Raw genomic sequence first — 144,179 nt, forward strand, 5'->3', positions numbered from 1 at the left:
CCTACAGTTAGGGTTAGTCGCAGCGGAAAATACAAGGAAGAAACTAAGGAGAAGAAAAACAAACCGATGTAACGAGGTTCGGAGATGAACTCCTACTCCTCGGCATGTCCGTAAGGTGGACGAAGCCTACCAATCCGTCGGTGGATGAGTCCCCGGAGAACCGGCTAAATATGAGCTCCTTATGGGTGGAGAAACCTCGCCACAAATACTTCTTGCAACAGCAAGATAAGGAGTACAAATACAAGAGAAGCAAGAAGTAAATACACAGTAAATGTAAACAACCCTTGCCTTCTTGTTGACTGTTGAAGAAGCAACAGCTTCTCAGACGCCAACCACAGCAGCAGCTCAGTCGGAGTCCCAGCCGAAGGAAGAAGCTCACGCGAAGCTTGCGAAGAAGAGCTCAACAAAGCTCAAGCACCAGAACAGCAGCTCTGTAGCAGAAGAGAAGAGGAAGAAGCAGTAGCACAGAAGATGCCCTCGTCTCCTTTATACCTGCGAAGAAGAAACAGCGAAGAAACTAGCCGTTGCGTTGCAACGGCTAGAACCCTGATCGGTCCCCAGACCGATCAGTCAGTGCACAGAAACATTCTGTGCGTACTCTGATCGGTCTGTGGACCGATCAGGCCACAGCTGGATCGGTCCACAGACCGATCCCAACTCTTGGCTTTGAAGCTCTTCCTTCCGCGACATCGTCTCCTGATCGGTCGCCACGACCGATCAGGGAAGCTCCTGATCGGTCCACAGACCGATCAGGCGTCTTTCTCGCGGCTACTGATCACCTTCTGATCGGTCTGCAGACCGATCAGATACCGATCAGTAGCACACTGATCGGTTCCTGATCGGTCACCAGACCGATCAGATAACTAGTGACTTGGTTTTTGCCCAAACCAAGTCCCAAGCCTTCCAAACCAACATTCGGTCAACCTCGACCTGTTGGTACTTCATTCCTAGCATCTGGTCACTCCCTTGACCTGCTAGAATTCCCCGCCAAGTGTCCGGTCAATCCCTTTGACCTACTTGGACTTTCCTCAACACCAGATGTCCGATCATCCCTGATCCATCTGGATTTTCCCTTGCCTGGCTTCACTCACCAGGACTTTCACACTGCCTAACATCCCAGTTAGGACTTTCTCACTCGTGCCAAGCTCCCTGCTTGGACTTCTCCGTGCCAAGTCTCCATACTTGGACTTTTCTAGTGCCAAGTCTCCATACTTGGACTTTTCCCGTGCCAAGTCTCCATACTTGGACTTTTCGCGTGCCAAGCTCCCTGCTTGGACTTTTCCAGTGCTAAGTCTCCATACTTGGACTTTTCCAGTGCCAAGCCCCTTGCTTGGACTTTTCCGTTGCCAAGTCTCCATACTTGGACTTTTCCAGTGCCAAGCTCCCTGCTTGGACTTTTCCGTTGCCAAGTCTCCATACTTGGACTTTTCCAGTGCCAAGTCTCCATACTTGGACTTTTCGCGTGTCAAGCTCCCTGCTTGGACTTTTCCGTTGCCAAGTCTCCATACTTGGACTTTTCCAGTGCCAAGCTCCCTGCTTGGACTTTTCCGTTGCCAAGTCTCCATACTTGGACTTTTTCCCGAATCAGGTCAACCAGGTCAATCTTGACCTACGGTTGCACCAATAATCTCCCAAACATCTATTCTTGTCCCATATCAAGAATACAACTCTTCCACGAGTGTCAAACATCAAAATACAACTCAACTAGGTCAACCTTGACCTAAGGTTGCACCAATAATCTTCCTAAGTCAAACATCAAAATACAACTCGAGTCAGGTCAACTTGAGTCAGGTCAACCAGGTCAACCTTGACCTAAGGTTGCACCAACAATCTGTTGGAGGATCGGTGGTCGGCTTGAAGGGGGGTTGGATAGACGGCACCCCCAAAACTCCCTTCCTACGTATTCGTTAGTGCGCAAGCGGAAATACAAATACTAAAACAATGAATACGAAAGCTAAAGACAAAGAAAAGAACTAGCAAACCAATAACACGTTCGTTTAACGTGGTTCGGAGATGATGCTCCTACTCCACGGCTGTCCGTGAGGTGGACGATCCCTATCCGTCAGTGGATTAGCCCCCGGCAAACTCCGGCTATCTCAAGTCGCTCCTTGTGGGTGGAGAAACCTCACCACAACACACCAAGACCTCTTGGATTCCACAAACACTTGAGCACTTGTAGACTACTAATTAGACCTTAACCAAGTCTAATTTCGTCGCCTTGGCCGGCCATACCAAGCTCCTTCTTATAGAGCTTGGAAAAATCAGCCTTCTGATTTGCCCGTTACCAGTCGACTGGTGCCAGCCCAACGGCTCTCTCAACGGCTATCTACCAGTCGACTGGTCACAGGACCAGTCGACTGATCCCAACCACAGTAAAACCCTAAAACTTGGATTTCACTCCGAGTACATTCTCTCATGCACTCGTACCCTCACGACTCATTTGACTCTTCTTTGCAGCCTTGACCTCTTGCCTTCAAGCCTACTTCCTTTGGCTCTCGTCCCTCGGATGCATCCAAGCCCGCGGCTTGTCTCCAATGCCATCCTTCGCGTATGCCTCGAAGTCGCTTCCCTCGGCCATTGTCCTTGCTGCCTTGTCCATGGTCCCTCGGATGCTCCATCCTTCACCGAACCCGAAGCTGTCAACCTGAGTCACATGTGTCACCTGCAGTCCTGCACAACTCAAGTACACATATCAAATAACAAGGGTAAACCTAACTTAAACCCTTTGCCCAAACACCAAAACACATGGTCCCGCGGACCATTGGGATTGCTCCAATACAATCTCCCCCTTTTTGATGTTTGACAAAACCATAATCAAGTTAGGTTAATCCGATAACCTAACTTAGGTTTTCCAATGTTCTTCAATGTTCTTCCTTGAACATTATCTAGAACATTCTCCCATTCTCCAACACTCTCCCCCTTTTTGACACACATCAAAAAGAGAGAATCAAGGTCAAGAGTTTCCTCCTAATGAAAGTCCCATACCTTTCATTGAAACTCTTAATTTCCCCCTTGATACTAAACTCAACAATCAACTTAGTGACAATCCTATGTCACTAATCCTCAAAAGTCTTAAGGAGTAACAACTCCCCCTAAAAGTCAACTCCCCTTGACAATTAGGTAAAAACTCCCCCTAAAGGTCAACTCCCCCTTGACCATTGCACCAACAATGTCTTGGAGAGTTTCAAACCTTTAGAAACCCGAAACTCAACTCCCACAGCTGAAATTTCAGACCACAGTCGAAATTCAGCAAATTTAGCACGCCTGATCGGTCCCCGGACCGATCAGAACCCCTCTGGATCGGTCCCCAGATCGATCCAGCCTTCCCTGGATCGGTCCAGTGACCGATCCATCCTTGGACAGACTCGAGTTCTGATTTCCTTCTCCCGAAATTCAGAAACTCACAACAAATTCCAGAAAATTCCAAAAATTATAAAATTTTGAGGATATATTCCTCTTAACATATACTATCAAGGAAAAATAGTTTTCTATGAAAATAACTTCCATTTTAAAATCTTGATACAAAGTTCGAAAAGTTTTGAAATAGCTCAAAGTTTCAAAAACTTTGTATCACCTTGCTCGATGATGAATGCTATCACTAGAAAAGCTTCATCAAGGTTTTTCAAATCAATTTTGAAATGATTTTAAACCATTTAATTTAGGACCACAATCTTTGGGCTAAATGTACATGACTTGTACATAAGCTTTCCCTATGATCCCCCTATCTTGAATTAGGTTCATCTAGGTACAAAAAACTATGCACCTTGATCCTAACTCATAATCCTAATATCTCACATACATATAAGGTGTATCAAAAACATTCAAGTCAATTTTGATGTGAGATATGGGTTTAGGTCAACTTAGGCTAAGTTCTCATGCATTTTCTAAACACCACTTTGATCTCAATATCAAATTGTGCTTTTATCCTTAATTCAATTTCATTGATTATTAATGCAAGAGATAATAACATGGTATGAAATAATATCATAAATAAAAACATGTGCCAATGTCATGATGTCATGGCATAAAGTATGAAACTTAACTAAAGTATGACATATAAAGAACCTAAGCTTTATCATGACATATCAAATGATAAAATTAAACATGATGTCATGACATGTGAGGGCAAACAATCATGGCAAGATTTAGCATGAATAAGACATACCTAGATTACCTATCTAAGTATCCTTAGCCTTAGCTAATACTTAAGCTTTAACCCTTGATTGCCCTAATATGCCAAAATCCTAATTTTGACACTTCTTGAACTCTAGATTCATTCATGCCACTTAAAGATCAAATTTATCCTCAAATCTTGGCATGTTTCATTTTTCCTCAAGAGTTCTCTAGATTTATCCAAATTGTGCCAATTGAAATTAACATCATCATTTTCCATGATGGCACATTTTACTCTTCCAAGAAGTAAATATTCCATTTCATTTTCAAAGGTTCCCAAAGACCTTGAAAATGTTCCTTGAGTGTCAATTTCCTCAAAGTTGGGTTAACTACCCTTCTAATCGGAGTTGACACTCTCTAACCCATCTATGGGGTAGAGAAGATGCTCCTAGGAACCTAATACCTATTTGAGCTCATTGGGTTCACTAAATATTCACTAGGGATAACTTCCCTAGCAACCCTCCTAATGACCCTCTTAGGCTTTAAAGCCTTGGCCATTTGGGACTCATCAAGATCAACTCTAGGGGTGACTCCCCTTGTGACCTTGGTGTTGGTCTTCCTAGCCCTAGGTTTTGTTCCATAATCGAATGGAACATTATGATAGGTGGGCTTGACCATTTGGGACTTAGGTTTGTGACCCAAACCTTTCTTATCCTTGGACTTGGGTTTTTGACCCCTAGACCCTAGAGTCAAATCCTTAAGAGCCTTTTCTAGAGAGTCAAGTCTTGACCTCAAGACTTGATTTTCTTTCTCTAATACCTCAAGTTTTGATTTATCATTTTTCTTTGATGTATTCCTAGGCATGTGTCTAGATGATTTGGGATTTCTATCTAGATTTTCCTTAGCCTTAGATGAGTTAATTCTAGGGTTAGCATTTCTAGAATTGTTCTTATCTAGGCTAACATGCTTGGCTCCTAAGCACATGTATCGATTTCTAGTGTTAACATGCTTATCATTATTGACAATGGAAATAAGACTACTAGCATGCATCCTACTAGAATTGCAAGAATGAGCTTTAAATGTTACCTTAGGGTTTGCCTTAGCTCCCCCTTTACATGTGTTTGGCCTCTTGTCCTTGTGAGGTTGCCTCCCCCTTGGACATTGACTCCTATAGTGTCCCCGTTGCTTGCATTGGAAGCACACCACGTGCTTCTTGCTCTTGCATGTCGGGACTCCGGCTTCCTTGACCTTTGGTGCCGGTGGAGTCTTTCTAACCCTCTTTGGACACTTACTCTTGTAGTGCCCAAACTTCCTACACTCAAAACACATTATGTGTAATTTGCTTGAAATCACAGTGTTTGAGTTACCTAGGGTTGTGGATGTAGATGAGCTTTCTTCTTCATCCCTTCCGGAGGTAGATGCCTCTTCTTGCTCCGATCTTGAACAAGAGATCTCCTCCTCTTCTTCCTTGGATGTTGAGTAGCCCTCAACTCCCAATTCGCTTCCTCCATGATGTGAGCTACTTGGCTCACTAGGCTCCTCTTCATGGAATTTTGCCAAATTGTTCCACAATTCCTTGGCGTTGTTGTACCTATCTATCTTGCACAAAACATTATTAGGTAAAGCAAATTCAATAATTTTTGTTACCTCGTCATTGATTTCGGATTGTCGGATTTGCTCTTTTGTCCACTCCTTCTTCTTGATAGGTTTTCCTTCCTCATCCATCGGAGGGGAAAACCCTTCTTGTACACAAAACCAATTTAACATATTAGTCCTAAGAAAATACATCATCCTTACCTTCCAATATGTGAAGTTGTCGTGAGACTCGTAGAAGGGTTGAATCGTGACATCTTCTCCATAGAGATCCATCTCTAGCCCGTGCTCCCCCGGGTGTTGATCCGTCGAAGAGCGGCCTCGCTCTGATACCACTTGTTAGGATCGTTCGTACTCGGCTAGAGAGGGGGGTGTGAATAGCCGCCCCAAATTCTTGCGTTCTTCCTACAGTTAGGGTTAGTCGCAGCGGAAAATACAAGGAAGAAACTAAGGAGAAGAAAAACAAACCGATGTAACGAGGTTCGGAGATGAACTCCTACTCCTCGGCGTGTCCGTAAGGTGGACGAAGCCTACCAATCCGTCGGTGGATGAGTCCCCGGAGAACCGGCTAAATATGAGCTCCTTATGGGTGGAGAAACCTCGCCACAAATACTTCTTGCAACAGCAAGATAAGGAGTACAAATACAAGAGAAGCAAGAAGTAAATACACAGCAAATGTAAACAACCCTTGCCTTCTTGTTGACTGTTGAAGAAGCAACAGCTTCTCAGACGCCAACCACAGCAGCAGCTCAGTCGGAAGCTCACGCGAAGCTTGCGAAGAAGAGCTCAACAAAAGCTCAAGCACCAGAACAGCAGCAGAAGAGAAGAGGAAGAAGCGTAACAGAAGATGCCCTTGTCTCCTTTATACTGCGAAGAACAGCGGAGAAACTAGCCATTGCGTTGCAGCAGCTAGAACCTCGATCGTGCGTGGACCGATCAGCCGATCGGTCCCCCGTCGATCGGCTACGTAAACATTCATGCGTACTTTTCGATCGTGGATCGATGTTGGATCGGTCCACGACCGATCCCAACTCTTGGCTTTGAAGCTCTTCCTTCCGCGACATCGTCTCCTGATCGGTCGCCATGACCGATCAGGGAAGCTCCTGATTGGTCCACAGACCGATCAGGCGTCTTTCTCGCGGCTACTGATCACCTTCTGATCGATCTGCAGACCGATCAGATACCGATCAGTAGCACACTGATCGGTTACTGATCGGTCACTAGACCGATCAGATAACTAGTGACTTGGTTTTTGCCCAAACCAAGTCCCAAGCCTTCCAAACCAACATTCGGTCAACCTCGACCTGTTGGTACTTCATTCCTAGCATCTGGTCACTCCCTTGACCTGCTAGAATTCCCCGCCAAGTGTCCGGTCAATCCCTTTGACCTACTTGGACTTTCCTCAACACCAGATGTCCGATCATCCCTGATCCATCTGGATTTTTCCTTGCCTGGCTTCACTCACCAGGACTTTCACACTGCCTAACATCCCAGTTAGGACTTTCTCACTCGTGCCAAGCTCCCTGCTTGGACTTCTCCGTGCCAAGTCTCCATACTTGGACTTTTCCAATGCCAAGTCTCCATACTTGGACTTTTCCCGTGCCAAGTCTCCATACTTGGACTTTTCGCGTGCCAAGCTCCCTGCTTGGACTTTTCCAGTGCTAAGTCTCCATACTTGGACTTTTCCAGTGCCAAGCTCCCTGCTTGGACTTTTCCGTTGCCAAGTCTCCATACTTGGACTTTTCCAGTGCCAAGCCCCCTGCTTGGACTTTTCCGTTGCCAAGTCTCCATACTTGGACTTTTCCAGTGCCAAGCTCCCTGCTTGGACTTTTCCGTTGCCAAGTCTCCATACTTGGACTTTTTCCCGAATCAGGTCAACCAGGTCAATCTTGACCTACGGTTGCACCAATAATCTCCCAAACATCTATTCTTGTCCCATATCAAGAATACAACTCTTCCACGAGTGTCAAACATCAAAATACAACTCAACTAGGTCAACCTTGACCTAAGGTTGCACCAACAATCTTCCTAAGTCAAACATCAAAATACAACTCGAGTCAGGTCAACCAGGTCAACCTTGACCTAAGGTTGCACCAACACATATATCATGCAACATATGCAACATGTCTTTGAAAACTTATACAATACATACTTAAACATAATCTCAACATGATTGGGATCCCGGCTTGTACCACATACATAAATGCGCGCGTCCTATGTAGGTCCAAGGTAGCAAGTCTTGAACCCTACAAGGCATACATACTAGGCCCGTTTCTTAGTCCATCGACCTAGGGGCACTTAGGAGTCCATCCCTAACGAGGCCCGTTTCTTAGTCCATCGACCCCGGGGCGCTTATGGAGCCCACCCTTGGTACAAGCCATACATAAAGTAAAGTAGCATGTCATACATATCGTAGTTCTTATTCTTACATGCATATCATGTTTCTTGACATATCATAAAACATGCATTTTTTTTTTGGCACACAGCACATGCATGAATCATAGCATACATCATGAACATATCACTTAGCATATCATAAAGCATGCATATTTGGGCACACAGCACATGCATGAAACATAAGCTTGCATAATGAACATATCATTTTTATCATATACTAAAGTATGCATGATTGAGCACATAGCACATACATGGATCATAAGCATACATAAAGGAGCATATCACTTATCATAAAAAGACATAACCATTCATGGAATCGTTAAATACCATCTCATAATTCATTCATAGCATGTGAGGTACATCTAGGTCACTAAACCTATATGGCCGAAAGTCATGAATAGAGGCATGATCTCTAAACAACATACAAATATAAAAATCTCATGATATCTTCACATACTAGCATAAGAAAGGTCATAAGCATGTTAACCTAAATTTTTAAGCCCTCCTAGGTTTCTATTTCTTCATGGCCGAAACCTTACATGTAGAGCAAACAAGTTCTAAGTAACATGCAAACATGTAAACCCTAAACTCATATCATATCATATTTCATAAGGAACCACTTAAGCATATTTAGTTTGGTTTCTAAGTTCCTTAAGCTCCCAAACCTATCATGGCCGAACCCTAACATGTCTCCTTCTAGGTTACAAGTAGCATAGAAGTGTTGAACCTTAAGCCAATATCTTATACATTTTTCATGAGAAACAACATAAGCCTATTAGTTTTAAATTCCAAGCTTCCTAGACCCCTTAACTCAAGGTGGCCGAAACCTACAACTCATGGAATTAGGTTTATAATGGCATAAGAGCATGGTAACCACAACTACATTTCATAGCATATATCACAAGGCATCATAAGCATATATAAGTTGGGTTCTAAGTTTTCTCTAGGCTTTTAAACTTGTAGTGGCCGAAACATATAAATCATAGAACTAGATTTTTTAGTGACATAAGAGCATAGGAATCACAACTACATTTCATGGTACTTATCAAAAAAAACATCATGAACATTTTTAAGTTGGTTTCACATTTTTCTCTAGGCCCTTGTACTATTATTGGCCGAACCCTAATAAACATGTGCTACATTTCTAGTGGCATAAGAGCATGGAACCATAACTATATATCATAGTACTTACCACAAGAAGCATCATGAACATATATAAGTTAGGTTCTAAGTTTTCCTAGTCCTTTAATTCCAAGGTGGCCGAAACATGTGAGTTAGGTTTTTACTTTTCATATGGCCTAAAAGCATGGAAAACCTTACACAATTTTCATGACATCATAACAAGGAGCAACATGAATAAATTTAGTTAAAAATCTACACCTACTAGCTTTAAAACTTAGTGTGGCCGAAAGTTACATGTACTCAAAATTCTATGCAACAAACAACCATAAAAACATCCACTAGTTTCATATTATTTTATCAAGAAAGTCATGAGCTTCCTAGCCTTAGTTTAAATTTTCCTAGACTTCAAATCTCATCATAACCGAATCCTTATAAGCATGAAGTAGGATTTATAACTAACATACAATCATGGCATAAAACTTCATACCTTGTCTTAGGAAAAATCTTAGCATGCTTAGCCCTAAATTTAAAAACTTTCTTAAGCCTTTTCTTCTTACATGGCCGAATAGTCATGGGCATGAAAATGGAGTTTCAACAATATACGAGTAAGAGAAAAAGTTAACAACATCATTATCATAGGTTACATAATTCAAGAATAAGGAACATGCTTAGTTTGAGTCTTAAACTTACCTAATCTTCTTGTTCATGCTTGGCCGAAAGTTTAAAGCTTATGGATATAAGTTTTCATCATTTATTCTAGCATGGAAACCTTAGATTACCTTTTACATAAAATACCTATCACAAGAAAAATAGTAAGCATATCTAGTTACAATTTTCTTAAACTTTTCTTCTTCTTTTGGCCGAATTTTCTTAAGGCAAGTCCTAGGTTCTTAAGCGATCTAACTCCATGAAAAACCATACAAACTATTGTACCACAGGTGAGGGGAAGCTTACCTAGAAATCACTTGTTAATCTTTAAGAAATGGTACCCTTGGTGAAGAGGAAGTAGGGAGCCTCTTCTTCTAGCACTCCTTTCGATTTCTCTTGCTTGGGAAAGGCACACCTTGAAGGTTCCTTCTTGTAGTTTAGTTTTCTCTTAGGGAAAAACCTAAACTTGGCTTGTGGAGATGAGGGAGGAGGATGCTAGTCTCGGCAAGGGTGAGGGAGAAGGGAAAAAAAAATGAAATCCTTTAGTTCCTTTCCCTTTTATGCTAAGTAGGTGGAAGTTACCAAAATGAACTTTGCTTCCCTTCCTCCTTAATTCATGCATGTATTTTCTTAATGAGAATATGTCTTCATTCCTTTCCCTAAATTCATCTCTTTACTTCCCTCTTAAACCCCACGAAAATAGAGAAGGAAAGGGGGAAAGACAACTTGTCTTTTGCTACTTTTCTTCCTTAACCAAGAGGTAAACAAGGGAAGAAAGCCACTTGATTTTCCCTTTGTTCCTTCACTAAATTTTAACTTTACTTTCAACTACAATTCCCATCATTTCCCTTTCACATATTATTCATTATCCTAGTGGTTAACATACATAATTTTATTTCTATCCTTGGTGGGAGGTTCAAGGTTCAAACCTTCACCTCTTCTTTTTATTTCTCTTATTTCTTCTTTTCTTTGATTCTTCTTCTTTTATGTTCTAAAGCAAATAACACCCATATGCTTATCTTATAATTTCTTTTTGTGGGTGTTACAAGAATTTGGTTGATTATCATGTTCGTTGGATCAGAAGGTAAATCATCGCGAATATGGAAAATCGTGCACTAGTTGTCATGTCAGAGAAGTGAGGTTGCTAGACACATGTCACCAATGGGAGATGCACATTTATGATGGAGGTGATTGGTAAATCACTACTTCAAAGTGTCAACACGTGCATCAAGGTAAACTTTTTCCTCGTGATTACTCCTCAGTGCTTAAGTCATCTAACATCCAAACGACTCCAATTCTACCTAGGGTTTTATAGCTTTGTATCTCCCGTCACTTGTAGTTTTTTCCAAACATCCGATTGGCCCAAAAGTCGGTCAAACCTTAAAGTTTAGTCAATTTTAATTCTAGATAGACTTAAATCTGGGCAGTCCATAAAGGCTTCGTCTTTAAGCAATCTATATTATATACTTGACCAGCCTAATATCCGGGTGGACCTTTGAAGTTTTGCTACTTTATCATTAAGTGACAGGATTTTTAAGTCACTTGATATATGAAGTGAGACCGGGGCTTCCACTTAAATAAATGAAGTGCTCTCAAACACATGGGAAAAATAATAGCGAATGAGACAGGTATAAATCAAGAGTAGATTAAAACAAACCAAACCTTTGTTATAAGAAAAGGAAATCTTGGTACAAAAGAATTGTTGGCCCATGAGTAAAGATAAAACTATTCTATATGGGGGAATAAGTCGGGCGGGCTTTCTTATTCCCGGGCGGGCTTTCTTTCAGTACTCTTTAATGATCCAGGAAATAGGATGGAGGTTTCGACGCCAAGTAGCCCCTCTCTTTGAGTTGCTTAACCACATCATCATCTTCAAGGAGAAGAGCTTTATTAATGGAATTGATGATCGACATGTTGAAGTCATGTGAGTGGAGGAGGGTTGTTTTCCTTGTTTCAAATCATTCGTCTTCTCCCGTTTGATAAGTTCTTAGCTTCACCCGGGAGGCTGTTAGTTTAGTCGAGAGTCATGCCGGCTCATCTCTTTGGGCATCCAAATTTTGTTGCAGCTCGGATGCCAGCTGGGTTTTGGTCATCAGCTCGAACTCCTTAGTAGTCATCTCAGTGATATGAGTATCCTTTGATTCTTTTAGTTGATCAGAGAGACGCTAGACTTCTATGATCTTCTCTTCTAGCTCGGCCATTGTTTTTGTTCAGTGGGTTGTCTCTGAACGGAGCCTGTCTTCAGAAGTTTTCAGGGCAACCTCTAATTTTTTTGGCCTCGTAGTCTCAGCTCTCGTTGACTCTTAAACTTCTTGAAGTTGTCTTTCTAGCTCACTCAGTCAGTTGAGTTGCTCTTGAATTTCTTGTGATCGGGCAGGGATATACATAGAGCTAGCCTCTGACAAGCATTCCTTTAAAATCTCATTTTTTCTAGGCCAAAGTTTCCAATTTTTGTGCAAAGCCCATCCCGACTGCCCATTACTACAAAACAAACATCATTAGAGATACCTGGAGCAAAAGATATTAGAAAAATTATAACTTACTGTGGTTAAATCATATGAATAGGCATCTGCCATCTCCGTTGATGTATGTTCATCCAGCCAGCTTGCAACCAGGTCCAAGCCTCCATTAATTGGCCCCTCAATAATAGTTGACCACTGATCAATGAGGAAGCTAACGGAGAAGTTATGGCCTAGGCGGATGGTACATCACACGCGATTGAGAATTGGTAAAGCCTTTTGGTTCAGCGATGGGAGACACGGCTGATAGAGTCTTGGTGAGAAAAGTGGATGGCGAACATGAAGTAACCGGAGAGCCGCTCAACTAGGATGTGATTTCTTCTCGGATTGGACTGATGGAGGGAAGAGTGGACAAAGTCCGCTCGGATGATTGCGCCAAGGTTTCCTCCCAGACAAGTGCATGGTGGGGAGAAGACACTCTAAGTGGAGACGCCCGCCCCTCAGGAACTTGGGTCTGAAGGATGAGAACCTTCAGAGGCTAGGAGAGGGTCAGAATGCACCTCTTCTGGGGCAAGTGTTGTGCTAGATTCAATCTCCGACAACTTGTTCAATGGCTTCACTAGATGGGTTGGTCATTTAATTTCTCATCATTGCTCTCACCAAATTATCTCATCATCTTCCATTTGAATGTGCTTAGTAGCTAAAGGCTCATAGAAAGCATCCACTACATAAGACAAAAGAGATCTTAGTTAGTGATAACATAATGGACAAGTCGGTAAGGCTTACCAAAAGAACAATGAAGTGATGCTCGGATAGATCTTGGAAAGGTCGGATCTCCACTTAGTTGACCAGGAGGTCAACTCGGGCATTTGAATAAAAAAGAAATGAAATTTTCATCCCTTATTCGAGGAGAATAATTCTTTAAAGAATACCACCTTATAACAAGATTAGAATAAAAAAAACCTTGACTCTGATCACTTAGGATAAGAGAACAGGTGAAAGTTGCAGGGAGTTGGAGGAATGTCATATAGGAGAAACAAAATGAACATTCCACACCGAGTGCGGAATGCATTCACCATAAGTTGTTGAAGAGGAAGGTTGAATTAGTGACCTATTAAATATGAATGAAGGGATAGGGAAGCGCAAGTCAGCTACTATCTGATCCATAAAGAAAGTAACATGGCTCGGAGGAGGGTGATAAGGACGATCTTGAGGGGAAGGAAGGACTATACGGTAGCTTTTGGGGATTTCGTATTGTAGACAGATTAAGTTTCAATCAACATTATCAAAATCTGAACAAGTAAAAGTATACAAGAGAGCAAAGGACTCTTAAGCTATAGGGAAAGGTAAGGAAAGCAAAGAAGAACCATAAAGAGGACTTACTGATTCAGAATGTAAGAAGGGAAAATCTGCCAATGGAAATCGCAGGAGAGTAGGTCGAAGAAGACGAAGTGTAAGTGATTTGTTTCTACATCATCTAAGGTTTATAAAAATAAGTCACGAGATATGGTTCAACCATAGTTGTTTGATCAAGAGAGCATGTTCACGAAGGATCATTGATTTACAGAGGGAGAAGTGTCGTTGGTCTGTATGGAGAGGCATGCATCAACAGTCGCTTCAAAGAATGTGTTAGTGGGACATGTGACATCTACTCCTAAATGGATATTTATGATGGATATGACAGCAAAATCATTAAGCTAAAAATTGTCTTCCTGCATATCAATGGTGCACTACTGGACATGTCTAGTAGCCAATGTACATTTTCCAAGAAATATAATTAAGTATAGCATTGATGGACAGCGTATAACCGGTCGATCCTACTATCGATCGACCCTATGGGTTTCTTCACATGACAGCCCTCCGTATAGCCGGTCGGTAATAACAATGATCATATTTATACAATTTAACATGCTCGTCTCCTATATGTACAGAAGATAAAAGTGTAAAATAACTCTTCTTATAAACTTGGCCAGAATTCCAGATCTCAGGTTCTCACTTCAAAGACTTTGATCAGCTAGGTGATCAACTTAAAGTACTGATCAAATCTCTTAGGACTCAGTTCTCCATTTCTTAGAGATAAGTATCCTAGTATATGGCCGATCGGCTAAAGAATCGACCAAACCTAGGAGACTTAGCTTCATATTACTTCCAGAGCAGATATCCAGCATCACCTAGTGCATAACCAAGCGACTTAAGGGAAGAGCAGCTATACAGTCGGTCAGTTTAAAGATTTGATCGAAATACACTCAGTAGATAACATGGTCAGAGAATCACAATAATCCGTCAAAATAACAACCATTTTGTTAGAGAATATTTATTTATTGTAATATGAGCATTCACTAGAACCTTCTTTGAGGATGATTATACTTCCTATCAGCCGACAGCTTATGACAATATATTGCTTCAACCGTCTCATTAATGGTGTAAGTTACGAAAGAGGTATGCACGAGTAATGAAAGATTCCTCGAACAGTGACTATATATCTCTCAGGTTGTACATATTTCCTTACTCGACAATTTCTGATACCCGACATTCTCTTACACCTCATGATTGTGGAGTTTATAAGAGGTGGTATAAAAAGGAGAGGTATTCTCCGTTGGCGAGGTATGTGAAATCACATTAAGTTACTCTCAATTACACTCAGCTATCCACATTTATCTATTGTTCTTATTTCCTTTTGGCTAACATACTGACTTGAGCATCGGAGAGCCTACGCTGGGGTCCCCTCCCCTAGTTTTTGGCACTGACATCATATCTGCTTTCTTTGGTGTGTGCAGAGAGGAAGAAGAAGCCCCTTTTTGTTAATTCAAAGTCTTTAAGCAGTCAACAACGCAGCCACCTACCCAGCACGTCATCTCTCCAGTTTTCAGATATGATCAACGATAGTTACAAGGGATGTATCTGTAGGATCGTTGTGCACTAGAGGAGAGGGTGAATAGCGCTTGTGGCTAATTTTTTCATTTTAAAATAATCAAGTAAAAACGCAGTGGAATAATGAAAAGACAGTGATAAGTGAAAGCACACCAAGATTTAATTGGTTCGGAGCCTATGACGACTCCTACTCTAAGGCCCGCACGTGAGAGTGCTTTCGATGGGCAATCACTAATTAATCAAATGTTACAACAAGATTTACAATTGAAGTACAAGTAACTTTGAAATACAATAATACTGACGACTTGGAGAGTTGAATCCTTAGCCCAATCGTCGTCGGGGCAGCTTTCGAGCATCAAGGAAGTATTTTCTGAGCAGCTCGAAGAAGCAAAACTTGTTCGGAATGTTGATATTAAGATCCTGGTTGAAGGCTTCTTTTATCAGCTGTTCCGGACGCCTAGAACCACTCCGAGCACCTGGACCACATGGTTCGGCCAACCGACGCGCGCCACATCAGCTTGTAGATAATTTTTGGGTTTCGAGCGCCCGGACCAACTTTTTCTAGCCCCTTATTTTCTACAAAATAAAGTTAGCTCAGGCAAAAAATAATATATATATATAATATGAAATTTGACAGCCTCTGACTGTCCGGTTCTGACTGAGTTTTGTCGAAACTCTAGGTCGAACCGACGCCTACTGTTCCCTCTTTAGGGAGCGCGCTCTCACCTACTCGTCTCAGGAGAAGTTACCTGTTGTCAGACCGATCCTTCAGACCGATTGGACTTTTGTTCAGCGCCCTAGGCTTCCGGTCTTCATGCCGGGTGTCCGCTCCACAACCTGTCCAGACTTCCACCTAGTCCGCGACCACTAGGATTTCAACCTAGAGCCCCTGACTCTAAGATTTTGCCTGAAGCGCTCTACCCGTCAAGACTTTCCGCCTAGGGTTACCTCCCTCTATGGCCTAGGGTTACTGCCCCTAGAATTTTTCACCTACCTAACCGCAGCTAGGACTTTTTATCACCTAGGATTACCACCCCATAGGACCTAGGGTTACCACCCCTAGGGTTTCCTACCTGTCTAGAATTCACTAGGACTTTTACCTAAAAAACACTTAGGACTTTTCCTTCAAGCTCAATCAACCTTGTTAGATTATAAGACAGCTTAACTTTTTAGATTCTTTGACATAATCAAAACTCAGGTTCGATTGTCTAGTGCTCCTGCACCAACAGTATCCTTTGATACAAATGCATTAGAATAGGAAAAGGCAAGATAGTTTTTCACTGCTCTTCTCTGTGTATATAAGATAATGATACTATCATCGCATAGATATAAACATTATTCTACATCATCTCGTCTATTGACTACTCTCTTCTATATGGTCTGACTTGAACGTTGGAGAGATCTCATCGAGATTCACATTAACTCCCTTCTAACTTTCTTCTTGTGAGAGCAGAACATCAATTGTCAGGAGGTCATCCTAATCCCAATGTGACAGTTCACCTCAGTTGGGGTTGCAAGGTTACAAACATAGTCCCATATTGAAAACACATGGGAAAGATCATGGGTTTATAAGAGAAAAGATATCTCCATTGGCATGAGGCCTTTTGGGGAGAGCCCAAGAGCAAAGCCATGAGAGTCTAGGCAGAGTCTAGGCCCAAAGTGGACAATATTATGTTATTGTGGAGATATCTAAATTCTTTTCGATCCTACAACCTCTTTCTCAGTGTTGACAATTTGTCCAAGCTCTTCGCTTGTCATTAATCTTAGGGTTGTAAATGAATCATGTAAAAACTTCAAATAATCAAATAAACTTGAATTGAAAGTTCAATAACATCTAAATGAACTAAGTTCAAACTCATACAAATTAAGTTTAACTTGAATAATCATTTTAACTGCTTGATTCATTTTCAACTCGGTTTGACTCAATTACCTTATCAAATAAACTTGAATATCATAAAATTTAGCTTAACTTGTTTATAACCCTAATCAATCCATCCCGATCTCAATCAGATCAATATTGATTCATTTTTTAAAATGTTTTATGAATGCAATTTAATAATTCTCCCATAATCTATTTTAGTTATCAATAATTACTAGAGCGAGGTCCTGTAACTTTTCATCAAAACTTAATTGATAATGGGAGGAGAAAGGATAAGAAGCTTCTCTTTAATTCTCACATGATGACTACATTTCAAGTTGTAGTAGATTTGTCTTAAATATATGGTTGTTCTGGCGTCAGTCAATTTTCGATGGCTAATTCGCGTTCATGCTTCTAGAAGATCTATTTCAAGTGGGCTGCATTTATTAACAATAACGTATCAAATCACACACTTAAATTTCAGTTTCAAAACTTAGAAACATATATTTAATTTTATTATTTACTAAACACATTTATTTTCTAAAATATAAAAAGAGTATTTTAGAAAATAAATATCAAATCAAATGTAAATACATAAATGATGAGAAAGGGTGCATCTAGAAGGTCCTAGAAGGTCTATTTCAAACTGACAACATTTATTTTCGTCTGCCGGGAGAAATTGACCGAACAAAATTCATAGGGGGTTTACCGGCGGGCGTTGAGAACTGTAATTTTCAAAAAAGCTTACCATAATTTCATTTTTCTGAGACGCTCTTAATTCCAAAAATGTTTTTTCCACCATTCAATTCTAAATTAAAGTAAAATTCCAATTTTTTTATTTAATTTTAAGAATCATATTTTATTTTTATTTTATGAGTCGTAAAACTACAAATTAATATTCTAAACTATGAGGATCAAATACAATGTTTTTGTTTTGTTTTGTTTTTTTATAACAACTTCCGCGTTTCTTCCAACAAGTTGTCAATTTTTAAGTAATGGAATCGCTATAAATAATCATCTATCTCCTTGTTGCTTCACATCTCATCCTCTTCTTCTCCGCTCAGCTCTTCCTCCTCATCGCCTTCTCGCTCTTTCTCTTCTTTGTTCAAGGCTACTTCGACCCAAAGCTATCTATGGGTTACTTCAGGGAAGCCACCGGCATTAAAGGCCCCAGCGGATTCGGATCCGGCGCCACCGCCGAGCAGATCACCCAAGGCATTGACGCCTCCCGTCTCACCGTCATCATCACCGGTTTGCCCTCCGCCCCTTCGGTTATCTTTTCTTAATCTTCCACATTCCATCCCTAAATTTTGAGGAGTTGGTCATGAGAAATGATTACTAGTTTAAACATATAGTTTTTGTGAAAGTTTTATGTTTGCTGCAAGGATCTGAGTTTTTTTTTTTTTTCTTTCACACCAGATCTTGTTTCCGGAAATAAAAAATCGATCTTGATGCACAAAATACCATCTTGAACATAAACTTCAGCATTTATGAGATTCTTCTTGAAATCCAGGTGGAAGCAGTGGCATTGGAGCCGAGACTGCGAGGGTGTTGGCCCTCAGAGGAGCCCATGTCATCATCGGCGCAAGGAACTTAGAAGCTGCCAACAATGTGAAACAAAGCATTCTACAGGGCATCCCATCTGCTAGAATTGACATCATACAGATTGATGTTAGCTCACTCAGATCTGTCAGAACCTTCGCCGACAAATTCCTTGCAATGGATCTGCCTCTCAATGTCTTGATGTGAGTAGCTGCATGGATCTCCGGCTCTGTGTTACATGGCCTGTCAATGTTTTGTGCCAAATCTCACATATTCAATTTGTTTTCAGTAACAACGCTGGTATCATGTACGGCCCGTTCCAACTCTCCGAGGATGGTGTGGAGATGCAGTTTGCTACTAATCATCTTGGTGTGGTTCTTCACACTTCCCGGATCAGCTTTTCTTCCTCCCAAGCATTCGTCGAGATTTTGAATTTAACATGCTCCTTCTAATTTCAGGTCACTTTTTGTTGACAAATCTTCTCCTCGAGAAAATGAAAACCACAGCGGCGAGGACGGGGATTGAAGGCCGCATCGTGAATCTATCCTCGGTAGCTCACATTGGACCTTATAGGGAAGGAATCAAGTTCGATAAACTCAATGACAAGAAGGCGTAAGTTCGATAAACTCACGACTACAAGATTTTAGTGCTCTCTTCCATTCAATCAATTGATGGTTTCCATCTGGTTTAATTTCCAGATACGATGATAAATCGGCGTATGGGCAGTCCAAATTGGCAAACATCTTGCACTCCAATGAGCTCGCCCGGCGCTTGAAGGTACTACTAATGGTCTAGAACAGATGTGGCTTGTAAAAAGAGAAGAAATTTATCTCATAGCATATATATACAAATTCATGATTAACAGGCAGAAGGTGCAAATGTCACAGCAAATTCTGTTCATCCTGGTCTGGTTAGGACGAACTTGGGAAAACATTCTCCCGTCTTCATGGGTATGCTACTTAAACCTTCAAATTCATTGCTGATCTACTACTCCATAGTGATTCTCTTTGAACTCAGATTTCAAATTTGTTGCTTTTGCTTTCAGCTGTGTTGAAAACTGTCACCTGCGTCCTGTGGAAGAACATACCTCAGGTATGCCAAACTTGCTGAATAACCTTGTATACTTTAGAATATGTTCCCACAATGGTTGAGCATCAACACTCTGCGTCTTCAAAATTACAGGGAGCAGCAACCTCATGTTATGTGGCAGTGCATCCTAGCCTGAAGGGCGTGAGTGGTAAGTACTTCGCCGACTCGAATGAGGAAAAGCCGAGCGACATGGCCAGGGATGCAGCGTTAGCAACGAAGCTTTGGGACTTCAGCGAGCAACTTGTGAATTCAAAATAAGAGAGACGAGTGTTGTTTGATTCCTACGGTTTTATGCGGCTATTACTCCTCTTGGTAGTTGTTTTCTAGCTGTGTGGCTTGAGAATATGTATTGTTGTTGTTGTTTGCAAAATAAAGCCTGCGCTGCTATATTTTAAATATGAAACGAAGTGACCTGATAGTTTGAAGCAATCCTTACTACTTTCCTTTTCCCTTCAATTTCCCCTCAATTTCTCCGTGAAAAAAGTGGTCTACCTGCAACTTAATTCGTTTGAAATTCCACTTCTAAGAATTAGTTTTCCCATATGGACGCTGCTCTGGACTTATCTGAGTTAGGCATAATGGCTGACCAGATTTTTGTGAAAATAAGTTTGCAGTGGGATCAAAATCTCAATTTGATACTTAGATTATGCTCCATCAATCTCGATGGAGTTCCTGATGGAAGAAGAGATGACACGGAAGTTTCTCATTAATCATCAGTGTAAATCTAAATCCGGTCTAATATCACGAATAGTATTCGTTCAAGCACCATAGTGTGTCCTTGGAGAAAAGTAAACTTTTATTGCTCTTACCATCGCACCGTGCTCCGCGGGCGGCGACGGAGTTCCTGATGAATCGTCAAAGTGTTTTTATCGGAAAATGAAGTATTGCTAAAGAGACGTTTCTCCTGTTGCCATTCCTCTTTGCATATAAATTACAATATTTTTATATAGTAAAGTAGTTGATTGGTATCATCAATTAGGGATAAGATTTTTAATGTTTTTTAATAATTTAGGTAACTAAGCTTATCCTCTTATTTATTTTTTAAAGTATTTTGTCACTATATTTAATGATAAGGATAGGCTTTAATTTCCAATGCCAAAAAAACAACAACAAATCACTTGATGGGGTAAGACTCGTCAAATCTTATAGAATAATATTTACTTATTGTGATGACATATATCGATCGACCGAGTCAACCACTCAAATCTAGCTCTTAATTTCAAGGTCAAATTTTGCACAACCAATCCCTTTGCCAAATGCTATATTACGTTTCATACTTTTACTTTCCAATATGACTGCAACTTTTTAAAAAGGTTTTTCAAGACACTAATCTCATATTAATGCTGAGTTCTGAAAAAGGATATGGAGTCTTATCCTATTTTTTTTTACTCGATCATGTGACTTTCGGATTATACAATAATAATTTTATCATTTCAAGGAGAAAAATGAATTATTGCAGAAGGAGGCGTATCTCCTATTGCTAATCCTATTTGCATTTAAATCACAATATTTTTATATAGAAAAGTAGTTGATTGATACCATCAATTAGGGATAAGATCCTCAATATTTTTAATAATTTAGATGTTTAAACTTCATCCTCCAATTAACTCTGAAACTAAATGATTTTTCTCTCATTCATTTGCCGAATAAATCTAGAGCCTAATTTATAATTTCATCACTACATGACACATCAATTCCTTTCTCATTTATTTAATGATAATGATAGGCCTCAATTTTCAATACCAAAAAAAAAAACTTAAATCACTCGATGTGGCTAAGACGTCTTAGTCAAATCTTATACATTAATATTGACGTATTGTGATGAAATATCCTGATCAATCGAGTCAAACCCTCAAATCTAGCTCTTAATTTCAAGGTCAAATTCTGGACAACCAATCCATTTGGTAAATGCTGTATTACGTTTCATGCTTCTACTTTTCAAATGTGGCTGCAATTTTTTTATAAAGAAAAAATAATATTCGTACTACAGAAAATTAAATATCTGAATATCGCTGTCTAATTGACAGACTGTTTCAAATAAAAATTCAATATTTTGAAAGAAACAGTTCAGGTATTTTAATGTCACTGGAACGTGACCTAGTCACATGAACACTGTTAAGAGTTGAATTGGGATGAAGACAAATTAGAAAGTGATATGAAGGTAGCAGGATAAGCATGAATGCTACCATTCCGTGACCAGTGACCAGTGACCATTGACCATTGACCATTGACCATTGACCATTGACCCAAGCAATAATCGATGTATTTTAATCAAATCATACCGTTTTATCTCTATAAAATAAAATAAATTTTTTTATCATCAAATTTTTTTTACATAGACGAAAATGCCACTGTTTTTGTCTTCTAATGCTAAAGTTTGAGCTTTCAAACTTTAAAATAACAACGCAAACATTTTCCTAACTTTCACTTTTTAAATCAAAATTGCATGAGATATCGAATCAACTTCGAATGATAGACTAGAAAGAATTTGTATATGTAAAGAGTATGAAGAATTTAAATTTGGCCAGAGGTTGAATTTAGTTTAAAAGATAATTCACGTTGTAGGATTATGCGTGATTTTTACGGTAGTAGATTTTTATTTTTTTATCTTTTTTTAAGTGTAACACCATCCCGTTAAATTTAAAATATTAAGTGTATTATAGCAATTATGAGTATATACATGTTATAATATTAAATCTGTATTATAGTAGTTATGGATTCATAGCTACTATAATATGATTGAATAAAATCATGATCACATTATAATAACTACGGATTCATAATTGTTATAATACAAACTTAACATTATAGTAGCTCGTACTTGCAACAATATAAGCAAACAAATCATGATCATATTTTAGCCGCTACGAATTCATAATTACAACAACATAAGTAAACAAATCATAAACACATTGTAGTAGATATAATTTTGTAACTACAAGATAAACTTAACATTGTAGCAGTTACAGTTCTGTAGTTACTACAACATAGACTTAACATTATAGCAGCTACTAGTCCGTAGCTACTGCAACACAGACTTACGTCATTGCAGTTACGACAAACATAGACTTAATATTTAAATCTAACTGGGTAATTGCTATAGTAAGAAAAAAATTTACTACTATGATAAATCATGCATAGTCGCACAACGTGAGTTGTGTAGTGTATCAGCTCGCTCGCTCGCTCTCTCTCTCTCTCTCTCTCTCTCTCTCTCTCTCTCTCTCTATATATATATATATATATATACACACACACACACAACACACAATTTGTACTAACGGTGTAATTCAGGTTTTGATGAATGACAAGTGAGTTAAGTTAGGTGTTATTGTGATCTAAGTGCTTTAGTAAGTGTACAGAGTTGACAGGTTTGGAGGACCTGACACCAGGCTAAAACCCAGCTAGGTCCATGGGACCGGATAGCTGGTGCGAAGTCCAGATAGGTCAACGGGTCAACTTGATATCTAACAGAAAGTCCAATTGGGTCCGCGGGACCTAACAGTCAACAGAAGTCCAGTTGGGTCTACGGACCTGACAACTAACATGAAGACCTGGTGGGTCAACCGACTCCAAGTTGGAAAGTAAAGGTAAGTCATTGGAAGAGAGTGACTCAGTGAGAACACATCCCGGTTGAGGGACAATAGGCATTAGTCCAGTTTAAGTCCATTTCAGATCCCTAAACTGAGACCTTAACTAGATCCTGGTCTCGGAAAGATAGGATCTAATTATTACTCAGTATTATTGTGCTAGCACTTGTCTTGTAGGTTATTATTTAGTTTATTGACCTAATATGCTTTGCAGGGCAAGAAGAGCACAAAAAGCCTTGGGTGAATAGTACGCAAGGCGCCTTCCAGGGAATGGAAGACGCCTTCAAGCATTGAAAGTGCCTCGGGGTTGTTCATAGAAGGTGCCTTCAATGCATGGACGACGCCTTCCATAAGATAAAGTTCAGATTTCGTCAAAAATAAGGACCAGGCTGTTCGGAATCAAACTTGCTACATTGGAGGCACCTTCAAGGCCTTTAAAGGCGCCTTCCATGCTCAATAAAGGGAGTGCTCGCCCAAGCCATGAAAAAACTCACTTATACGAACATATGTGCTTCTGATTGAACTTCCAAATGCTCTGGCTTCCTACTACAACTCTACTGCTACGCTCGTCTACTGCTAAGGAGCTGCCTAAACACCGAGCTTAAGCTGACCATCTCCAGAAGAGTGTTTGGTAACTCTCATTTGTGTACTTAATTATTGCAAAAGCACAAGTGCAGTGTGTTGCGCCTGTTTCAAATTTCTTTGTACTCAATTCACTCTTTCGAAGATACCGGAAGAGGTATTTTAGTGGATTACCCATCGATAAGTCCACGGGACTTGGGTCTTGGAGTAGGAGTCGTCGAAGGCTCAAAACCAAGTAAAATCGACAGTGGTTTCTGTCTTCTTATTTACTCTGTTTAATTTCTATGTTTCCGCTGCGCACTTTGTTTTTAAAACGAAAAATATTTATTTTTCAAAACTACGTGATTCACCCTCCCCTTATATAGAGGGAGGCGGCAAGCTTCTCGGCGAGAGAGGGAGGAGCGACGATAGAGGGAGGCGGCAAGCTTCTCGGCGGAGAGGGAGCAACGCGACGCACGAAACCTCCTTCACGGCGAGAGATGGAAAAAAACCCTAGCCTGCGACTTTGGTTTTTTGCTTTCCTTTTAATTTTTTTAGTTCTGATTTTAACTAGGATGACGTGGCTTGCCAACTCACTATTGCCGCACCAAACCGCAGGAGACAAACCGTAGGGGAGCAATTTTGTATATATATATATATATATATATATATATATATATATATATATATATATATACACACACACATTGACGTAGAGTTTTTGTTTTGTTTTTATTTTTAAAACAATCAACATTTATTTAAATCTTAAACTCTAAATATATATGATATACCCCGTGAGTATTTAAAATTTTTTAGTGATAATTTTTTTTATCTTGAATACTATAACTCAACCCCTAAACCCTAGAGGTAAATTTAATTGTCTTAACCTCGGAGCTAAAAAAATATCTAAAAAAGTACTATTATGGGCCTAAATATATATCGCGCGAGCATCTAAAATTTTTTAGTGCTAAATTTTTTTTAACTTAACACTATAATCTAATGCCTAAACTCTACAGATAAAATTTAAATGGTTTAACCCCGGAGCTAAAAATAAATAAATAATAAAAAAAATATTGATCGAATTAACGCGGCTGAATTTGATCCAAGCACTCTAGTCGCCTAGGAATGAAGCATGTAGCATATCAAATTCTTTTATATATATATATATATATATATATATAGAGAGAGAGAGAGAGAGAGAGAGAGAGAGAGAAATGTCACCCTACACAACCTTACCCTACATATTCTTGGGCGACCCTCACAGGTCCGAGCGCTCGGATACCCACCCGGGTGCCCTGATTCACTTTTGAGAATTCAGGTGCCCGAACGGGCATCCAAGCAGCGAGACTTGTGAGGGTCATCCAGGAGTGTGTAGGGTCTTAGAGTGAGATAGGTCGATTCGCCATCGTAGCGGATTAGAAAATCTTTAATCTAATACAATCTAACACGGATTACGAATTAGACGGGTCAGCCTACAAATTATGAGTATATATATATTGAAAATTTTATATTTGGATGGTGGATTAAGTGAGTCAAGGCCACAAGTCTATTGAGTTTCCATTTTAATTTTAAATTTTAGAAAAAAAATTTATCTTGACCCACAAACCAACTCAAGCCTACCATAGGCCGACCTATACAGGTAGGCCAAGGCAAATCGGCCGGCATAGACCCATTAATAAAATCTTGACTCAATTCGCTTAAAGTATTTAGTAGGACAGATCAACCTAACGAACCAAACCCAAATTGATGGTTGTAACTCAATTCTTTCACTTCCCCTTCTACTTTAAACAACGCTTACCAATCTTTTAATGACTCTTGACCCCCAAAAAATTATAATTTCCATATTTTTTTATAATTCAAATATCCAACTCATCCGACTAATTTTGAAAATAACAAGCTTAACACTATAAAAAAATTTCACTAGCTAATAAATCAAAAATTATAAATAAATCTTAACAAACGATCAGCTCATAAGTAACCTGAACTCCCAAGTCCTATAATATTTTTTATTTTTTTTTTAATAATTCAAATATCCAACTCTGACGATCCTATTAATTCTGGAGATGATTGAATTAACGCCATGAATATTTTTCATCGGCTATCAAAGTACATCGAGAAATACAAATAAATCTTAACATACGATCTAACATCACAAATAATTCAAACTCCCAAGTGTAATGTACATGGATGAAATTTGAATCCTCACCCGGGGCGTAATATTATAATTTCCCTTGAAATGCTTGTTCTCGATCAATCGTGTACAAAGTCCATAGATTGACCAACGCAACTATAATCCTTGATGGTTTCAACTTTACTCGATTCAAATTCAATGGTCTTTTTAAGTCGACATGTTTCACGTTGATAGATGATGACTCACCGTATTAGCTCCATCTCAGCATAATGAACTTTCTCCCTCGCCATGAATCTGAGAAATATTCAACAGAAATCTTTGAAACATTACATTGGTTTAGTCAGTTTGATGCATTCATTGATAGGAAAGGCAATATCGAATTATTCGACCACACCAACAACAATGGGCACATCCAATGAGAAACAACTGAAATAATACTGAATTTGCCATGATTCTTACACAGATAAACATTTCGTATCCACATCTTTCCAAAAATTAAAGTATCAATAAAAGCATCACAAATTTGAGTATGGAACAAAATTCTCACTATGCTGTTTGAGAATCCTAGCAGGACAAGTAGTTGACGATGGGAGGGCGACTCTGCCTTTGGTCATTGCAATGAATCTTAACTATAATGTTCTTAATTGGAGATTAATACCATGCCAGTGGAATTCAAGCAGCAGCACTGGATATCAGAAAGAGGATGCAAGACTCTCCCACAAAATAACAATGTAATAGATTAAGAAAGGCAGATAATTTCAGATGTCTAACTCTTTGATTTTATGAAGTCTAGAATGTTACCAAGCAGACCCTTATTATATGGATTAGTGAACCTGGTCTCCCCAAAAGGACTTCCTAAGAAATGACAGAAGAATTCAATCATCATCTAGTAAACAGATATAGTAGCAAATTATGTATGAGATAAAACAAACATAAGAGCATATGGGGAACCTGGTTGAGGTTCAATCATAAGTTGGAATTCAGGATATCTCTTCCAATTAATCTACAGTAGATTTGCCTCAGTTAGGATGAGCAAAGTTATTGGTTGGAAGGAAAGCACTCTGAGATTGGAGAGAATTTACCCACTCCTCTGTTTTGATGTTGAAACAAATGCAGTAAATATGCCATATCAGGAACACAACCTAGTAATCAATTGAAACAATTTTCTGAGAAATACACAGAATGAATATTCCCAAAGATTTATTAAACACACAAAATCAACTAAGTTGGAAGATGAGCAGTAAACTGTACAAGAAACTTGAGGCAGAAGCATCCAATAGTGTAGAAGCAAAACACCAAAAACGCTTGCATATCAAATATATCCTCATTATCAATTAATTTTCTTTGTTCTCTCTTAATTGATCTTCTCAAAACATACTGAAATGGCAGTTGGATTGAAATCCCTTTAAGATCTTGTTTGATTTTATTTTTCTGAAGTTAGTAAATCAGAATGCAAACGCCAGATATTATTGCAATTTCCATACCCTTCATTCTATCTTTTGCTGCACTTTGGAAATAAGACAACATGCTGATGCTAAATAGGACCAATGCATTCAATGAGATGGTATAGGAAAGTTTCTAAAAGCTTTTTAGTTTCTAAGAAAATAGAATTGAAAGTTGAAAAAGATAAATAAAATAAATATTCAAAATCGGCTTTTTTAACACATTTGAATTTATTAGAGGTGATGATGTAATAAATGTTTTTTTTCAATTTTTAATGATTTTTATACCTTTAAATTGAAAATGGCAAAACTTTTATGAACCAAACATGCCTTAATGATGCAGAGTACACGATATACACAAACAACAATTCAGACAAACATGACTTGATGATGGAGATGACAATGACGATTCTATATGTTGAAGCAAATAGATATTAACCCAAATAGATGTTAAATGGAAAAAAGAACTAGACTGAGATGGTATAAAAATATTCAAATGCAACCATGAGCTACTTATCAGTTATGTTAGAGTGAAGGTGTAACGGGTAGCTAGAAATCAAAGAAAGCATTGGTCATTACAATAAAAGGTTTAATTGATGTGAATCAAACTAGTGATATGGCCGTGTAAAAATCTCATTGGAGAGATGAGATTGGAGTAGCTGACCCCAAATATTTGAGACAAATAGCTCGATGATGACTATTATCTTGAGTATCTTCTCATTCTAGTTCTGACGCAAGAGCATTGATTGGCACTAAACAATTCTGTCAAGATTTTCTTGGTTATGCCACCAAAATTGTAACAAAATATGGGGTAGTTGAAGAGCAGAAGCATGCCAATGTCATACAGATTCATAGGAAGTGCTAAGCTAAACAATTGAACTTTCACATTGCAATTGGTCCTTGGTAGAATCTCCAGGAAAATAATGCAATTTCAGTAAGGGTTAGGAGATGCCCTCTAATGTTCAAATATTCCATAATGTTAGAATTTAGGATGCTTCTCACTCATTAGTTTTAGATGGACAAGTGCGATAGTCTATTATGTCTAATAAATTAACAGGGTATCCCAGTGACTATCATTTTAAGATGGAATGATGTTCAATTCTAATTCAACACGCTATCAGACCTACATTGATATCTTTGAAATAAGATAGGCATGAAGGGGCATGTTAAGCTAAAATCTCACATTTTAATTTGTCCCACATGGACATGTACAATGGTCCATTATGTATATCTACTAAAAGGATATCCCCTCTCAAATGACTAGTCATTTTGGGATGGAATGAACTCAACCCCAATTGAAGATATACTTAGGTTCTTATACAATCCAACAAGTCCACATGATACACCCCACATAATGGAACACATGACAGATGATTAAGGACAGTCATGTAGAGGCAATTCAGTTCATGAGGTTACTCAAATTCACTATGAAAAAAATCATAAACAGACTTGTAATCTGTGAGATTAGACTTCCACATAATTCAGAAAGAATGTTTTGTTGGTTGCTTGCAAGATAGGAAGTCACACAGAATTAAAATATAAAGATTAAAAAAATGATTATATCCAAGAAGCTAGCTTTGCAGAAAATAAACGGTAAAACAAATATCAAACTTGCCTCACAGACAAACAAAATAAGGATGATGCCAACTGTGATTTGAGTTGGTGAACGCACAAGGACAACAATTACAAAACTAGGAACATTTAATCATCAGCAGAATCTTGACAAATGTTGTGAAGTATGGAATACATTGATGTCTATCTAATCGTGTTATGGAAGCAATAAGAAATATTTTAAAACAAGCCAGTGATAATATGCGGCATCAAACCTGCCATAGCACTTGGAGGATACAGAAAAGCATTGTACTGATGACCAAGCTGCTAGCAAGGATGTTCTGTAGAAATATAAACTTGATTACAAATAAGATATAATTGTTATAGTTGTTTTTACAGTAAGTGTAAATCAAATAAAAAAAGAACAATATGATAAGGTAAGAGTATTCTTTCACATGTACATATATGCATCCCATTGTGGGTAAGATGACATTAAGTGGCATTCAACATTTTGCCTTTTTTCTTCATGCCATTGCATCAGAACAATACGTTTGAACAGGATGATTCCATGCGTTCAGAAAAATTGTGTACAAGCCAGCTACAAGTGGCTATGTTTCAATCAATGCAACAAATACAGAAAAATCATGATCCAAGAGATACCTTTTGTCAGCATTCAAATAGAAAAGAGATAAGACCAGTTTTTTTCTAGCTATACTATCCATGGCAATGTACCAATAGGGGTCAAACCAAAGAGAATTTATACTATGTAACCACAGGATCCAGATTGTAGAAACAATGAAATATAGAAACAAGTAGATATAGAAAAGAAAGAATAGGAAAAGAAATAAAGAGAAGACAATTGCTTCATTATGATTGATAATTGTCATAGACTAACAAACCAATTTATACAGATTGTCAGAATAATATATGGAAACTACTATGATAAATATGGTAATAACAAATATAAAAATAAAGATAAATATGGTTGAGATTGTAGTTCAAATATGGTAAGTCATCAATAATTTGAAATCAATTTCTTATTCTTATCTGGACTACCATCTTTATCCTCATTACCATCCTTATCCTCATTACCCTCGACAAACTCAACAGGCTGATATTGAACGCCGAGTTTGGCTTAGGGTTTAGGGTTGTGTGCTTAGCAAAACTCAGAAAAAAGTTTGTTGTGTGTTGTTATCTGGTGACAACTATCGCCAATGCGGAGGGTGAGATTTGAGAAGGTGCAAACGAAAGGAAGCAAGCCGTAAATAGCCCAAAACCACGATCTAGATTCCAAGGCCTTTCTTCAATAATCTTGATTTCCCTCTAATGAAGGCGGTGGAAGAGGCCAACGAGGAGAACAAGACGGCGCAAAGCGCGAAGGCCATGAAGAAGGTGCATGCACAGATAGATGCAGACACAAGAAGGACATGAAGGTATGCGAGCAGATAGACGCGAACACCAAGCAAAGGCCAAGGCGGTGAAAGTCAAGCCGAAGGTGCTAGAGAAGTCGAATGTGCAACACCGACTGGTGTCCAACTACAGGCTAGAAGCCAAGCTGGAGGACGATGATCGATGAAGGAGGCATCATTGTGGAACCCCAGGTGAAAGAGTACTGATGTATAGAACATGATGGCATTCATGCCGGTGAATTGCTAGAAGATCTAGAAATGGATCTCCATGACGAGCGACGGATGCCTTGATCTCCACATCTGTTCTCGATAGGAGAGTTAGTGAGCGGCGAACACCTTGATCTCTGTATCTATTCTCGGTAGGAGAGTTAGTGAGCAGCAAGCACCTTGACTTCCGCATTATAAAAAAAAGGAGGTGAGAGATTTAGATGAGGATCTCAATGAGGAGCGGCGGTAACTAAGAAGCAGAAATAAAAAATAATATGGTAAACCAATAATCCCTCATCTAGTAGCAGTCCCGTTAGAAGAAAGGACCACATCCTAAACAAAGTGGGAGTGGTCGGTGAGGCGATGTTGAGCATACTATAGGAAGAATCCCCTCCGGCACCCTCAAGGGTAGCGGCGGGGGTGTCCTTGGTGAGATGCCAGATGAGGATGGTGTTGTCCCGAGAAGAGGACACGAGCTAGCAGTTGTCAATGGAGGCAACGGTCCCATGGTGCACCTCCTTTGAAAAAAAAAGATGATCTCGAACAACATCCGATAGTCGACATGCTTGTTAAGGTACTCGCCTATGGCGCCAAAATTGTAGTGCTCCCCGATGTTGATGAAGAAGGAGAGCAAGGAGATGGCAAGCAGAGGATCTGCTTTTGGTCCTCGTGGAGTGTTGAGATTGTAGATAGCCCTTACGCAAAGTGAAGGGAGAAAGAGGGGTTGGGTTCCTCATGGAGAGCATAAAGTAGTAGTAGAGCTTCCTCCTATATTCATCATATATCATCTCGTACCCACCATGCAAGAACAACTTCCTTCGGCCAAGCTTGTCAACGGCGAAGATGGAGACAAAGATGCATAGTAGCCCAAGAAGATTGCATTCGGCTAGCAAGAAGAGCGAGTTCCTGATGTCGACTGAGTAGCCATAGTCGGCCTTGGCCGGGTTCAAATTTTGCACCAAGTAAAGAGACTTGAAGGATCCGATGATCGCTACGAGCTTACCGATCGCTGCCAAGATCTCTTGGCATGTCAAGCGAAGGTGCGCCGGGAAGATCTCCACCGATAAGATGAAGGTGGTGCTCACCAGGTGCATTATGTGGCGGTGCAAGAAGAGTCAAAAGGTGTTGAACGACACAATCGGCTCCACCTTCCCCAGCTCCTTGATCTCCGTCTGCAAAACCTTAGATATGTCCACTACTGCCTCCTTCACGTTCTTCGCCACCAATAGGGCGTAGCTCGAATTTAAAACAACCTGAGCTGGCCACTGACTATAATTGATACAATAAATTAATTAATTCAAATATATAAATAAAATAAAAAAGTATGTGAATATTAATTGTTCAAAAATATGGAATAAAAAAAATATTATTCAATACATTCAAAAACATGTTACAAAAATACTATTAAAATTGTACTCTTCGATTCTTTTTAAAATACATCAACACCAAGCCTTATCCCACTAGATGGGATCGGTTATATTGTTCCTTTTACACCATTGAGTTCTATCTCCTACTATATCATCGTCTATACTTAAATAAATTTTATCTTATTTTATTGTTGCTAATCAAATTTTTTTGGTATTCCTCTTATTCGTTTGATATGTGTGTTTGTCATAATTTCACATCACCTAACTAGAGCATTTATTGGTAGCCTAAGTACATACTCGTACCATCTTAAACGTGTCTCTTGGAGTTTTCTCTCGATGCAACTCCGACTTTCTCCATAATGCTCTCATTTCTTATTCTGTTCATCCTCGTATATGCTCATCTCTGCAACTCTCATCTTTTGCTCATGTGATCTAGTTATAGTCCAACATTCAACTCCATATAACATAGCAATCTAACTGTGATTTTGTAGAACTTGCCTTTAAATTTTAGAGGTACCTTATGATCACATAAAACACTCAACACTCTAGTCCATTTCAACCATCCTACTTATATTCTATGTAAGACATCTCTCTTAATCCTCTATCATTTTGTAAAAATAATCCAAAATATTTAAAACTCTAAGTTCCGGGCAACTCATCATCTCCTATCTTAATAATTATCTCATTACGTCTAATATTGCTAAATTTAAATTCAATATATTCTATCTTTATTCTACTAAGGCTAAAACTTTTTCCTTCTAGTGTTTCCCGCCAAGATTCTAGTTTAACATTTACTCCTTCACGTGTTTCATCTACCAAAATAATATCTATAAACAACATGCACCACAATACTGTGTCTTGAATGTATGTAGTGAGTTCGTCCATAATTAGTATAAAAAGATAGGAACTTAGGTAGTATAAAACATGTCATTTGTGGTTTAACGTGGTTAGGTAGTAAATTTGGGGACCAAATTTTTATTAGTGGGGGAGAATGTAAAATACGGCAACAAAATAATAATTAAAAAAAAATAGGGTTATTTGGCAAATAATCTTATTGGAAATTTTTGGAATTTTTAGAAATTTTTCTGGAATTAATCAGAGCTCGTACGACATATTTAATGGGGATGTATTACTGGGCTTAAGGAAAGCCTGTTTGGAATACTATTTATTAGGGAGTTGATTATTCCAATTAACCTAAGGTTTATATTAGCTACCCTAAGTTTATTACCGTGCCCTAAGTTCACCCTCGCCTTCTCCGCCGACCTCTTCTTTCCCCGATCTCGCCGAAGCTCCTCCTCTCTTTCCCTCTTGCGATTTTTCCCTCGGTAGATCACCAACCACCGCACCTCTCTCGATCTCGTTCGCCACCACCGTGCCCTAGCCGCCCCCTCGCGGTCGCTGCCCTCGCGCGACCGTCAAGCGTGTCATCGCCGCGACCTCGCAACCTCCCGAGCCGCACGCCGCCGACGATCTCTCCCTTGTAGGTATGGATTAGTGTTTATTTTGGTAAGCTAGCATAAGGGTTCGGGTGTTGCTGGAGGAGTCTTGATCTGTTGAGCTTTTGATTTCTTCCGTGATGTTGATGTTTCGAGTTTTAAGGGCGTCACTTGTTTGTTTAAATTCTTGACTGAGGTGTGTATTGAGTTTTTATGAAGATCTAGATTCGGTTTGGGTTTTTCCGTGATATTCTCGATTCGATTGAGGTTCGTGTGCTGGAAAATGGTTATGGAATGAAGCTTTGTCGAATTGTTGATGCTGTGAGGTTTCTTGCATAACACTTGGTTGCTCGAATGCCTGGCTGAGAAATTAATTGAAGGAATGATTTGTGTTTTGGGTTTTCTGTCAAGTTTCGGATTTGGACTAGTTCTGTGATTGACTTAGAGGTCGATTTGTTCTCCCTCATGGGTTCTGTTTGGTATTAGTTTGAGTGTTTCTGATCTATTATGGGAAATTGGATTATGTGTGGAAGTAAGTTCGGTGAAGTAATGGGATTTAAGCTTTTTGTGTCCCCTATCTTGGCATAGTTTTGAAACTGCTGCAGGATAGAGGGGTTGGATATTGTTGAAATGCCAGGTTTAGTTAATCACCTATTGGTTAATGTAAATGTTCTATTTAGTGTTTTGGAAAGTTGATCTAAATTGTCTTCAGTGTTTTGTGTGGTAGATCTAAATTACCTTTCTCATAAGTTCATAGCTCGGTATTCATTTATGGTATGGCGTAGTATGGAATGAATAGGAGGTGTTTTACCATGTGGCAAATAGGAAGTTTTTCTTTAATTATTAGTTAGATAAGCATGACAAGAATCTCTTTTCCTAATTAGTTGGGATGTAGGTTAGCTAGTTGTGACATATGAAATTAGCTAAATTGTACATCACGTGATTTGCAGGACGTTGATTGAAGACGGTTGACACGATCTGCATATAAAGGCGGGTACTTCTTATTTTGATTCTTTAGTTCTCCGAACTTAGTGCATGAGCTATTTTGGATAAGAATTGCTTTACCTTGACTCCACTCGTAATTTTTCCTATGCTTGATACTTCCACTCAAAACCTTTGAGTTACTCGTTTTTATATCCATACAGTCTCTTGTTGTTGTCCATGATCAATAGCAGATACTAGATACCATGTTTGTATGCGTTGACTATTGTTTATTTATATATTATGTTGAGTACATTTACGCTTATATATATATGACGTTGTTTGCATCACGTCATTGCACGTCAGATCGTCCTCGGCCACCGAGAGAGTGGTAGCCGGAGTGGTGTACAGTCTGCCCCGCGACTCGTGTAGCTGGAGTACGAGCAGCAGGGACCCGTCGCAGATGTAGCTAGTTAGCTACTACGCAACTGTCCCTCGGCCATTCGTGGGTGGTTGGGTGGTACAGTTGTCATCGACCCGACCTCTCGACCATCACGTGGTGCGGAGAGGTGGGCGGGAGTGACCATCCGTCCATCTGTTGTTATTATATTTGCTTGTGTTGTTTATATATCGTTATTGCTTACTTACATCGTTTACATACGTTGTTATTGTCAGATATACCTTGCTTGTTGTCTCAGTAGTTATGAGTAGTCAGTGCATTAGTACCGCCTCTTACTATACCTAGCCTAGGATATGGTTTCGTATGAGTGCTTATTTTGTCCTTTGTAGTATCTCGCTATTTCTTTTATGAGACCGTATACTGGCTCGCTTTCTACTTATATGTTATGTTCATGCACTATCTCTCTCCTTACCCGCTGAGTTCCAATACTCACCACCCCGCAAAATGGTTTTCTTTCGCCGGGTAACAGGTAGATGAGTCATGGATGCTTGGAGAGTCCCAGCTGCCAGTCCCACGACGCACTCGAGGATAGTTTCCTTTCTTTTGGTTTTGGTTGCTAACGCTATTTATGTTTTGGTTTTGTGAACTTGGTATTGTATGCTTCGATATGGATGTTGGAGTCTAGTCTGGTGGTTGTAGGTATTTTTGTTAGTGCCATTGTTAGTTTTACGTTCGTATTATTTTGTGTCTTCCGCTGTGCATGTTTCCAGTCGTGTGGGTTGTTGTTAACTGTGTGGTTGTTTTTATTCATTTATGTCCAGTCAGGTAGGCTGTGTATATCAACTGCGTGGTTATGTTATTTCTATTTTGCACATATATTCCAGCCGAGTGTGGCTGATGTATATTTTGTATGTAGTATTGTTTCATATTGTCCGCCGTATAGGGGAGGTGCTGTCGAAATTTCTTCGGACAGGGACTCCTCTGGGGCGTGACAGTTCGTCCATAATTAGTATAAAAAGATAGGAACTTAGAGATAATTTTTGATGTAATTCTATTTTTATTGAAATACTTCAGTTACTCCGTCTAAAGTCTTTACTCTGGTCATGACATTCTCGTACATATCTTTAATTAGTTCAATATATGTTACACTAACACCTAATTTCTTTTGAAACTCTATCATAAGCTTTTTCTAAATCAATGAATACTATGTGTAGATTTTGTTTTTGCTCCCAATATTTTTCAATTAGTTGTCTAAGAAGATGTATAGCTTATATTGTCGACCTTTCAGACATGAACCCAAATTAATTTTTAATCACCATGGTCTCCTTAATTTTTTCTATTACTTTTTCTCAAAGTTTCATGGTATCACTCATTAGTTTAATACCCCTATAGTTTGCACAATTTTTTATGTCTTCCTTATTCTTATATAAGGGAACTAAAGTACTTACTCTCCATTGATCGGCCATTTTTTTCGTTTTCAATATCTTGTTAACTAATTTTGTAAGTCATTCAATACCTTGTTTCCTTAGACACGTCTATGTCTCTATTGGAATATCATCTAGTCCAACAGTTTTTCCATTGTGCATCCCATTTAAAGTTTGTTCTACTTCTGAAATTTAAATTATACGATAAAAATTTAAATTTCTATACTCATTTGATCTACTTAAATTACCTAAGTTATACCTCTTCCACTGCTCTTTTATTTCTCCATCATTACTAGTACCCTATTACATTTATCTTTAATACATTTTATTTGGATAAGATCTCTTATCTTCCTTTCTCTCACTTTAACTATTCTATAAATATCTATTTCTCCTTCTTTTGTATAATCGTTCAAAAGTTTCATTTTTTGCTTCATTCACTATATTTTTAGCCTCTTTCTTGGCTATTATATTTTTTAAAATTTTCCTCGTTCTTACAAATATATAATTCCTTATAAACTATTTGTTTTTCATTCATTGTCTCTTATACTTTCTCATTTCACCACCAAAATTCCTTATTTAGTGGTGCATGTCCCTTTGACTCACCGATACACTCTTAGTTATTATTTCCAACTTTAATATCATCTTATCCTATGTCGTATTAGAGTCACCATGTATTTCACCTAATACTTGTACTCCTACCTTCTCCTTAAATATATTTTGTTTTCCATCCTTTAACTTCCACCACTTAATTCTAGGAGTCGTATATATTTTCTTTCTATTGATATTATGCTTGAGACGTATATCCAACTAACCTATGTTGGGTAGTTAAGCTTTCTCTAGGGATGACCTTACAATCTTTACAAATCTTTCTACCCTTCTTTCTAACTATAAGAAAGTCAATTTGCAATTTATTATTTTCACTTTTGAACGTCACTAACTGTTCTTCTCTTTTCTTAAAAAATACATTAGCTAATATAAGGTCATATGCTATTGCAAAATCTAATATAGTTTTCCTTTCTTCATTTCTCATTCCAAACCCATAACCCCCATATACCCTCTTATATTTCTTATTTTTCACCCTAACATGACTATTTAGATCACCTCCTATTAAAATCATTTCATTTAGTGGAATGTTTTGTAATACTTCATCTAAGTCGTCCCAAAACCTTAATTTGGTAGCTTCATCTAATCCTAGTTGCATTGCATATACGCTTTTTAAAATAAAACTCATTAATTATTATATCATTATCAATTTTTTTAACCAACTCTCATTTAATAGAGATGACCATAGAATCTTTTAAAAACTCTTCTTCTGTCTTTTTATAAAGAGTTGTTTTAATAAGTTTTATAGCTAAAATGCTCGTTCCATTGTTGCAAAACAAGCAGAATTAAAATAAGATGAATCAACTAGCCAATTATATAAGTAAATGATAGGTATAATGTATAAACTATAATAAATGAGAAAAAATGTCAATCAAATTATAGGTTCTGACTTACTTGTTTTCAACTAATCTTAGGCGTAATTAAAAAATAATTGATAAGTTCTAAAAATTTTCATGACCAGCAACATCAAGTTTATCGTGATCCAATTGCATTCTCAAGTGGTGCAAATCTTATACATTGAAATCAAGAGGATAAAATTTCTTAGCAACTCGATAGATGTGATCGACATTAAGAAGCTTTAAGTTTTCTTTAGGTTCCAAAGCACAACTAAGCTTAAGAAGTTTGACTGCCTCATCCTTGATCTACTAGTAAGCTCTTTAACTTTAAAATCCATTATAGTAGCACATATCAAATCGATAGTAGTGCTCAACTGTGATTAAGTCATTTTGTTGACAAGAACAACTTGTAATAGATTTATAACGGCTGGTGTACTTTAGGATGTCCAATTTTTTGCTAAATTGATCGAGCCAAATAATGTTAAGCATATCTAGTTGAGTAAGTTTACCCAAACAATTTATATTATATTTTTTTTCCTATTATTTGCAATTTAAACATAGTTTTAAAAAAAAAACCTATTAGATTAGAATAATTATTTTTTTTATTTTAGACTTTATCAATTTCACTGTGAAGGAATAAATTATTCCTTCCATCAAATCACTAATGAAACGCGACATTAGAAAAGTGTAAAGAAACATTTTGAAAAAAATAGGTGGGATTGGAACCCACCCTAGCCCAAGAGTGGCTCCGCCCTAGCCACTAGCATCATGTACTGTGTCGTTCCTCATACATTAGTAGTAGGTGAGCGCGATTGGCAACGTGCAGAACATAAAAATGATACCTCAGACGTAGTTGACCTCGGGCACTGTCGAGCTTACCAGGTCGGCTGATTACGGAGGAGCTTGGAACCAGTTCTTGAAAGTGGCAAAGACGACGATACCCAAGCCCTGCATGGCGAAGACGATGGCTATGAAGGCACCGCAGGTCTTCTTGTTCGCGTACTCCCACGTGATGGTGGTAGAAAAAGGGTAGCCACGGTCGATACCAAAGTCATGCCAGAAGCGGATGAAGTAGAGAGACGTTATGACTCCCAAGGCACCGAACGAGAGCCCAGAGACGATGGAGCAGAGGACCATGATCATCCAAAGCGGTTGGAAAAATGGGATCTCGTTCTTCATGTTATGGCCGCAATAGAAGGTTCACTGGGTAGTCCACCACACCTTGAATGGGAAGATACTCATGAAGCGAATGTCGAGGAAGCGGTCTAGAGACACCACATGGTCGCTCCCTCTCTTGGCGGTGTTACTAGAGAAGCAAACGAAGCAACCACTGCCACCAGAAGGCAGAGACCAACACGAGGGTGACGTTAGTAAGGACGTCAAGGAGGAAAGCGTGGCCATGAATGGCGAAGTTGCGCCCCTTGAGGTTGAAAGCAGAGGCCTGCTAGCTCTCGTAGGCGACGAGGACTTCGACGGCTACGACAGAGCCCAACTTGCTCAAATTGCGGCAGTCTGTGGGTTGATAGTAATTGCTGGAAAAGGGAAGCACTTTGTGGAAGGAAAGTTGTTGTGATTGCTGCAAAGAAAAGGGAAGTTGCTGGTAAAACAAGAAAAAGAGAGGGTTGTTGCCACTAGCAAGAAGAAGAATGAGATGGGGAATAAAAGGTGAAGGAAGAGATCTTGAGGGGGTTGTTTGCATGTGTGGAAGAGAAAAACACAAGGGAAAGAAAAAAAAAAAGAAACGGTGGAATTGAGGTTTTGAGAAGCTTGATTAGATTGGCGAAATGAATAATAATAGAGAAAGAATTTTAAAAAAGAGAGAAAAAATGAATGATGAATAAAATAAAATTAGAATAAAAGAAGAAATTCATGGCTTTGATACCATGTAGAAACATTGTAATATAGAAACACATAGTAGACATACAAAAGATAGAATAGGGAAAAAAAATAAAGAAAAGACAATTGCTTCATTATTATTGATAATTGTCATAGAATAACAAACCTATTTATACAGATTGTCAAAGTAATATAGGGAAAATACTATGATAAATATGGTAATAACAAATATGGAAATAACGATAAATATGGTTGAGATAGTAGTCCAAATATGGTAGGTCATCAATAATTTGAAATCAATTTTTTATTCTTATCTGGACAACCATCTTTATCCTCATTACATTTTATATAGTGATAAGAGAATTGGCATGATTAATTAACATTCACAATGGACGAAACTAACTGCAGATGCATATCAAAGAATGCACAAGAATCAGATTTACCATGTAAGGTAAGCAACAAATTGTATAAACAATGTAAAGCAAACATTATTATGCAGATGATACCTCCATCCTCTGTGCATCAGCAGATTTGGTGAGAACTGTAAATGGAAAAAAGCAAAAACAAATTATCAAACTCAAAAGGAGAAATTTCGAGCAATGAGAGCTGACAATTCCAGAAGAAAGACAGCACAACAAAAAAATATCAGATACATCTCTACAAGCACCAAAAAAAAAACACAAACTAAACAGTCTGGAATTATTTCATAGCTTTCCCCAACTAAACTAAGATATAAGAATCCTGAATTTTAATAAGCTACAAAATTTACATGAATCTAAGTAGAATTAGATTTAAAGAAGTTGATAAGAATATTAGATTTAGGGTTTCTAAAGACATAATGATTGCTAATTCAATAAAGACAATGTAACAGTACATTATAAATGCTTAGCCTGGCTTATCAGTTTTTTTGTTTTTAAGTTTGACAGTAGAAAGTTCTCCCAATTTAAATTAAGCTATAAGAATCCTGAATTTTAATGGGCTAAAATTTACATGCATCTAAGCATAATTACATTTAAAGAAGTTGATAAGAATGTTAGTCCAAATAGGAAACCCTATAAGAAATAGCAATTGCTAAACCTATAAAGACAAGAGATACATTATAAATGCTGAGCATGGGCCTAGCAGTTTCTTGTAGATGTTTGATAGTAAAAATACCAACATTGTAACAATTTATAGAATCCAGAAGAAGCACTTGATCTTCTGAAATAAGGTGGTAACAATCAAATTTATGAACATGAAAGTTAATTGCCATATGTAATCTTTAATTTCATACAAAACTTTCTTATTTATTTCCTTTGTATATGGAAGTTGAAAGAAAATATTTGATTGTATAACATATGGTGATTTGGCAAAATTGCAGGGATTCTTGTAGTTTAACTTATGACCAGACAGATTAATTGATGGTTTGGAAGCTGTGGTAAATGTCAAAGAGAATTTGGTATGGCATTATTTAGCCTTATTTGTTGCACAATTAATATAACTTGGTCAAATATGTTATATTCACTTCAACGGAACCCAATGCCTTAAAAAGCCTTAATAAAAGAATTTATTAACTCATCTTCTAATGCAGGATCAACATAGGAGGACCCAATCTTCCAGAAGACATAACTTTTAACTTGAGACTCAGAATCAGGCTCTGTCACGACCACACATGCAGAATTCAAAAATCTACATTTGTTGTGAGGAACTCGAAACCACCAATTTTCGGGCCCAAATTCCACATTTAACCCTTTCAAAGCCTTTTTATTATTTTTAGTAATTTATAATTTTATGGTATTTTGGATATTTTTTTTGTATGTTTGGTATTTAGGGGTTAGGGATTGTTTATATCAGCATCCTGTTTTATTATTTTCTGTCAATTACAAAATTTCCTTTTCTGGTAACGCTTCTTTCCTTTCTTTACAAAATTGGAATTGAGGTCTAAAATTTAGGATTTCTTTCTTTTTTGAGTCTTAGTACCTATCAGTTGTATGAAGAATTATCCTCTCGTATTAACAAAGTATCTTTTTTTCGAGTTTCTCTTTGTTCTTGGTGATTTCTCTTCTTGTCTTCTCCTCAATTCCATTTTCTTATCAACCCACAGGATAATCACTATCATATCCGGCGTCATTTTCTAATAAGCATCTCGTGATACCCCAACAATACTCCCATGATTTCGTGGCAACACTCAAAGATGAGGACAAATTTGTCAACTGTACCAAAACTAATTTATGCTAACTGTCTCACCTAAAATATGATTCCGTGGCGAGAAATTTAAATATTTAGAATCATTTTTACAAAATGATAGAGGGATTGAGAGAGATGTCTTACATAGAATACAAGCAGGATGGGTGAAATGGAAGGGAGCGTCGGGTGTTTTATGCTTAAACTTAAAGGTAAGTTCTATAAAACTGCAGTTAAACCTGCTATGTTATATGGAGCCGAATGTTGGACTATGACTCGAGCACATGAGCAGAAGATGAGAGTTGCAGAGATGAGGATGTTAAGGTGGATTTGTGAACATACGAAGATGGACAAAATAACAAATGAGAGCATTAGAGAGAAAGTCAGAGTTGCATCTATTGAGTACAAACTCCGAGAGACACGTTTAAGATGGTACGGACATGTACTTAGACGACCAATAAATGCTCCAGTTAGGCGATGTGAAACTATGATAAACATGCATATCAAATGAGGAAGAGGAAGACCAAAAAAGACTTGGTTAGCAACAATAAAACAAGATAAAATTTATTTAAATATAGATGATGATATAATAGGAGATAGAGCTGCGTAAAAGGATTCATACAACCGACCCCACCTAGTGGGAAAAGGCTTGGTTGTTGTTGTTGTCGTCTCACCTAAAATAAAAAGCTAACAGCAAGTCATAGGCTCCCTGCTTGCACACTGATTGGGCATGTTCATAGTAGTTGGTGCTATTTTTGAACATTGAGGGGATCTATTCAACATAAGGGTAAACCAAAAGGAAGTCCTTGCAATTTAGTCAAAAATTTATATAAATGTAAAGACAATCTCTTATAATTGTTTTACAATAGCAAATAGTAACTAGTCAAAGAACTCAATGCATATAGGATATCAATTATCTAGAGGGACAACAAATTTAAACATAAAAGGCCATTAAAGTAATGCGTTGACATACACTTGGTCGAACTCATTGTATAGGAAGATTCAGCAATAAGAAATCCAGCTAAAAGAATAATAAATAAACGATGATTTTTGTGACCTGCAGAAAATAGCAATTTATCTCAGAATGGTAGATGTACAAGAAGAGAAGACCCTAACCAACCAGTTGAATCTGTTAAATACCTATGCAATTCCCAAAAGCAGGACAATGGTGGTCAAATCCCTTAATACCAGTCTTACAGTTTTTACAATATCTAACCCTTGAAAGTGTTGGGGAGTTCTGCTGAGAAAAAACTTCAAGATTAATTTCGAAAAAAAATAAAATGTAATTGTCACTAAGAAGTTACCTAATTGCCTAACTATTTTGAATGTAATATATCAATGTCCCAAATAATTGCAGTCACTGTCTGTTACTAGATAGTATAGTACTTAGTCTAGTAGCAATAATTGCAATTCTGCATAAGAGGGAAACAAAACAATAAAAGAATTAATATGAACCTCGAATTGAACATTTAGAGTATCAAATTCATTCTGACCGGACTCAACAGTGGAAGAGCTAAATGAAACTGCTCCAGGATCACTAGAGAATATTCTGCAACACAGAGAAGGAAATTAGTTAGCGATGTTATCAATCTACATGCTTGGTATTGAAGCCTAGCACTGAACAATAAACAATTATGTTTTGCCTTCCAACTATCACTATGAAAATCAACAAAAAATCACAATTATTATTATTATTTTGTATCTGGTTACTATTTCCTGGTAGTTACACGACTATATAAACACAATATATTAATTAGCCCACCCTCACAATACATATTGCACATTATTCAGCTCACAACATTGGTATATATCTTGTTTGATTTTTTGATATTAGTATATCGTCACAAACAATGACTGGTGACCAGTAATAAGAATGAGTTGGAGAAAAACTAATGGCTAAATCTCTTAAATAAGAAGAAAAGAAATTATCATATATTCTATTGAATTCCCAATTAGCATTGAATAGGATAGCTTCACGTCATAAAAAATAGACAAATTATTAAGTTGAAATTATAATAAATTATTGACTAAAAGTTGCCTGCTAATAGGGACTAACTAATCTTGCAAGAAAGGAAACAAAAAGGTGTTTGATGAAATTGAGAAAGTTTTATTTTGCTCCTCATAATGTCTATTTTTTTCATCTTTCCCCTATAATTTAGGACATTATGTTTTACCCTACACTTTGTAAAACACAAACAAAATGTCTCCACTGTCAATGTTAACAGAGATGAGATTGTGCATACACATGCAACACACGTGACAAAGCCAGGTGAGAGTTTGAAACGTAAACTTGTTATTTCACCTTATATGTGTTGCATTATTCAAACATAAATATTAAATCTTTCTACTTTCCTCCTCCTTCTCATACTATTTTAGAGTTCATTGTCATCTCTTCTTAAATGAGTTTGCATCTAAAAAAATATTTGTTCCTCACGCATAGATACGTTTAAATGGTTCCTTACCCCCGTCTTTTTCTTCCACTTGTCATGATTTAGTTGTCTGCTTCTAAATTCCATGAGGAACATAATAGTATAACCAATTTTACTTTCTTTTCATATGATGATAATGCAAGATATTAGGTAAAAGGAGAGAGTCCTCAATGCAACAAAAGCCTAAACTCATTTTACCCAATCAATCCAACCATCGATTTTTCAAATATACCTTCAGCTTATTATCACGCGTGTAGAGCATGCGATGGAGAAATCATTGTATGCACAGGAGAAGAATCAGAAATAAGACCAGTTATCTTGATTCTATTTTTGCAAGCTATAGGTGGTAAAACTTAGCATCCTAACAATATCGGACAAATTGAAAAATTAGGTAAACCATGGGCCTAAAATGAAATATTCTCAATGAAATTAGCAGGAGAGCTGCAAAACAAGATCAAAGAATTTCTTAAAATAGCAATTAAGGTCAAGGAATACCAAAAGTAGAGAAACACATGGGTGAAGTCTACCTATAAAGACCATACAATAGCAAAGCGCACTCAGCATTGAGAACAGCATCCAGTAACGAGGGGACGGCTGCAACAAAATAAAGGTCAAAGAAATTATATATCAAACTGAAAGAGATAAATGGCATCTCGAAGCAGATCCATCAAATATTTTTAAGAACCTTTTCGAATGACAGTAATATAAACTCCCCACATGAACAGTAGATTGAAGAGGACGAGAGCCGGAGCAGATGCAGAAACATCAAATAGACGCCTCCAAAATCTCCCCAAGAAAATCGTCACCGCCATAACCAAAGCTGTAAGACATAACAGAAATTGAAGTGAAGTTCCCATTTTGTCATCATCTTAAGGAAGGCAAGATAGAGACTGACCTGCAATCGGGAGCATAGCAAGGAGGGAGATGGAAGGAAAAAGCCAGGGGACAGATGCGAGAGCGAATTGAGAGATTAGAACGAGAGCGCAAGAGAAGAGAGCAGATCGGAGTAGCTCCCATGGAGACCTCTTTGGCCTGGGAAACCTCAGGTCCAACATTATTGCTCTCCTCTGGATCCGACCGGCCAAAAAGACACCCTTCTACCTCTTGCTTCTATCGTTGTGTATATCAAAAACAAAGTAAAATCGAACAAGCAGTCCACTACAGAGATCGAATCAGGCAATCGATCCAACTCGCTACTTAAGATCGCCTCGCTTGCCTCAACAAATGAGGGAGAATTCACCAGAGGCAGAGTCTGCAAGGGGCGAGATTTAGGTCTGAGCTGCATAGCCTGCATTTAGAAATAAAGAGGTAGAAGAGGGGAGAGGCAGAAGACTAACGAGGTCGACCTTGTTGATGTTGTGGACGATGAAGGCGCCGACGAGGAGAGAAGCGACGACACACGACAAGGCGAGGGAAGGCGCGCCGGTCAGTGCTCTGCCTCCCCCAAACTTTTTGCTGCTGCTGCTTCTGCTTCTGCTTCATTATTATGTTTGACGAAGACTGCGGCCTCGTTCGTGGCACGATACGCGAGACTGTAAAGAGCAGTGCGGATACACTTAAACCGCGCTAAAAAGGTGTTGTGTGGTTTTTTTTTTTTTTTTAACTTACGGCAAAAATTGAATTAAAATTTTATTTCAAATAAAAATATCTATCATATGAAAGTTCCTCAGTTTCTAACAGGTTTAAATTAAGGATATTTAATTTACCTTTAGTAGTCAATAATCTTCGAAAAGCTAAATGACTTTAGTTGATTTTTTTTCCCGAGTATCACAGTTTTACCCGATAACATCAGCTATCACTTCTATATATTATAGAAGATTTTCTTCCTAATAAATAGTTGATCTGATAATATTAATTGTCATAATAAATTTTCATATATATTTTTTTAATTTATTCAGATGATCGATGTGAAATTTTCATAGAGTTGGGGCGTCACTTCGAGATTAGTTGAACCAAAGGCTTTGGATACCTGGTGTTAACTAAAAAAATAATAAATAAATATTTTTTTTTCTAAGAAGGTGACAGGGGCGTAGCCAAGATTTAAAATTACCTGGGGTTGATCACCGGTATTTGTGTTCCGACGATGGTGGTTGCAATCGAGTCGTGACAATAGGGCGGAGTCGACATCGTTTGTGGTAGGGAGAGTAGTGATGACAAAACTATCAACAGGTATAGCAATGAATGTGATGTTGTGGTGGTCAGGGAGGAAGGTAGCGACGACAGGGATGGGGGTTATGGCTGCGGTTGCCCCAATGAATCATTGAAACTCTAGGTCAGACCAAAGAATAGAATACTTGAATCGTTTGTTGTGTCAACATAAATGGTTCGTATCTCTTATAAAATCTCTTATGATTTATTTCAATCAAATTATAATATAGATACACCTTCATCCCTCTGATAGGATCAACCTAGAAACACATAAATAAGATAACTCGCATTTTTTGCCTTGAGTATTGTACCTCTATAATTTCATCCAGCAAACTATAAAAATCATTGTTTGCACCTCTATCATTGGATGACTGAACACACACCTCAATATTCATGGTATTCTTTCCTATTCTATATTCTTGAGTATGAAAATTATATCCATTTATGAATATGTTGGTCATATGCATACAAATGCTTTTGGATCCCATGACAAATAGAAGAGTCATTCTTGCTCAAGGTGAGCTTAATTACCATGAACGTAAGGTAAAATACACCAATTGTTAAAGCTTTGCATATGTGTAAACCAAATATAGATTATCTACTTACATATAATTTGAACCATGCTGCAAATTCTTCTTAACAAAATCAATCAAACTCTTGTGTCGACAATTCAGAATATAAGTTTTGGAAAATCCTACTCAAAAAACATATTATAACCCAAACAATTTATGACATTACAAAAAAAAGATATACTAACTCGTGATATAATGATACTTCTGGACAATTCAATAAAATATATGTCTGGGTTGTCTGTCATTCTTTGCTAGTTAAGTATCTTTGCTTACATGGTCCACTTGGTTGACCAAGGTAATTAAAAATTGAAAAAAGTTCATATTTGGATCAATAGGACTTTCATCATTTCTTCCCGCTCTTCGCCTTTTGCTGTGAACATGATATTCAAAATAATATGACCCAAAAATTATTACTTTCTCCATAATATATGCATTAATAATAGAGGCTTTAACTCATGCTTTATTTTTCACTTTTTTCTTCAAATGATATAAGAATCTACTGGTAATAAAACAAATTGTATTAAATATTAATATATAATAAAATAGTCATTTTCTATACATTCAAATTGTCAAAGTATAGAAAATGAAAATTTTACCTTTCAAATATATATATCCATCAAAAATGGGCAAGTCCTCCAACTTTGGCCTCGTATGGTAAGTGAACTAAAAGATGTTTCATATAATAAAAAAATAGGGTCCTTTCCAAATTACACAGAATGATTGGAATGTCTCTCTCTTACTTTTTCATGTATGAATGTCTCAAAACTTTTGAGTAAATATCATGTAGAAAAATACTTAATTCTGCAATTGCACCCCATACAAAATGTGGTAAGAGTTCCTTAAAAGAAATAGGAATGAGTCTTTGTATTATTATATAGCAGATATGACTTCTCAAACCAATTAATTTGTATTCTTTCATATCGACACATCTTCCAAGATTAGAGACATACCCATCTGGAAATTTTAAATATTTCAACCATTTATAAAGAACACATCTTTAATCCACATATCTTTTTTTGCATTCAAATTATCTTTGGTTTTTTCATTGATATCCATCACTGTATTTATCATATTATCAAAAACATTCTTCTCAATATACATTACATCAAGATTATGATATATCAATGACTAAACCAATATGAAAATTAAAATCCCAAAATACTTCATTTAGTCTATTTATGTGTACTTCTATATTTATATATTGTACCATGTGACTCTTCAATAACAGATGGAAAGTGAAGCACTCTGTATCAAATATCTAGACCTGTTAATCTCAATGGCGAAGATGTTCTTTCAATTATATTCTTAGTGAATTCGTCTTTATTTTTTCTGAAATTATGATTTAGTGGTAAAAATGATCTATGATAATCAAAATAACTCAACTTCTTCATGTGTTTCAATCTAATTGACTTTGATCTCTCCATACATATTAGGTATCCAAAGATCCCAGCGATACTTCAACTCAATAGCATACCATAAGCTGGAAGGTCATCTATGGTCCACAGAAAAGCAACCTTCATTACAAACATCTGATTAGTATGAACATCGTATATAGGAAAACTTTCATCCCATAGTTGTTTCAGTTTTACAATCAGGGGTTGCATATAAATATCTATTAACTTCTTCAGATTTTACGAGTCAGGCACAATCAATGTTAAAAACATATAAGGTGTTTATATGCACATCCCAGGTGAAAGATTATATAGAGTTAAGATAACTGGCCAACAAGAATAATTTTTTCCTGATTTACCCAATGGAGCAAATCCATTAACATAGAGACAATCTAATATTTTGAGTCTCCTTTGGAAATTTTGGATATGTTCTATAAATTTTTTTCCATATATCTGCATCTGATGGATGACACATTAGCCCCTCTTCTGTTTGATGAGTTGCATGCCAAGTTATGTGTTTAGTAGTTGCCTTTGATGCATAAAGTCATTATAACCTAGGAGTTAAAGGGAAATAAAATATTTGACTGTATGATTTACGTCGCTGTTAATTTCTTATTATGCTCTTGTACCTAGCTTGATTACAAAATTTACAAACATCTGCATCTGCATCATCTCCCTAATATAACATATAATCATCTCTGCAAACATCAATTCTTTTCACCAAAAGACCTAATTTTTTCACCAATTTTTGTAAAAATCAGGAGGCAATATGTGATCATGTGGCAATGCCTCTTCAAAAGCTTGAACAAAATTATTAAAACAATCTTACGACATATTTTACTCGGCCTTGACATTCAACAATCTTGGTGAGAGATAATTTAGTGTGATTGTCACAACCGACCTATAATGGTTCATCTGTGACACTCAATACTTTCTAAATTTTGCAATATGTTTTATCAACACCTGGTACTTCTAGATCCTCCAACGGTGATGTATAAGTAGTAAACATTTGTTTAACTATTGAAGGAAAACTAGAACTTGCACCATGCATTTCAGGAATGAAATTCTGACATGTTACATCAATTGTCATTCGCTAATATGGATTTAATTGGTTATAATAATTCTGATCACCACTAACTGAGACTTGTATATTTCATTTATAATCCTCATCAGATATAAACGATTTACCATGAGATGTATAATTATAGGAATTAAAGGTAAAACTAAATCTATAAAGATATTCTTCAACTTTATCGAAGAATAGAAATTTACCATTATAACATTTTCTACACGGACACCTTATCTTATTGTCATCCATATACTCAACATTACTAGTTGCAAAATTTAAAAATTGGTTTAACCCAGTTATAAACTCATCAATTAGACCCCAACATTCAAGTAAATTCTTTTTATACATCCAACTTCTTTCATTCTATATTTTGCCTATATTTATTTATTAAACATTATTAAAAACTACTACACATAAATCTAGATTGAAGACAGAGTAACAAAGAGCACCTTGTCAAATTGAAGAAACACGCATATGTATAATATATTACTAGAATTAACGTAGAATCAAGCACAAGCACATTGTGTTTGGTAGATGAAATTTTGAGATGAACCATGCCAGTACTAGCATGCTACAGGGAAAATCAATAGGAACTCTTATGTAAACTTTAGAACTATTACAATTAGTCAATACTAACATAATTAATTGCTATTAAATTTATATAATGATAAGTAATTGTATAATAATGAATCTAGAAATACTGAAAACATGTGAACAAATATTAGTATCTCCAACTACACTTAGCTCATGGCAAAATAAGAACTACACATACAACATTACGAATTTAGACAGTATCTTATGATAATAATTTAAAAATGAAACAATAATATAAAAATCAAATCAGGCATCTAAGGCATTATAGTTACGAACATCTAAGGCATTATAGGTAATCACACTTTGTGCATTATAGTTAATCATCGGGGATAGCTACAGCCACTAGGGGTAGCTATGGCCACCGGAGGTAACCGTGGCCATCGGGGGCAGTCGCAGCCATCGGGGCCAATCGCGGCCATCGGGGCCAATTACGGTCACTGGGGCCAGCCAAGCCAATCGCGGCCACGACCAGCCACCGGGGTCACCCCCGCGGCCAAGGCCGACTACCAAGGCTAGCCGCGACCACGGTCGGCCACTAGGGGCCAGGCACAACCACGATCGACAACCAGGGACCAACAACGACCACAAGCAACCACCAAGGGCTAGGTGCAACCACAACCGCCCACCAGGGGTCAATCACGCCCACGACCGCCCATCAAGGGTCAGCCACGACCAACCACCAGGGGCAATCGCAGCCACGATTGGCCATCAGGGACCAATAACGACCAACCACATGTAACCGCATCTGGCCTAGACAGGAGCAGTCGAGGCATATCAACCCTAATAATGACATATCAACCCTAATAATTGTCTACAATAAATTAAGTTTAATCCATTAAGCTCTATGACGACCTAGGGCTCCTCGAGTCAAATCGGGTTGCACTTTCATATTTGACTCTCTGCTCTCAGTTTTCTATACGTCGGAGGGTTAAGTTCTCCTTTTGGTTGATCCCCAAACCCTCATGGAATATGTATCTCATGCTTTTGGCATCAATATCATGTTAAAACAGTAGATCTGGACCATAAACACATATTTCATCGAACAAATAACATACAAACATATGAATCAAATGAAAAGATGTTCACATACCTACATCCTAAAATTAAAAGAACTACTCCATAACAAAAGAATTACAAAACCAAAGACATAAATAAAAGTATTCTTGTAGTCAAAATGCGAGAGAGAGAAGAAGAAATGCTTATCGAAAAGTTTCTTGATGTCTTCAGAGTGGTTCCCTTACGTTGGAGGTGGACAGATCACCGGAGTGGATGAAGATGATGGCTCTAGTGTTTCCCCTAGAGGGAAAAACCCTCTCCCATGAAGGAGGACGAAGTCCTTTGATATAAGAGTGATCAAGAAAGGGTTTGCTTGGCCCTTTTATACCTCCTCTCAAGCTCTCCAGATCTTCAGAATTACTTGGCTCCACTAAAATCAGTGTTTAGACCCTTAAATCTAGTTTTCTCGAGTTTGACCCTGAATAAAAGTTGTATATCTTAAAATTATATATATTTTCATATATGGTTAAACACCTAGGTCTAACCAAGCTCAAAGTTATGATCATTCGAAGTTTGATCTACAGTTTGAGTCGAGCAGGGTAGATATGTCCGATTTACAAGGCTCCACCAAATCATCTTTTTTGACCATTAGATCTAGTTTTCTTTAGCTGGACCCTAAAAAAAGTTATAGATCTTGAAGTTATCTACATTTTTATATTTTGTTTGACCTGTAACCCTAATTGAGTGAAAAATTATGATTATTCAAAATTCAGTCTGTAGTGCACCCAACACAAGCCATGCTAGTTCCTGTGGTGGGCATTGTTGGGAAGTGTTTTGGGGTTCTTTTGAGCTCAATTTCTTCTGTATGAACCAATTTGAGTCATGGGACATTACTGAAGCGTGTTCTTTGATTAAAACTTCATTTTGATAGTCTTTTTAATCTGTTTTCTTCGTGGAACTTTGTGTGTTCGGCTTGATAATGAGGCTTGATGTTTAATGCTCCATTTTATCTCCAAATTCACATCCTATCAATGTAAGCAAGTAAAGAGTAATTTTCTGACTAAAAGTAACAAAATGAAGCACACAAAGATGAAAATATCAAATATATGCATATAAAATGGGATAGGATGTGTGTTAAACTACGATAAAAACCTATATGAAATGCACACATCAAAATTCCCCATACTTGAACATTTTCTTGTCTTCAAGCAAACATCAATATCAAAAATGCATGTGAATTCATATCTCCCAAATTTTAATAAGTTCATCTAATCCTATCAAATAGTATCATCTTTAAGCAAAGGTATTCAATTATTTTCAACAAGCCTAACGAGCTAGCTTAAGTGCATAGTGCATATTTTATTCCTAAGGTTCAAGTTCAATTCCTTCCTAGTCAAATTGTCATTCCATTGTGTTCTTGTAGTTTCCAGCCTTAGGCAGTTACCTGCCATACACAAGGTTTATCCCCTTTTTCTATCACAAAGTCTCAAAGGTATGCTCAGTGTTGAGAGAAATGGATAAATATTTTCTCAATAACTTAACTCAGCCTCAAAGAGTCATATTATCCTTTCCACCCATGACAACTATTTTCTATCCCATTATTTTCATTTTCAATTTTTTTGCTCAAATTTTATTACATCTTAAATATTTTCTTTTCCTTTACTCTCACTTGGGATTTTAATTTTTTCAAATAAGCTATCACAAATCGAGCATGATCCAGTGACTAAAATATTGGAAATGGGTCACTTATGGCCACCATAATACTAATCCAATAAAATAAATCATGATTATATTGTACTAAATCAACCTTTTGGAAATAAATTAAAAGTAAAGTATAATGGTCAAACTATCAAGTAGACATATAGTGATCAAACAAAAATCAACTAAACATTGCTTCTATAAAATTTTACTATTAGATAGGATCAAACAAAAATCACCAAAAATGACCAAAAATGAGAGAATGCATCTATATGATAACACTAATACTAAACACATCAAAATATTGCTTAATGGACAAGACATGCATGGGTGCTTCTATTTGATACAATGTTTATTACGCAATGAGAAGCATGACAAAACTAACTAACAACCCAAAGTATGTGTTGGGATCTTAGATGGCTAGAGGGGGGGGGGGGGGGGGAATAGCTCCTTTAAAAACTTAAACGAAAACTTCTACACAGATAATCGTTAGCACAGCGGAATTGGACAACTAAAGGAGAGAAAAACACAAGCACACTAACACTAGGATTTACGAGGTTCGGGGATAACTTGCCCCTACTCCTCGGCGTGTCTGTAAGGTGGACGACTCCTTGATCTTCGGTAGATCGCACCCCGGATAAACTCCGGCTAAAGATCCTCCTTCTCGGTGGAGTAACCTCTCCACAAAGATCACAAGAGTAGATTTGAAAGTGAAGCACAATTACTTACAGAGTGTGGCTAAAGGATTGAACAGTTTAACTTACAGCCACGAAGCAGAAAAACAATGACAGGAGGAATCAGCCAAGAACTCAACAAAAACGCACAGCCTCTTGCTTGAACGACAGAGAGAGTTTTTCCAGAGTAAGAATACTCTCAAACCTCTCTTTTGCCTCCTTCTTATTTCTCTGCTCTCTTGCTGTCTTCAGCCAGAGCCAAGCCACTGCATCGAATCACGTCAACCAGTAGCGTATCACTGTCGCCAATCACGCTTCTTCCTCATCTGATTATCTGAGCTCACACCAATACCATCCTTGGTCTTCACTGGTGTCTCTGAACTCGAACCAATGAGGAAGAGTCAAGCTGATTGCAGCCAGTGAGCCAACTGAACAAGCCAGTGAACGTTGATGCTTCTTTTGCACAATCTGCAGCGATAACCAGTGGAAAAACCATTTTGTTTTATTCCTTTGATAGTCATTGATTTGAATTAAAGCATCACCATGGTACCTGCAACCTGTTACTCAAAAAGCTCACAAGCAGATGTTAGATCAGACGTATAACAAACGAATCAGAAATCAGCAGAAACTGAAAGTGTGTGCAGACAGTGTGGTGGATCGGTCAGCGGACCGATCCACACCTTTGGATTGAACTCTGATCGGTCGTGAAGACCGTTCAGGGTATGGCCTGATCGGTCGACAGACCGATCAGGGTTTAATGGGTGCGGTTCCTCACACTCCTGAGATCATCACCTGATCGGTCTGGAGACCGATCAGGATATGACCTGATCGGTCCGACAGACCGATCAGGGTTCATATGGATCGGTCCACGAACCGATCCACTTCCTTTTTCCTTCTCGCGACATCATCTCCTGATCGGTCTACAGACCGATCAGATTACACTCAGTAGGCTACTGAGTGTTTCCTGATCGGTCTACAGACCGATCAGGTTACACTCAGTGTGCTACTGAGTGTTTCCTGATCGGTCGCCAGACCGATCAGCAAACATAGTTTCACCAGATCGGTCTGTGCACCGATCAGGAAAACAAAATCCCACTGGATCGATCTGTTGACCGATCCAACGCCCATGTGATATTGGGATTGGTCTTGAGAACGAGCTACCGAGCCCTCTCTGACCTAGTCCGGAGAACGAGCTACCGAGCCCTCTCTGACCTAGTCCGGAGAACGAGCTACCGAGCCCTCTCTGACCTAGTCCGGAGAACGAGCTACCGAGCCCTCTCCGACTTCGTCCGGTCCAGAGAACGAGCTACCGAGCCCTCTCTGACCACTCCGTGCCAAGTCTCCATACTTGGACTTTTCCCATGCCAAGCTCCCTGCTTGGACTTTTCACCAGATGTCTGGTCAACCTTGACCCATCTGGATTTCCCTTGCCTGGCTTCACTCACCAGGACTTTCCCTCCCAATGGATCAACCTCGATCAGTAGTCAGTCTGAGTTTGATTAATATCTGATACAAACTTAAATCAGTGTCAACATCAAAACAACAGCCAGGTCAGACTGTATCAACAATCTCCCCCTTTTTGTTGTTTGACAACACGATTTAAGTTTAGATCAGAATTGTTCAAATTTTCATAATTTTAGGGGAATCAAGATCCTCCCCCTAAGACGGATACTACACTATATGAGGGTCGTCAAATTTTCATTCATCTAAACTTAGTTATCTTCTCCCCCTTTGTCAAACACCGAAAAGGTGCGAATACGGTAAGATAACATAAAGAGCTCCCCCTTAACCCTTACTGTCTGTTTCGTAAAGCACTTAGAATGCCCTCTAAGTGTATTATAAGACAGTAATAAAGAAATAAAGGACAAATAAGACATGCAAGTGAACAGCATATTAATATCCAATAGAAAATGAAGCATAATAAAGAGCAAGCAAATAGAAAACGGAGTAGCATAAATACAGGAGTAGCATCAGAAGTGCAAACATCCAGGTCAGTCATAAAGACTAACAAATAACATCCAAAATACAGACAGCCAACAAAGTGTCAATCAACATCCTCACACTGAGGAATATCACCATCATCGGCAGGAGGGGTGAAATCCTGAGACGGCACGCTGGAGGATGGATAGCCTGGGTAAGACTGCGGAGGCGGGTAGCGTGCCATCCATCCGAGTAGCAACTGCTGTGTCACCACCTGATGACTGCGCATATCATCGAAACGCTGGTCATCGTAGCGCTGGTCTATCCGAATACGTAGTCCATCGAGCTCGCGGATATCATCTCATCATGCCGTCAAAGCGGCTCTCCATTTCGGCGATCGCGGTAGATCGGATCGTCCTCTCCATCGTCGGCGGGGAGGAGCGACAGGGAGCAACTGTCGTGGAGGTCCCGTGGTAACTCACCCAAAACTCTCCCATCCTTCCACTGAACACCCCATTTTGTCCAATGATGCGGACTTGGAAAATGCCCGTTTCCCAAGTCGGCAATCTGCTGACCATTTTGACTACCCTACCCTTAGACACATCAACCTGAAGGGTCTCGAGCCAATCAGTAATTATATGCCCATAAGGCATATAAACAGTGGAGCCGCTGGGCCGAGAATATGAAATGATCGAAGAGTAGATGCTGGACATAATGTCAAAGTCGAGACGCCGACGTAACCCATACAGCATCAAACAATGATAGGGTCGGATCTCAGCAAGAGGTTTGGATGTAATAGGAAGAATACAGTTTGTGACTATCTTAAAAAGAATATAGTCAGGGGCAGATAGTCGTAGGGCAGCAAAAGTGGGAAAATCAACATCCAACTCATCTAGGTCATCTGGTCTAGGATGACCGAAGAAGTACTCATAGATGGAGTCAGGTGAGATATCAAGTGGAGGACGTAATGATTCTGGTAAATCAGGATAAATTGAGAAAAGATCCCCCGTACACATCCGGCAGCTAGAAAAAATTCTCTGATGGAGAAATCGATAGATCTTTTAGCGACTCGGGTTTTATAAACACCATCACTGTTCTGATGAAGATTGTTATAAAACTCAGAAACTAGGTCAAGGTTGATGTCCCTCTCTAAGTAGACTACCGAGTCAAGTTTAAAATAGGCTAGGGTTTCGGACACAGAAGGACAAAATTCATCCATATACTTGCGATCCACAGATCGACATGGAAGCAGCTTGAATGTCCTCTGTTGAAATGCTTGCTCAAAATGGCGGTTTGGGAATCTACTAGAACCAGCTGGTTGGGGTCGAGATGGAGCAGGAGACTTGGTTTTCTCAGCTGGGGACTTAGAAGAACTCTCGCCGGCTGCTTTCTTCCTAAATAGATAAAGATTTGGACACGGTCGGGGCAAATGGGAGTCCACGAGAGCCACACAGAGAGAACCGAGACAACACACATAGAGAAAATGTGAAAAGAAGCTAAAACGCTAAGAATGAACAAATCTCGGGAGGAAGAAGAGTTACCTGGGCGCCATTGTAACCTTCGGCTTTTTAGAAGATGACGGGTCGAGAAGACGGAAGGAAAAGAGGGGCGTCGGCTAGGTTATGAGTCGGTCGGCTAGGGTTTTGAAAAGGAAGAAGATCGGGAAGAGAGTGGGTCGGGAGGTGTTAATGAGGGGATAGAGCACAGTGGGATCTGATCGGACGGTTGTCCGATCAGTATCGATGTTAACGCCCAAAGAGGTCTGATCGGTCCGGGGGACCGATCAGGAACCCCTCTGATCGGTCGTGGAGACCGATCAGGTAGCCTTCCTGCGAATAGAGCGCTGATCGGTCCTTGGACCGATCAGGTAGTGAACAGAGAGTTATGGATTCGTTCTGGATCAGTCGACAGACCGACCCAGTATCTCCTGATCGGTCCCCGGACCGATCAGAGGTGGATGCGTGCCAGAGCCTCCTGATCGGTCGTGGAGACCGATCAGGGAACCTCCTGATCGGTCCCCGGACCGATCAGAGGTCGATCAGTAGCTAGCGATACGTTTCAGAACCCCTGATCGATCTGCAGACCGATCAGATATCGAATGAACTCTACTGATCGGTCGTAGGGACCGATCAGATATCGGCCTGATCGGTCCCTGGACCGATCAGTGTCTGATAATCCTGAAATTCTGATTTCAGTAACTGAAATTTTTGAGCCGTTGTTGATCGAGAATTCTGAAAAGTTCAACAACCAAGAATTCAGAACCTCCCAAATTCATAACCTAGAACCTAAGGATCAACACCCACAATTGTGTTCAAAAAATGAACTCTTATGGCCTGAGCTTGTTTAGAGCCCGAAAGTTTCAGACTTCAAAACCCAAAAACTCAGACATTTGGAATCTTAGAGTTCCAATCTTAGAGAACCTTATAAAACTATTACCTATAGTGAACCAAGGTATTAGTTAAGACTTAGGATTGCTATGATCAGTTTCAAGTTTGTCAAAATATAAACAACTTGTCCTAATTTTCAATCAAGGCATGTTAAGTATCAATCAAAAATATCAATCAACAAATCAACCATCAACTATAATTGGATAATTTCTAAGCAAAAGTCCAACCAAGATTCCTTGATTGAAATATATGAGTAAGATCAAGGAACCAATTACACATGAATTATGTAATGGTGTTCCCCATACTCAATTAATGTCTCTTCAACCTAATTATTCAAGGGATGCATGATACATTTTGAATAATTTGGTTGTTCCTAGCATCTCACCCCATTTCTAGCAAACAAAAATATTTTGTTAAACCTTATAGTTTGTGTGAGATGTTCCCAAGTTGCCCAAAATCATTCCCAATTACTCTAGTCATTTTAATAGTCCTTATTGATCATGGTGTAGTTCTAATGACCTAAGGAGCCAAACACATTCCCAATTCCCTCCTTAAATGACTAAATTCATTCTCCGGAAGGGGTTTGGTGAAAATATCAGCTAGGTTTGACTTTGACTCCACATATGTGAGCATAATGTCACCCCTAGCTACGTGATCTCTAATGAAGTGATGACGCACTTCAATGTGCTTGGTCCTTGAATGATGGACTGGATTTTTAGTTAGGTTGATCGTGCTAATGTTGTCACATAGCACTTGTACACCCTTATAAGAAAGTCCATAATCCTCTAGGGTGTGTATCATCCACAACAATTGCGATACACTCTCTCCCATGGCAATATATTCGGCCTCGGTCGTGGAGAGAGCAACACAATGTTGCTTCCGACTTGACCAACTAACTAAAGATGAACCTAAAAATTGGCAACCCCCACTAGTGCTTTTCCGATCCAATTTGCACCCAGCATAGTCGGAATCGGTATAGCCTATCAAGTCAAAAGACTCCATGCGAGGGTACCATAGACCTACTCGAATTGTGCCCTTAAGGTATCTCAATATTCTCTTAACTGCAATTAAATGAGATTCCTTGGCACGGACTTGATATCTAGCGCACATGCCCACAGCAAAAAAGTATGTCCAGTCGACTAGGCGTGAGATATAGAAGACTACCAATCATGCTTCTATATTGCGTTAGATCAATTGGTTTCCACTCTCATCATTGTCAAGGCGAGTGCTTGTCGCCATTGGAGTGGACACTTCCTTAGAGTCACTCATATTGAATTTTCTAAGCATCTCTTGAGTGTATTTTGCCTGATGGACATAAATTCCATCTCGAGTTTGTTTGATTTCAAGTCCGAGGAAGAATGTCAACTCTCCTACTAGACTCATCTCAAACTCACTTTCCATGTGAGAAATGAATTCATTCAAATAGCCCTTGTTATTTGAGCCACAAATTATGTCATCGACATATACTTGGGCTACAAAAATGTTTTCACCATCTCTACGCAGAAATAGTGTTGGGTCTATTTGGCCTCTTACGAAACCCTTTTCTAGTAAATATGTTGACAACCTTTCGTACCAAGCTCGTGGTGCTTGTTTAAGCCCATAAAGTGCTTTCTTGAGCTTGTACACGTGGTTTGGAGCTTCGGTACTTACAAACCCCGGTGGTTGTTCAACATAGACCTCTTCTTTAATGAAACCATTTAAGAAGGCAGATTTAACATCCATTTGATAGAGCTTGAAACCTCTATGTGCAGCAAAAGCTAGCATCAAACGAATGGACTCTAATCGGGCCACGGGAGCATAAGTCTCATCATAATCGAGACCTTCGACTTGACTATAGCCCTTGGCTACAAGTCTTGCCTTGTTTCTTACAACTTCTCCCTTTTGGTTTAACTTGTTTTTGAAGACCCATTTAGTTCCAATAATGGTGGTCTTTTTCGGTCTAGAAACCAAGTCCCACACTTGGCTCCTTTCAAATTGACCTAATTCGTCTTGCATAGCTATGATCCAATCAGGATCGTGCAATGCTTCATCAACTAGTCTTGGTTCAATCTCTGAAATCAATGCAACTTCATTAGACTCATTTCTAAAGAATGACTTAGTCCTAACCCCTTGTTGGATATCTCCCACAATTTGGTCTTGGGGATGACTAGTGGTTATCCTATATTGTCTTGGTGTTGGTGGTGCCTCATGAATGGTCTCACTAGGCACAGGCAAGGACTCAATATCAGGCAAGGGATCAACCGGAGCCCTTTGTTGCCTTTGCTCATCGTTATCAGAGTCAACCTCGACTCTTTCTTCATTTTGATCATTCAAATTTAGATTTCTAAGTTCAAGTTGAATTTCTCCTACATCCCTTTATTGTTCATTTGATTTAGGGATTTCTTCAAAAGCTACATCAGAGGACTCTTCAATCAATTTAGTCCTATTGTTGTAGACTCGATAGGCTTTGCTAGTGAGCGAGTACCCGACCAGTATCCCTTCATCAGCCTTGGCCGAAAATTTTCCAAGATGGTCCTTGGTGTTCAAAATAAACACCTTACAACCAAACACCCTAAGATGTTTAATTGTAGGTGGTTTCCCAAACCAAAGTTCATGAGGAGTCTTTCCTAAAAACCTATGTATCAGGATTCGGTTTTGCACATAGCAAGCTGTATTCACAGCTTCAGCCCACAAGTAACTCGGTAGTGAGTACTCATTGAGCATGCTTCGTGCAGCCTCTTGTAAGACTCGGTTCTTTCTCTCCACAACCCCATTTTGCTGTGGGGTCATTGGAGTTGAGAACTCATGTCTATACCCTTTTGCTTGACAAAATTCTAAGAACCTATGGTTTTGAAATTCACCACCATGATCACTTCTAATGGTTTTAATTGTTGTTGATTTTTCATTTTCAGTTCTTCTACAAAAAGAAATAAAAATATCTATGGTTTGATCCTTAGTTTTCAAAAAGAAGGTCCATGTATATCTAGTAAAATCATCAATAATTACTAAACAATATCTACTATCATTCAATGAAATAACATTGTTACAATCAAACAAGTCCATATGTAATAAGTCTAAGGCAGTAGATGTACTCACAATGCTTTTACCTTTATGAGATGCTTTTGTTTGCTTACCCATTTGACATGCATCACATAGTTTGTTCTTTTGGTACTTGATGCTTGGTAAGCCTCGTACTAGTCCTTTGTTGGTCAACTTCCGAATGTTCTTCATGTTTACATGTGCCAACCTTCTATGCCAAAGCCAAGACTCTTCTTCTTTTGACATGAAACACTTAATCAAAGCATTAGTAGCACTTTTAAACGATACTTGATAAATATTATCAACCCTTGTGCCTACTAGTACCGTGTCAAGTGTGTCAATGTGTTTAACCAAACATTGACTTGAATGAAATTCAATTGTGTAACCCGTATCACACAATTGACTGACACTTAGGAGATTAAAAGTCATCCCCTTGACTAGAAGAACATTCTTGATGTGGAGACATTCGGATATATGAATGTCTCCAACCCCTATAACCTTAAGACTACCATTATTGTCAAAAGACACATTACCTCTATTTTTATTTTGTATGGTAGAGAATAGTGACTTGTCCCCTGTCATGTGCTTGGAGCATCCACTATCAACAAACCAAGTTGATAGACGCTCCCCCTCGACCAATGCCTACAAGACACGAAAGACGGATGTTTTAGGTACCCAAATTCTGGGACCTAATGCATCTACAATGAGAGACTTAGGCACCCATGCCTTAGTCACCTTCTTCCTAGTCTCATGAACCCTAGAAACATGTGTTCTATGAAATTGGGTTCTTGACACTAAAGAAATAAAGCTAGACTCCTTAGGTTGGTATCCTAATCCAGCCTTGTTGTAAACCGCCCTTTGGGCATTTAGAATCATGTCTAAGGTCTTAGAGCTGGTTGAGAATTTCTCAAGCATTTTCTTGAGCTTCTCAATTTCACCCTTCAAGGTTTTGTTTTCATCCTCTAGGGCCTCTTGATAAAGGTCATCGACCTCATCTTCCCTAAGGGCCCTTAATTTCTCTATTTCATCTTTTAGCAGTTTAGTTTCTGTTTTTGATTTTTTAAGGGAAGTAGACAAATGTGCAATTGTTTTATAACACTTTTCTAAATGGGGAGATGTTACCTCTTCATCATCCGAAGATGATGAAGTCGCGGCTGAAGAGCTTGAGTCCTCACTCTCGGACTCGGACTCCTCTCTTGCCATGAGGGCTAACTGCCGTGTACTCTTCTCCCTCTTCTCTTCCTCAGATGAACTTGAAGAAGACTCATCCCATGTAGCTTTTAGAGCCTTCTTCTTCTTGACTCTTTCCTCCTTTTTAGCTCGTTCCTCCTTCCTTTTTAATTTCGGACACTCGCTCCGATAGTGTCCCTTTTTGCTGCACTCATAACATGTAACATTAGTTTTGTCAATATTTTGTTCACTAGGTTTACCTTTCCCTTTGTATCTTCTGCTCCTTCTCATGATTCTTCTCACGAAGTTGGCCATCTCGCTTGATGATGATTCACCTTTATCATCGGACTCGGAGGAGGATGAAGATGAAACAATTTCTTTCTCCTTCTTCTTTTCTTTCTTCCTTCTTCCCTCCTTGCTCTTTTCTTCTGCAACCAAAGCAATACCTTTCTCTTTTTGCCCTTTGTTAGCAAGTTCATGTAATTCCATTTCACAAAAAAATTCATCTAACTTAACAATGGAAAGATCCTTGGATACCTTGTAGGCATCCACCATAGATGACCACAAGGCATTCCTAGGAAAAGCTTTTAGAGCATACCTTACGAGGTCACGGTTTTCTACTCGTTCATCCACCGAATGGAGACCATTGATGATCTCCTTGAACCTTCCATGTATCTCACTTACAGTTTCATTTTCCTTCATGACAAGGTTCTGTAGTTGGTTTAGGAACAAATCCTTCTTGGCGATCCGAGAGTCTCGAGTCCCTTCTTGGAGCTCGATGAGCTTGTTCCATAGATCCTTCGCACTTGTGAAAGGACCAACCTTGACAAGTTGATCCTTGGCTATCCCACATTGCAAAGTGACAACCGCCTTGGCATCGGCTTGTCCCTTGCGAGTTTGCTCGGTTGACCATCTCGATGAGTCAAGTTCCTTACCTTCTTCATCCTTTGGAGGTGAGAATCCCTCCTTGACGGAGAACCACATGGAGATATCGGTCTTGAGGTAATACTCCATGCGGCTTTTCCAGTATTGAAAATCTGCTCCATCGAAATAAGGTGGACGGTTGGTGCTGAGTCCCTCCTTCATGGCCATTGTTTAGCTCTTTGGGTTGTTAAGCCGTAATGAAGAGCACCAGGCTCTGATACCACTTGTTGGGATCTTAGATGGCTAGAGGGGGGTGAATAGCTCCTTTAAAAACTTAAACGAAAACTTCTACACAGATAATCGTTAGCACAGCGGAATTGGACAACTAAAGGAGAGAAAAACACAAGCACACTAACACTAGGATTTACGAGGTTCGGGGATAACTTGCCCCTACTCCTCGGCGTGTCCGTAAGGTGGACGACTCCTTGATCTTCGGTAGATCGCACCCCGGATAAACTCCGGCTAAAGATCCTCCTTCTCGGTGGAGTAACCTCTCCACAAAGATCACAAGAGTAGATTTGAAAGTGAAGCACAATTACTTACAGAGTGTGGCTAAAGGATTGAACAGTTTAACTTACAGCCACGAAGCAGAAAAACAATGACAGGAGGAATCAGCCAAGAACTCAACAAAAACGCACAGCCTCTTGCTTGAACGACAGAGAGAGTTTTTCCAGAGTAAGAATACTCTCAAACCTCTCTTTTGCCTCCTTCTTATTTCTCTGCTCTCTTGCTGTCTTCAGCCAGAGCCAAGCCACTGCATCGAATCACGTCAACCAGTAGCGTATCACTGTCGCCGAACCAGGCGTCGCCAATCACGCTTCTTCCTCATCTGATTATCTGAGCTCACACCAATACCATCCTTGGTCTTCACTGGTGTCTCTGAACTCGAACCAATGAGGAAGAGTCAAGCTGATTGCAGCCAGTGAGCCAACTGAACAAGCCAGTGAACGTTGATGCTTCTTTTGCACAATCTGCAGCGATAACCAGTGGAAAAACCATTTTGTTTTATTCCTTTGATAGTCATTGATTTGAATTAAAGCATCACCATGGTACCGCAACTGTTACTCAAAAGCTCACAAGCGGATGTTAGATCGGACGTATAACAAGCGAATCGAAATTGGCGGTGTGTGCGGGCGGTGTGGTGGATCGGTCGTGGACGATCCACACCTGATTGAACTCGATCGGTCGTGAAGACCGTTCGAGTATGCTGATCGGTCGACGGACCGATCGGGTTAATAGTGCGGTTCCTCACACTCACGAGATCATCACGATCGGTGCAGAGACCGATCAGGATATGACTGATCGGTCCGGGCCGATCGAGGGTTCATATGGATCGGTCCACGAACCGATCCACTTCCTTTCCTTCTCGCGACATCATCTCGATCGGTCTGCCGATCAGATTACTCGATGAGCTCTTGAGTGTTTCTGATCGGTCTGAGCCGATCGGTTACTCGATGTGCTCGAGTGTTTCTGATCGATCGCCGGCCGATCGCAAACATAGTTTCACCGGATCGGTGCGTACCGTCGGAAAACAAATCCGGATCGATCGTTGGCCGATCCAGCGCCCATGTGATATTGGGATTGGTCTTGAGCGAGCTACGAGCCCTCTCGACCTGGTCAGGAGAGCGAGCTCGAGCCCTCTCGGGCTTCATCGGTCCGAGAGCGAGCTACCGAGCCCTCTCGGACCTGGTCCGGAGAACGAGCTACAGCCCTCTCCGGCGGTCCGAGCGAGCTACCGAGCCCTCTCGACCACTCCGTGCCAAGTCTCCATACTTGGACTTTTCCCATGCCAAGCTCCCTGCTTGGACTTTTCACCAGATGTCTGGTCAACCTTGACCCATCTGGATTTCCCTTGCCTGGCTTCACTCACCAGGACTTTCCCTCCCAATGGATCAACCTCGATCAGTAGTCAGTCTGAGTTTGATTAATATCTGATACAAACTTAAATCGGTGTCAACATCAAAACAACAGCCAGGTCAGACTGTATCAACAGTATGTACATTTCCCCGTACTTAATTTTTTTAATGTCTCAAATAAATTATAACTATAATTTGGAGGAAATTTAGAGTGAGGAGAGTTACCAAGTGATGCACGCCAAACGTTTGAATTATTTATGTGTTGAAGACACCCCTCTATCCAATGTTCACATTCCTCCTCAACATTGAATCCTTAAAAAGAAAATTAAACAAGAAAAATCAAGTAGGGGTTAGGGTTAGGAAAAAGGGAAGAAGTGAGATTAAGGCATGGCCCATGCTTGATCTTAATGAAATTTAGCACGAAAGAGATCAAGTTCTCCTTTTTTTTTTAGCACTTGACACGACCCATGCTAATTGGAAGCTGGACACAGCCAGTTCCCAATGGCACGGGCACCCATGGTAGGGAACCCAAGCGAAGCACGACCTGTGCCCAATGGACACAGGCGACTGTGGTGAGCTCCTAGAAACTCTCCTTTCACCCTTTCAAAGAAAATTAACATGAGTCACTCTCCAAAATCATACTCCTTGCCCTGAAATTAAACAAAAAAATAGTTAAAACTATGAAACAAGAGAAAAGCATAAATGAAAACAAGAAAGAAACTTGGGTTGTCTCCCAAGAAATACTTGTTTACAGTCATAAGCTCAACCCCTTATTATGTTTATCTAAATCTTGCTCTTGGAGGAGTGAGATATTTGAGAACCCTCTTGCTAAGGGTTCTTAGCCTTGCATTTATCTTAAACGTTGCTCGTGGAGGAGCAAGGTACTTGCTTGCTCCAAGCCTTAGTCCATCATTAAATATGCTTATCTTCAAACAGTTGTCATGAAATTATCCATGTGGTTGCAGTGAGAAGTATGTCCTACCACAAGCATGCTCAAGAAAAGATTGATTAGTAACCTTAGATATATCAAATGAAATTTTGCCTATATCAATTATCAAAGTGATTAAATCATCAAATATGGTTTCATATGTAGTTAGGCTAGGTTCAAGCTCTGGTGGGTGAGCGACTAAAGGAGGTGATTCTTGGAACTTGGTATCCACTACGCAAGTCCTTACACTTGATCATCAAAAATTTCTAATCTTGTAGCATCCATAGTGTGCAGTGGTTGTGCGACCGAAAGAAGTGATTATTAGGGCGTTGCTTCCATAATACAAGTCTCTACACTTTCATCCACAACATCATCATAGGTAGGATAGAATATATCAAGATTAACATCAACAATAGGAGTAACAACAATATTAGTAAACACAACTAAATCTTTTTCTTCAAGTGCTATCTTCATGGCTTTATTTCTTTGTTTTGAGTTGTAATAAAATTTTCAAGCATGATTTGTAAGTTGTTAGACCTACTACAATTATTAGTTGTATGTCCTATTGTTTCACATACTTCACAATATTGTTGTGTATTTTCATACTCAATGATCCATCCATCCATAGTCTAATGTATTTGAAATTGTTTTGTTCATAACTTGTTGCCGATGAAATTTCTCATTCACTTCGGATTCGACTACTATAAATTTCTCCATCATCTTCTTCAAATTAGACTTTTGTGGTTATTATGGCCTTTAAAGGTAATCAGGTAGGATTCCCATTTTTGTCCATACACTCCATGTGAAAGATCAAAAATCATCGGGCAATCATCTGTATCATGTCAATCTACACCACAAAGCTGACAATAGAGTAGAAAATTTCACAACATTAAATTGATTAAACCATTGATTATGAACATCCATTTTTCTTTATCAGAGAAAAACATGAAAATGAAACAAAATAAAATAAAGAAAAGAAATCTAGATTAACCACAATGTTATCCAACTAATATTAATTGACACAATCCCCAGTAACGGCGCCAAAAACTTGATGTGTGGTAAATCATCAAGTGCATGGAGATATCATCAAGTAATAAAATATATCGATCCCATAAGAACTGTGAATCAAGTACTAGTTATAATTGCAAAATAGGTTATCTAGACAATCAAGGGTTTGTGTGTATCACTAGAACAAGTGAGAAAGAGAGAAGGAAAGTTGAGAGAGAGTGAGTGAGAGAACTAGGTATGAGAGAATTGAGGGAGAGGTAGAGAAGAGAGCTGAGTCAGAAGAGTGAGTGAAAGGTGAAGTGATTCTAGGACTTTGGTTTCACCCAAATGATTATAAATACCTAATCTATGTTTGATTTCATATCCTCAATAGGTGTTTATATAGGTAGACTATCCTATGGTATTCGATGTGAACGTTTGCTTCTACAATGTCGTATCAACCCTAATCATTATTTATAATGAATTATGTTTGATCCATTAAGATTTATGATGGCCTAGGGCTCCTCGCGGCAAACCGGGTTGTGCTTTAGTATTCGACTCTCCATGTCTCAATTTTCTACGAGTCGGAGGGTCGAATTATCCTTTTGATTCATCCCCAAACCCTCATGGAATATGTATCTCGTACTTTTGCCATTGAGATCATGTTAAAACAGTAGATCTGTACCATAAACACACATTTCATCGAACAGGTAACATGCAAACATATGAATCAAATGAAAAGATGTTCACATATCAAAAGGGATACTCCCTACATTCTAGAATTAAGAGAACTACTACATAACAAAGTAATTACAAACCAAATACACAAATAAAAGCATTCTTACAATCAAAATGTGAGAGAAAGAAGAAGAAATGCTTATCAAGAAGATTCTGGTCGGTGTCTTCGGAGTGGTTCCCTTATGTCGAAGGTGGACAGATCACCGGAGTGGATAAAGATGATGGCTCTAGGCCCCTAAAGAAAGAAACCCTCTTCCAAGGAGGCGGACGTGTTGGAGTAATCCCAATGGTCCGTGCGACCATGTATTTTGGTGTTTGGGCAAAGGGTTTAAGTTAGGATTACCCTCGTTATTTGATATGTGTATATGAGTGTGCAGGTTTGCAGGATACACATATAACTCAGCTTGATGGCTTCGGGTCCGGTGAAGGATGGAGCATCCGAGGGACCATGGATAAGACAGTAAGGACAAGAGCCAAGGGACACACACTTTGAGGCATATACGAAGGATGACATTAAGATAAGCCATGGACTTGAATGCATCCGAGGGACGAGAGTCAAAGGAAGAATGCTTGAAGGCAAGAGCCAAGGGAAGTAACTTCGAGGCATACGCAAAGGATGACATTGAGACGAGCCACAGGCTTGGATGCATCCGAGGGATGAAAGCTAAAGGAAGTAAGCTTGAAGGTAAGAGGTCAAAGATGCGAAGAAGAGTTAAGTGAGTCATGAGGGTCCGAGTACTGAGAGAAATGCACTCGAGATGGGAAACCCTAGGTTTAGGGTTGTACCAGTTGACTGGTACTGGGATCAATCGACTGGGGGTGAGCACAAAGAGTTTTTGTGCCCAAAACGGTTGGGATCAGTCAATTGGTCCATGGACCAGTCGACTGGTATAGAGCCATTGAGAGAGTCGTTGGGCTGACACCAGTCGGTTGGTGCAAGGACCAATCGACTAGTAACAGTAAAACAGCAGGGTTATTTTCTTCCAAGCTCTATAAGAGGGAGTTTAGGATGACTAGCTAAGGTGACGAAATTAGACTTGGTTAAAACCTAATTAGTAGTCACAAGAGTTCTAGAGTGCTTGTGTAATCCAAGAGGTCTTGGTGAGTTTTGTGATGAGGTTTCTCCACCCGCAAGGAGCGACTTGAGATAGTCGAAATTTTCTGGAGACTAATCCACCGATGGATTAAGGGATCGTCCACCTTACGAACAGCCATGGAGTAGGAGCAAGTTATCTCCGAACCACGTAAATCGACGTGTTAGCGGTTTTCATTTCTCTCTTGTCTTTAGATTAGCTTTCCTTGTTTATATTAGTTTGTATTTCCCCTGCGCAAGCTAACCATTATAGGAAGATATAGATTGGGGGGTGTACGACTATTCAACCACCCTTCTAGCCGGCCATAAGACCTCCAACAGGACGAAGTCCTCTAGTCCCTTTTATATCTCCTCTCAAGCTGTCCAGATCTGCAGAATTGCTTGGCTCCCCCAAAATTGATTTTTTGACCATTAAACCCTATTTTCTCGAGTTTGACCTTGAATAAAAGTTGTATATCTTGAAATTATCTATATTTCCATTTGTGGTTCTACTCCTAGTTCCAAGCAAGCTGAAAGTTATGACTATTTCAAGTTTGGGTCGAGTAGGGCAGATCTACCAAATTTACAAGGCTCCACTAAACTAGCTTTTTCGACCATTAGATATAGTTTTCTCGAGTCAGACCTTGAAGAAAAGTTGTAGATCTTGAAGTTATCTATATTTTAATATTTGGTTTGACTCATAACTCGAACCAAGAGAAAGGTTATGACCTCTCAAAATCCGATCTACAGTGTAGGCAAAGGCCCGCCATGGGTATTGCTGATTTGGCCACGGGACATGGCCAACCACATGGATGCCCGTGGTGGGCACTATTGGGAAGTATTTTGGGGTTATTTTGAGCCTGATTTCTTCCGTATTAACCAGTTTGAGTCATGGGACATTGTCGAAGTGTGTTTCTTGATTACAACTTTATTTTGATAGTCTTTTGAATCCTTTTTTCCCTTGGAACTTCATGTGTTTGGCTTGATAATGAGGCTTGATGTTCAATGCTCCATTTTAGCTCCAAATTCACGTCCTATCAATATAAACAAGAAAAGAGCAGTTCTCCGACTAAAAGTAACAAAATAAAGTGCACAAAGATGAAAACATCAAATATATGCATATAAAATGGGATAGGGTGTGTGTTAAACTTGCTAAAAACCTATATGAAATGCACACATCAACGTGTAGACCAAGAGATAAGCCATTTTTATTATGATGAATTTTTGGTAAGTAATTTTAATTATCAGTATTTTAAATCTTTTTTATACTAATTTGTGAACTTATTGTTGCAGAAAAGATATACATGGGAGATAGGGCACGAGACAATATTTTATGCAATCTGGAACGCAATTTATACCAAATTGTATAAAGATATGTTATACAAAGCAAGACAAAAGGGAATAAAGTCATCCTATGCACAAGAGGATATTTGGGATGCATCACGAGCATCTAAGCTATAGACAGATGGCAGGAAAATGCAAGATGGCTCGAGCCAACAGAAATAGTGAGTTGGCTAGGCCTAGTACCGGATCAACAAAGCATACAGCTAGATCCCGATCGATCGTTGAGCATGCCTTAAACTTGGTGAGTTTACAATTAATAAATTAATTTATATAAAAATTATGCAATTATCAATAAATTTTAATATTTTGATTTAATTGTATTCTTTAATATTTAGGAAAATAAGTTATAGCGACCTCCTACTTGTTGGGAGATATTTATCAAGACACACAAGTCAAAGGATGACACATTTGTTGATTGTCGATCATTGACATTAGACGTAAGAATATAAAGTTGAATATTTTTAACTATTAACAATAATTATATTTTTTTAATAAATATCTGATAAGAATAATTTTTAATATAAATAGGAAGAAATGGTTGCTAGAGTTGCACGGGCATCTCAACTTAGTACAAAGGGAGGTAGACGCAAACTCTATCCACCGACAAGATAAATTAGATTTATTATGATGTGGTTGGTGGAAGGAAAAAAGACCTCCACTCTCTATGGTCTTAGGTCCCAAGTGAGAGTCATATATGATTGGGTGATGGCTCCAAGGGCCAGGGGTTGTCCTAATGGATCATCTAGAAGATATGGATTATCTACTAGAGTAGATGCCTTAAAATAAGAAAACCAAAATTTGAAGACTCGAATCTCGACACTGGAGAGAGATTTTCAAGAGGAGTGGAAATCTCGAATGAATTTTGAGGAAATTGGACAGGAAATGCAAGAATTCATGTCTCAGATGAGTCAAACGCCACATCATTTTGACTCTCAGGAAACTCGGGACCCTTAGGATCATACTAATCAGTAGATTCCTAGAGGTGGGTTGACCTTTTGCTTTTCTTTTTTTATTTATCACTTATGAAACATGTAAAATATATCTATTAATTTTCATATTAAATTATCTTTAATTGTATTATATCTTTTCAGGAGCCTTGTAAATTTATTCTATACATCACTATCAGCACATATCCAAACTAGCATTCAGGTGTATAAAATAATTTTCATATTATTAAATTCAATATGTTAGTCATAATTTTAATGATGTATATAGTTTCTTCCTTATTTTATTAATAACCTATCGTATTATATTTTCAGCTGGATTGAATACTACTCGCTAATTTTGGATTGGATTGTCTTCATTAGGAGGTGTTGTATTTCGTATTATTAGATTCAGATGTATTATACTTTATTTGAGATGTCTGAACATTTATTTTGTTTTGTTGTTGGATTAATTTGATACTTGCTTAGATTGGGTTTGATATTTTTTGTTTTCGTAAATGTATTGTTTTGTTGAATTTCAGTTTTGTGAATATTATAATTGTAGGATCTAAACGAAAGAGACCTAGGGGGGGGGGGGGGGGGGGGGGTGAATCTCATTTTAAAAATTTTATTTTCAATTTTAAAAACTTGTCGGAAAACTAAGTATGCAGCGAAAAAATTAAGTAATAAAAACACAGTGAAAAATGAGTACGCGAGTTAGTTTTACTTGGTTCGAAGTCTTCGACAACTCCTATCCTAAGACTCACGATCCTTTGGACGGTATCGATTGGACAATCTACTAAAAATTGAATCTCGATTACAAATGAAGAAAATGTAACAAGCTACACTTATGCAAGAACAATAGAAAATTAACTTAATTAAAAATATTGATTTTACTGACATGAAAATGTAGTTGAAGAATGAAGCTTGGTGTTGATGTGTCTGCAGCAGTTGGGTGTAATAGAGTCATAGTAGTATCAGCGAGACGACGTAGCATAAATGATTTGGAAACTCGTAGAGAAGTTGTGTACATTGCTCTGGCAGAACCCTCCTTTTAAAGGGTATTGGAGGCACCTCAATTCATCCGGAGCACCTCAGGTGAAGCTCATCTACTCTGTGGACGTCGACTTCTATCTAGTCTAAGGCACCTCCAGTGGATCTGAGGTGCCTCCAATGCACCGACTTGGGGTGCCTCCATACTGTAAGACCGTTAGATTCGATAGAGGGGGGGTGAATATCGATTCGAAAAATAACGAGTGTAAACGCAGTGGAATAGTAAATGAACACAATGGATTTTACTTCGTTCGGAGCCTGTGACGACTCCTACTCGAAGGCCCGTACTCCGTGAGTACTTTCGTTGGGCAATTCACTAGCAGTTCGAAATAATGATTACAAAAAACAGTACAATGAATGCTAATGAAAATGAAAAACAAATACCGACAATAAAGACAAGAAAGGAGCGTAGTGTCGGAGCTTTGTTAGCGTCGCAGAAGTGCAGAGCAGTGGAAGACTTTTCTTTTTGTTGTTGTTCTGAAGCTCTCCTCTGACCCTTCTTTTATATGAGGCTCGGGGCGCCCTGGATGCCTTCCGGGCGCCCTGGTGAGACGTGGCAAGTCCAACCAGTGAGCTCCACGTGGCGACGCGCGATCAGGATGAAATTTCCCTCCCGGGCGCCCGGATTCCTTCCGGGCGCCCGGACCCTGTTTTCCCGCAGAATCCATCCTGCAAGACAAACGTTAATCCGAAGGCAAATTTACCCTGCAACACAGATTGTTAGCAAAAGCAAAGTGAGTATGAATTAGTAAAAAGGAGTATGACTTAGATTCCGTCTTTCCAATATCGGAATCTAGTCACGATCTCGACTTAGATATCCGAAATGGATCTAAGCCGGATCGACGCCTAATGTTCCCTTCCCGGGAACGCGTCCTCGCAGTCACTCCCCTCCAGTGACTTACCTTACTTACCTGCCAGACGTCCGGTCAGCCCTTCGACCCGTCTGGACTTCTCGCCAGCTATCCGGTCAGCCCGTCGACCTAGCTGGACTTCTCGCCAAGTGTCCGGTCAGCCCGTCGACCCGCTTGGACTTCTCGCCAGCTATCCGGTCAGCCCGTCGACCTAGCTGGACTTCTCGCCAAGCGTCCGGTCAGCCCGTCGACCCGCTTGGACTTCTCGCCAGCTATCCGGTCAGCCCGTCGACCTAGCTGGGCTTCGTGCCAGACATCCGGTCAGCCCGTCGACCTGTCTGGGCTTCTCCTGCACACTCGATCAGAGTGTTAGACAACAACAGACTAACTTAACCTGATTTATCATTCATCAAAATCTGGGTTAAATCGTTAGTGCTAACCGCACCAACAATCTCCCCCTTTTTGATGGAATGACAACCTGGTTAAGTTAGTGAAAATATATGCAAGAAAAAACAAGCATTTAAAGGGTTTTTAAGTTAGTTTGTATTTTCAATTCTAGTTTAGCTAACTTAACCACCTAACCCTCCCCCTTTGGCATTCATCAAAAACAAGCATGGATTAAGTAAGCATAGACTTCAGACAAAGAAAAAATGTTAAGATAATCTGGGAGAGTTTAAGCTTTTGAAAACTTGTTTAAAGCATTAGCTTTTAGATTTTAGAAAAATAGCTAAGTTTAGATAAACAAAATCTCAAACACAAGTGTATAAGTTCTAAATTTCAAGATCAAAGTTTAAATTTTCAAAACAAGTTTCAATTTTGAAATGCTTTTCAAATAAGTTTTCAAAAATTCCAAGACTGAGTTTGACAAATTTATTTTTCAAAACTGATTGAAAAATACTAGAAAAATTCAGTTTTCTATAATACTAGAAAAGTACTAGTTTCAAAACCATGGTTTAAAATACTAGAAAAGTTCAGTTTTCAAGGACTAAGTAAAAAGGATAAAAAGTTTGTGATTTAAAACAAACAATTGTGAGTTGATTTAAGAAATTTTTCACAATTTTAAACAGGTTGATTTTGAAAATTGATTTTTAAACTTTGATTTTCAAAATTAAGTTTAAAATTCGATTTGAAAAACTGAATTAGTTTTATTTCTCCCCCTGAACCTGACATAAAATTTTGCTAAATATATTCAAAGTAGAAAAAAAATTGAGGTAGAATTTTATAGAGAGATTTTAAAGAGAAGATTAAAAATAAACACTTAAAGAGATAATTAAAAACCTCCCCCTGAATTTGATACTCCTTTAATTTATTAATCCTCCTTATTTATTACTCCCTCTTAATATAAAATTTTACAACCGTAACATATTTTCGTACCTAAGTATTTTAGGCGATTGTATAATTATCTTTATAAAATTGTTCATTTAAATTTGACTAAACGTAATTAACGTTAGATTCAGTTGAAATGAGTTAACCTTTAGTGTAATGTTAAATAAGATAAGTTGTTATTAATTCAATAATTAATCAATATTAATAATTTATTGATTAAATTTTGCTTGATTCAATAATTTAATATAATCTAAATTTTGTATTAATTGATGAAGGTGTTAGTTATAATTTAACTTTTCATTTACTTCCTTTTAAGTTGGCTTAACTTAGTTTAAAGTTGGTAGTAGTTTGAAGTTAAACTCGTTATTAAACAAGGTTAAGTAAGGTTCAATTTAAGTCAAACTTTAATTATGTTTTAATAAAAATAATTAATATTTTAAAGGTTGATAAAAAAAATGACTTAGAGTAATTTTAATATTTTTACTAAGGTTAAACCTAGGTTCTAATCAAATCAAGCTTAGTTCTCAAATAAAGTAAAACTTAAATAGTTAAGTTCTACTTATTAATTACATAATTAAGTTTAAAGTTAAAGTTAACGGAATTTAAGTTTTTAAGTTAGGTGTCTAAGTTTTAAATGAATTTAAAATAATTATAATTATTATTCTTTTTAAGGGATTTCTAACAGGATTTTAAAATGATTTTTATAATTATTTAATGACAATTAATATACGTTCAATTCAGTTTTGATTTTAGATTAAAATTAATATCAGTGATTAATTTAGGTTTAAGTTTTAAGTTTAAGTTAAATTTTTAAGTTTTAATTTTCAGTTAGGTTAAATTAAGTTGAAAAGTAATGTTTAAATTAAGTTTTAATGACTTTTAATTTAAGATCTAATTTTCAGTTAAGTTAAATTAAAAAATAATTTTAAGGTTAAAGTGATGTTTAAGATTGAAAATGAGTTTAAAGTCAAAATAATAATTTTTAAAGTGAAAATAGTCTATAGAAATAATTTATTATTATTACTATTTTTTTTGAGTTAAAAGAATTTTATCATAGTGAAAAAATAAGAAGAATTTTTTAACATGATACATAATTTTTAAAATAGTTTTAAAATGATTTTTAAAATATTTTTTAAATGATTTTTAAAAGTTTTTTTTTTAAAATAATTTTTCAAATAATTTTTAAGTTAAAATAATTTTAAAAATATAATTTTTATATTAAAATAATTTTAAGTTAAAATAATTTTTAAGTTAAAATAATTTTTAAGTTAAAATAATTTTTAAGTTAAAATAACAATAATTTTTAAAAGGTTTTAAAAGAATTTTTTAAAAGAATTTTTAAAGTTTTTAAAATGATTTTTAAAAGAGTTTTTTAAAATAATTTTTAAAAGAATTTTTTTTTTATAGTTTTTTTTTTTAAAATGATTTTTAAAAGAGTTTTTAAAATAATTTTTAAAATGTTTTAAAATAATTTTTAAAAGAATTTTTTAAAGTTTAAAATGATTTTTAAAATGTTTTAAAAGACTTTTTAAAAGAATTTTTTTTAAAGTTTTTAAAATGATTTTTAAAAGAGTTTTTTTAAAATGTTTTAAAATAATTTTTAAAAGAATTTTTTTTAAAGTTTTTAAAATGATTTTAAAAAGAGTTTTTAAAATAATTTTTAAAATGTTTTAAAAGAATTTTTAAAAGAATATTTTAAAGTTTTTTAAAATGATTTTTAAAAAATTTTTTAAAATAATTTTTAAAAATGTTTTAAAAGAATTTTTTAAAGTTTTTAAAATGATTGTTTTAAAAGAGTTTTTTAAATAATTTTTAAAAATGTTTTAAAATAATTTTTTAAAGTTAATTTAATATTAATTTTTTTTTTTAAACTTAATTTAGTTTTAGTTCGAAATTTAATTCTTAATTAATTCGAAATTTAATTTTAATTTGAAATTCAAAATTTAATTTTAATTAATTTTAATTTAATTTGAAATTCGAAATTTAATTTTAATTTGAAATTAAATTTGAAACTTGAAATTTAATTTTAATTTGAAATTCAATTTAAAATTTGAATTTTAATTTTAATTAAATTTGAAAATTAATTTGATCCTTATTCATCTCATCCGATCTAGATTATCAATCAGGGAATCCTATAATTTTGTTAGATGAATTAGATTTTATTACAGAGTTTGGTTTAACTTGTGTTAGATTCAGGTTTAGCTTTGGTCTCAACAAATAGGCATTCTTCGGATAAACTTCTAAGCTTGGTGAGTCACATGGACGTCATTAGAAGTAACCAACCTTTCGAGATTTTTCGAATAGTCCTATCCACGGAGCTTAGTACTAAACCTTGGTCTAACTAGTTAGGATCCATTTAAAGGTAGCTTCGGTCGGTTCCACTTGGCCAAATGCACCAGATTGAAACCATATCTTTCTAGACATGCGATGCCCAAGCTTCCCCAACGTACTATCATCAAAAAACTTCACCAGTACCATGATTCAAGTTAAACTTGAACCCTCTTTAACTAGTCCTAATTACCCTAACGGGTAGGTTGGTTGGGGTTACCCTTTTCGGGTAGGTTGGTTAGGGTTACCCTGTCGGGTAGGTTTGTTAGGGTTACCCTGTCGGGTATATTAGTTTTGGAGGTGCTAGCTATTCTGGAACCTCCCCCTGAATTATTGGCCATTAATTTAAGATTTTTGTATAATTAGAGTTGGTTTTAGTTAAGTTTTAATGTTTAGTTTGTAATTTAAATTTAAGTTCTTAATTTTGAATTAATTAAATTGGTCAAATTATCTTTCTTTAAGAGAGTGTATTTAATATTTGAATTTTCTTTCAATCTCAATTTTATTGGGTTAATTGAATTATTTTTCTTTAATAGCTTATTTTTAAAGTTTAAGTTTTTATTCATTTTTAACTTTGAATTAATTAAATTGTTTGAATTATGTTTCCTTAAAGGTTTATCTTTCAAACTTTTATTAATTGTTAATTTTGAATTTTTCGGATTATCTTTATTTAATATGTTATTTTTAACATTTAATTTTAATTTTGTTAAATTTAGTTTTGATTTTATCAAAGTGTTTGATTTTATTCTTATATTTTCTTTATTTTTTAAGTTGATATAATTAGTGGAATTTACTAGATTATTCTTATCGTTAAAATTTAATTTTTTATTAATTAAATTATCTTGGGTTTGGATAAGATTTTCTAGATTAATATTGTCTAGATTATTAAATAATTTATTAATTTTATCTAGATCAATATTGACCTTGTCATCTCTATCATTTGAGTTTTCAGATTTGTTTAGGTTTAAGTTTGAATTTTTTACATTAATTAGATTTGTTTTATCAGATAATATCCTAGGGGTATTTTTGTAATTATTGTCAACTACATTATTTTCACATATATTTTCAGAAATAACCATATCAATGCTCATATTTTTTAAACTACTATTAGCAGGGGTATTTTGGTAAATATCACTAACATTGAGCGCAACCCCTAATTCAGTAGGTTTTTCGATTGGATCTAACCCGAGTTCGGATTCGATTTTTACTTGATCCTCGAGCTCCATCGGCTCCTCATGAAGTTTGATCAATTGGGTCCAAAACTCATGTGCATCTTTGTACTTTTCTAGTCTGCATAAAACATTGTTAGGTAAAACATTACAAATGATTTTACTTACATTTGTGTTTAGTTCTGAGTTCTGAGAAGGTTTTCTCAATATCAGCCAATAATCAAAGTTTACGCTTCCTAAGAAGCATTCCATTAATCGCTTCCAATAGTTGAAATCTTGATCGTATGGTGGTGGTTCGTGGGGGTTCCGTCCTTCTTGAAGAGTCATTATTCTTGCACACAGAAAAATAGAAAAAAAATCCCAAGACTTGGTCTTGGATTAGCAGTGCTGGAAAAAATAATATTTCACTATTTTCGGAAATAATAAAATATTATTAAAATATTAATAAAATATTTGAAAAAAAATATTATTTCAAAATTTTGAAAATGTAATATTTTTTAAATACTAAACAATGGTGAAAAGATGGCGATGTATTTTTTAAAAACCGTTTTGGAGGGAAAAAATGATATCTAATTTTTCTTTAAAAAAGTCACCCCTTTGCCTGATTGGTGGTTGCACCAAATCAGAGCGGTACCTGCTCTGATACTACTTGTAAGACCGTTAGATTCGATAGAGGGGGGGTGAATATCGATTCGAAAAATAACGAGTGTAAACCTAGCGGAATAGTAAATGAACACAATGGATTTTACTTCGTTCGGAGCCTGTGACGACTCCTACTCGAAGGCCCGTACTCCGTGAGTACTTTCGTTGGGCAATTCACTAGCAGTTCGAAATAATGATTACAAAAAATAGTACAATGAATGCTAATGAAAATGAAAAACAAATACCTACAATAAAGACAAGAAAGGAGCGTAGTGTCGGAGCTTTGTTAGCGTCGCAGAAGTGCAGAGCAGTGGAAGACTTTTCTTTTTGTTGTTGTTCTGAAGCTCTCCTCTGACCCTTCTTTTATATGAGGCTCGGGGCGCCCTGGTGAGACGTGGCAAGTCCAACCAGCGAGCTCCACGTGGCGACGCGCGGGCGCCCAGATTCCTTCCGGGCGCCCGGACCCTGTTTTCCCGCAGAATCCGTCCTGCAAGACAAACGTTAGTCCGGAGGCAAATTTACCCTGCAACACAGATTGTTAGCAAAAGCAAAGTGAGTATGAATAAGCAAAAATAGTATGACTTAGATTCCGTCTTTCCGAGACCGGAATCTAGTCACGATCTCGACTTAGGTATCCAAAATGGATCTAAGCCAGATCGACGCCTAATGTTCCCTTCCCGGGAACGCGTCCTCGCAGTCACTCCCCTCCAGTGACTTACCTCACTTACACGTCCGGTCAGCCCTTCGACCGTCTGGACTTCTCGCCACTATCAGTCGACCTAGTGGACTTCGCCAGCGTCCGGTCGGCCGTCGACCGCTTGGACTTCTCGCCAGACTATCCGGTCAGCCCGTCGACCTAGCCGGACTTCAAGCGTCCGGTCGGCCCGTCGACGCTTGGACTTCTCGCCGACCGTCGACCTAGGCGGGCCGTGACATCCGGTCAGCCCGTCGACCTGTCTGGGCTTCTCCTGCACACTCGATCAGAGTGTTAGACAACAACAGACTAACTTAACCTGATTTGTCATTCATCAAAACCTGGGTTAAATCGTTAGTGCTAACCGCACCAACACATACAACCGAAGCGCCTTCACTATTGAAACTTCATCTTTGAAATTTATCTGTTCTAGGGCTCCTCCACTCATCCAAGGCACCTCCAGTGACTCACTTGGGGTGCCTGTAATCAACTAAGGTATCTCGAGCACTTTTCATCTGAACTTTAATTTTTCTTTAAGTTATGCAAAAATGTGTTAGTTCAAATAACAAAATTACCTTCAAAATAGAGTTAGCATAAACATAAATTAATTTATGAATTAGATCCTGTCTTATCAAGATCGGGATCTAGTCTTGATCTTAACTTAAATTTCAAAATAGATCTAAATTGGACCAGCGTTTACAATCCCACTAAGACTCGTCTTCACTGGATCTCTCTCTTTTAGTGACTTACCTTACTTACTATTTGCATAATCACTTGACTTGCCAGATGCTTCATCTAGACTTCAACCAGTTGTTAGGTCCTACAGATTCAACTAGACTTTCTGTCAGATATCAGGTCCTCTTTTGACCTATATAAATTTCCTGTCAGTTATCAAGTTCTCCTGACCTAACTAGACTTCAGTTTGTGTCCTCTCGATCCATCAAGTCATTTACTCTGTACGCTTGGTAAATACATTAGATCATACATAATCTAACTTTAATCTTTTATTATACATCAAAACTTGAGTTTGATTATTAGTACTAGCTGCACCAATAATAATATGTTTATTTGTGAATGTTAATATTATGTTTGTGAATATGTAATGTATGTGGTTATGGATATGTTATGTTGTTTGTGAAAATGTATTTGAAAATCATTGTATGTGATGACTTCGATTGATATATATGTGTGTGTAAACATGGAAAAATGCAAAAACGAGTAGTTGTTGTTGGAAATTTGATTGCGATGGAATTTAATGTTTTGTCGCTATCTTTTCATATGAAATTTAAAAAGTTACGATAATTAGTGATTGATATTTAATATTCCATCTCTAATTAACGATGAACTTTTAAATTTCGTCGTTATTTAAAGACGGAAATTTAATATTTCATTGCTATGTTTATATATGAGTTTGATGGATTTTAATATCCGTCTCTACAATTAGCAAGGAGATTAATAAATTGTCATCTCTTGTATAGCGACGGACTATTTAATTCCGTCGCTAAAATTAGATACGAACTATTAATCCCGTCGCTAAATATAGAGATTAATTGTTTAATTCCATCTCTAATTAGCGAGAGATTATTTAAGTCCATTGCTAATTGATGTTAATGACCAATTTTACAATAACAGTAATAATCACTAATCAATCGCTATGTTCAATTAGCAACTATAATTCCATCGCTAAAGCCTGTTTTTTTTAGTGATTGTTTGTTGGAGAGTAATGGTCGTAACTTAGTGGTAGATCTAGTGGATGTCCAAAGAGAGAAAAACTTTACTTAAAATAATCAAAATCCCCCAAGTAAATGGTTAAATTCTTAATCTGTATTGTTCTCTTTCTATTTGTATTTGAGTTTATGATACGAAAGAGCATTAGTGCATTAGACCGGAGATAGAATTGAGTATTTTTTTTTTTTACTTCGCTTTGTGTTATTTAGATGCTATATTTGTTCATTCAACATGCATTCGTTACTACTAAGTGCGGCAACTTAGGGAGTTATTTATTTCTAGCTTCTTATTATAATATGCTAATAGTATTTTGTGGTGAGATCAGATATTGTATGAGTATGATATGGACTCCCTGAAGTGGGCAGTTTGTCTATACCATTTTGAAATAGAATCCAAGGTCTGTGGGCGCTAGATAAAATATCCAACAAGTCATTAGTCATTTTGCAAACATTCGTACCAACTGCACTGGGGGCACAAATTAAAGTGTGATACATGATGAAGTCGTTATCGATCAATCGCTTGCAGTAGTAACAATTTGCAAATCAACCAGGTTTAAGCAGAGGCCAACAATTTCTGGGCCTGCTGCTCGTACCTAAATCCATTGCCCATTGAGGCGTCAGCGGTCCACACAAAGATGCCACCGAGCTTCCCTTGCTTCTTCAGCTGATTACAGGCGGTAAAGAAGCCGTTTTGGGGCGTCAGCCCGCCGGGATTCTCCTCCGTGTTGAAGCTCGCCAGAACCCGCCCTCCCCTGTAGTTGTTCCTCTGCTCGTCGAAGTACTCTAGGAATTCCGCCACTGTCGTTCCGCTCGCGTACGCGTAGAACTGGAAGTTCACGTAGTCGATCACCGCGCCGTGCTTCCTCCAAAGCGCCTTGTAGTGACTCTGCACTTCGTCGTCGTCGAACGGAGCGATGGAGGCGAAGGAAATGGCCCCGTTGCCCTTCAGCCGCGTCACCAGCTGCCCGATGCTCTCCGCGAAGGCGTCCGGCGCCGCCCGGAAGTGCTCGTAGTCGACGTCGATGCCGTCGATGTGGTACTGCTGGATCAGGGAGGTGAGCGAGTCGACAGCGTTATTCACCCAGGAGTCGACGGAGTCGGGCGCGAAGTAGGCGGAGCCGTCGCCCACGGAGTCGCCGCCGAGGCTGAGGGCGACCTTGACGTTGGGGTGGGCGCGCTTGATGGCAGCGATGGCGGCGGGAGACAGGTTCTGATTGTCCCAGAAGATGTTGAAGTGGCCGTTGGTAGGAGTAGGGGAGTCGGAGGTGGTGTAGTCGATGCCGAAGGCGAGGATGAAGTGGAACTCGACGCCGGAGGAGATGGGGACGTCGGAGAATCTGACGCCGGAGAACTCGGCGCCGATGTATTCTCGGAAGATACTGGAGGTGTAGGAATAAGGCAGAAAGAAGAAGAGGAGGAGAAAGGAGACCAAGAACGTTGAGGAGGAAGAAGCCATGGGAGCAACTGACACTGAGCCTGCGCATCGGTGTTGCTTTTTATAGGATCCGCACTCGGATTGTTTACTCTTCCTTGAATCCGATAAGGGAAATGATTTAAGGGGGTGCTTGGTTTGTGGAAGGGAATGAGATTAGGAATGAGATTCATTGAAGTAAGAATGAGAATGAGGAGTTTTGAATCCGTGGACCCCACCATTCCCATTCCCCCCATTTTACTTGGTAATGGCCAAATCCCATATTTGGGGGTTTGAATCCGTGGGCCCCACCATTCCCATTCCAAATATTAACATTCCAAACACTAACTTTCAATCCCTTTCCCATTCCTCATTTCCATTCCCTCCAACCAAGCACTCCCTTAAGTAACGGCGTGGGAGAACGTAACAGACGTCGACAGCGTAAACTTACTGCCTCCGGCGAAGTTAATTTATTTTATGAGGTTGGAGAGATTTCGTGGAGTTTAATTTGTTCCGTGTCAATTCAACAATTAATATCTAATTAGCTTCGGCTGTTATCTTCCTGTGATTCAAATCAATTGAAAATTAAATTCTAAAACTCTAAATCTCCTGCTTACATCCTAAACCCTTTTATATAAATTTTAGTATTACCCATTTTATCTAATTTCCATATTTTTAAAAATTAATATTATATTTCCATTTTACTCCTCTATTCTTTTCATAAAATAATTATATAGATTTGTGTGAATAAGCTTCCAAATTTTTTATTTTACCCATTTAAAAATTTATCATTCTCAATTTATACTATTGAATTCTATTAACGAGACTTACAAGAATATATTGACTTAGATTTAAATAATTTAAAATTTTTTAGATTCATCATTCAATTTAGAATGCACCTAGAAAAATCACATCAAATTAAAACTAATATACTCTTACAAGTCTCATTAATTAATGTATTCATGCTTTTATATCTAAATTCCATGGCATTAATTAAAAATAGTGAATTTTTATAGGTATAAATCAAAAGGACATCCCAAATTAAATAAATTATCAAAAAAAAAAAATACTCTTTTCTTTTTTTTTAAAAAAAAAAAGGGGTCGAAAGGACACTCTACTAGATATTTTATCCTGAGTGTTCCTGTTCGAAGGCGATGCGATGACGCATTGGCTTTGGCGACTGAGGAATGACAAGCTTCTCAAGATCTAAAGGAACTCTTTGATGACCTTGCATACACTTCGACGATTCAACAAAACGTTAGTGATCTAAGACCGAGGTGAGAATTCTTGACTAGGCCCTCCAACGCTCAAGTCGGTTCCTCGCTCGAATGTGGAAGAAGAACAGTAATAGAAAAATGACAGGAAGTTTAATTTCAGATACAAATGCTTGTGTTTGTGTACCTTGCCAGCGAAGAGGATTATCCTTTTTATACCACTGCACATAACCTCCGCGATCGTGAGGTGGTCCTCAGTTTGTTAGAGTTTATTAGAAGATGAGAAAAGTACAATCTAGACTTCATGCAATAATCCTCTGAGAAATCTTTTTCCTACCTCAGATGTACCCTCTTTGTCATTTATGACTTGAATCCTTGATATGATGACATATGCAAAAGAGTATATCGTTGTAACCGCTTAAAGAAAGAAGAAACTTCGAGAGAATATTTCCTGACAAGTTTGTCAGGCTGTCATAAAGTTGCTGACTGATTGTCTATTTAGATACATACCGACCGATTATTAAGCCTAGATATATACCGGTCGATCATTAAGTCCGTCGTATATTGAGAATGCCCCCTTCTTCTTCTGTTGAATATATCTTGGACAATTATGTATTAAGAGTACATTCTGTCGAATATATCTCGATCGATCATGCATTAAGAGTACCTTCTGTTGAATATATATCGGTCAGTCATGCATTAAGAATACCTTTTGCTGAATATATCTTTGTCGGTCATGCATTAAGAATACCTTCTTCTGCTGAATATATCTTGGTCGGTCATGTATTAAGAATACCTTCTGTTGAATATATCTTGACCGGTCATGCAGTAAAATTATCTTCTGTTGAATATATATTGACCAGTCATGCATTAAGAATACCTTCTACTGAATATATCTCGGTCAATCGTGCATTAAAAATCCCTTTTGTTGAATATATTTCAGTCGATCTTTGCCTGCTTGAGCATATATAAAGAACATTATGTTTAATTGGCCCTTATCTTGTTGATTGTATTTTAGAGTCTTGACCGACTTAAGCCTCTTTAAGCCTGATTGACCTTTTCCGACTGAGCGAATACACTAGACCTAGTATCTTGTGTTCAGTCAGTCTTCGTCCGACCTTTCATATGATACAAACATGATAAAACTAAATACTTTTAGGTCTGACCGGACTTATGTCCTCCCGGGCACATACATAGAACCTTGTATTCAATTGGCCTTCACGCGATCATTCATATATTAAAGGCTCGAAAAGGCTAAATGCCTTTAGGTTCGACTGGACTTATATCCATCTGTGCATATGCATGGAAGCCTTCATTCGGTCGACCTTTGTCTCATTTGGTCGACCTTTGCTTTACTGATCATATGTCATAGACTAAATAAGACTTAATACCTTTAGGCCTGGTCGAACTTATATCTATTCGGGCATATGCATAGAAGCCTTCATTCGATCAACCTTTGACTTACTGATCATATGTCATAGACTAAATAAGGCTTAATACCTTTAGGCCCGGTTGGACTTATATCCGTCCGGGCATATGCATGGAAGCCTTCATTCGATCGGCCTTTGCATTCGTGCGAGCATATGCATGGAAGCTTTCATTAGGTCGGCCTTTGCCTTACTGATCATATGTCATAGACTAAATAAGGCTTAATACCTTTAGGTCCAGCCGAACTTATATCTATCCGGGCATATGCATAAAAGCCTTCATTCGGTCGACCTTTAACTTACTGATCATATGTCATAAACTAAATAAGGCTTAATACCTTTAGGCCCGGCTAGACTTATATCCGTCCGGGTATATGCATGGAAGCCTTCATTCGGTTAGCTTTTGCCTTACTGATCATATGTCATAGACTAAATAAGGCTTAATACCTTTAGGTCCAGCCGAACTTATATCTATCCGGGCATATGCATAAAAGCCTTCATTCGGTCGACCTTTAACTTACTGATCATATGTCATAAACTAAATAAGGCTTAATACCTTTAGGCCCGGCTAGACTTATATCCGTCCGGGTATATGCATGGAAGCCTTCATTCGGTTAGCTTTTGCCTTACTGATCATATGTCATAGACTAAATAAGGCTTAATACCTTTAGGCCCGACCGGACTTATATCCGTCCGGGCATATGCATGGAAGCCTTCATTCGGTCGGCCTTTGCCTTACTGATCATATGTCATAGACTAAATAAGATTTATTACCTTTAGGCCCGGAAGGACTTATAACCGTTCGGGTATATGCATGGAAGCCTTCATTCAGTCGGTCTTTTCCTTACTGATCATATGTTATAAACTAAATAAGGCTTAATACTTTTAGGACCGGCCAGACTTGTATCCGTCTGGGTATATGCATGGAAGCCTTCATTCAATAGGTCGGTACTCTTCGCTTGGGCATATTCAGAGAAACTTATATTTAATCGACCATCACCTGGCCAATCATATGCTATATCTTAGATAAAGCTAAGTATCTTGGCGCCTGGCCGGTCCTTTCCATTCGGGTATACACATAACCTTATGCTTGATCGGGTTTAGGCGTCACCATCTCTTCTTGACTTTAACTACCACGTCATCCGAAATACTTGCTCATCATAACCTGTATCACTAGCTTATCCCTCAAGTCTAGTCGAAGGAGGTGTAGTCGACTAACTAGACTCAAGTTCTAGTTTTGTTCACTTACTTGTCATGCTTATGAGAATTTTCTCAAGTTTACCAATAAATATTCAATACTTCTTTATCTAGTTCATAATTCTACACTTTCCTTTCTTCTTCAATTATACCTAGAGAACTACATAACCCTTTCAAAATTCTCTCATTAGTAATTGGTCCTTCCCTAGAAAGAAAATGCTAAAGATGTACGCAGATATTGTTGGTTGCTACTCGGAAAACCTATAGGTTCCACTGTACAAAAATTTTGTACAAAGGTCTGAATCTTTTCCTAGCTACCATGTGTTCTTTTTAAATTAAATTTTGGATCGCCTGCGGAACTTAACACGTTTGATCCAAAACTTAATCTATTTGTTCTTTTAGGTTTTGACTTGGATCTCCTGCGGAACTTAACACGTTCGACCCAAGTCTCCTTAAGTTATTAATTCCATTAAATATTAATTTCCATAAAAGGTTCCCAGTACTGACGTGGCGAGGCACATGGCCTTCTTGGATATGGGAGCAACCACCACCGACTAGACAAAACCTTTAATAGAAAGCTAATATTTAATTTCCTAAAATAACTTTAGGTTAACCAAAGAGAACAATCAAATCACAAGGAAAAGACAGAATACAAAAGAACACATCTTCGAAAAACATATTCGAAATACTAGAACGTAAGCCTCTTGTATTTGGTATTATTTCCATAAATAACTAGCATGATGCGGAAATAGAAATTACTAGTTATACCTTGTAGAAAAACCTCTTGATCTTCTACCGTATTCCTCTTCTAACCTCGGACGTTGTGTGGGCAACGATCTTCCGGCGAAACCACCAATCACCTTCTTCTCCTCCTAGCTAGGTTCGCCAACAAAGAGGAAGCTTCACCAAGGAGGAAAACAAAATACTAACCAAGTTCCAAGAGATGCTAGCTTTCTCTCTTCTTCTTCTTCTTCTCCAGTAGTATCCGCCACCACAAGAGCTCCAATAGAAGGGTAGGGTTTGGCCACCACAAGAGGAAGAGAGGAGAGGTTGGCCCACACCAAGGAACAAAAGAGGGAGAGGAATAATAGATGTTGTGTCTTGTGAAGGCACCCTCACCCCTTCTTTTATATTCCTTGGCCTAGGTAAATTAGGAAATTTAATTACAATAAATTTTCCTTAATTTCCTTGACATGATTTAATTGAGAGAAATAAAATAAAATTTCCCCAATTAATTTCAAGTGGCCGGCCATCATTGGATAACAAAAGAGGACAAGTTTTAATCAACAATTAAAACTTCCTAATTTGTTTCCGGAAATTTTAAAAAATAAAATTTCTCTTTAAAATCTCTTCATGGTTGATAAAAGGAAATTTCTATAATTTTAATTTTATCAACATGTGAATAATTTTAAAGAAAAATAAAACATCTCTCCAATCTACAAATAAGGAAAGAGATCTAATCTCTTTCTTTAATCTTTTGTAGATCTTTTACAAGAGAGATATTTTAATTTTAATTCTCTTTAAAATATATCTTCCACATAATAATAAAATTTAAAATTAAATTTCTCTTTAATTTATTTTGGCCGGCCCTACTAGCTTGGGTTCAAGCTAGGGCCGACCACCCCCAAGCTAGCTTGGCCAACCCCCTTTAGGTGGGTATAGAAGGTGGGTATAGGTGGGTATAGTACTCTATAAATAAGAGGCTACGATAGGGACCGAGAGGAGGAATTGGTTTTGGTCTCCCGATAAAATTAAGCATCCCGTGTTCGCCCCGAACACACAACTTAATTTTATCAATGATAATTCATTCCACTAGAGAACTATCATTGAACTACCGCACCAATCCCAAATTACATTTTTGGGCTCCTTCTTATTATGAGTGTGTTAGTCTCCCTGTGTTTAAGATATCGAATGTCCACTAATTAAGTGAGTTACTGACAACTCATTTAATTAATGTCTAAGTCCAAGAGTAGTACCACTCAACCTTATCGTCATGTCGGACTAAGTCCACCTGCAGAGTTTAACATGACAATCCTTATGAGCTCCTCTTGGGGACATTATCAACCTAGTATCTCTAGGACACAGTTTCCTTCTATAATCAACAACACACACTATAAGTGATATCATTTCCCAATTTATCGGGCTTATTGATTCATCGAACTAAATCTCACCCATTGATAAATTAAAGAAATAAATATCAAATATATGTGCTTGTTATTATATTAGGATTAAGAGCACACACTTCCATAATAACCGAGGTCTTTGTTCCTCTATAAAGTCAGTATAAAGAAACGACCTCAAATGGTCCTACTCAATACACTCTGAGTGTACTAGTGTAATTATATAGTCAAGATAAACTAATACCTAATTACACTACGACCTTCTAATGGTTTGTTCCTTTCCATTCTGGTCGTGAGCTACTGTTTATAATTTATAAGGTACTGATAACATCATTTTCTGTATGTGACACCACATACTCTGTTATCTACAATATAAATTAAATGAACAACTACAAACAAATGTAGATAATTAGACCAAATGTGATTCTTTATTCATAATGAATGTTTACAAAGCTTAGGCTTTCAGTATACACTCCAACAGATATGACACATTGGCACAGGAATGATTTGGCCTGTCATGCCCATCATAAATGCCCATTCATGGATGAGTGCCACGTGACATCCCTTCCGTTTTTCAAAATGATTATATATTTCCTTATAAGCAACTTATCGACTATTTTCCTTGATAAATCAATAACCCTCCATTCGTAAGCCGTTTCAATCTAACGGTGACTATTGCTAGCTACATCCCCTTAAAAACCCTAAATGCTTCTTAGTCTCAACACTTCATCTTCCTCAACTCACTCTCCGACGATCCTTCTTCTTTATCTTTCCAAACACCCTTCCTTCCTTTGTTTTTCTTGATCGCCCCCCCTATGACGCCTCCTTAAGACCTTAGTAAGTCATTCATCCCTTACTTATTTTCATACTCTTTCATGGCTGAAGAGTCATTTTCTCCCTGGTATGTTCATACTCATTCTTCTTTCGGCCCTACCGATAGAGTTGCCATTCGCCTCCAATACGAAATCCCCAAGGAATATCATATTAAAATTCCTGGCCCTGATGCTCGTCCTCATCTTTCTCCCGATGGCTATGTCACTTTTTTTTAAGGACCAACTAGTGGTCGGTCTACGCTTTCCTATACCTCCTTTTATATCAGAAGTAAGCCAATACTTCAACATTCCTTTACAACAATTCACTCCGAACGCCTTTCGCTATTTGTGTGACATGTATATGCTGTTTCATCTTTTTGATATTCCTCCTACACCTCACAACTTCTTCATGTTCTCCTATCCCAAAAAATCAAAATCGAGAGTATTTCTTTTCCAATCTCGTCCGAAAATGGTTTTCTTTGAAGAGATGCCCTCGTTTATCAAAGGTTGGAAATCACGTTTCTTTTTCGTAAGGTTTCCCAAACCTGCTCTATAGTCTACCACATGGCAATCTTCTTTTTCTCCTTTTCCTGATATAAAGAAACTTCATCAACATCCAACCTTCCATGATTACTCTAACAAACTGATCAGTCATTGCTTCTTTATTCACAAATGGATACGCAACGACTTTTTGTTCTTATTCGATTTAAGTCATGTTCAAAAGAAACTGTGTTGCTCCTTTGGTAAGTTATGACGCCTTCATCATTATCTTTTTACTAACTAAAACATCTTCTGTGTTATGTAGTGGATGTTGTGTTTAAAGCCCGGGTCGATAAGAAGATTGGTTTGGAAGAGGAGGCGCTTTTAGATAAGGAACAAGAGCATTAAGCCAAGCGACCTTCATCACCTACTATCCCCTCAAGTGAAACCTTCATCGACCCGACTCTTGCATCTGGTTCAACTGCTACTTTTGGGGAAGTGCCTACAGATTTACCTTTATTGTCAGAAGATGTTCCTTCAGAACCAGAGGATGTTGCTAAGGGGAAACGCACGAGGCACCAACTGACTTTGGCGCCTTCTCCTAAAAAACAGGCACTCTCCCCCCTTGAAGATGTCATTCCAAGGGATATCCGAGCTCCTTCCCTTAAAGATGTTATCTTAGGGGATATCCAAACTACTTCCCCTGAGCCCACTTTATCCTCCCTGTATCCTATTCTCTCATCTTCACGGCCTATTCAATCTTGAGAGGATATCCCAGGTCCAAGTAGCAACTTAGACCTTAGTTTTGTTATGACTTTTCAAGAGCAAATCCCCTTGCCTCCATAAGAAAATCAAGATTTTCCTTTCTTTATTTTTTCCCCGTCTTCTGTCCAAACTTCCTTGTCTTTGTTATCAACACCCTCCTCTACTCTCTCCATATTATTAGAGGGTTCTTTAATGACCATTTGGGAAGAAGCCCGACATCAACTTAAAGCACTTACTCCCATTGAGCTAGCAGACAAATTTTCCTATGAAGAAACTAAGGTAACGTAATTTTCCATCAATTATCTTATTCTTATTTTGGCATATTACTAACAATATGTTCTTAATAGCGCTGGATCACTACAATGAGTGTAGTTCAACAACTACATGAACTAGCCTGAGAAAATGAGCTACTAAAGCAACAAGTTTCTGAATCATCTTCTATTTAAGTCCCTGAACAAATAAAGGAATTATCTAAGCAACTGTAAGAGGCTCAAAAATTACTTCAAGCCGAATTTGAGAAATCAAGCCAATGGAAAACCATTGTATATGGTCTTGAGTCTTAGCTTCAATCAGAAGTTAATCTTTGCGATGAATTGCAAATAAAGCTAAATAAACAAGTTACGGAGGCTACTCAACTATCAACCCAGCTACAGAAACTGAAAGCTACTCATGTCTCTAAATTAGCAGCCAAGACTTCTGAATTAAACTCCAAGGATGCTGAGATAAACTCTCTACATTTAGAAGCCCAAGCAACTACCTCAACTAAAGAAGCTGAGCTAAAAGTTTCCCAAGATGCGTTAACAATTTATCAAGCGGGTGAAGACGAGCGGTTTGAAAAAAAGAAAGAAAATACTTCTTGAATCAACCGACTTCAACGATCTCATCGCTACCTCCATTATTAAGGCATTTACTCACGGAGGTGAACCTCCTATTAATTTTCGAGATCATAGGAGGTTACTTAGGAACAAACCCTTTGACTTATTTCCTAAACTTATATAATTTCCTACGTATCATTTATCAAGGAATCCTTCAGTAATTCAAGCACTACCATTTTTATAACTCCAGATAACATTTCAAATACCAATATGATTCACTACTAATTTTCAAACATTAACAAATGAAAATTTAGATAATCAAGCAAAGATAAATTAGTTTTTCCTTAAAGTTTCTTTAACTTACTATGTATTTATTTTTTACTGGCTAAACATAGTTATTCATACTTGTACCTATCCTCGTTTAGAATTAACTTTTACTCAGCTCTTAACATCAAAAGAGTTCATTTCCGCCCGAATTTATTCTTGCTAGCTAGGGCCTAAAGTTCACTTTACCGCTAACTACTGACTGAGTTTATTTTTGCCCATGTATATTTTTGCCCGGACTTGGCACCTGCTCAGCTTTTAATGGATGACCGAGTTTATCCCTATACTTATAGAATAGAAAGATTATAATATATGTTATTCATCTGAGAATATTAAAGGTCAGTAACTTCTATAACCATTCAATGTCCGACTGACTTTTGATCCTTAAACTTACTCTCGGTAATCACACCAGTGACCTGTTGCCTCGATTATCGGCATTGGCTTCCTATTGGTGACACGCGTGTACTTGATATCATATTTGTACCTTTGTTACTGTATCCACCGCCTTACTTGATCATCTAACGGCTCATAGTTGATCCCGCCCTTTACACTGTTAGGATCCAACGACTTTCCTTAACTAGTCTTTTTTAAAGAATCCTTATAAACATTTGACGAAAACCCTAAGGCTTCATCATCTTTCTCCCGACTCTTTATTCTTCTCATTTCTAACCTTAACGATCCTTTCTCCCCAATATGTCGGGGTATAGCAAGTGGTATACTCAATGTTCTTCCAGTTTCACCCTTCATAAAGCTTATGAACTCCAAGCGAACTATGACATTCCTTCCTATATAGACCTACCTACCCTAGAAGACCGCCCTTAGAATCCTCCACCAGAGAGCATTGTGGTCTTCAGGGAATAAGTCTTATCTGGCCTTCGATTTCCTCTACATCCCTTCTTTGTTGATGTTAGCCGCTATTTCAAGCTTCCCTTACACTAACTTATTCCCTAATCTTTTAAGATCTTGAGTGGTGTTGTTATTACCATCCGCTTACTTGATGTCCCTTTATCACCTCATTTATTCCATTATTTTTTTATCTCCGTCGGATAGACAATGGTCTGTTCAAATTTCAAGCATGTCCTAAGGTCATTCTATTCAATAGGGTTCCTCCTCAAAAGGAATGGAGAGACAAATTCTTCTTCATACACCTTCCCTTTTCTCCACCTTATCCTGTAAACTAGCAGCAAGACCTTCCTTCCGTTCCCAACTTGAGCAATATCTCCAGGGATCCTTTCTTCTATACTTCGATGGAAAAACTAAAAGGTACCAAGTTTAACTTGCCGACATTGACCATAGAAGGTTTACTATCTATTTTTGGACTTAGTCCCGTCGACACAGAATTGAGCGCCTCCTTTGGTAAGCTCGCTTTCCTTATAAATATTTGTTTGTTATTTTTTGATCATTTGTTATATGAGTTTTTAATCCTCACTCGTTTTCCTAGTTGAGGTTATTATCCTAGCCTTTTTGTATAAGAATACTCGACTGACAAAAGCAGTTTTGACCGAACTGGGAGAGGACTTATCGAGGGAACATTGCCTTAATCAACCTTCTTCCTCCCTTGGTTCGCTTCCCTCAGCCATGCCAACACGAGAACCATCTTCCGGCTCCTCAGGACAAGACACTCCTTTTGTCGTCAGACGCAAAAAACCCCGATCGAAAGCTTCGGGTTCAAAGTTACTCATATTATCCAGCGTTGAATAAATTCCCATCACTATGGCCGAAATTTCTTATGACCGAGATAAAGAGCTTGCGTCCTCAACATGCAATCGTTCTCATTTTGCACTTGATATGATGAGGTATGACCTTCTTATATCTATGTCTCGTGCACTTCCTTCAGTTATTCCTTCTATTGAGACAACCTCTGATGCCCCTTCACCAATTTATTTACCGATTTTGGCTCCTCCTCCAACTAAACCTCATGCGAAGCGGATCCCTTGTAGGCGATCTGCCGGCCCAGGATCCAAAAGATCGGCATATAAACAAAGTCCTGAATTTGTTGAGCCAGCATCCTCCGCCCAACCCTCTTTTGCTCCCTCACAATCGCCTGATCTTTCCCTTGCTCCTCCTCCATAGTCTGCAACTTCTACTAGCCCTCCATGCTTCTTTAAACAATCTCATGGGTTACCTTCTCACCAAGGACTACATTATACCTCCCCTCCATCTTATGGGATACTCAAGTTAAAAGATCCCTTAGCTGAACCATGGCTACAAGCACAAAAACAAATGCAAAGTAGCACAATTGTTGAGCGTACCAATGAACACAACTGTAATGCTACTGTCATAAGTCTTTGATTATATTTTGTTAACTTATTACTGCAAGATATAATTTGGTTGTTGTTTTATCTAGTTTTATGCTTCAAGCTTACACTTGGGCTAGCTAGTCATGGGTCTAGAGAGAGCTAATAAGATTTTAAAAGATAGAATAGAAGAACTGCAGACTACTCCTACTATTCCCAATGATGAAATTGTTCAATTACAAGGGACAATAAATCCGCAAGATGAGCTTATCACTAGCCGGGAGGAAACTCTACAAGGTTATCACCAATCATTGCAGACTCAAAAGACTAAGAAGGAAATCTTGGAACATCAACTACAAAGGAGTGAATCCTAATTTCGAGTGGAGAAAACTCTAAAAGATAAGGCTCTTCTGAATTTAGCTCAGAAAACTACATCTTTAGAAAAGCTAGAACCGTCGCCTGGCTCCAGATCTCCTAAACTAGCTCCAAAGTTGGCCACCAAAAATATATTATTGCTATAACAACAAGAGAAATTAAGAGCCCAACATTCACAGATAAACTCCCTACTGGATGAGCTAAAACGTTCCAGAGCAGAACAAGCTGCCCTTAAAGTTGAGAAGGACAACCTTCAGTCTAAACTTCAGACATACAAGGCAAATGAGGAGGAACGATGAGAGAACAAATGAAGATCATATTTAGACTCCCTCAAATTTTACGAAGAATATGCCCAGCGTATTGTAGGAACTCTCACTCACTCAGTTGAGGGGGTTGTTCAACAATTAAGGGAGGGAGGATACTTATCAAGGGAACCTCTTCCTCTATTCATAAATCATCGATGACTCAACAATGAGCTACCGAAAGAATCTTAAGTAAATTTGAATGAGTATGTATTCTTATACTATATTTCTATAATATTTACTCGCTATTCAGAATGATAATAAAACATTGGATACCATTAGAAATAAATACCTGGCTATCTTGTGTAACTCCATGTATTTTTATAGCATATGCTCCATAGAGAAATTTTATGGAGAAACTCTTAATAATATAAAAATATCTTGAATATTTGACTATTGAACAAACAGTCACTTATAGCGTTCCCTTATTCCCTTATCAAATAACACCCAGGATAGATATAAATCATGAGGCAGAGTAAACAGGTCCAATATTATATAAGTATTTAATGATAACTTCCTGGGCTCAATTATGAATCATCCAAGCATATAGTGTCGCACGGAACAAACAAACCGAATTCAACAATAGACCGGACGATCATATAAGGCCGAGAGAAATAAGTAGGTTAGATGAAATATAAGTAGAGTTGGTAATGAATTCCCAGACTGCACACTAAATCGATCGGACATGTATTCCCAAGCGAAAGGAATCAACCAAACATACTATAAGCAGAGTTTATAATGAATTCCCAGACTGCGCAATAGATTGGTCGGATATATAATCCTAAGCGAAATGAGTCAGTCGTCCATATAATGAATTTTCGGGCTGACTAATAATTCAGTTGGACATATAATTCCAAGCGAAAAAGACAGACCAAATATTTGTATAATAAATTCTCAGGCTGAATAATAGATCGATCAGATTTGTGATGCCGAACAAAATAAATAGACTACATATGTATAGATATTCCCTGATGATTTTTCAAAATTGAATGATAACTTGCTTGAGTCGAAATGAAATAAATATCTCAGTTGTTTGTGAGTATCTTATAATGAATCCACAGACTAAATGATAAACTAGCCAAATTCGTGATGCCGAGCAAAACCTCTGATTATCTGTAGGGTTTAAAGTGTCCGATCACCCTCTGAAGTCGCCTCTCCGGTCACCCTTTAAGGTCGCCGATTGATTGTTGATGGTTTAAAATCTTCGACCGTCTGACCATCTGTGCGACCGATCGACTATTAATGGTTTAAAGCCTCTGGCCGTCTGTGCGACCGGTAAACTGTTGATGGTTTAAAGTCTCCGGCCATCTGTGCGACCGGTCGACTATTGATGGTTTAAAGTCTCCGGCTGTCTGTGCGACCGGTCGACTGTTGATGGTTTAAAGTCTCCGTCCATCTGTGTAATCAGTCGACTATTGATGGTTTAAAGTCTTCGACCGTCTGTGTGACCGGTCGACTGTTGATGATTTAAAGTCTCCGGCCGTCTACGCCACTGGTCGACTGCTGATGGAGAATAGATCTTTTAGATGGCATTACTTGTAATTTTTTTTATTAATTATACAAAAAAGTTGAACAAAATACATGAAATAAGTTACAAGCGTACCAGTCGACCAACCTGAATTTGTGTTTCCTCCTTCTCTTCATACACTAGGACGAGCGACTTCTCTTGAATAACATTGACTTCCATCCTCTAAATTTTTCTAGTGGCAATAGCCTTCGTTTTTACTACCTCCACATAATATTTGCGGGCCACCAGTAGATCACCTTTAACTTCCCCTACTTGATCGTTTACAGGGAATTTTACCTTCTGGTAGAAAGTTGAAATGATCGCTCAGAATTCATTCAAGGTCAGTCGACCCAAAATGACGTTGTATGCGGACATTGTATTCATAAAAACCGATCGACGTGTCCTCATCAGAGCTTCTCCAAGAGATATAGCCAATTTGATTTGACCAAGCGATGGAACTTCATTCCCTGTAAATCCAAACAAAGGAGTTGATATGAGCTGAAGCTCGCTCGGGTCAATCTGTAGTTGATCAAAAGTCTGTTTGAAAATGATATTAACAGAACTACCTGTGTCAATGAAAGTACGAGAGATGTTATAATTGGCTATCACATCCTTAATTATCAATGCATCATCATGAGGTATTTCTACCCTCTCTAAATCTCTGGGTCCAAAGCTTATCTCTGGCTCGACCGCTTGTTCCGCACTGCATCCGACCTCATGGATGACCAAACGCCGAGCATATGACTTCCTTATTCGGTTGGAATCACCATTCGTGGGCCCCCAACTATCATATGAATATTACCTCGGGGCATTATTGAGATTTTCTTCTTGTCGGGCTGATGATTGCTCTGGTTGTGCTTGAGCGAGCCCTTGGACCTGCTCGGTCGAGCTTTGTAAAGTTCTTGGTTGTGGCTCGGTCTCCAGGTATTCAGTCTTGAGCGGGTTGTTTTGTCTTTGATACAGTCGATAATTTGGGGTTGGGGAACGTCGGTGATATCTTGGATTACTCTCATTGATTCCACAGAGTGTAACACTCCTCCATGCTATGAATAGTTGATTGATGATACGTACACAATTTTTGTGAGATTTCTCGAGGAGCTCCCACATGTTGTACGACTTGAGGTCTTAGCTCAGGTTGACAATGTTGAGAACTCGCCCGAGGTCCTTTAGGCGGAGGAGTAGGTGCTATAGGGCGCTCTGGAGAAGGAACATGTGCTATAGCCTCCTTCTTTCGAACAACTTGAGCTTATTCCACATTAATAAATTCAGTTGCTCTTTCAATTAGTAGATCAAAGTTGGCTGGAGGCTTTCCAACCAAATCCTTGAAAAAGTAATTATCATTAAGCTCTTGGAAAAAAGCATTTACCAAAATCTTTGTGGCAGCCGTAGGAATATCCATGACCACCTGATTGAACCTTTTGATGTAGACTCGAATGGACTCCTTGGGCCCCTGTTTGAGTGAGAAGAGGCTCCAAGTTTTATGATATTGCCGATTACTAAAAAAGTGGTGGAGAAATACCTTGCGAAAATCCTTGAATCGACGAATAAAATTGTCTGGCAATCGTTTAAACCATTGTTGAGCTGCTCCGCTGAAGGTGGTGAGGAACATCCGACATTTTACACCCTCCGTTAATTGTTGAAGAAGGGCAACATGCTTAAATTGTTGGTACCCCAAGGTTGTTTTGACGTGATCAAACAAGTTAAGTTAGATCCTGTTGTGTTTAACCCTGTGTCTAAGTGTGCAGGAACTTAAGAGCACAAGAAGTTGAGCAAAAGATACAACTAGCGAGAAGGACGACACGGGAGAGAGTCGATCGGTCCGGTGCGTCTGAGGGGTGAGGTGTTGCAGAAGAGTACACCTATGGATGAGAAGGGAGTGTGCGGTGTTTTCGAGGTAGAAGTCAGAGCGGAAGATTGCTCGAGGAGCAAAAGACGCAGCTAGCGAGAAGGTCGGCACGGGAGAGAGCTGACGGGCTCGGTGAGGGACGGAGAGCTGCGGAAGAGTACACTAGCAGATGAGAAGGAAGCATGTGACGATTTCGAGGGACGAGAAGCCAGAGTGGAAGCTTGCTCGAGAAGGCTGGAACTTGAGTTCGGGTGAGCCCTATTCCGGATGACCGAGATCACCTAAGCTAGAGGAACTAGAGCAGAAGACCAGGACCGAGACGAGCGAAACCGGAGCAGAAGGCCCGGATTGAAAAAGTCAACTTGATTGACTTTCCTGGTCCAGACGCCTGGAATTGAATTATATCTAGATGACGTTTGACTGTGATTCGTTGCGAAGGGGATAAAATTTTATCCCCCTCCAGCAGCTATAAATATAGCCTTGGTCCAAGAAGCTAAATACAACAAGCATTCTTGCAACAACACTTGTACGCTTTCAGTTTTCCATTAACTTTCTGTTTTTGTGTGATCATTGCTGTAAAGAGGCTTCTCCACCTAAAGGAGATATTAGTGCGCTCTACTTCCTTTGATTAACAACCTCCCGGATTGTAACCAAGGAAAAACTTCTGTGCCTCTGTCTTTTTGGTTTTCTTATTCTTTTTTATGCAAGTGTTTGTTTAAGTTATAAGTTGAGGAAGATATTTTTTTGTTTTGATTTATGCAGGGGTTATTCCCCTCTAGCCGGCTGCCAGCGGTCCTAACACAAACTTGAGGAGATGATCTTCTGGATCAATCGTTCTTGAGTATTCTCTAATATTCAAGTTCTGATATCGTTTGGATAATGGATCATCCAATACCCTTTGAGAGAATGGAATGACAATTTTCTCAAGAGAACTATCACTAGCTACAACTTTTCCTCTATATCGGTCTCGCACGAGCACTTCTCCAGAGGACTCTTGCGGGATTATTCCTCGGCTCATCTGTTCTAAGGGTGTACGAAAAAGTTCTCTAGGACGCCGATTTGGTGAGAGAGGAGCGGGGAGCAAGCGAGTATGACTCTCCTCTTGCACCCCCCCTCTCCCTCTGAAGAGCGTTGGTTGATACTTCCAGATTTGGTGGTGGTAGCATGCCATCAATATTAGCTTGTTGTTGTTGTTGAAGTAATTTTTGTACTCTGGTGTTGATGAGCATCTCTATATCTTCTTGCGTTATGGCTATGGTATTGAGTTTTCCAGTCTCTTCCATCGCAAAGCTTCAGATTCAGGTGAATAATCCCACAGACGGTGTCAAATTTGATCTTATCTGAAGGTGATGAGATGACGCGCTAGCTCCGGCGACTAAGGAATGACAAGCTTCTCAAGATCTGAAGGAACTCCTTGATGACCTTGCACATACTCCGACGATCCAATAAAGCATTAGTGACCTAAGACCGGGGTGAGAATCCCTAGCTTGGTCATCTGATGCTCAAGTCAGTTCCTCGCTTGAATGTGGAAGAAGAAGAACAATAAAGGAAAAATGGCAGGAAGTCTAATTTCAGATGCAAATGCTTATGTTTGCGTACCTTGCCAGCGGAGAGGATTCCCCTTTTATACCACCTCACATAACCTCCGCGATCGTGAGGCAGCCCCCAGTTTGTTAAAAGATGAGAAAAATAAAATTTGGACTTCATGCAATAATCCTCTGAGGAATCTTTTTTCTATCCCAGATGCACCCTCTTTGTCGTTTATGACTTGAATCCTTGATATGATGACATATGAAAAAGAGTATATCGTTGTAACCGCTTAAAGAACGAAGAAGCTTCGAGAGAATATTTCCGACAGGTTTGCCAGGTTGTCATAAAGTTGTTGACTGATTGTCTGTATAGATATATACCGATCGATTATTAAGCCTAGATATATACTGACCAATCATTAAGCCCGTCGTACCTTGAGAATGCCCCCTTCTTCTTCTGTTGAATATATCTTAGTCTGTCATGTATTAAGAGTACCTTTTGTTGAATATATCTCGGTCAGTCATGCATTAAGAGTACCTTATGTTGAATATATTATAGGGGATCGGTGGCCGGCTTGAAGGGGATTGGATAGATGACACCCCAAAATCGATTGCTTCCTATACTCGTTAGTATGCGCAGCGGAAATACAAACTAACTACAAATATGAAAGTTAAACACTAAAGGAAAGAAAAACAAGCAAACCGCTAACACGTTCATTTAACGTGGTTCGGAGATTAGAGCTCCTACTCTACGGTGTGTCCTTCAGGTGGGCGATCTCTATCCGTCTGTGGATTAGCCCTCGGCAAACTCCGGCTATCTCAAGTCGCTCCTTGTGGGTGGAGAAACCTCACTACAACACCAACCAAGACTCTTGAGACTAGTAGACTACTAATTAGGGTTTACCATCACTAATTTCGTCAACGATAACCAAGCTTCCAAGCCTTGATTATATAAGTCGCGGGTTGAAAACCCTGCCTACCAGTCGACTGCTAAAACCATCAGTCGACTGCCCTCTGTGGAAATTCGACCGTTACATCCCAACGGCTCGATACCAGTCGACTGCTAAAACTAGCAGTCGACTGCTACAGTGCTGCTACAGTAATTGATACAGTGGAACCCTAAATCTAGAATTTTACCCCGAGTACAATCTCTCATGCACTCTTACCCTCACGACTCACTTGACCTTTCATTGAAGTCTTGACCTTTAGCCTTCAAGCCTACTTCCTTTGGTTCTCGTCCCTCGAATGCATCCAAGCCCGCGGCTCGTCCCCAATGCTATCCTTCGCGTATGCCTCGAAGTCGCTTCCCTCGGCCCTTGTCCTTGCTGCTTTGTCCACGGTTCCTCGGATACTCCATCCTTCACCGGAGCTGAAGCCATCAAGCTGAGTCATATGTGTATCCTGTAAACCTGCACACTCATATACACATATCAAATACAAGGGTGAACCTAACTTAAACCCTTTGCCCAAATACAAAAACACATGGTCGCGCGGACCATTGGGATTGCTCCAATATATATATCGACCGGTCATGCATTAAGAATACATTTTGCTGAATATATCTCTGCCGGTCATGCATTAAGAATACCTTCTTCTGTTGAATATATCTCGGCCGGTCATGCCTTAAGAATATCTTCTGTTAAATATATCTTGACCGGTCATGCATTAAGACTACCTTCTGTCGAATATATATCTACCGATTATATATTAAGAATACCTTCTGTTGAATATATCTCGGTCGGTCATGCATTAAGAGTCCCTTCTATTGAATATATTTCGGTTGATCTTTGCCTGCTTAAGCATATATAAAGAACATTATGTTTAATTGACCCTTATCTTGCTGATTGTATTTTAGAGTCCTGACCGGGTTAAACCTCTTTAAGATCGACTGACCTTTTTCGACCGAGCGAATACACTAGACCAAGTATCTTGTGTTCAGTCAGTCTTCATCCTACCTTTCATATGATACAGACTTGATAAAGCTAAAATACCTTTAGGTCTGGCCGGACTTATGTCCGCCTGTTCACGCGACCATTCATATATTTAAGGCTTGAAAAGGCTAAATGCCTTTAGGTTCAGTCGGACTTATATTCGTCTGGGCATATGCATGGAAGTCTTCATTAGGTCGGCCTTTGCCTTACTAATCATATGCCATAGACTAAATAAGGCCTAATACCTTTAGGCTCGGTTAGACTTATATCCGTCTGGGCATATGCATGGAAACCTTCATTCGGTCGACCTTTGCCTACCTGATCATATGTCATAGACTAAATAATCCTTAATACCTTTAGGTCTGACCGGACTTATATCCGTCCGAGCATATGCATGGAAGCCTTTATTTAATCAGCCTTTGCCTTACTGATCATATGTCATAGACTAAATAAGGCTTAATACCTTTAAGCCCGACCGAACTTATATCCGTCCGGGCATATGTATGGAAACCTTCATTCGGTCGACCTTTGCTTTACTGATCATATGTCATAGACTAAATAAGACATAATACCTTTAGGCCTGGCCAGACTTATATCCGTCTGGGTATATGCATGGAAGCCTTCATTTGGTCGGTCGATACTCTTCACCTGGGCATATACAGAGAAACTTATATTCGATTGATCGTTGCCTGGCTAATCGTATGCTATATCTTAGATAAGTCTAAATATCTTGTGCCCGGCTGGTCCTTTCCGTCCGAGTATATACATAACCTTATGCTCGACCGAGTCTAGGCGCCACCACCTCTTCTTGGCTTTAACTGCCACGTCATCCGAAATACTCGCTCATCATAATCCGTATCACCGAGAATATCTTACTTTCAACACTATTATAGTAGCTACGACTAGCTAATACAACGTGTAGAAGCTACTAGATAGCTACTATAATGTGTAATGTTCAATATAATATTATATTGTTGTAATATTATAGCGACTACTTAGTAACTTCTACCTATTGTAGCTTTCAAGTGATTTAAATTAATTTAAAATAATTCAAAATAATTTTAATGAAGTTTAAATAATTTTGATTATGTTGGTAAAAGAATATTTTGATATAATAGTATTTAAAAATTTATGATTTATGATTTAAGATTTTAGTGAAATAATCGATTTTCATGTTGTAATAGCTACGAGTAACTTCTATACATTGTGGCTAAACCCTAAATTTTAAAACTTTAAACTCTAAATCTTCAATTCTAAATACTAAACTAATTGAAATTTCATGTTTTAACAACTACTAAGTAGCTTCTACACGTTATAATAGCTACCCAGTAACTTTTACACATGATGACTAAATTGTAAATCCGCAACTCTAAACACTATCACATCAAAATACTATTTACCAACTTTATCAAAATTATTTAAATTTTATTAAAATCACTTTAAATTAATCAAAATCATTTTTAGAAAAATTGTAGCAACTACAAAATAACTACTATATGATATAGCAGCTAATAAGGAATAATGTTGTAACAACTATCGATAACTACTATAATAATGTTGGATAAAATATATTTTAGGGTAAATGGAGCTCCTTTTTTTTTTTTTTTTAAATGAGCATCTTTTGATAATTTATATGATTTGAGACATTCTTGCCTAATTTTTAAACTTATAAAAGCTTGAAGAATTTTGTCACAAGCTTATTATAAAACCTAAGATGATACTAACCAACACCATCAATGAATTCTCAGGATTTTCCTGATTTAAAAAATATCAAAATTTTAAATTTATGAATGATGTATCTCCTTCAATTAGTTTCGATAAAACTGATTGATGGATTAAAAAACTCCAAATTATTTTAATTCAAAACTCTATGTTCTTACATCAGAATAAAATAACATAAATTGAGTGAGAAAAATTTAGATATGCACGCAAACTCACGTAATTATTTTAGATAGGGATATATGCCGAAATTTAAATGTAGTCTTAAATTCTACTAAGGCTAACATCGCATTAAGTTTGACTATCATAGCCCACAATTATATTAGTCTCTTCTTCAACTTCTTTTGATAAGTGGGCATCAGTACTTTTATTCCAAATGAAGTGTGTAAGGTCGCATCTGTCATGGTTCACTCCGTCCCCACAGAGAGGATCCTCCTCTTTAGCATCAGAATGATTTTCAAATAATTGCAGATGCTGTTGCATGGATGACAGATCTATTTGGAATTGGTTCCATCAATTCCTGTGCATGATTCTGCAGTTATGACCATGTGAAGGACCTTTTTTCACTCATAAATTTTGCTATAATTTGTGTAAATTTCAAAGTTTCTGAATAATAATATTAAAATTTTGTTGAACCATTCATATCTCTTAGTGAGGCCAAAATTATGCCATCACAAACTTCTTCTAACAAAGGACACTGACCGGGTGAGAAAAATTAAGCCTTTGCAAATATGCAACGAGGGGGGAAATGAACAATGCTAATAAGTAAAAATAGAGAACTCAGACTTTTGCTAGGGAAGGTCTGATGCCTGAGGAACCTATCAAGATGTCATCTATGTCTCTCTTAAAAATTTTACAAAAAGTTATTATTGTATTTAACTAGCAACTAAAAAAGATGATAAAAAAAAGATTAATATCACTCATACACCTAGATTTAACTGACAGTGGATTTTGGCATTGGTTGGTGATCACTAAAGATTATCTGCATTGATAAGATATTACTCCTAATAGTGGTAGTAGAATGAAGAAGGAAGATAGTGAGCTTGTAGTAATGGAAATCAGCACTATCCACAACAAGGTTGTCTTAAGTAAAGAGGAAGGAGAACGTCTCTTGAACATGTATTGCCCTTGGAGGAATATGAATACAATAAAAAGAGGCAACCATAGATGTATGCAAATGTGATATAACCATTATTTTGTGTCTATAATTATGAATTAAACTTCCACATCACAGCAATGCAGTAGTGAGGCAAACATTGTTTCTAACTATCGAAACCATGCACCTTATTAAAGAGTAAATTTAAGTTACCCTTTACGATAGTGGCCATGATTTCATGAAACATAGTGCAAGTTTAAAACCAACATAAAATGTACCAGAGAATGTATATAGTGAAAAGGTATTATTACCTTTAGAAACTGAACTAAGATATTATTGTTGTGGCATAGGAGTTGATTTCTGCCAAAGTTTCTCTGTCTCACATAGTTCAATTCGGAGGAAAATTTCTTCCACAACGAGTGCAACACTTCTTAGATCCACTCTTTACATTCAAGCCTCTTAGCAGAGCCACAAACTAATGCAAAATATCAACAACCAGGGACGAAGATCAAGTAGTTTCTCCTCCTTACCTTCTAGATCCTTTCAAGACTATCAATAAAAATCCTTTACATGGCATCCTAGAAAAATATTAAATTGCAATTATTACTTCCATGGCACTGCAAATGCCTGCTGCCTTTTTCTTTCAATGCAAATATTCTACACTGTTAGAATTCTGCTATATTTATTATCAAACCTGATAACACAAATAGACAAGATATGCTATAGATACTGATGGTATATGTTTTCAGCAACCCATCAAGTTACAATATGGCCGTTTACCAAATCATGCCCCTCATAAGTGTTTTTGACCAATCATGCCTCACTGTTGGTTTTTTATCAATTATGTCTCTGCCCAGATTTTTCCTATATTATCCTTGATTTTCAATTTTCCTCCAAAATTCCAACGCAATCTAATTTGCACAGCATGATTTTTGGGGGAAAACACTAAATATTTGGGTTTTTTTCTACCTAAGATGATCAGTAAGTGATCTTCCAAACCATAATTTTGCTGAAACTTGGGAGTTTCAATGGTGCTAACTGAAAATGACACAAAATGTTGCATAAGCAGATTCAATGCTTTCAAGTCAATAGATATCTGAGTCTCTTTAAACATAAAATGATCAGCTAGAGAGTAGAGATCTCTTAAGATTTTGACCCTACAAGTTGATATTAATTGTTCTCATTTCTCACCATACAAGATGATTATCATGGGGCAAATCCTAAATTCACACAAAGTTAAGGTGTGGGATCACTTAATGAGTAGATTAGGTTAGAAGGAATTCAAATATAAAATTTTATATTCAACAATTATTCTGCAAGCTAATTTGCAAATACTTGCTTTTCGATTTTAGAGGGAACTTGAATATCAAGGATAATCTGAGAAAAATTTATGGCCGGGGTTAAATTTGATAAAAATAAATAAAGTAAAAAAAAATCAATATTAAAATGTGATTTGGCCAAAATGAACTAGAAGTGCCATGATTTGGTAAAAATGGCCTTCATTTAAACAATATTCAGTTATCTTCTTCTATTCATGTTCTTGTGTATCATTAAACATTTATTGTATCTGATGCCCCTGGTACTAGACATAAGAGCAAAGGAATCTGGCCAATTGCAACAAAGAATAAGAAAAAGCACACAAATCCAAGAAGCTTTCCTCATCTCATCAATACAACTAAGATTATCACAGTTGCCATTTCTGTTAATTTCACTGCAGAAAGCAGAATATGCAATTGTTCAGATTGCCACGATGAAAAATTATGAAATGATTCGAGTAAGAGGACTTAATTTATGGGGTATTTGTTTGTTTGATTAGCTAGTTCAATCAATAGCAATGATAGTAACCAATGCAAGAGTGAGTGAATAGGCAAAGAAGTGTATGCCAATAACAAGGAAGAAATCTTATGAAAAAACTAAGATAAAGATATATTGGAACTATGAAAGCAATATTATAAGAATCTTTAACCAAAAGAGAGAAATGAACCATTGGGCAAGAAAACAGAATCGAAAAACATAGGCAACTCAAAAGACTTGTGTGGAGCAAAATAATTGGTCAACTGTTCAAAGAAAAAAATGACAGGAAAACACAGAATTAGACTAGCTCACCGATCCGTCGGCCGCTCCCCAATAGCTCCGAAATGATGGGGAGCTTCGAATCCGTGGAAGCCCCCCCCTACCTGGTGGTTATTAACGTAGGGCATCATAACCATAGGGTTTCCATGGGGCACGCCGTAGATGGGCATAGGAAGCATGGTGGGCACGGCGTAGGGCACGGGCACAGTTGGCGGCGGCGGCGGCGGCAGTTGGTGGTGGTGCTCTCGGAAGTTCTGCGGCATGGGCGTAGAGGCAAAGAGACGATCGGAGGAGGAAGGCCCCTCGCTGGAGAGCCCCTCCTTTCTCTTCAGATAAAGGCGGTACTTTTGGAGGTGGCTCGCGACGTTCTCCCTCGTCAAGCCCTCCACGTTCATCAGCTGCATGATGGTCTTCGGGACGGCGTTCTTGATGCCGAGGTGCGTGACGACGTCAACGAACCGCTTGTGGAGCTGCGGCGTCCACACCAACCGTGGCCTCTTCTGGCTCCTCGCCGACTGCTCGTCGTTCGAGTTCTCTGCCCGCAGGGCCGACAACTCGGCCTCCTCGGAGACCTCGACTCGTCGACTCTTGCGCTGGGGATTTTCCACGCCATCGCCCTCGAAAGGCATCGTAGCCTCGCTTCCTTCTTCCTCGTCGTCTTCTTCTTCTTCTATTTGTTCTACTTCTTCTTCTTCTTCTTCTTCTTCTTCTTCTTCTTCTGCCTCGCCGTAGTCATCGTTTTGAACAGGGGACTGGAAGGGGAGGAAGGATCGGAGTGTAGAGGCGGACACAGGGGAGGTTAAGGTGCTTCGGAGGTCAGTTAGAGTTTTATGTACGGCTCGGTCGACGTCGATTGCGGTGCGGCGGGGTTCGGGGCTGATACGGAAAGCGGTAGCCAGCGCCGGCGAGACTAGGAGCTTATTGAGGGGAAAGAGCTCCTCATCAGTCGGGAGCCCGATCTCCCACTCTCTGACGCGGCTCCCATCATATCCTCCAGGTCCTTCCGCGGCGATCCGGTTGCGGGGGACATCGGGGGCCTCTTCATCCATGGGAGCGGCCAAAACCCTAGAATTAAAGCAGAGGGGGGGAGGGCGGTGGATGTGATCGAGAAATGGAACCAGTAGATCTCGAAGCGGGAGGAGTATTGACTCGGCCGGGAGGCGGCAGCGGAGGCGGCGGTGGGTGGAAGAGAAGAACTAGCTATGGGCGTGGGAGATATTTTTTCGGGTGGGGAAGGGAAAAGCGCAGATCCGATGCCAGATCGCTACTCATCGGAGGTACACGTGGACCGCTATGCTTGATATTTTTGATTCCTTCTCTCTTTTTCCCCCATTCTTTCTCCTCCTAGAGAGAGAAAAGGCGAAGGATTCCCAAGCTGCTGCTTTTTTTCATGTTCTCCCTCTCTTTCAATTTCCACATCATAAATACATATTCTCCTTGATCCCAATGGACGACGATAACTACCCTTCCATTTTCAGACTCGCACGGATCTTAACGCCGATCAAACTGCCACGACATCCTCGATCTTTCCCCCAATCGGAATGGCAATCGGCAACGGGGAATGGTCATGCTGGCCCATGGGCCACACCTGTGTCGATGGTTAAGTAACCAGGGTTGAGTGAAGGGCCAGTTGGGCAGTGGCCGTGACCCCCACCCGATTGATCGATACGTATCAGAAATGCAACGTGGACGTCTCCCTCACCAGCCGAGCCTAATCGGGAAACAATTGCTATTCCTTCTCAGGCTGAGGCTCAGCCTCAACAATGGTGACGATAAAAGGAAAAAACAGGGGAGTTAGAACTCTGCACGTTTTTTATCCCCTCTCTTTCTCTCTTCAAAGCAGCGAGTGAATCAGGGTGATAGTGAGTGATTTGTTATAATGGAGTGGGGAAACAACGAAGTGGAGGAAAAAGAGGATCGAGAGAAAGAGAAGGGAAGGAAAAAGGCGGAAGAATCGACACATCAATCAGAGCAAAAATAAAGGGAAAAAAAGTTTGAAGAGAGAATATTTGAGATATTTCATTTTGACTTTTTAGATAATTATAAAGGATAGAAATCTGTTTTCCTTTTTTTTTATTAAAAAAAATAATAATAAATCGAAATTATAGGATCTAGATTAGCACAACTAATAGTAAGGTTTTAGATTATTGTTAACTTACTGACATAATTTAATATTTCCTAATTTTTGTGAGTCAGCCCTAGTACAGATTCATCTGATTATAATACTTGGTGCAAAATATTCCACGTCAACTCAAATACGAGAAGAATAGCCAACCTCCAAAATCATAATTAAAAAGTAGATTTAAAAGTGGCCTCCATTGAAAATGTAAATGAAAATGGAATAAAAAAATAACTCTAATAAAAATAATAATAATTCTCAGCAAAGGGAGAAAAGCAAAGACATCTTTTCAATTTCTCCTTGCGATTCTCCTTTTTTTTTTTCCGTCAAGCTTTAAAGATTCTTCTTTTCTGTCCTTTCTTCCCTAGCTTCTTGTGCTTCCGCGACAGTGAAGTCAGTTCAAACGCCATAATTAAATTATCAAGTTTGAAAATATCAATTAAAATAACGATCTGCAAACGTTTTTTTTTATTTGACGTAGATATATTATGAAGGTATTTTTTTTAAAATACATCAGTTTAAAGATTTAAATGTAAATATTAAGTTATGAAAATAAAGAATATTAAAATTCTTAAACGGTAAAAATTTACACTGATCTCCCAAAGCGAAGTGATCTTTCTAAAAATGAAGAAAAGAATAAATTTCGTGCTTACTTATTATCGGAAGAGCGATTACAAAATTAAAAAATCTTTTACGAATCAACGAATCAAATCCTTCGTCTTGCTTGGATATTTTCCTTGTCTCTTTGCCTCTTTTACTCTTTTGATGAATGACTTAGACACGTATATATATAATAAGAATCCATTAGGAGTATAATTGTAATTTTCCTTATTATATGTGGGTAATGTGCGTATCAAGGCAACCCCACGTTTGCATGTTTCCATTACCAACATTTCTAGGTTGTCCAAGTTAAGTCACCAAGGCTAATTAGTTACAAAGACTACATAGAATTAAGTCACATAGATAAGTCACAAAGACTATATAAGAATCAAGTTACAAAGACTATATAAGAATCAGGTCACAACAACTATAGAAGAGTCAAGTTACAAATACTATACATAAATATCCATTTCATACATTAGGAAAAATGATGAAGGATCAGAATAGCGATAGAGGGGGTAAATATTGCTAGTTAAAAATCTTTTCTTTTATCGTAAAATCGAATTAGAGTAAGCAGCAGAATAAGATAGCAAAGGAAATACACATAAGACACAGTTGGTTACTTGGTTCGAAACCTGTGTCGACTCTTACTCCAAGACTCACGATCCTCGATCGCATCGTTGGGTAATCCACTAAAATTTCTCTTTTCAAAATTTTCAGAAAAGAGGTAATTCGTACAATGAAGTTTACAAGGAATTATGCAAGCTAAAAGTAAATGTATCGACAATTAAGATATACGATGAAGATCGTCGTAGCTCTTTAGCATCGTATCTTGCACACAGAGTTAAAGCGTAGAGCAGTAGCAACACGAATAGAGAGAAAGAAGATCAGAAGGTTGCACAGAGCTTCTATTTGGATCTGAGTTCAAGATGTACTTTTATAAGCATCGCCCAGTTAACCGAAAAAGTCTTTGGTCGACGGATCATGTCTATTGACCGATCTCCCTATCATTTACTAATCAGCCAACCTTCCTTCTTTATCGAGATCTGATATTTTTTTCATTAATGTCATTTAATGTTCGGTCGACCGATCTCTATGTTTTCTAACTTTGTTGAGATCGAATTTGCCACGGTGTTTACCAAATTAGGATCGGTCGACTGATTCACCTAAATTCCAAATGTGTTCTTGCGACATGAACTCTATGACATATCAACTTGGTTCGATCAATTGAACCTTCTGTTTGGTTGACCAATCCCTTCAGTTTCTACAAAATAGAGTTAGTTCGATATAACAATATTATTCTTGCAAAATAGAGTTAGCATGATTTCAAATAATACATGAGTAAGAGAAAACAGTAAGACCTGTCTTGATTTCAACTTGAAAACCTCTCGATTTCTTCAGTTGGATCAGCGACCTAGGGTTTGTCCCTTCCCAGGACATGACCTCCCCATCCCTCCACTTCAGTTGCTTACCTTAACTTACCTGCCAAAGATTTGGTCATCCAGATCTGTTTGGACTTTTTCTACTGAGTGTCTAATGACCTGATCAACTAAGACTTTTCTTGCAATACTAAATTAGCCAACACTAATAATAGTAATGCAAAATACTATGGTAAAACTGAATTTTGATTTACCAAGATCTGCTGGTTCATGTTGGTGTAATCAGCTTCCAGGATTTTGATGTTTGACAATATACCTAAGTCTGATCAGTTTGATCAAGGGTTGATCCAAACAGGACTTGATATTTAGAAGAGACTAGTAAGAAAAAGTCCTAACTGAGTTAGGCAAGGGGAAATCCTAGGGGGAGGTAACCGTAGGTGGTAGAAGTCCTGGTGAGTGAAGCTAGGCAATAAAAATCCTAAGGGGAGGTAACCCTAGGTGGTGGAAGTCCTAGTGAGTGAAGCTAGGCAGTGGAAATCCTAGGGGGAGGTAACCCTAGGCAATGGTAAAGTCTTGGATACAATCCAAGTATGAAGCCTAATAGGTCGGGTAGACTTACAGGAGTGCGGCTTGATCCTAAGGGATTGCCCCTTAGGTGGTAGACTTGGAGGAGAGACCTCTAAGCAAAAGATAAGCTTAGTAGATCGGGTAGACTTATAGGAGTGCGCCTTGATCATAAGGGATTGACCCTTAGGTGGTAGACTTGGAGGAGGGACCTCTAAGCAAAAGATAAGCCTAGTAGGTCGGGTAGACTTACAAGAGTACGGCTTGATCCTAAGAGATTGACCCTTAGGTGGTAGACTTGGAGGAGAGACCTTCAACCAAAAGGTAAGCCTAGTAGATTAGGTAGACTTATAGATATAGGCTAGGTTGTTTATTTGTGTTTGTATGGTTGTTTTGCAGGAACCCGGAGTTGGAAGCAAAATAGAGAATACACAAATGTAAATGAGTGAACCAAACTTAACTCAGGTCAAACCGGACCCAAACCGGTTTAAGTAGACCGACTAGGTTCATTTTAGATTGTTGAGTTGTCAAAAATATTGACATGGAAGATGATGTGAAAAAAGATCATCTTTATAATTTGGATCAGGATGAAAATAAGCTAGATGATATGGATAGAGATAAGACTTGATCCAGATAAGGCTTGATCCAGATATTCCAACAACTAGATATGACTTTATCTAGATATGCTTCATCCAGATCTGAGACTTCATCCAGATAAGAGTTGATCCAGATAAGAATCTGATCCAACTCTATAAAAGGAGATGAAGGCTCTCTGTTCAAGATATCAAGTCTTCTACTACTCATATTTCGTGTGCTCAAAAGGAAGGCTACGAAGCGAAGCTTTGCTACTAAGAAAGCTCTAGGAAGGGTGTGCGATGCTCAGGACTTTCAGATCGGCTTAACAAAGTTTTTGTTTGTATTTCTTTTACTACAAGTTGTATTTACTTTATCATTCTTTTATGCTTCTACTTGATAAATTGTAAGACGGGTTTCTCCACCTCCAGAAAGCTTCCGGAAAGGAGACCACTAGTGGACTTGCACTTGAGTACGTATGCCTTGGACGTACTGAATCTGGGGGGTTGGGAACCAAGTAAATCCCGTGAGTACACTTTGATAGAAAGAATGAATAAAATCAAAGCGAAAAGCGATGAGTCGATATTCACCCCCCCCTCTATTGACACCACCGATCCTACAGTCTAGTTGATCGCGCATGGTCTGTTAGGATCGTTCGTACGGCTAGAGAGGGGGGGTGTGAATAGCCGACCCCAATCTTTCGCGTTTCTTCCTACGATTAGGTTAGTGCAGCGGAAATACAACGTAGAAAGAAAACAGGAGAAGAAAGACAAACCATATAACGAGGTTCGGAGATGAACTCCTACTCCTCGGCGTGTCCGTAAGGTGGACGAAGCCTACCAATCCGTCGGTGGATGAGTCCCCGGAAACCCGGCTAATAGATACTCCTTGTGGGTGGAGAAATCTCACCACAATCTTTGCAACAACAATAGGAGTACAAATAGGAACAAGAAAACAAGAACAGAAATGTAAACAACACTTGCTTGCCTTCTTGAAGTCAGCAGGAACCCTGGTGAAGCAGCAGCTTCTCGGATCCAAGCCTAGCTAGAAAACCAGCAACAGGAAGAAGCTCACGCGAAGCTTTAGCACCCAACGAGCTCAACAAAGCTCAGCAGGAAGAAGAAGCAGAAGCTTCAGGCAGGAGAGAACTTCCAGAAGGAAGAAGAAGTAGCTAAAGGAGAGAGATTCACCGAAGTCCTGTAGCCCTCTTTTATACCTGCGAAGAAGAAGAGCAGAGACTAGCCGTTGCTACGCAACGGCTAGAAACCTGGACCGATCAGGCTTCAACCTGATCGGCATCTGATCGGTCTCGGGACCGATCAGTTCGGTCGACCGATCGAATAGAGCTCAGAGAGTTGCCCAACTCTCGTGTGGAATCTGATCGGTCCCTGACCGATGGCCCCGATCGGTCCCGGACCGATCAGTTTACGCCGATCGGTCCCTCGCATCGATCAAGAAGCCCAGCCTTCTGCTTGTTATCCGATTGGTCACCGCACCGATCGATACACAACGATCATCGATCGGTCCATGCATCGATCTGCAGCTTGGTTTTGCCCAAACCAAGTCCCAAACCTTCCAAACCAATATCCGTCAACCTCGACCTATTGGTACTTCATCCCTAGCATCCGGTCACCCTCGACTGCTAGAATTCCTCGCCAAGTGTCCGGTCAATCTTTCGACCTACTTGGACTTTCCTCAACACCGATGTCCGATCATCCTTGATCTATCTGGATTTTCCTTGCCGCTTCACTCACGGGACTTTCCACACCGCCTAACATCCCAGTTAGGCAGCTTCACTCACCAGGACTTTCCACACTGCCTAACATCCCAGTTAGGACTTTCTCACTGCCTGGCTTCACTCACCAGGACTTTCCAACTGCCTAACTGTTGGAGTGTATACTGAAAGCCTAAGCTTTGTAAACATTCATTATGAATAAAGAATCACATTTGGTCTAATTATCTACATTTGTTTGTAGTTGTTCATTTAATTTATATTGTAGATAACATAGTATGTGGTGTCACATACAGAAGATGATGTTATCAGTACCTTATAAATTATAAACAGTAGCTCACGACCAGAATGGAAAGGAACAAACCATTAGAAAGTCGTAGTGTAATTAGGTATTAGTTTATCTTGACTATATAATTACACTAGTACACTCATAGTGTATTGAGTAGGACCATTTGAGGTCGTTCCTTTTATACTGACTTTATAAAGGAATAAAGACCTCAGTTATTATGGAAGTGTGTGCTCTTAATCCTAATATAATAACAAGCACATATGTTTGATATTTATTTCTTTAATTTATCAATGGGTGAGATTTAGTTCGATGAATCAATAAACCCGATAAATTGGGAAATGGTATCACTCATAGTGTGTGTTGTTGATTATAGAAGGAAACCGTGTCCTAGTGATACTAGGTTGATAATGTCCTCAAGAGGAGCTCATAAAGATTGTCATGTTAAACCCCGCAGTGGACTTAGTCCGACATGATAATAAGGTTGAGTGGTACTACTCTTGGACTTAGATATTAATTAAATGAGTTGTCAGTAACTCACTTAATTAGTGGACATTCGATATCTTAAACACAGGGAGACTAACACACTCATAATAAGAAGGAGCCCAAAAATGTAATTTGGGATTGGTGCGGTAGTTCAATGATAGTTCTCTAGTGGAATGAATTATCATTGATAAAATTAAGTTGTGTGTTCGGGCGAACACGGGATGCTTAATTTTATCGGGAGACCAAAACCAATTCCTCCTCTCGGTCCCTATCGTAGCCTCTTATTTATAGAGTTCTATACCCACCTATACCCACCTTCTATACCCACCCAATAGGGGCCGGCCAAGCTAGCTTGGGATCAAGCTAGGGCCGGCCTAGGTATGATTTTGGGTGGCCGACCCTAGCTTGAACCCGGCCAAAAAAAATTAAAAAGAAATTTAATTTTAATTTTTATTATTATGTGGAAGATATATTTTAAAGAGAATTAAAATTAAAATATCTCTCTTGTAAAAGATTTACAAAAGATTAAAGAAAGAGATTAGATCTCTTTCCTTATTTGTAGATTGGAGAGATTTTTTATTTTCTCTTTAAAATTATTCACATGTTAATAAAATTAAAATTATAGATATTTCCTTTTATTAACCATGAAGAGATTTTAAAGAGAAATTTTATTTTTTAAAATTTCCGGAAACAAATAAGGAAAGTTTTAATTGTTGATTGAAACTTGTCCAATTTGTTTCCTCTTGATGTGGCCGGCCATTAGAGTTTATTTGGGAAATTTTATTTTATTTTTCTCAAATAAATCATGTCAAGGAAATTAAGGAAATTTTATTGTAAATAAATTTCCTAATTTGCCTAGGCCAAGGAATATAAAAGAAGGGTAGGGGTGCTTTCATGAGACAAAACCTCTATTGTTTTCTCTCCCTTTTCCTTGGTGTTGTGGCGGCCATTCCTCTCCTCTCTTCCTCTTGTGGTGGCGAATACTTCATCTTTCTTGGAGTTCTTGTGGTAGGATACTACTTGGAGAAGAAGAAGAAGAAGGAGAGAAAGCTAGCATCTCTTGGAGCTTGGTTAGTATTTTGATTTTCTTCTTTGGTAAACTTCCTCTGTGGCCGAACCTTGCTTGGAGGAGAAGAAGGTGGTTGGTGGTTTCTCATCTTGGTAGATCGTTGCCCACACAACGTCCGAGGTTAGAAGAGGAATACGGTAGAAGATCAAGAGGTTTTCTACAAGGTATAACTAGTAATTTCTATTTCCGCATCATGCTAGTTATTTATGGAAATAATACCAAATACAAGAGGCTTACGTTCTAGTATTTCGAATATGTTTTTTCGAAGTTGTGTTCTTTTGTTTGTTTCTTTTCCTTGTGATTTGATTGTTCTCTTTGGTTAACCTAAAGTTATTTTAGGAAATTAAATATTTGCTTTCTTTTAAAGGTTTTGTCTAGTCGGTGGTGGTTGCTCCCATATCTAAGAAGGCCATGTGCCTCGCCACGTCAGTACTGGGAACCTTTTATGGAAATTAATATTTAATGGAATTAATAACTTAAGGAGACTTGGGTCGAACGTGTTAAGTTCCGCAGAGATCCAAGTCAAAACCTAAAAGAACAATAGATTAAGTTTTGGATCAAACGTGTTAAGTTCCGCAGAGATCCAAAATTTAATTTAAAAGAACACATGGTAGCTAGGAAAAGGTTCGAATCTTGTACAAAATTTTGTACAAAGGAACCTATAGGCTTTCCGAGTAGCAACCAACAATTGGTATCGAGCTAGGGTTTTGCCTCTCGTATTTGGTATTTAGTTTAATTATGCACATGTCATACATAATTTAGGCAGTTAATAGTAGGATGTGCTAACTCTATGGATGCAGGATCCAACTATTATGGCTTTTAGTTAATTATGTGTGTGATTGGACCCTTGGACATGTCAAGGGCAATTTATATGTGTGTGCATGATTGTATTAAAATACAGCAGAGCGTATTTAGTTTTATTAGGATTTTATTTTTGATCTAGATACATGTACATTCCTTTTATGGAATATAGGATCAAAATGTAAAATTCTATTTATGTCATGGATCGAATCTTGCAAAGCGTGGAACCTTCTAAGGACCAGAGGCGCTTGAAACTCGGAGCAAGATGGATGCGACAGCTAGACCTGGTGGCGGTGGCCAAATATGGCAGCAGTGGGATGACAACACATGGAGGTGAAAATTAGATTTTCTATTTATTGCTTTTATATTGTGTGTGCATGTTAGTTTACAAGTTTAGTAGGCTAGCATAGTTAAAATTCCTCATTTATAAATTACTAAGTGGGTTAGGGATTTTTATGTAAATCTCATGGTCTTTATTACTGGTTTGTAAGTGATTCATATAAGCTTGTGCTTTGGCTCTGAGTGCCTTCCTCCATAACGGATGAGCTTGTTTGCGGATCACTAGAACAGACTTCCATTTTTAGATGACTATAGGAAGTTAATTAAGAGCGTGTGATCTTCCCCAACGGAAGGGGCATAATCTTATTAATGGACTTAGTGTCAAGTAATGGTGTACACTTAGACACATCTAATAGTATCCTCCCCAACGGAGTCACTGCTATTATTTGTGTGACCAAAAAATACCAACTATTAATTTTATTTGTCAAAAGTTAGGTTGACAAGATAATAAAATTAATGGGTTAAAACCCTCCTTTAACAAATGTTGAAATTGTATACGTCCACACTAACGTGGCATACAAAATTCACGGTGTTATGAGGTGTTGGTTAATTTTAAAATAGTATTGTTTGAGGAATCAATATTATTCTAAATTTAGAGTTCTGACCAAAAGTTATTTGTGATTCTTAGGATGACTTTCAACCCACTGTCCATCATACTTCAACAGAATAGACTTACTGGACCTAATTACATAGATTGGAAAAGGAACCTGGACATTGTCCTTACTGTTGAAAGTTATAAATTTGTACTGACTGAGCCTTGCCCTGAAGCACCTACTGGTGAATCTACCCAAGAGGAGATTGAATATCATAGGAAATGGGTAAAAGCAGATGAGATGGCGCGGTGTTACATTTTGGCTTCAATGTCAAATGTATTGCAACATCAGCATCAAGATCTACCAATAGCTTATGATATTATGAACAATCTCAAGGAACTCTTTGGTCATCAGGATAGGGCTTCTAGACAAGAAGCTATGAGAAAGATAATGACAGCCACCATGCAAGAGGGTACTCCTGTAAGGGATCATATCCTAAACATGATGGCTTATCTGAACGAAATACAGATCCTTGGAGGAGAAATTGATGGGGAAACCCAGATCGATATGATCCTCCAAACCCTACCTAGAAGTTTTGAGCAGTTCCGCCTGAACTATAATATGAATAAAAGGATTTATTCATTAGGGGAACTACCGACGGAACTTCAAGCGTTATTTCATCACAATGCTCAAATTCACTATGTTGAAAATGGTTCTACTTCTAAACCGAAGGAAAGAAGAAGAAGAAACAAACTGGTTCAGGAAAGAAAGTGAATAAATCTCAGTGTACGGGATTTAAAGTTGGAATGAAGAAGCCGAAGGGCAAGTGCTTCATCCGCAAGCAGTCAGGACAAGGCGGATCGTCTCGTAAGAACCAAAACAAAGGTATATCTCATACTCTAGTTGTTGAAACATGTTTAGCGGTGTTATCTACCAGCACCTGGTGTGTAGATACGGGAGCCACTGATCATGTCTGCAATTCCTTGCAGGGGTTCCAGGAAACCCGACGACTATCTAAAGGGGAGATTACTGTCTACATGGGCAATGCCACTAAGGTGGCAGCTGTTGCAGTGGGAGACATCTACTTATCTTTTAGTAGAAATAGAAATTTGGTTTTAAGAAATTGTCTTTATGTACCCAGTTTTAGAAAGAATTTAATTTCAGTTTCTAAACTGTTTTTAGATGGATATTCAGTTTCTTTCAGTAACGATGTAGTTATTAAAAGAAATAAAGTGATTATCTGTTCTGGTGCATTAGTTGGCAATTTGTATATTTTAAATCCAATTTCTTCCACAAAGCAAAACATGGAAATATATAACTCATCTTCTAATTCTAATAAGAGAAAAGAACCTTCAGAAATGAACCAAGCATATCTTTGGCATCTAAGACTTGGTCATATTAATTTAAGTAGGATTCAGAGGCTTATAGCCGATGGACTTTGAGTTCATTAGAGTTGGAAAACTTTCCAACTTGTGAATCTTGCTTAGAAGGTAAAATGACCAAGAGGCCGCTCAAGGTCAAGGGGTATAGAGCCAAAGAAGTGTTAGAGTTGGTTCACTCCGATTTGTGTGGTCCTATGTCCGTCCATGCAAGAGGAGGTTTTGAATATTTTGTCTCTTTCATAGACGATTATTCAAGATATGGATACATTTACCTAATGCGTCACAAGTCCGAATGCTTTGACAAGTTCAAAGAATACAAGGCTGATGTGGAGAAACGATTAGGTAAAAGTATCAAGACACTACGATCTAATCGTGGTGGCGAATACCTCTTAGGAGAGTTTAGGAATTACTTATCGAGGTGGGATTCAATCCCAATTGTCTGCACCGGAACACCCCAATAATGGTGTAGCAGAACGAAGGAATAGGACTCTTATGGAGATGGTTAGATCGATGATGAGTTATTCGGAATTACCAAATTCGTTTTGGGGTATGCTACGAAACAAAGAAGATATCGCTTGACTTTCTAAATCAGTTTCTTCTACTCCCATAGAATTGTGGAATGGGCGAAACCCGCCTAAGACATATTCGGATTTGGGGTAGTCCAACACATGTGCTGAAACCAGATGTAGAATCTCGTACTGAAGTTCGCGTGTTTGTAGGATATCCCAAAGGAACGAAAGGTGGTTTATTTTATAGTCCTAAAGACGGTCATTGTTAGCACCAATGCCCGCTTTTAGAAGAAGACTATATAATGGATCACAAGCCCAATAGTAAAGTCGCTTTAGAAGAACTTAGAGAGGACATGTCTACTTCAGCACCAACAAGACAAGATGAAGTACCACAAGAGACCGCAACACGTGTCACACATGATACACAACCACGAGACTGTAGAGGGAGGGTTGTGAGGCAACCCGAAAGATTCATGTTTTGGGAGAGTCTTCGACTTGATCCCGGGTAAACATGAACCGATCCCCGATCATATGACTAAGCACTCCAAGATATAGATGCAACATCTTGGCAAAAGGCAATGAATTCAAATAGAGTCCATGTACTCTAATAAGGTCTGGAGCTTGTAGAACCACCGATGGTGTAAAAGCCGTTGGATGCAAGTGGATATACAAAGGAAAAGAGGGACAGACGGAAGGTAGAAACCTTCAAAGCTAGGCTTGTTGCGAAAGGGTACACTCGTAAAGAGGGAATCGATTATGAGGAAACCTTTTCACCAGAGCTATGCTTAAGTCTATCCGGATACTCTTATCCATTGTCATATGGATTATGAGATTTGGCAAATGGATGTCAAGACAGCTTTTCCTTAATGGAAGTCTTAAGAGAACATCCATATGAAGCAACCGTAGGATTTATTGAAAAGGCAAAGAGCATCTAGTATGCAAGCTCAATCGGTCCATTTATGGATCAAGCAAGCTTCAAGTCTTGGAACATCCGGTTTAATGAAGTAATCAATATGGATTTATTCAAAGTCCGGATGAGTCTTGTGTATATAAGAAGTGTAACGGAAACGTGGTGGTATTTCTTGTACTATACGTAGATGATATTTTGTTAATTGGCAACAATGTCAAGGTATTATCAGAAGTAAGGGTATGGTTGTCCAAACAATTTGATATGAAGGACTTAGGAGAATGTGCACACATTCTTGGGATCAAAGTTATAAGGGATCGCAAGAAAAGAATGTTGTGTCTATCCCAAGCTTCATATATAGATACAATCCTTGCTCGTTTTAGCATGCAGGATTCCAAGAAAGGTTTCTTACCTTTTAGACATGGAGTAGCTCTATCAAAGAGATGTCTCCAAAGACATCAAAAGAGATAGAGGACATGAAAGTAGTTCTTATGCTTCGGCTGTAGGAAGCCTAATGTATGCAATGCTATGTACGAGACATGATATCCGTTTTGCCGTAGGCATGGTCAGCAGATATCGAGTAACCCTGGACAAGGACATTGGACTGTGGTAAAGCACCCGAGAAGGACTAGGATTATATGCTAGTTTACCAAGCAGATGATTTGCTCCCTTGGGTTACAGGATTCGATTTTCAATCGATAGGGACAATAGTAAGTCTACATCAGGCTATGTGTTTACTTTAGGAGGTGGAGCCATTTCATGGAGGAGTGTTAAGCAGAATGCGTTTCGGACTCAACCATGGAAGCAGCCTCTGAGGCAGCTAAAGAAGCAGTATGGCTCAGAACTTTCTAATGGACTTAGATGTGATTCCTGGTTTGCCAAGATCATCACAATTTATTGTGATAATAGCGGTGCAGTTGCAAACTCGAAGGAACCACGAGCTCATAAGGCGAGTAAACATATAGAGCGCAAGTACCACCATATACTTGAGATATCGTGGATTGAAGTTGTGTTGAATGCTAAGTTGAATAGATCCTTTCACTAAGCTTATGCCTCTAAGCTCAATAAGGGTGCTGAATAGGAAAGATAATGTCAAAAACTTTAATATTGATAAGTGGGAGATTGTTGGAGTGTATACGAAAGCCTAAGCTTTGTAAACATTCATTATGAATAAAGAATCACATTTGGTCTAATTATCTACATTTGTTTGTAGTTGTTCATTTAATTTATATTGTAGATAACATAGTATGTGGTGTCACATACGGAAGATGATGTTATCAGTACCTTATAAATTATAAATAGAGCTCACGACCGGAATGGAAAGGAACAAACCATTAGAAAGTCGAGTGTAATTAGGTATTAGTTTATCTTGACTATATAATTACACTAGTACACCTTAGAGTGTATTGAGTAGGACCATTTGAGGTCGCTTTTATACTGACTTTATAAAGGAATAAAGACCTCAGTTATTATGAAAGTGTGTGCTCTTAATCCTAATATAATAACAAGCACATATGTTTGATATTTATTTCTTTAATTTATCAATGGGTGAGATTTAGTTCGATGAATCAATAAACCCGATAAATTGGGAAATGGTATCACTCATAGTGTGTGTTGTTGATTATAGAAGAAAACCATGTCCTAGTGATACTAGGTTGATAATGTCCTCAAGAGGAGCTCATAAAGATTGTCATGTTAAACCCTGCAGGTGGACTTAGTCCGACATGATAATAAGGTTGAGTGGTACTACTCTTGGACTTAGATATTAATTAAATGAGTTGTTAGTAACTCACTTAATTAGTGGACATTCGATATCTTAAACACAGGGAGACTAACACACTCATAATAAGAAGGAGCCCAAAAATGTAATTTGGGATTGGTGCGGTAGTTCAATGATAGTTCTCTAGTGGAATGAATTATCATTGATAAAATTAAGTTGTGTGTTCGGGGCGAACACGGGATGCTTAATTTTATCGGGAGACCAAAACCAATTCCTCCTCTCGGTCCCTATCGTAGCCTCTTATTTATAGAGTTCTATACCCACCTATACCCACCTTCTATACCCACCCAATGGGGGCCGGCCAAGCTAGCTTGGGAACAAGCTAGGGCCGGCCTAGGTATGATTTTGGGTGGCCGGCCCTAGCTTGAACCCAAGCTAGTAGGGCCGGCCAAAAATAAATTAAAAAGAAATTTAATTTTAATTTTTATTATTATGTGGAACCGAGAGGAGGACTTTCCAACTGCCTGGCTTCACTCACCAGGACTTTCAACTGCCTAACATCCCAGTTAGGACTTTCCCACTGCTTGACTTCACTCACCAGGACTTTTCCACACTGCCTAACATCCCAGTTAGGACTTTCCCACTGCCTGGTTTCACTCACCAGGACTTTCTACCTGCCTAACATCCCAGTTAGGTCTTTCCCTTGTGCCAAGCTCCCTGCTTGGACTTCTCCGTGCCAAGTCTCCATACTTGGACTTTTCCAGTGCCAAGTCTCCACACTTGGACTTCTCGCGTGCCAAGCTCCCTGCTTGGACTTTTCCAGTACCAAGTCTCCATACTTGGACTTTTCGCGTGCCAAGCTCCCTGCTTGGACTTTTCCCGAATCAGGTCAACCAGGTCAACCTTGACCTAAGGTTGCACCTACAATCTCCCAAACACCTATTCTTGTCAAACATCAAGAATAGAACTCTCTCACGAGTGTCAAACATCAACATGCAACTCAACTAGGTCAACCTTGACCTAAGGTTGCACCGACAATCTTCCCAAGTCAAACATCAAAATACAACTCGAGTCAAGTCACCTCGAGTCGGGTCAACCAGGTCAACCTTGACCTAAGGTTGCACCAACAATCTCCCCCTTTTTGATGTTTGACAAAACCCATAATCAAGTTAGGTTAACCCGATAACCTAACTTAGGTTTTCCAACCATCTTCCAATGTCCAATGTTCTTTCCTTGAACATTCTCTGGACATTCTCCCCTTAGGTTAACCCGATAACCTAACTTGGGTTCTCTAATAATTCTCCCCCTTTTTGACACACATCAAAAAGAATTCTAATGTTCTTCCTCAAACATTCCTTGACATTATTCCCCTAGCTTAGGTTAACCCGATAACCTAACTTGGGTTCTCCAATAATTCTCCAATGAACGCTCTCCCCTTTTTGACACACATCAAAAAGAAAAAGGAGGGTATCAAGGTCAAGAGTTTCTTCCTAATGAAAGTCCCATACCTTTCATTGAAACTCTTAATTTCCCCCTTGATACTAGAGTCAACAATTAACTCAGTGATAATCCCATATCACTCAAGTCTTTAGGAGTAAAAACTCCCCCTAAAAGTCAACTCCCTCTTGACTAATAGGTAAAACTCCCCCTAAAGGTCAACTCCCCCCCTGACCATTGCACCAACAATGTCTTGGAGAGTTTCAAACCTTTGGAAATCCAAAGCACCAACTTCCCGAGCTGAAATTTCAGACAACCAGTCGAAAAATAGCAAGTTGGCACGCCCTGATCGGTCACCAGACCGATCAGGGATTCCCTGGATCTGTCACGGGGACCGATCCAGGCACCCCTGGACCGATCAGGCAACCTCCTGATCGGTCCACAATTCTGATATCAGAATTTCTGATTTTCCTTCCGAAATTCAGAAACTCCTAGAAAATTCCAGAAAATTTGAAAAATTGTGAAATTTTGAGGATACATTCCTCATAACATATACTATCATGGAAAAATAGTTTTTTTATGAAAATAACTTCCATTTTTTAATCTTGATACAAAGTTCAAAAACTTTGAAATAGTTCAAGTTTAACTAACTTTGTATCACAATGTTCAATGATGAATGCTATCACTAGGAAAGCTTCATCAAGATTTTTCAAATCAATTTTAAAATGCTTTTAAAACCATTTGAATTTGGGACCATAATCTTAGGGCTAGATGTACATGACTTGTACACAAGCTTTCCCTATGATCCTCAATTTCTTGAATTAGGGTCATCTAGGTACAAGGACTATGCACCTTGATCCTAACTCATGATCCTAATATCTCACACACATCTAAGGTGTATCAAACCACATTCAAGTCAATTTGATGTGAGATATGGATTAAGGTCAACTTAGGCTAAGTTCTCGTGCATTTTCTAAACACAAATTTGATCTCAATATCAAAATATGTTTTTCATCCTTAAATCAATTTCATTGATCATTAATGCACAAGATGATGACATGGCATATAATGATGTCATACATAATAACATGTGCCAATGTCATGATGTCATGACATAAAGTTTGAAAACTTAAATAAAGCATGACATATAAACTAGCCTAACCATTATCATGACATTTCAAATGATAATAAAATAAATATGATGTCATGGCATGGCATATGGCAACCAATCATGGCAAGTTAGCACAAATAAGATACCTAAATTACCTATCTAAGTATCCTTAATCACTTAGCTAATTTAACAGCTAATCCTAGATTGCCCTTATATCACTAAGAGAAACAAAAATCCCAATTATGGTATTTCTCTAGGTTTTCCTCAAATTGTGCCACTTAAGATTAAAAATGATATTTCCACCATTAGGCACATTTAGCTCTTCAAGGAGTAACTAGTAATTCTATTTCATTTTCAAAGGTTAACAAAACCTTGAAAATGCTCCTTGAGTGTCAATTTCCTCAAAGTTGGGCTAACTACCCTTCTAATCGGAGTTGACACTCTCTAACCCATCTATGGGATAGAGAAGATGCTCCTAGTGTTGGTTGCTACTCGGAAAGCCTATAGGTTCCACTGTACAAAAATTTTGTACAAAGATCTGAACCTTTTCCTAGCTACCATGTGTTCTTTTAAATTAAATTTTGGATCTCCTGCGGAACTTAACACGTTTGATCCAAAACTTAATCTATTTGTTCTTTTAGGTTTTGACTTGGATCTCCTGCGGAACTTAACACGTTCGACCCAAGTCTCCTTAAGTTATTAATTCCATTAAATATTAATTTCCATAAAAGGTTCCCAGTACTGACGTGGCGAGGCACATGGCCTTCTTGGATATGGGAGCAACCACCACCGACTAGACAAAACCTTTAATAGAAAGCTAATATTTAATTTCCTAAAATAACTTTAGGTTAACCAAAGAGAACAATCAAATCACAAGGAAAAGAAAGAAACAAAAGAACACAACTTCGAAAAAACATATTCGAAATACTAGAACGTAAGCCTCTTGTATTTGGTATTATTTCCATAAATAACTAGCATGATGCGGAAAAAGAAATTACTAGTTATACCTTGTAGAAAAACCTCTTGATCTTCTACCGTATTCCTCTTCTAACCTCGGACGTTGTGTGGGCAACGATCTACCAAGATGAGAAACCACCAACCACCTTCTTCTTCTCCAAGCAAGGTTCGGCCACAAAGGAAGAACTTTACCAAAGAAGAAAATCAAAATACTAACCAAGCTCCAAGAGATGCTAGCTTCCTCTCCTTCTTCTTCTTCTTCTCCGAGTAGTATCCGGCCACCACAAGAACTCCAAGGGAGAGGGAGAGGTTCGGCCACCACAAGAGGAAGAGATGGAGATGATGGCCGGCCACACCAAGAAACAAAAGAGGGAGAGGAATAATAGATGTTGTGTCTCATGAAGGCACCCTCACCCCTTCTTTTATATTCCTTGGCCTAGGTAAATTAGGAAATTTAATTACAATAAATTTTCCTTAATTTCCTTGACATGATTTAATTGAGAAAAATAAAATAATATTTCCCCAATTAAACAATGATGGCCGGCCAAAACAATAGGAAGCAAATTGGACAAGTTTCAATCAACAATTAAAACTTTCCTTATTTGTTTCCGGAAATTTTAAAAAATAAAATTTCTCTTTAAAATCTCTTCATGGTTAATAAAAGGAAATATCTATAATTTTAATTTTATTAACATGTGAATAATTTTAAAGAGAAAATAAAACAACTCTCCAATCTACAAATAAGGAAAGAAATCTAATCTCTTTCTTTAATCTTTTGTAAATTTTTACAAGAGAGATATTTAAATTTTAATTCTCTTTTAAATTAAATCTTCCACATAATAATAAACATTAAAATTAAATTTTCTTTTTAATTAATTATGGCCGGCCCTACTAGCTTGGGTTCAAGCTAGGGCCGGCCACCTTAAACCCAAGCTTAGGCCGGCCCTAGCTTGGTTCCCAAGCTAGCTTGGCCGGCCCCCTTTAGGTGGGTATAAAAGGTGGGTATATGTGGGTATAGTACTCTATAAATAAGAGGCTACGATAGGGACCGAGAGGAGGAATTGGTTTTGGTCTCCTGATAAAATTAAGCATCCCATGTTCGCCCCAAACACACAACTTAATTTTATCAATGATAATTCATTCCACTAGAGAACTATCATTGAACTACCGCACCAATCCCAAATTACATTTTTGGGCTCCTTCTTATTATGAGTGTGTTAGTCTCCCTGTGTTTAAGATATCGAATGTCCACTAATTAAGTGAGTTACTGACAACTCATTTAATTAATATCTAAGTCCAAGAGTAGTACCACTCAACCTTATTATCATGTCGGACTAAGTCCACCTGCAGGGTTTAACATGACAATCTTTATGAGCTCCTCTTGAGGACATTATCAACCTAGTATCACTAGGACACGGTTTCCTTCGATAATCAACAACACACACTATGAGTGATACCATTTCCCAATTTATCGGGTTTATTGATTCATCGAACTAAATCTCACCCATTGATAAATTAAAGAAATAAATATCAAACATATATGCTTGTTATTATATTAGGATTAAGAGCACACACTTCCATAATAACTGAGGTCTTTATTCCTTTATAAAGTCAGTATAAAAGGAACGACTTCAAATGGTCCTACTCAATACACTCTGAGTGTACTAGTGTAATTATATAGTCAAGATAAACTAATATCTAATTACACTACGACTTTCTAATGGTTTGTTCCTTTCCATTCTGGTCGTGAGCTACTGTTTATAATTTATAAGGTACTGATAACATCATCTTCTGTATGTGACACCACATACTATGTTATCTACAATATAAATTAAATGAACAACTACAAACAAATGTAGATAATTAGACCAAATGTGATTCTTTATTCATAATGAATGTTTACAAAGCTTAGGCTTTTAGTATACACTCCAACACCTAGGAACCCAATACCTATTTGAGCTCATTGGGTTCACTAAATATTCACTAGGGATGACTTCCCTAGCAACCCTCCTATTGACCCTCTTAGGCTTTGAAGCCTTGGTCATTTGGGTCTCATCAAGGTCAACTATAGGGGTGACTCCCCTTGTAACCTTGGTAATGGTCTTCCTAGCCCTAGGTTTTGTTCCATAATCGAATGGAACATTATGATAAGTGTGCTTGACCATTTGGGACTTAGGTTTGTGACCCAAACCTTTCTTGTCCTTGGACTTGGGTTTTTGACTCTTAAACCCTAGAGATGACTTCTCCATGTTCTTAAGAGCCTTTTCCAAAGTATCAAGTCTTGACTTCAAGACTTGATTCTCCTTCTCTAATACCTCAATTTTTGATTTATCACTCTTCCTTGAGGTATTCCTAGGCATATGTCTAGTTGATTTAGGATTCCTACCTAGGTTATCCTTAGCCTTAGATGGGTTGATCCTAGGGTTAGCCCTTCTAGAATTATCCTTATCTAGATTCACATGTTTAGCTCCTAAGCACATGTATTGATTCCTAAGGTTATCATGCTTGTTATTATCGACAAGTGCAATAAAATTCCTAGCATGCATCCTACTAGAATTGCACGAATGAGCCTTAAAAGATACCTTAGGGTTTGCCTTAGCTCCCCCTATCGATGTGCATCCCTTGTCCTTGTGAGGTTTCCTCCCCTTCGGACATTGGCTCCTATAGTGTCCCCGTTGCTTGCATTGGAAGCACACCACGTGCTTCTTGCTCTTGCGTGTCGGGACTTCGGCTTCCTTGACCTTTGGTGCCGGTGGAGTCTTCCTAACTCTCTTTGGACATTTGCTCTTGTAATGTCCATACTCCCTACACTCAAAGCATAATATATGTAATTTGCTCGAAATTAAAGTGTTTGAGTTACCTAGGTTTGTGGATGGAGATGAGCTTTCTTCTTCATCCCTTCCGGAGGTAGAATCTTCTTCTTGCTCCGATCTTGAACAAGAGGAACTCTCCTCCTCTTCTTCCTTGGATGTTGAGTAGCCCTCAACTCCCAATTCGCTCCCTCCATGATGTGAGCTACTTGGCTCACTAGGCTCCTCTTCATGGCTTGAAGTGGAGCTCTCCTCATGGTACTTGGCCAAGTTATCCCACAACTCCTTGGCATTGTTGTATTTACCTATCTTACACAAAATATTAGTAGGTAATGAAAATTCAATTATTCTCGTTACCTCTTCGTTGATTTCGGATTTGTGAATTTGTTCTCTTGTCCACTCCTTATTCTCAAGTGGTTTTCCTTCCTTATCCACCGGAGGAGTAAAACCTTCTTGTACACAAAACCAATTCATTATGTTAGTCATAAGAAAGTACTTCATCCTTACCTTCCAATACGCGAAGTCACCGCATTCGTAGAAGGGTGGAATGGTGACATCTTCTCCGAGTAGATCCATCCTCTAGCTCGTGCTCCCCGGGTGTTAATCCGATGAAGAGCAAACCTTTGCTCTGATACCACTTGTTGGGATCGTTCGTACGGCTAGAGAGGGGGGTGTGAATAGCCGACCCCAATCTTTCGCGTTTCTTCCTACGATTAGGTTAGTGCAGCGGAAATACAACGTAGAAAGAAAACAGGAGAAGAAAGACAAACCATATAACGAGGTTCGGAGATGAACTCCTACTCCTCGGCGTGTCCGTAAGGTGGACGAAGCCTACCAATCCGTCGGTGGATGAGTCCCCGGAAACCCGGCTAATAGATACTCCTTGTGGGTGGAGAAACCTCACCACAATCTTTGCAACAGCAATAGGAGTACAAATAGGAACAAGAAAACAAGAACAGAAATGTAAACAACACTTGCTTGCCTTCTTGAAGTCAGCAGGAACCCTGGTGAAGCAGCAGCTTCTCGGATCCAAGCCTAGCTAGAAAACCAGCAACAGGAAGAAGCTCACGCGAAGCTTTAGCACCCAACGAGCTCAACAAAGCTCAGCAGAAAGAAGAGGCAGGAGAGAACTTCCGAAGGAAGAAGAAGTAGCTAAAGGAGAAAGATTCACCAAGTCCCAGAGCCCTCTTTATACCGCGAAGAAGAAGAGTAGAACTAGCTGCTACGCAACGCTAGAATCGACCGATCAGCCACCGATCGGTTCTTGCCCGACGGCCTCGGGACCGATCAGGCCGATCGGTCCCCACCGATCGAAGGCTTCACGCAGAGTTGCCCAACTCTCGGTGGAATCTGATCGGTCCCTGGACCGATCTGGGTCCTGATCGGTCCCGGACCGATCAGCTTATGCCGATCGGTCCCTGCATCGATCAAGAAGCCCACACTGCTTGTTATCCGATTGGTCACCGCACCGATCGATACACAACGATCATCGATCGGTCAGATCGATCCGTAGCTTGGTTTTGCCCAAACCAAGTCCCAAACCTTCCAAACCGATATCCGGTCAACCTTGACCTATTGGTACTTCATCCCTAGCATCCGGTCACCCTTGACCTGCTAGAATTCCTCGCCAAGTGTCCGTCAATCCTTTGACCTACTTGACTTTCCTCAACACCGATGTCCGATCATCCTTGATCTATCCGGATTTTCCCTGCCCGCTTCACTCACCGGACTTTCCACACCGCCTAACATCCCGTTAGGACTTTTCACCGCCTCGCTTCACTCACCAGACTTTCCAACCGCCTAACATCCCGCTTAGGACTTTCCCACCGCCTCGACTTCACTCACCGGACTTTTCCACACCGCCTAACATCCCGCTAGACTTTCCCACCGCCTCGGTTTCACTCACCAGACTTTCTACCGCCTAACATCCCGCTTAGGTCTTTCCCTTGTGCCAAGCTCCCTGCTGACTTCTCCGTGCCAAGTCTCCATACTTGGACTTTTCCAGCCAAGTCTCCATACTTGACTTTTCCTGCCAAGTCTCCACACTTGGACTTCTCGCAAGCTCCCTGCTTGGACTTTTCCAGTACCAAGTCTCCATACTTGGACTTTTCGCGTGCCAAGCTCCCTGCTTGGACTTTTCCCGAATCAGGTCAACCAGGTCAACCTTGACCTAAGGTTGCACCTACAATCTCCCAAACACCTATTCTTGTCAAACATCAAGAATAGAACTCTCTCACGAGTGTCAAACATCAACATGCAACTCAACTAGGTCAACCTTGACCTAAGGTTGCACCGACAATCTTCCCAAGTCAAACATCAAAATACAACTCGAGTCAAGTCACCTCGAGTCGGGTCAACCAGGTCAACCTTGACCTAAGGTTGCACCAACATGGTCGACCGAAAACCTTTCAATCAGCCTTGTTTGGAGTTTACTCCTTCAAGACTTCTCATTACCTAGGGTTACCTCCCTCTAAGATTTGTATCACCTAGCTTCACTCACCTAGGCTTACCTCTCCCTAGGTATCTAGGGTTACCTCCCCTAGGATTTTCCTCTTTACCTAGGATTACCTCCCCTTAGTGTTTTCTTCTTGCTAAGCATCAGATCACCTTGATCTACTTAGACTTGGTAGTCACTTGGTAGACTACTTATCACTTGCCAGTTATCTAATCAACATTGACCTGACTAAACTCTATTAAACATATTGTTAAACAAACATCAAAACCCTGGAGGTCTAATGTGTTGGAGTAATCTATATGACCTTAGGTTTTGATGTTTAGGCAAATGTTTAAGTTAAGTTTATTGTTGTATTTGATATATGTTGTGAGTATGCAGGATGCAGGTACACCAAGGAAAAGTCCAAGTGGAGTCTTGGCGGTGTAAGTCCAAGTATGTAGTCTTGGCAATGTAAGTCCAAGTGTGACTTGGCAAGGTTGAAGTCCCGGAGCGAGGAGCTCTTAGCAAAGGATGAAGTGTTGGTGCAGGATGCACTAGAATCAAACCTAAGTTTTGATGTCGTCAAAAGTTCAAATTAAGTCTTGTTATGATCTAAACTAAGTGTGCAGGATATTTACTCAATGTAAAAAGTCTTAGCAGATAGTGGAAGTCAGGAAGGAAGCCCAAGTGGGTTGAGAGGGCCCAACACTTGGCAGGGAAGCTTTATAGGTCTGGAGGGCCTAGTATTGAGAGGAAGCCTTGAAGCCAATCTGATGCTAAGCGGAAAAGTGCAAATAAGTCTGGAAGACTAATGTTTGGAAGGTAGGTTGAGGTAAGTGATAACCATAATTTTACTATATTATTTTGATTCATACATGCATGTTTGATGTTGTTTTCATAGATGAAACTTATATTTACATCACATTTCATGTATTGTATTTATTCTTGGACTTAATTACAAATTATTTTATTTTTATGTTATTTGATGCTAATATTTGATTGTTATTTTGTAGACATCAAAGGATTTTAGATTTGGATCTATTCGAACTAAATTTGAGCTCGAATCGGAGTTTAAACGAGAAGATAAAGCTTTAGAGCATTATGGATTGTTCATCAAAGATCGGAGCAGATCTAAGCCATCCATTGAAGATCTGATCCATTCAACTTAAGGGAGAGTAGATCAAGACCTTGGATTAAGATCAACACCTTCGGATCAGATTTTTAGAGACTTTTCATCGTTGATCAAGATCCAAATCATTCTCAGCCATCCATTCAGATATGATCTGATTTAAATTGAGAAGCTACAGTAGCCTTTTTCGTCATCGAATTCTCCACAGCTTCGCATCAAACAGCAGGGAGGCGCGAGCATCTCCGCTGATTCTGACCCCGATTCCTTCTCCGATCAACTTCTCGAGCGACGACGTCAGTGAGGGAGCTTCTCCGATCATTTGGTACCACCGGCGGACGTTCCTTCCTGTAGAAATATGCTTTCTTCGATTCTCTATTTTCCGCACAGATTTGGCGGGCGTTCCCTCCGATCTGTGATTCCCATCCAATCAGAGACATTTGGCGGCGTTCCTCCAGTGTTACTGAGTTCCATCCGACGATCATCCACCATCCACAACTCCCATCTAGATTCAGAGAACCAGATTTTCAGAAATCCAGATTTTCATTCATTTTCAGGTTCCGGAGTGTTTCTAGCTTGCCGGAGGCGTTCCTCTGGTGTGGCTAAGCAATCCTGGGCTGATATGCAGTTGAGATTCTTCACTGTCGACCGGAGTTGGCCGTTCTCGTCTCCGGCTTCTTGTGTGATGACAAGAAGTGTTGTTTGTGTAGTTGGTTGTGAGTTGGATTGGTTTATTTCATTTATTCACTATTTTTGTAGCTAGAACAGATTTCTCGTGTTGGGAACTCAGTTTCAAGAAAAGTAGCATCTCTTGACTCTATTTCAGAGATGGTTCTATCTTGTTGCTCACCAATAAAAACATAACCCTTAGAAGTCTCAGAATACCTTAAAAAGATACACTTCTTACCTCTGGGTCCTAATTTTTCATGTTCATGAGTCTTATCATGAACGAAGGTAGCTGACCCCCAAGGTCTCAGATTACTTAAATCTGACTTTCTGCCTGTCCAACGTTCATGTGGGGTAGATGAAACTGACTTTGAAGGCACTTTGTTAAGTATATAGGTCGCAACTAATAATGCATCTCCCCAATAGGAGATTGCCAAATTAGCCTGCGCCATCATAGACCTAACCATTTCAAGAAGAGTCTTATTTCTTCTTTCAGCAACCCCATTTTGCTGTGGAGTTACAGGGATAGTTAGCTGTCTAATAATCCCTTTCTCATTACATATTGTCTTGAACTAATCAGACAAATATTCACCTCCACGGTCAGTGCACAAGGTTTTAACCTTACGTTCCAATTGATTCTCAACTTCGTTCAAGTAACGAATAAAGCAATCTAATGCTTCAGATTTGTGAGAAATCAAATACACATGACCAAAACGTGTGAAGTCATCAATAAATGTAATGAAATAAGAACTCTCATTTCTAGCCTTCATATTCATTGGACAACAAATATCCGAATGAATTAATTGCAATGATGATTCAGCTCTAATAGCCTTACCAAATGGTTTCCTAGTCGTCTTTCCAACAAGACAATGCTTATATATAGACAAGTTAATCTTAGCATGAGTGCCTAAAAGACCCTCCTTAGCTAATCTATTCATTCGTTCTTGTCCTATATGTCCTAGCCTAGCATGCCAAATTTCATCATTAACATTAACATTACTAGTAAGAGCAATATTTGAAAAATAACTATCATTATTATTTGGTTCCTACATCAAGAACTATAAAACCATTTGTTACATAATCATGCCCAATTAACACAGAGTTAATTCAAAGTTTCACACAATGACTATAAAAATTCGCATAATAACCTAAATCAAGAAATCAAATGACGGAAACCAGATTCCGTCGAATCTTAGGAGCATACAGGACATCATGTAGAAACCGGGTACGCCCACCACATAGGTTGAGCTTGCAAGTGCCAATTCCTTTGACTTTAATTCTTGCATTATTTTCTACATATATCCATTTGTCACCAGCTAGTACCCGATGGTACTCCACATATGTAGCTTGATCACGTGCTACGTGGTTCGTTGCTCCTGAATCTACAATCCACAAAGGATATGAATAAGCTAACTATAGGATCGAAAAGAATTTAGATATCTCCACAATAGCATGATATTGTCCACTTTGGGCCTAAACCCTCATGGCTTTGCTCTTGGGCTCTCCCCAAAAGGCCTCATGCCAATGAAGATATCTTTCTCTTATAAACCCATGATCTTTTCCATGTGTTTTCAATATGGGACTATGTTTGCAACCTTGCAACCCCAACAATCTCCCCCTCAAACAAAGGACCATGGGCTTCCCACGTTCGATCCTCGACCCACCAGGTCTTCCTGCCCCTCGGTCTACCCGACCTACTAGGACTTCCTGCCCCTCGGTCCACCCGACCTACTAGGACTTCCTGCCTGGTGTCTGGTCCTCTTGATCCGAACATAGGAGCCCCCACTTTCTTTGTTCGAGGTCAATATTGTACTCACATGGTTCAATCAGACCATAGCTCTTGTGCACAGTCGGCGGTTAAACCTTCTGGCAGTCCGTGCTCTGATACCAATTGTAGGATAGAAAAGAATTTAGATATCTCCACAATAGCATGATATTGTCCACTTTGGGCCTAAACCCTCATGGCTTTGCTCTTGGGCTCTCCCCAAAAGGCCTCATGCCAATGGAGATATCTTTCTCTTATAAACCCATGATCTTTTCCATGTGTTTTCAATATGGGACTATGTTTGCAACCTTGCAACCCCAACACTAACAACATTATACTTGCAACATGGTGTTCATGGAAAGAAGATTAAGATGGATCTACCTTTTTAGGCTCAGTACAATCCCGAGCAAAATGACCCTTCTTGCCACAGTTGAAGCAGGTCAACTTGCTCTTAGGTTTTTGTCCATATTTCTTTTTTCCTTTCTTCTTGATTTAGTTTTTAACAGCAACAACACTAGCCTCCTTTCCTTTCTCAAACCATTTTTTTTATTCTTGGAACCAGAACCTTCAGCTACAAAAGCTTGACCAGAAATCCTTGCGGATTCAATCCTTTTCGTCACAAGTTCTACATGGCGTGAGACATCAGTGAAAGTCTTAATACTCTCACTGTGGGTCATACTCTGTTTCATCGTTTCCCAAGAATTATGAAGAGAATGGATAACTTCCTGAACTTGTTGTCATCGGTCAACGCATGACCAGCAGTATTAAGCTCTCGAATCATGTTACACATCTCCTTGAGATGTCGAGCCATGGTAACATTCGAGCGTTTTTTACAGCTATCAAACTTAATTGTTAGCTGACGGAGTTTACTGAGACTTACTCCATTGTACTTTTCTCTAAGGGCTACCCAGACAGCATGAGCCGATGGTAATGGCTCATACTCAAATATCAGGTCATCCACCATTGAACTAATCAATATTTCCTTAGCAATGAAGTCCTTCCTTTTCCATACCTTATAGGCATCAAGGTCACATCTGTGCTGTGCTGTAGAACCATCAGTTGGTTCTTCCATGAATAGATTTACAGCCTCTAGAATTTATTGTTCCTCAAGAATGTATTGTATCTTGAGGTGCCAGATTTTGTAGTTATCTCATATAATTTCTCTCCCTTATTGAGTTCAGCTATGATGTTTTTAGTTACCATGATCTACATAAATAAACACATTATTTATTATTTCAGTGTAGTTCATATATGTCCAATTATTTATTGACTTAGTGTAAATTAGAATTAGTTTACAAAATCAAGTGATAACTTTGTTTCCACTCATCATTTGTATGTTATAATCTAATCAATATTGATCAATTATATTACATACACATTCCATCTAATGAACGAATCATTATTAAAATGAACTAATCATTTGTCATATGAACTAATCATATGAATATATGAACTAATCATATTCACATGAACTAATCATGAGCAATTTAGTTAACATATAACATAACTGTTTATCTATCATAACTCTGTTCGTACATAATGACAGAAATTATTACATGACTCAAAAACTAAATGAGCTAACACTGCTCGTACATAACGACAATAAATAGAACACTAGTAACATAGATAAGTTAGCACCACTCCCACTAGGATAAATGCTAGAGCAGTGACCAATTGTATCCCGTTTACCCCGGACTCTATGATGGGAGGATCAACCTCAGATGTATCCATCAGATCTATTTCTGGATCTTCTACACACTCTTGAGGATCCTCCTCTGATTCTTCGAGATCCATCTCTACATCCTCCTCGGGATCCATCTCTGGATCCTCCTCAAAATCTTCAGGATCCATTTCTGGATCCTCTTCAAATTCTTAGAGGTTCATTCCTGGATCATCCTCAGATTCTGTGGGATTTGAATCCTTCTCAAAATCTTGAGGATCCATTTCTGGGTCCTCCTCAGATTCTTCGAGGTCCATATCTTCGGGATCTAGATCCTCTTCAGATTCTTCAGGATCCCATTCCAAATGAAGTAACTGTCTGCACATCTCTGAATATGAGATGTGCCATTCAGAATCATCCAAAAGTTGGAATGCAATATGCCTAAGATGTTCCGACAATGAATAAACCAGAGCCCATCTTCTTTCTTTGTCCTAGACTGGATACCCTTCTTGCTCTAGATTCCAGAACAGCCAATCGAGCCGACCAATAAGCCTACCGACTCTGTGATCCGAGTCATATTCCAACTTCTTGATATCCTCCCATAGCTCATGTTGTCATTCATAGCGACCATTCATCATGTATATTGTTCTGGAATTGAAAATCATGATGTCAGTACAAAACCGACAGACCAGTAACAAAAATCGGTCAAATTCAATTCCCACATATAGAACAAATATATACAAAATACACAAGCAATTAAGAAAAATAATTCTTCTTTATTTAGGGAGTCTCATGTGACTGACACATTGTATCGGTCGATCAGGAATCCGGATCTTAAGCTTAGTATATTGTCCTCATTATAACTAATCTAATTTGACAGAGATTTCATACCTATGTTCTGTTATTCTTTAAGTCCATTTAAGTCAATTCAAACTTATTGATCAAATCCAGGTCCATTTGATCAATCCAATGCCCATTGGATTAAGTCCAATCCATTAGAACAAATCTAATCTTTTTGGTCAAATATGACACATCAGAACTAATCTGATCATATTTGATCAGCCCAGCTTGTGTAATCAAAACGATCCCAATTAATTTAATAATAAACTGAACTGGTTAAACCAATAAATAATTTGAACCAGATCTAGGTATTATTGAATCAAACTGGTCTGCTTAAATCAACTAATAATTTAAACCAGACCTGGATTTGATTGGACAAGTTGAGTTTGTTCAATTTTCATTTAATTGAACCAAAATTTAATTAAATATATATTTATTAATTAATAATACATTTCTATTTATATTTAATTAATAAATATATTTAATTAAATTCTAAATCAGCACATGCATATGAAAGAATTTTTTTTTAATTTCTTTTACTGTGCTACGTTCAAAACACTGTTCATTGTGTTTTTTTCAATCGATTGAAGAATCGATTAAACACAGGATTCACTGTGCCGTGAATTGAATCGATTCAATTCCTTATCAATGGATTCTAATAATTGAATCGATTCAATTCCTTATCAATGGATTCTAATAATTGAATCGATTCAATTCCTTATCAATCGATTCAAATAATTGAATCGATTGAGCAATCGATTAAAACAAAACAAACTGTGCACTGTTCATCTTCTTCTCGCGATAAACGCAAGCTTCCCGTGACCGACTTTCATAGGTATTTGAACACGGTTGTCGACGGTCCTCTGCCACGATTTATGCCACCGAGGACTACACGATTTCCATGTAGTCGGGTGGTAATCGCGACTTCGGGATGCCGATTCTTGCAGAAATCGAGTGAAATCGCAATGTCACGATTTCTCAGTTCCGCGTATTGAAATTCATGCTTTAAAAAAAAAGCTCTGATACCATTGTTGTATCTTTAAGAGCATGAAATGAAGAACAAAAATTAAACTGTAAATAACTCACAGTGATCTCCCGAAGAGATCGAAGAGGAACAGCCGGGCGTCGCTGCTGTTGAAGCATGATCACGGGTAATCGGAAAGTGTTTCAAGGTTCACGAGCCAAATCCTTTGCCTCTCAGATGTTCTCCTTTTCTTGACACACACTGATCACCGTCGCCTCTCACTTTCCTTATGCTCTTGCCTCTCTTCTCATGGCTTGGACGCACCATATATAAGAAGATTGAGAAAGACGAAGGGGAAAGGACGCCCCTTTGTCTCCTTGGTGTTTGCAGCAAAGAAAGGCGTTTGCAGCAATGAGAGAAATGAAGGGGAAACGGTGCCCCTTCGTCTCCTCAACATCCAACAGTCGGCTCCACTTCTTCTGCGCTATGCAATGCAACAGCGGTGTGGTTGCCAGGTACGACCACCAACCATCGGTCTTTCGATGTCGTTTCTAGCGTTGGCAGGCCACAGCCGCCGATGCCTATCCTCCCAACTTGGTCCTAGGTATTTACGATCATTTCTATATGATAAACATGTAGTCAGCAGCAGTCGCCAGTCATTTCCGGCATTGGATGTCAGTTGCTAGTTGTCCAACATGGTTGGTGATATGCAACACAACTACACGCAACATAGCCGTAGGCGTACACGATTCGATCGCTGGTTCACATGATGATCGTTCGCGAGCCGTTTCTGGCTTGAGAGGAAATTACTGACACGAAGTCACGATTTCTAAGCGACGTATTACTACAGTCATGACAAATATCATGCATTTAGAATCTAATATGTTCTAATACCAATATAAATACTAAAGCATGAAAATAAAAAATACCAAAATTTTTAAACGGTAAAAACTTACAGTGATTTCCTGAAACGAAGCAATCTCTTGAAGTCAAAGAATAAATTTTGTGCTTGCTTGTTGTCGGAAGAGTGATGATAAAATTAGAAAGCCCTTTACAAATCCATGAACCAAATCTCTTGTCTTACTTGGACGTTCTTCTTGTCTGTCTGTCTTTTTTTTTCTTTTTCTCTTTCATTGAATGACTTAGACACATATATACAACGGGAATCCCCTAAGGGTATAATAATAATTTTCCTTACTATATGTGGGTAACGTGCGTATCATGGACAACCCCACGTTTGCATGTTCCATTACCAACATTAAAATGATTCAAAATTTCGTAAGTCAATTTTGGAGCTCATTCGCTTTCAAAAAAAAAAAAATTTGATATTTTTAAATTAGGGGAGTCATAAGAATTTATTAGTGATGTTTGTTAGTGAGCATCATTGTTTTATATCTTATAATAACTTTATGACAAATTTTATCAAATCTTTATAAATTTAAAAATTTACTATTCTTAATTTATGTTATCAAAATTAGAGTTGAGAACATAGACACATTAAAGAGACTTTTAAAACTATATTAATTCTTTTTGAAATGATTCCGAATTTTTTAAATTTATCAGTCAAATTTAGATAAAATTACTAATGGATCTATATCTTTCAAAAATTTAAAAGACTAATATTTTTTGAATCAGAGAAACTCTAAAAATTTATTGGTATTAATTAGTGAGTATTATTATCATATTCATTACTTTACATTTATGTTATTAAATTTATATCCTAAGCATAAGTATATTGATTTTGTAGAATTTTATGAGTCAATTAATCAATTTTGAATTAAACTAAACATATAGAAATAGAGGAAAGATACATGATTTAAATATTAAAAAAATTAGAAACATGATTTAAATAATACTAAAATTTATTTAAGCGGTTCAATAATAAAATGTCGAAAAATAAATATCCCTCGTGGACAAAAATATATAACTGCAAAGGAGCAGTTTGACCAAAAGCTCAATTTGGAGGTGCAACAAAAGTAACAATTTAGAAGTCCAAAATTATAGGTGACTTGTCGGAAGTAGACAAATCTGAAGAAAGCATTTTAGTCAACGAAAGGTCAACCAAAAAGGCACCCCGAAAACACAGCTTCAACACCAAGACCAGAGAGCCTGTCAGGGTGCAATCTTGGTCAACACGTTGGCAGATCCAGCGGCGGAGGAATCAGTTTCTGCCCTGGTAGCGGCCCGTCGTTGACCACCCAAGCCATCCTTAATCCCCAGCTCATGTGGACCTCCAGGTGACAGTGCATGAACCAAACTCCTAAATCATGCCAACATTATTTTTATTTTTTTTAAGAAAAATAGTATCCAAATAGTGTTATTTTGGTATAAATTGGGATTTAGTCACCTGGATTATCAGCAAGGAATCTGATGGCGACCCACCCGCCGGCCGGCACGCCGACGGTGTTCCTCTCGACAGGGTCGAGCAAATTGAACTGGGCCGGATCGTTGACCGGGTCGTAGTTGCCGAACCCGGTGCCGACGACGAAAAAATTGAAGCCGTGGAGGTGCAAAGGGTGGCTCTCCGTCCCCTGTATGCTCGTGCCCTGCATCACCAGCTCCACGCTCGCGTTGAACGGCAGCACTGACACCTTGGTGCCTCCGGCGACGAAGGTGTTGTTGAGCGGAGTACCCGTGTAGTTGAACGGGAACGGCGGGTTGCTGGGGAAGTCGGCCGTGTAGACCTCGGTGGGCCTTCCGAAGTAGTGAGCCTGTAGCATTGCCTCCGTCGTCGGAAGCGCGAACGAGACGTTGTTCACTGACGCAGCGAACTTGGTTCCGTTGGGTCCCTGGCAGGTATGGTTCCAGGGGCAGGGGCTCGTGCCGAGTCCTACCGTGAAGAAGAACCGCCGGTCCACCGCAAGCGGCACCCGCGCCGGGTACTGCTCGCTCTCCAGGCTGCGGAGCTTGCCGGTGTAGTTGGCTGCGTAAGACGTGTCGTTCATCGGCGGGAGGCTCGGGCGCAGCAGCGGGACGCTCTTGATGTGTCCCGCCGGCGCATCCGGTGACTGGTCGTACTCAAGCAAGCCCGCGACGGTGGTGTTGTCGAAGGTGCCGAGCCGGCCGGTGGCGTACGGACGGGCGGCCATGAGGAACGTGGCGGCAGGAGGACGCGGCTTGGCGCGGAGGAGGACGTTGGTGGTCTGCCCCGGCGCAATGTGGACGACGTCGGCGTCGAAGGGCTTCACGTAGACGGCGTCGACGTCAACGACGGTGAGAGTGTGGTTGGCCACGCTGAAGAAAAGCTCGTCGTTGAGTGCAGCGTTGATCATACGGAGAAGGTACGTCTTCCCAGCTTTCAACTTCAGCTTGAAAGTATCTGCTACAACCAAAATAATCAATTCTGTATCCCAAATCAAAGCACAAACCTAGCTCTAGCTAGCTAGTAATTAATCACCTGGCGCACCTTTCTTTGAGCAATTGTACAAGGGACCAGGGAGACCATTAATGGCGTAAGCATCGGAGACATTTGCACCTCCTCCGGTTTGCAGAGCTTGGGCAATGATGGCCTCAGGGTCCGAGTTAAACCACTCTCCTGCATGCATATGTGAGACGAATATGATCACAACTCACAAGTTAAAATCGCCGATCGACGAATTGAATTCATTACCAAAGACGACGGGGATTTCCTTGTCGGGTTTGGGGAATGGGTAAGGCATTCCAATCTCGGGGAGGATGATGATGGGGCCGTAAAGGGTGGCCCTCATCCACGAGATATGCGCATGCCAGAACAGGGTGCCTCTTTGCCCCGCGACTGTGAAATTATACACGAAGCTTTGCCCAATTTGTATAGGACACTGCGTCACGTACGCCGGTCCATCGTACCACCCAGTTCGCAGCTGCCGCACTCCGTGCCTACAACGTAATCATCGATCTCTCGATCAGTCAGAGCCAGAAATTTAGATATATATATATATATATATATATATTTGCAGAAATACTACATGATCAATTACCAGTGAAATGTGACGTTGTGCTTAATATGGTTGGTCACTTTTACGACGAGACGGTCTCCTTCTCTCGCAGTGATCACTGGTCCGGGGAACTTCCCGTTCACCGTCGGAATGCTCCTGGTGTTGCAGAGCCGTGTCACATTCTGCAACCTTACCTACGAATGAAGGAACAAGAGCAATTAACTTACAAGTGTAACTTTAACCACAGTTCATGAAGCTCTAGCTAGACAAATTAAACATACATCAAACTTGTAGTGCCTCGTAATGCTGCCAAATGAAAATTGGGACAATGACACGAGAGTGGTCAGGGCAATCAACCAAGCCTGAAGACTGTACTCCATATGTGAATTTCTTCAATTAATTCTTTCTTCGGATGAATCTGAAGAGTGTCTGTGTTGTGTGTGTATATATAGGACCATGTTCCGTTGATTAGGTGGTCGATATGGTGCATTAAATCATACTTTTGGATTTTGTAGTGGTTGACTTAACTAGTTTGGTCGGGCTGACTTTTAGAGTACAGTCGAAGCAAGAAACATCAATTTCCTTTCCTTTCTTGATTGCATGGGAGCCATCCGTTAGACTCCTGATCAATCTGAATGGCTAGCAACTATGCATTGCCTTTATCGTATTGATGAAGTAATCACATTTGTTGAATCATTAAGCAACTCTGACTTTTTTTGACCGTCATCAAATCACGATGGCAACTCCTTTGTCTTTTTAAAAAAAGACATGATGGCCACACCGTTAGTCATGCCGGTGGCTGAGGAGACATGCATGTACGTGGTTCAAAGGTTCGAAAATGATTGGGTTTTCTCTTCAAGGCCGCTGCAATATTGTAACTTGCGGAATGTATGGAAAATAAATGATTGAATAATACACAAGGCATGCATTCTTGGATTGTAAGCAATCATAAAGTGACAGCTAAGCCAAACAGAGCTCTTTCAACTGCATATAGATTGACAGGCAACCTTTAGGTAGTGTCTAAAATCGATTATATACGTTAGACTAATTATAATAATGGAAATAATTTTTAATTAATTTTAATTAATTTTAATTAATTGAAATTTATTATATTTGGCACACAATCAATATCAGCATGAATTAAATAATAAAAATAATATTTATAAGTCTAATATATTACTATGTTTATAATTATACGTCTTATTTAATCTTTTCATTATTATTTTGAACATTTGTATAAATAAACTATTGATTTTAGTAATAAGATAATCAAATTTTTTTTATATTATTTCTTTTTTCTACCTATTATTTTCTACATGGTATCATAGCCATGATCTTTCCTTTTCCTTTTCTTCCCTCAAAGTTTAACTTCTTCCTCTTTTAATTCCTCTTCCAACACCTCAATTTCAGCACCAGATTTCTACAACATTAGTCAGCAACATCTTGCAGTCTCATCGTCAACATCCATTCTTGCCAATTTTGTGCGGCAACCTCGGGAACTTCGACAACTATAATAACCATTTTTTTTTATTTTTTTCCCTCTTCCGTTTGGCATTTTCTTAAAAAAAAAAAAATGAAAAAAAAATTGAGAAAAAAAAAAAAGAAAAAAAGTCTTCTCTCGAGTCTATTGAAATCTCTTCATTATCATAAAATAACTCTTTTTTAATTCCTATGGTTCCTTCTTTCTTCCTTAAATTTGACCATGATAATTATTTGTAACGACCCACCTTCTACTGACTAGGTTGTGAGGTCGATCGCTACATTATGCTGTGCTAAATTATTATTGCGGAAATCTGGATTGATTAAAATTTTACTAAACTGATTACTGTAAAATCTGAACTTAATATTCTAGGTGTACCTAGGAGTTGTACACATGCTAGGGAAGATAATCTATGCCTCTCGGATGTCCTGCTAGCTGTAATCAGACATTTCAATCGATCCATGAATCGATTGGGCTGTCGGATCGATCCAGTGATCGATCCCAGAGCCTACTACTCGATCGGTCGGCCGACCGATCCATAAGCTACATTGCTTCAGATGGATCGGCCCACCGACCGATCCAGAGTACACCGACGGCCGGTAGATCGATTCAGCGGCTCACCGATAGGCTCGACCGATCGGTGAGCTCGCACTGTTGCGATCCGATCGCCACCGACCGATCCATAACAGACGCTAACTCTTTGTTTCGATCGGTCAGCTGACCGATCCAGTGGCACAACCCAATTCTGATCGATTTGTAGATCGATCTGGGTTTCTGATTTCGAACCAGAACCCCTAATTTCAGCACTATTTCGTGCCTCAATCACATTACATGTTCTAAGATGGCTAGGAAACACTCTAACAACCACAACTAACATTCTAACATCATAAAGAACAATGTTCTAAGCATAATAGAGTGCATGGTTAACTAATTCATAGCGATCAACATACTAAAGTGCAAATTGCTAAAACACTAAAAAGTACTAATTTTTAAACAAAGCTTGCTAGAGTTCCCTAAGATATTCTTTCCAAGTTCCTGCCCAACACATCTTCGTAGCATTGTCCTCCAGCCTCCGCTAGTCCATCTTTCCTTTACCTTTATCTGCAGTATAAGGAAAAGAAAGTATCTATAAGCTTTCGCTTAGTAAGAAACCATCTACCTCACTAAAACATGCATTCGATGCAATATGCTTTTAAAACATGCTGTTTGAAAGTGCACTGATTAGACTGAAACATGACATGTTATCATACATAGAAATCAAAGCTAGTCATGGCATACTATCATCTAAACATGTGTAATAAAAGCTGAACATGAACACCAAAGCATGACATACAAAGCTAACCATAACTATCATGTGTAACAACAAGGAAAATTGAGCTGAACATGAATTAAACTAGTCTGGAACTGAATTCAAACTCAACTAACATAACTGATCTTTGTGAGTTTTGAAAAACTATAATATAATAGATTAAAATACATAATCATACTGCTAATGGGCCCGGCAACTGTACATGCCATGCGCGCATCCTCAACTAAACCCGGGGTTGCAAATTAATTTAGCAAGGTTTACTAGGTTATCTAAACCTAGGGACCGACTATGGGAGCCCAGCCCAATGGATATCTAATCCTGTACAGTGCCACTACTGAAAATAAAATACTGGATCATAGCTAATTAATTTACCTTGCTTTTACTAGGTTATCTGAACCTAGAGGCGACTGTGGGTGCCCACCCATTGGACCGTAGTCCCATATATGCTGTGGCAAGGCTAACTAAACTATTTAAATGCTTCTATTGCATTTACTGAGCTATTAAAATGCCTAAGTTGCATTTTCTGTGCTAAATAATTTAATCGAACACTTAGTATGCGCTAATTCGCATCCTTTGTGTCGATAGTCTACATATTACTAAACTAAGACATGGAATTCACACGAAAGCTACTTATACTGCAGGTGAGGGGTTTCTTACCTTGTATGCTAATTTCCTTACAATTCTATTCGCTAGAATTCCGGTGGAGACGACCCCTTCGACAATCTTCTCACGTCTATGCGTTCCTCTCGCGAAGAAGAGCGTCCTCGTGCCGGAGTTGTCACCGGAAGATGACCTTGGGGCCCTAGGGAGGGAACCCTAGGATTGGCGCCGAGAGGAAGAAGAAGAGGGAGAGGTGCGGCGTGAGGTTAGGGTGAGGAGGAGAAATTGCCGAACCAATTAAAAATAAACCAAACCCCACTTAAATTTTCTATTTATATTAAGTGGGTAACTCGACCCAACTTAAATATAAATATAATTGACTCCCCTTTCTTTCAGCATGGCCCTGCTGGGTTCAACTGGTTACTAACATTATCCGTAAACCGTAGGTCTCGGGTTCAATTTCCGCTTAGGCCGTTTTCGTTTTCTATTTATTTTTGCTACTTCCGTTACTCTAAAAATTCTGTAAAAATATCCTAAAATTCCAGAAAAATCATAGAATATTTCTAAAATAGTTTTGAGAATTTTCGGGCGTTACATTATTTACTATGGAAATTATAATTTCTTCCTTTACTTTGTGTTCATGATTTACTTGGTCATGTTGATGGTAGTTTATCCCCACCTCAAAAAGATGATTCATCCTATACTATTTGGTTTAAAAATGATCAATTAGTCT

The 144,179-nt window shown here is 38.7% G+C and overlaps 5 protein-coding genes across 17 annotated transcripts; 1 reads left to right on the forward strand and 4 right to left on the reverse strand.

Annotated features, from left to right (window-relative positions):
• Positions 1-18,087: 18,087 nt before the first annotated feature.
• Positions 18,088-20,121, forward strand: LOC122056403 (short-chain dehydrogenase TIC 32 B, chloroplastic-like). Its single transcript, XM_042618336.1, has 8 exons — positions 18,088-18,312; positions 18,575-18,806; positions 18,893-18,972; positions 19,062-19,215; positions 19,302-19,380; positions 19,469-19,553; positions 19,649-19,695; positions 19,786-20,121. The coding sequence occupies exons 1-8, from the start codon at positions 18,195-18,197 to the stop codon at positions 19,948-19,950; spliced, it is 960 nt and encodes a 319-aa protein (XP_042474270.1). The 5' UTR covers positions 18,088-18,194; the 3' UTR covers positions 19,951-20,121.
• Positions 20,122-25,898: 5,777 nt separating this feature from the next.
• On the reverse strand, positions 25,899-45,517 carry LOC122056404 (probable protein S-acyltransferase 15). Of its 12 annotated transcripts, XR_006133141.1 has the most exons (14): positions 45,342-45,517; positions 44,891-45,247; positions 44,681-44,815; positions 44,523-44,589; positions 43,022-43,115; positions 42,707-42,806; positions 42,540-42,623; positions 39,910-39,944; positions 29,240-29,305; positions 27,054-27,113; positions 26,923-26,974; positions 26,773-26,826; positions 26,519-26,684; positions 25,899-26,265 (listed from the first exon to the last, which is right to left on the reverse strand). XR_006133141.1 is itself a non-coding variant. In XM_042618339.1 (13 exons), the coding sequence occupies exons 2-13, from the start codon at positions 45,048-45,050 to the stop codon at positions 26,222-26,224; spliced, it is 948 nt and encodes a 315-aa protein (XP_042474273.1). In that variant the 5' UTR covers positions 45,051-45,247; positions 45,342-45,517; the 3' UTR covers positions 25,899-26,221. The 12 variants fall into 12 exon arrangements, 6 of the variants coding, with proteins under 6 accessions (XP_042474273.1, XP_042474271.1, XP_042474272.1 ...); XR_006133143.1 differs by lacking the exon at positions 26,519-26,684 and having other exon boundaries at positions 27,058-27,113; XM_042618339.1 differs by lacking the exon at positions 26,519-26,684 and having other exon boundaries at positions 42,707-42,803.
• A 35,156-nt stretch (positions 45,518-80,673) lies between these two features.
• On the reverse strand, positions 80,674-82,001 carry LOC121968225 (chitinase 2-like). The gene has a single exon (XM_042518686.1). It carries the CDS (start codon positions 81,648-81,650, stop codon positions 80,748-80,750), a length of 903 nt encoding a protein of 300 aa, XP_042374620.1. The 5' UTR covers positions 81,651-82,001; the 3' UTR covers positions 80,674-80,747.
• A 20,484-nt stretch (positions 82,002-102,485) lies between these two features.
• On the reverse strand, positions 102,486-106,565 carry LOC122056406 (transcription factor PCL1-like). The gene is made up of 2 exons (XM_042618343.1): positions 105,408-106,565; positions 102,486-102,725 (listed from the first exon to the last, which is right to left on the reverse strand). The coding sequence occupies exons 1-2, from the start codon at positions 106,421-106,423 to the stop codon at positions 102,719-102,721; spliced, it is 1,023 nt and encodes a 340-aa protein (XP_042474277.1). The 5' UTR covers positions 106,424-106,565; the 3' UTR covers positions 102,486-102,718.
• Positions 106,566-138,052: 31,487 nt separating this feature from the next.
• On the reverse strand, positions 138,053-140,459 carry LOC121968226 (laccase-10-like). Of its 2 annotated transcripts, none has more exons than XM_042518688.1 (6): positions 140,339-140,459; positions 140,100-140,251; positions 139,754-139,998; positions 139,550-139,678; positions 138,491-139,462; positions 138,053-138,403 (listed from the first exon to the last, which is right to left on the reverse strand). In XM_042518688.1, the coding sequence occupies exons 1-6, from the start codon at positions 140,435-140,437 to the stop codon at positions 138,273-138,275; spliced, it is 1,728 nt and encodes a 575-aa protein (XP_042374622.1). In that variant the 5' UTR covers positions 140,438-140,459; the 3' UTR covers positions 138,053-138,272. The 2 variants fall into 2 exon arrangements, with proteins under 2 accessions (XP_042374622.1, XP_042374621.1); XM_042518687.1 differs by having other exon boundaries at positions 139,541-139,678.
• Between the last annotated feature and the right edge of the window lie 3,720 nt (positions 140,460-144,179).

The sequence above is a fragment of the Zingiber officinale genome, chromosome 3B, assembly GCF_018446385.1.
Source record: "Zingiber officinale cultivar Zhangliang chromosome 3B, Zo_v1.1, whole genome shotgun sequence".
Classification (NCBI taxonomy): domain Eukaryota; kingdom Viridiplantae; phylum Streptophyta; class Magnoliopsida; order Zingiberales; family Zingiberaceae; genus Zingiber; species Zingiber officinale.

Excerpts from the sequence above, each read along its gene's own strand:
- LOC121968226 (XM_042518687.1), bottom strand. The coding sequence starts at position 140,437 with ATGGAGTACAGTCTTCAGGCTTGGTTGATTGCCCTGACCACTCTCGTG. Across the intron at positions 140,252-140,338 it reads CGAGGCACTACAAGTTTGAT|GTAAGGTTGCAGAATGTGAC; the intron begins GTATGTTTAATT and ends CTTCATTCGTAG. Across the intron at positions 139,463-139,540 it reads CTCAAAGAAAGGTGCGCCAG|ATACTTTCAAGCTGAAGTTG; the intron begins GTGATTAATTAC and ends TGGTTGTAGCAG.
- LOC122056406 (XM_042618343.1), bottom strand. The coding sequence starts at position 106,423 with ATGGATGAAGAGGCCCCCGATGTCCCCCGCAACCGGATCGCCGCGGAA.
- LOC121968225 (XM_042518686.1), bottom strand. The coding sequence starts at position 81,650 with ATGGCTTCTTCCTCCTCAACGTTCTTGGTCTCCTTTCTCCTCCTCTTC.
- LOC122056404 (XM_042618337.1), bottom strand. The coding sequence starts at position 45,050 with ATGTTGGACCTGAGGTTTCCCAGGCCAAAGAGGTCTCCATGGGAGCTA. Across the intron at positions 44,590-44,680 it reads TATTACTGTCATTCGAAAAG|CCGTCCCCTCGTTACTGGAT; the intron begins GTTCTTAAAAAT and ends ATTTTGTTGCAG. Across the intron at positions 39,945-42,539 it reads TACAATGAGTTCGACCAAGT|TTCTCACCAAATCTGCTGAT; the intron begins GTATGTCAACGC and ends TTCCATTTACAG.
- LOC122056403 (XM_042618336.1), top strand. The coding sequence starts at position 18,195 with ATGGGTTACTTCAGGGAAGCCACCGGCATTAAAGGCCCCAGCGGATTC. Across the intron at positions 18,313-18,574 it reads TCTCACCGTCATCATCACCG|GTGGAAGCAGTGGCATTGGA; the intron begins GTTTGCCCTCCG and ends CTTGAAATCCAG. Across the intron at positions 18,973-19,061 it reads GTTTGCTACTAATCATCTTG|GTCACTTTTTGTTGACAAAT; the intron begins GTGTGGTTCTTC and ends TTCTAATTTCAG.